General features: G+C 41.4%; 1 pseudogene; it reads left to right on the top strand.

The window, feature by feature from the left end:
- The first annotated feature begins 49,576 nt into the window (after positions 1-49,576).
- Positions 49,577-122,085, top strand: LOC147464673 (uncharacterized; annotated as a pseudogene).
- The last annotated feature ends 22,094 nt before the right edge of the window (positions 122,086-144,179 follow it).

Raw genomic sequence — 144,179 nt, 5'->3', positions numbered from 1 at the left:
TTTTGGAGATCCAATGGCCCTAGTGCCATATGATCTCCAAAACAAACATAAGGAACCTATGGCCATAGGATCAAAGGGTGCCTTATGTCCCATCTAGAGACCTTGTGGCCCAAGGGCGATAGGGGGGTAAATGTACAATCTCAAGCGCCATATTGTTCCTTATGTTCCTTTTCGAGATGTTTTGGCCCTAGGGCCATAGGATCACAGGGTGCCTTGTGTCCCATCTAGAGAGCTTATGGCCCAAGGGCCATAGGGTGACACTGTACAATTTCAAGGGCCATATAGTTCTCTATGTTCCTTATGGGAATCGTATGGTCCTAGGGACATAGGATCTCCAAAAGGAACATAAGCAACCTAGGTCCATAGGATCAAAGAATGCCCTATGTCCCATGTACAGACCTTGTGGCCCAAGGGCCATAGGGTGGAAATGTACAATCTCAAGGGCCATATGGTTCCCTATGTTCCTTTTGGAGATCCAATGGCCCTAGGGCCATAGGATCTCCAAAACAAACATAAGGAACCTATGGCCATAGGATTAAAGGGTGCCTTATGTCCCATCTAGAGACCTTGTGGCCCAAGGGCCATAGGGGGGAAATGTACAATCTCAAGGGCCATATTGTTCCCTATGTTCCTTTTCAAGATCTTTTGCCCCTAGGGCCATAGGATCACAGGGCCCTTGTGTCCCATCTAGAGAGCGTATGGCCCAAGGGCCATAGGGTGGCACTGTACAATCTCATAGAGGCCATAGGGTTCTCTATGTTCCTTGTGGAGATCATATGGCCTAGGGCCATAGGATCTTGAAAAAGGAACATAAAACAAATCTAGGGCCATAGGAATCAAAACAATGCCCTATGTCCCATCTATAGACCTGTGGCCCAAGGGCCATAGGGTGGGAATGTACAATCTCAAGGGCCGTATGGTTCCCTATGTTCCTTTTGGAGATCCAATCGCCCTAGGGCCATAGGGATCCCTAGAAGGAAACATAAGGAAACCTATAGCCATAGGATCAAAGAATGTCCTATGTCCCATCTATAAGACCATGTGGCCCAAGGTCCCATAGGGGTGGGAATATACAATCGCAAGGGCCATATGGTTTCCTATGTTCCTTTTGGAGATCCAATCGCCCTAGGTCCATAGGATCACAGGGTGCATTGTGTCCCATCTAGAGAGATTATGGCCCAAGGGCCATAGGGTGGCACTGTACAATCTCATAGGCCATAGGGTTCTCTATGTTCCTTGTGGGGATCCTATGGCCTTAGGATCATAGGATCTTGAAAAGGAACATAACGAACCTAGGGCCATAGGATCAAAGAATGCCCTATGTCCCATCTACAGACCTTGTGGCCCAAGGGCCATAGGGTGGGAATGTACAATCGCAAGGGCCGTATGGTTCCCTATGTTCCTTTTGGAGATCCAATCGCCCTAGGTCCATAGGATCCCCAGAAGGAACATAAGGAACCTATGTCCAAAGAATGCCCTATGTCCCATCTAGAGACCTTGTGGCCCAAGGTCCATAGGGTGGGAATATACAATCTCAAGGGCCATATGGTTTCCCATGTTCCTTTTGGAGATCCAATCGCCCTAGGTCCATAGGATCAAAGAATGCCCTATGTCCCATCTAGAGACCTTGTTGCCCAAGGGCCATAGGTGGGAATGTACAATCTCAAGGGCCATATGGTTCTCTATCTTCCTTATGGGGATCCTATGGCCTTAGGGCCATAGGATCTTCAAAAGGAACATAAGGAACCTATGGCCATAGGATCCAAGGGTGCCTTATGTCCCACATAGGGGGGAAGGTAAAATCTCAAGGGCCATATTGTTCCCTATGTTCCTTTTGCGATCTTATGGCCCTAGTGCCATAGGATCACAGGGTGCCTTCTGTCCAATCTAGAGAGCTTATCGCCCAAGGGCCATATGGTGTCACCCTGTTCCTTATGGGGATCCTATGGCACTAGGTCCATAGGATCTCCAAAAGAAACATAAGGAACCTAGGGCCATAGGATCAAAGAATGCCCTATGTCCCATCTATAGACCTTGTGGCCGAAGGGCCATAGGGTGGGAATGTACATTCTCAAGGGCCATATGGTTCCTTATGTTCCTTTTGGAGATCCAATCGCCCTAGGGCCATAGGATCTCCAAAAAAACATAAGGAACCTATGGCCATAGGATCAAAGGGTGCCTTATGTCCCATCTAGAGACCTTGTGGCCCAAGGGCGATAGGGGGGGAAATGTACAATCTCAAGCGCCATATTGTTCCTTATGTTCCTTTTCGAGATGTTTTGGCCCTAGGGCCATAGGATCACATGCTTCCTTGTGTCCCATCTAGAGAGCTTATGTCCTAAGGGCCATAGGGTGGCACTGTACAATCTCAAAGGCCATAGGGTTATCTATTTTCCTTATGGGGATCCTATGGCACTAGGGACGTAGGATCTCCAAAAGGAACGTAAGGAACCTAGGGCCATAGGATCAAAGAATGCCCTATGTCCCATCTAGAGACCTAGTGGCCCAATGGCCATAGGGTGGGAATGTACAATCTCAAGGGCCATATGGTTCCCTATGTTCCTTTTGGAGATCCAATGGCCCTAGGGCCATAGGATCTCCAAAACAAACATAAGGAACCTATGGCCAGAGGATCAAAGGGTGCCTTATGTCCCATCTAGAGACCTTGTGGCCCAAGGGCCATAGGGGGAAATGTACAATCTCAAGGGCTATATTGTTCCCTATGTTCCTTTTCGAGATCTTATGGCCCTAGGGCCATAGGATCACAGGGTGCCTTGTGTCCAATATAGAGAGCTTATGGCCCAAGGGCCATAGGGTGACATTGTACAATCTCAAAGTGAAGGAGTACGAGTGGAAGTGCGACGCGAGAGAGAGTGCGAGAAGAAGAGCAGGACGATATGGTGAACTCGTTCTACTGTAATGTGTAGAGCATAGTGAGTTCTTATTAGGTTTTTACAAAAGAATATGTGTACATACCTGGTGGCCCGCCCACTGACTTGGGCGACCACATTGGGCTTTATACCCCAACAACCTCCCACTTAAATTCTAATGTGGTACTTTAAGTGTGAGAGAAGCTACTATACAAGCTAATATACAAGAGATGTAGAGAAGTGATGTACTACCCTACACCTAACTGCTTGCGAAAATGCGCAAAGCTCTCTGAGGGAAGTCCTTTTGTAAGTAGATCAGCAGGATTTTCTGTGGTGTGAACTTTGACAAGCTGAAGTTTCTTATCCTCGAGCATTTCCCTGATGAAATGATACTTCACATCCACATGCTTTGTCTTTGAGTGATAAACTGGATTGCGAGCCAATTGTATAGCACTTTGACTATCACAATATAACATAGGCATCTCTTCTTTGATTCCCAAATCTGTTACTAGTCGATTAAGCCAAATTGATTCTTTGCATGCCTCTGATGCTGCAACATATTCAGCCTCTGTAGTAGACTGAGTAACACAATCTTGTAATCTAGAACGCCATGATACTGCTCCACCAGCCAAAGTAAAGACATACCTTGACGTAGACCTTTGGTTGTCTAAGTCACCTGCATAATCTGAGTTTGTAAAACCCTTTACACTTAGCTCCTGACTCCCATAGCATATACGCATACTCTTTGTATCTTTCAGGTATCTCAATATTCCTTTCACTGCCTCCCAATGTTTCTTGCCTGGGTTTGACATGTATTGACTTACTACTCCCACTGCAAATGCAATGTCTGGGCGAGTAGCAATCATTGCATACATCAAACTACCCACTGCAGACGCATATGGAATCTTATCCATTTCAGCCTGTTCTTCCTCAGACACAGGACAATCTTGTTTGCTAAGTTTCACATATGGTGGCAATGGAACACTTAGTGCCTTTCCCTTCTCCATATTGAAACGTTGCAAAACCTTGTCAATATAATCTGTTTGAGATAACCAAATCAACTTCTTTGATCTGTCTCTCTCAATGCGCATACCAAGTATATGACTTGCCTCACCCATGTCTTTCATGTCAAACGATTTTGCCATCTTTGACTTCAAAGCTGAAATTTCTTCCAAGTGCTTGCCAGCAATCAACATGTCATCCACATACAAAATAAGGATCAACCAACTACCATCCTTAGCCTTCTATGTATATAGACAGTGATCGAACTCACTACGTTTGTAGCCTTGAGAAAGCATAAACTTGTGGAATTTATGGTACCATGCCCTCGGTGATTGTTTTAAGCCATAAAGACTCTTTAAAAACTGGCATACCCAATCTTCCTTGCCTTTCTCAACAAACCCTTCTGGATCTTGCATGTAAATTTCCACATCTAAATCACCATGCAAGAACGCTGTCTTGACATCCATTTGGTGCAACACCAAATCTAATATGGCAACCAATGCAAGAAAGCATCTCAATGTAGTCATCTTGACCACCGGAGAGAAGACTTCATCAAAGTCAATGCCTTGTTCTTGCTTAAAGCCCTTGGCAACAAGCCTTGCTTTGTACTTTGGCTGACTATCATGAGCGGTGATCTTATACCTGTAAACCCATTTACAAGGTAGAGCCTTTTTGCCCTGTGGTAATTTAACTAGCTTCCATGTCTGGTTTTTATGCAGAGCTGTCATCTCTGACTGCATGGCCAATTGCCAATTCCCGGAGTCCTTCATTTGCACTGCTTCCTTGTAACATGAAGGCTCATTGCAATCAGTCAACATGACATAGTTCATAGATGGAACAAACCTATCAGGAGGTCGCGTGACACGTCTAGATCTACGCACAATAGGTGGCTCAGGCTCAGCCACAACCTGTGGTTCCACTCTATCCTGTCCTTGCTCCTCTTGAGCCCTGACATTTTGTCTTGCACGTGCAGGTCCATCTTCTCGGAAGACAAATCTTCTAATCTCCTCAACCCTCTCTGGTGTACAATGATATTTGGATTCATTAAAGTGAACATCATTGCTGCGGACAACCTTTCTGGATTCGGGATCCCAAAGTCTGTACCCCATCTCACCAGAATTACCATAGCCTAGAAAGATGCACTTTCTACTCTTTGGCTCAAGTTTGTTCCTAAATTCCTTTGGAACGTGAGTATATGCCTCACAGCCAAAGACTCTGAGATTCTTGTATGAGGGCATTTTGCCTGACCATACCATCTCTGGCACTGAATCCTTCTGCAAAACCTTGCTAGGAGATCTATTTACAAGATGAACAACTGTTGATACAGCTTCAGCCCAAAACCCATTTGGCAGTTGTGCATTAGACAACATACTTCTGAACTTCTCTTGTATGGTCCTATTCATCCTCTCAGCAACACCATTTTGAGGAGGATTGTAAGGAGCAGTAAGTTCACGTTTTATACCTTTTGACTCACAAAAGTCCTGAAAGGCCTTTGAAACATACTCTCCACCATTGTCAGTGCGTAAGCATTTAAGCTTCTTGCCACTCTGATTCTCCACAAGTGTCACAAACGTTTTGAAAACACTAAACGCTTCATCCTTGTGCTTGAGAAATTAAACCCATACTTTCCTCGAGTAATCATCTATAAATGTCATAAAGTAAGAAGCTCCCCCTAGAGATAGGTTAGGCATAGGTCCACACAAATCACTATGAACAAGTGCCAACTGTGTATCTCTTCTACTGCTTCTATGCTTATGTGGCTGCTGTGTTTGCTTACCATACAGACAATGTTCACAGAATTCAAAATCATTAAATGAAAATCTAGGCAAATAACCAGAATGAGACAAGATTTCCATTCCCTTCTTGGACATATGTCCTAACCGGCTATGCCACAAAGAAACGTTCGGCTGCTCGGTTACATTGATTTCATTTTTAGAGACATTTGATACATAAATCATGTAAAGTCCTTTAGACTTTACTCCATGTGCTACTGTCATAGAACCCTTGGATATCTTCCACATGTTCTGTCCAAAAGTGGTGACGTAGCAGCATCATCAAGTAAACCTGTGCTGATCAAGCTCTTTGTAGTTGGGAACATGTATCACATTCTTCAGCATGGAGGAAGAGCCATTCTGAAACTTCAATTGAACATCTCCAACACCTAAGATCTCACGTGTGTGCCCATTGCCTAGCCGAACATGATCTTTAGTGGTCACATAAGAGGTAAACCACTCCTTGTTTGGAGACACATGAAGTGATGCCCCTGAGTCTATAATCCATTCACTCAGTGCATTTCCATCAGATGCTGTAAGAAGAGCTGAGTCCATTGCATTCTTCAAGAAGTAGATGTCTCCTGACACTAGACTGTCATCCTTTGCAACAGTGTTTGTCACATTTATTTCTTGAATCTTCACTGAGGACTTGTTCTTCTCACCATGGTCTTCAGCTTTCTCTTTGCCTTTTTCTGCTTTCCATTCTCTGCAGTCTCTTTTCATGTGACCCTTCTTGCCACAATGGTAGCATTCTATGTCACTCTTGCCTTTAGCACTGCGGGACTTGCTACGAGACCGATTCCTCTTTCCACCTTTGTACTTTTCTTTGGTCCTTCCCCTGACAACTAAGGCTGTTCCTTTGCCTTTGCCCATTGTCTTTCTATTGGTTTCTTCAGTAAGTAGACTTCCTTCTACACCTGCTATGTTCAAACCATCTGGAGGTGCAGAATTACTCAAAGCTGTGCGAAAAGTGTCCCAACTTTCCGGCAATGTGATCAACAGGAACATAGCTCTAACAGGTTCCATCAAACTTGACACCTTGAGTTGACAACTGACTATAGATTGTGTTGAATTCATTCAGATGATTGGACATAGGTGTCCCTTCTTTCATCTTCAAGTCAACAAGCTTCTTAAGCCAGTATACCTTGAAGGTGCACTCTGCTTCTCATAAAGATCACTCAGCTTTAACCATGCTTGATAAGCCGACATCTCGTCTGCTACATGAAGTAAACGCTTTCTGCCAAAGTCAGCATAATGGTAGAAAGTGCCAATTCATCCATTTCACTCCATTCATCTTCGTCCATATCTTCTGGTTTTATCCCCTTGAGATTTATAGGTTTTATCTGCTTCTTTTGTACCAACACGTGCCAAATCTGCTTCTTCCACAATGGGAAATTGGTTCCATCCAGCTTCTTGATATTGTAAAGAGCAGTGTCCTGTGATCCAGCCATAGCTACGCTTCACAGTAGTTTACTTTTGGGAAAAATTCGGCAGAGTTTCCCCTGTAAACTGACCACTGAACCAATATCAACCTGTCAAATGAACAAGAAAGCTTCAGATTCTGCAGAAATTTTTGGCAGAGTATCCTTTGTAAAATGGCTCTGGTGTACTAAAAAAGCTCAAAAAACACTGTCTCTCTGACACTGTAAGCTGTGGTTACCTGTCCTGCACCTGTACTGTCTCTGACTATCGTGTCACTGTCCTGTAAACATAGACTGCGACAATGCCTCAATGGCAATAAAGCAAATATGCAATCCCAACTGTCTAACTCACAGTCAATACATCCTAGCTGCCTATCTAAGGTGCTCGAGGGATCGCTCCAAGACCTATATCACCAAAAGGATCTCAACATTCGAGAATCCCCAGCTCAATAAAACCTCACTCGACCCTCAACAAAGGCTGTAGTAAATCTGACAGTACATAGACTTCCCACAAAGTCATACATCCACAAATTTCCCACTGTATGCTGTAACTGCTGCGGCGGTTGTTTGCTGCGTGACTCACAGCCAGCAAACACTCAACAGACATACATCATCTCTGACAATACATCCCATGTGGAAGTACCTACAATGTCAGGATGAAATCTAGAATATCAAGCAGCAAACACAAGCTACCTGATGAACTAGTGGATGTCGCCTACAGTCTGTGTGTAGATGCGCCCGTGTCGTATGTGACACGCCTCCAAGAACTGTGAGTCGTCCTTCGATGTGTAGACAACCACAAATCAGCACTCTGGGAGTGTTGATATCCTCAGTACCTACAGTCGTAGGCTGAAAATCCCAAATTTGCAGAGTCGGATCTGCACCCGCTGAGACCACGTAGTCGAAAATGGCCTGCGCAGACTTTGTCGAAGCCAAACGGTGGCCTAGATGACCTCAGAATGAAATTCTGACAACACCGAGCCCTTTGGGCTCGCCCACGAGATTTGGGGCCATGTCTTCGCCTGTCGAATTTCACTCCAATCTGAGTTGGTGACTCTAGCCTCCTGCAGTGCTGCCCCGAGCCTCGATCTGTGCTCTGATACCAGTTGAAGGAGTATGAGCGGAAGTGCGACGCGAGAGAGAGTGCGAGAAGAAGAGCACGACGATATGGTGAACTCGCTCTACTGTAATGTGTAGAGCATAGTGAGTTCTTATTAGGTTTTTACAAAAGAATATGTGTACATACTTGGCAGCCCGCCCACTTACCTGGGCGACCACATTGGGCTTTATACCCCAACACAAATGCCATAGGGTTCTCTATGTTCCTTGTGGGGATCCTCTGGCCCTAGGGCTATAGGATCTCCAAAAGGAAATAAGGAACCTAGGGCCATAGGATCAAAGAATTCCCTATTTCCCATCTAGAGACCTTGTGGCCCAAGGGCCATAGGGTGGGAATGTACAATCTCAAGGGCCATATGTTTCCCTATGTTCCTTTTGGAAATCCAATGGCTCTACTGCCATAGGATCACAGGGTGCCCTATGTCCCATCTAGAGATCTTATGGGCTAAGGGCCATAGGGGGGAAATGTACAATCTCAAGGGCTCTATTGTTCCCTATGTTCCTTTTCGAGATCTTATGGCCCTAGGGCCATAGGATCACAAGGTGCCTTGTGTCCGAATATAGAGAGCTTATGGCCCAAGGGCCATAGGGTGGCCTTGTACAATCTCAAAGGCCATAGGGTTCTCTATGTTCCTTATCGGATCCTATGGCCCTAGGGCCATAGGATCTCCAAAAGGAACATAGGAAACTAGGGCCATAGGATCAAAGAATGCCCTATTTCCCATCTAGAGACCTTGTGGACCAAGCGCCGTAGGGTGGGAATGTACAATCTCAAGGGCCATATGTTTCCCTACGTTCCTTTTGGAAATCCAATGGCTCTATTGCCATAGGATCATAGGGTGCCCTATGTCCCATCTAGAGATCTTATGGGCTAAGGGCCATAGGGTGGCAATGTACAATCTCAAAGGCCATAGGGTTCCCTGTGTTCCTTATGGGAATCCTATGGAACTAGGGCCATAGGATCTCCAAAAGGAACATAAGGAGCGTAGGGCCATAGGATCAAAGTGTGCCTTATGTCCCATCTGGTGACCTTGTGGCCCAAGGGCCATAGGGTGGGAAGGTACAATCTCAAGGGACATATTGTTCCTTATGTTCCTTTTTGAGATCCTATGGCACTAGATCCATAGGATCTCCAAAAGGAACATAAGGAACCTAGAGCCATAGGATCAAAGGATGCTTTATGTCCCATCTTGAGACCTTGTGGCCCACGACCATAGGTTAGGAATAAACAATATCAAGGGCCATAGGTTTCTTTATGTTCCTTCTGAAGATCCTATGGCCCTAGTGCCATAGGATCACAGGGTGCCCTATGTCCCATCTAGAGATCTATAGGGCCATAGAGTTCCCTATGTTCCGTTTGGAGATCCTATGGCCCTAGGGCCGTAAGGGCTGCCATGTTTCCCGTTAATGTGCACCATGGGATTCCCTATGTTTGTTATGGCCACCCTTGGGCCCTAGGATGCCCTCAAGTATGATGTGAGACCCTATAGACTTAGGGTCACAGGGTGCCCTATGTTCCTTTTGAAGACCCTATGGCCCAAGATCCATAGGGTGCCAATGTACAATCTCAAGGTCCATAGGGTTCCATAAGCTCCTTTTGGAGATCCTATGGCCCTAGGATCACAAGGTGTCATATGTCCCATCTAGAGACCTTGTGGCCTAAGGGCCATAGGGTGGCAATGTACAATGTTCAGAGATCAATCATGGCTAGATAATGTGAGGTAGTTTTCTATTTGACCAGTAGCATTCAATATAGAGACTCTACTTGGCCACATAGGCCAGCCATGTAGCACTAGAGCCATTTATAACAAAGTAATGTTATGCTGTTAAGTTTACATAAACTTGGCTCAATCATATTCAAATCGAACATAAATACAAATAATGTTATATTGTTATGTTTTCAGAGATATGGCTCAATCCTCTTCAAAGAAAAGAATTCCAAAGTCAGTTGATGCAACAGGCTCCACTCCAAGCCCATGGTATCTAGATTTTCACTTACCAAGTGGTAAATCTGATGAGAGAGTCCACTTGTTCTTTAGAGATAAAGAACAATCTCCCTTCAAAGATTGTGGAATTGTCAAGGAGATAAATAAAGAATTCTCAGATCTTGACATGTCCCCATGTCTTGGTGTGAAAGTACAAAACAGTGATTGTTACTTGCTAGAGCCCATGGCCTTTGCTTGGGAGTTGCTGAAAGATAGCAGTGATGGAGAGACAATGATAAAGGCAGGGTGGATAGAAATCAGGGAAGATACTCCCAGCGAGAATCTCATGGACATGTTTACTGAAGGCTTCAAGAAAGTTATTCAATATTTAGCCAGCTTGAAGGCACAGAATAGTAAGAAGCGAAAAAATGAAGGTACAAGTCAAGTTAATCAGAAGAAGACTTTAAAGGAGAGTGAGATGCCCTCAGTCAGAAATAGCACCGAAAATGTGGAGCAAGAAAGTCTTTCACTTGTACCTCTAGAGGCTCCACGTAGGGATGAAGCTAGCTTAACTGAACCTCCTTTAATAACTCCTTCAATAGCAGTAATTGCAGATTGAGCCTCAGTGAAGGTGCTGGCCTCAATTGTTCAGCCGAAGAAAAAGATCTTGATAAGGATGTTAAGAAGAATTTCAAGAGTGGGCTAGATGGGTACATTGGAATAGAGCACTACTTCAAGTTTGGGGTGCAGTTTACACAACTCATCTCTGTTGACCAATGCAATCTTGCACCTGATCACTTCAAATGTAGGCCATTGTCAGGTGTGTATGTAAAGTTCCTTTTGAGACAATTTGCAAAGAATTCTAGACCAGTCTCCAATGCAGCTAACCTTATGCCATATGATCCCATAAAAAAGGAGCCTCTAAAGGCTAATGAAGTACATGCAGACAAGCTGGCAACATAACACTACTGGATTCTTTCTGGTCAACACTCCATAATAGCAGCTAGAGCATTTGTGTGCAACAAGAGCACAAAGTATGCTTCAAGGAGAGAGTTCTACAAATACAGAACTGCAAGGATTGTTGTAGATGCCCCTAAAGAGATTGCAGTGCGAATCTCCAAAATGGAGAACATAGAGACACAGACAACAATGAAAACCCAACCTTATGTGGAGGTCTTGAAGCATGGGCGTGGACAGTGGCTAGCATATTCTTGTCCAAAAAAACCAAAGGCAGGTGTTCCCCATGGTCATGAGAGTCGAAAAGATTGGGATGTAAGTTCTATTTCTTGTTTCTAATTTTCTTAATCTGCAGTTGTAGATAAAACCTTATTACTTTTTGTTTCTTATAGGCCTTTGTGATTGTGGAAAATATCACATTTAACCATAGCTCATTTGCGAATAGAGAAGCCTACATGGTCATGTATCCAGAAGACATCTATGAGGAGTGTATAAAAATCCTAGAGAACCATCAAGCCTCATTTGCACGTGGACGCCAACCAAGTATAACTACTCTTAGATGCTTACGAGGCTTAGAAGATAACGATGTTAAGCTATTACAACAGGAGCTCAAAGAAGAAAAGATTTTCTTGGTGAAGCAACCACATCAACCGGACATGATCGACCTCTTTGCACGTGCAACAAACGTAAAACAAACGAAGGTGTTTTTGGCTGAGATGTGCAAGTTATTCAAAGAGCTTGATCCAGTAGAATCCATTACTTCATGGGAGGAATGTAGATCTCATTATAACATTACAGATGAGATCTAAAAATCTCTCTTATCAGTTGCACCCAATGGCTACATCTTAGGCTTCAAAAAACAAAGGAGACCCTAGCAATTCCAGAAGTTACCAAGGGATATGTGCAATGGATCATTGCACAAAAGAATGGTTCATCTAGATTACAATTCAGCTTTCCATGGACCATAAAGTGCATGGGGAAGAATCTAGAAGGCATTGAGTTTCTCCAAGGTGAGAATAATTCTACAGTGCGTGTTGGTGTATGTATCATAGACACAACACACAAGGGCACTATATCTAGTGGTTAGAGTGCTACTCAATTTGGAAAGGTTATTGATGGAGTTTGTAGGATAGCACATCAACCATCAGAATTTGTTATTGTTGGTCTAGGCAAGTACCAACATGCTAATTCTCTTGAGAAGGCAATCTCTGAAAAAGCAAAATAGTATGAGTTGTATGCTTTGCCTCTTGGCTCTTTAATAGCATCAGGGACCGTCCAACCCACTGCTCTTCGTGAAGTAATTTTTGGACTTTGGGCTTTCTTTAGTCAAGAAGAGAAATTCGCCAATCACTCTAGTCTCAAGGAGTCTCTCTTTCAACCAATGTCTACTCTAGGCATTGACGACAATGAAGAGTTTGATGCTATGACTACCGCCAAAGATTTTTTTGTTCGGCGCGCCATCAAGTGTATTTGTCTCAAAGAGGATGATAAGGTAGTGGGCATATTTTCACTTGGTTACGGGACCAAAGAGGAACTTCTACAACAACGAAATGTGATCTCAGTTGCTTGTACCAATGAGCAAATGACTGAGCTAGAAGCTCTTTGCCATTCTACAATAGATGAAGATGATGAGCTTAAAAGGTGGGCAGGTTTGGTCTCTACTCCACAAAATGATAATGGCAAGGACTCAGAGAATGAAGAAATCGATGAGCCATTAGATGTTGAGGGTGATGCCATTCTAGAGCTTCTACAGGAAACAGGTTAAGCTAGCCAAAATTTCAATTCTTTCATGATCTTTAGAACATTGGTATTTGGTTTGGTGTTTTTCTTTGACTTTGTAATCTTGAACGTTGATTTTGAAATCTTAAACATTGGTTTGATTTTATTTCACAAAACAATTGTGTATGCTTATGGTTTAGAGTATTTTCTAATGAGATGATTTGAATTGAAGTGTGCAAATATTTCATGAACAAATGGTGCCAAAGAGCAAAGAGCACCTTTTAACCATGTGCCGATAAGATATGTATGCTTGATAATTAAAGTATCTTCAAAATAGATGAATCAAATATAACCACAAAATATGAAGATGTGAAAGTTTTCTAAATCTTTCTATCAAAGTTTTGAGTAGCATGTGAGTTTGATGTGCCAAATGTTTAGTTTTCATATTTAAAGATTTGTTTTTATTTTGTAACTTGAGTTTATCTTTTTCGATGTTAATGGCAATGTACATTGTCATAAGGCAAATTTTGATTTATAAACCACAAGAAAATTTTCACTTTATGGTATCAACCCCTTTGACCGTAAGCCATAGGCTCGATCAAATATATTTACACTCGAACAAATGATGGAGCAATATTTTGTAATATTCTATCATTATGTACTTTGTGATAAATCTTATGTTTTCAAATAGATTGACACTTGAAAAGATCATGGAACAAGGGTTTGTATTGTTTTGACATTATGTACTAATGGATCCATACTAGAACCCTACGGCCTTAGGGCCATAGGGCTCCTTTTTTATGTAAGGATGCAAAAGGATGAGATTATGACCATGGGGCCAAAAAATACAAGTAGAGAGCCATTATGTCATCTTTGTATGTAGCACACACAGATCTTGTATCTAGTACGTAGCACAACTAGACCACCTTATGGCCTCAGGGACATAGGGTTCCTTATTGACGTATAAGTGCAAAATTGATGAGCATATTGTTCTTAGATGCAAAATAGAGCACTTACAATTTAGGTTTATAAGCCCTTGATAAAATTGTATCAATTTAGGTTTATAAGACCTTGATAAAATTGTATCAATTTAGGTTTATGGAAATTTTATGTAGCATTTATAGAATTTAGAGAAACCCATGAATCTAAAGTTTAGGGTCATAGGGTAGTGTGACCATTGGGTGCAAAGTATATGGTTCCCATGACACCCTATGGCCTCAAGACCATAGGGTTATGACTCTATGAAACAATAAAATATCCTAAATAGGAGTGCCAAATATTTTATGTTATATCTTAACTAAGAGGCTTAGACTTTTTCCAAATTTGTCAAAAAAGAGATCCAAAGTGTCTTGCTAGTGACCTTAAGGGTAATAATTGTAGACCACACTTTGTAAGTAGCTTGTAGAAAAACAAAAAACAAATTATGGCCTTAGGATCATAGGGATCATACACCACAAAAAGTAAGGTGAAAATCCCTAGCTCTTGTTTGTAGTACATAAAGCAATATGACCACCCTATGGCCTTAAGGTCCATAGGGTTTCTTGTAATCATAAACAGCACCCTGTGGCCATAGGGCCATAGGGATCCTTGTTAACATTAAGATCAAATATGGCCCTATGGTGCTAGTACATAGGCAAAAAGGAGACGAGTCTATGGTCTTTAGCTTCAAAATATAGCACCTTATGGTCATAGAATTTCTACATAACACCTAAGCAACCTTATGTACACCTAATGGCCTAAGATCCATTAAGTGTACTTTGTAGGTAGTACATAATGCTCTTGTAGGCCACTTTGGTGACCTAGGGCTGTTAATACAAATATGCAATATAATGATCCTATGGTTCAATGTCTCAAAATAGAACACCTTTTGGACATGAGGTACATGTATGTAGTACATAGTACTTTTGTAGGGCCATTGAGATCTTCACTAACAAAGAGAGGACCGTATGGCCCTAGGACCTAAGGGTGGATTTTTAGAGGTGAGTCAATAGTTTTTGGTATATATTTGAGCACCGTATGGTCATAAATTTGATCATCGTATTGCTTAGAGTTTTTTTGAATCGTTAAAAAGGGATCCAAAGTGTATTGCTAGTGAGCTTTTGATTATAAGGTGATAATTGTGGACCACACTTTGTAAGTAGCTTGTAGAAGAACATATAGCAAATTATGGCATCATGATCACAGGGTCATACACCACAAAAACAAAGTGTAAATCCCTAAGCTCTTGTTTGCAGTACATAAAGAAACATGACCACCCTATGGCTGTGGGGCCATAGGCTTCCTTGTAGAAAAATTATGTCCTCATGATCACAGGGGTCATACACCACAAAAACCAAGTGTTAATCCCTAAGCTCTTGTTTGCAATACATAAAGCAACATGACCACCCTATGGCCTTGGGGCAATAGGGTTCCTTGTAGAAAAATTATGGCCTCATGATCACAGGGGTCATACACCACAAAAACCAAGTGGAAATCCCTAAGGTCTTGTTTGAAGTACATAAAGCAACATGACCACCCTATGGCCTTGGGGCCATAGGGTTCCTTGTAGACATAAATAGCACCATATGGCCTTAGAACCATAAGGCTCATTTTCAACATGAAGATCATCCATGGACCTATGATGTTTGTACAAAGAAGCTATACATAGTACATAGGCTACCTTATTTACACCTAATGGCTTAAGAGCCGTTAGGTGACCATGTAGGTAGTACATAATGCACTTTTATATCAATTTGGTGGACATAGGAATTGTATTGAGCATAGAAATCACCTTGTGGCCCTAGGGTCATAGGTGCCAATACAAATGTGTAATGTAATGATCATATGGTCCCAATGACCCAAAATAGAACACTTGATGGACGTGAGGTACATGTATGTAGTACAAAATACTCGTGTAGATCCATAGAATTCTTCACTAACAAAGAGAGGTTGGTATAGCACAAGGACTAAAGATACCTCCATAGAGGTGCAAAAAATATAAGTCTATAGTCCCAATGTGTGAAATGGAGCACTTTATATTCATGAAACTATAAACTGTCAATATAGAGGGCACCACATGATTCTAGGGCCATAAGATTCTTGACCAACATATAGAGCACCCTATGGTCCTAGGGCCATAGGGTGGTAGTATAGAGCAATTAAGTGAACTTTGCATATAGTATATAAAGCATTGTAATTTAATTCTGATGTATATGTCATTTGGATACTCAATATTTTTTCTAAGTGCTTGATTATAGAAATTCATCACATTTGTAAGTATTTTCAAAGCTAAAAGTAGGTGTTGTTTAAACTTTCAGGTCATCAACAAGATGTTTCAATTGAGGATGTTTCATGTGAGGCCATCGGTACAGAAGATGTTCAAGCTATTGAAACTGTTGAAAAAGAGCCTCTCAATCCCCATTTAAACCAAAATGTCCATAAAGATGATGACAAAGAGATCCAAGCTTGCGAAGGTCAACCAACGACAATTCTCCCATGATATCGAGATTGTTGTTTCTCTTTGATTTTGTAAATATTGACGAACAATATTGTTTTGTTTTAAAAACTATTTTGCACGCTTGTGAGTTTTAATGTTTTCAAATTAGATGAATTAAATTTAAGTGTGTAAATATCATGTCATGAACATATGGTGGCATAGAGTAACCATTATCTATGTGACCATAAGAGTGTATACTTGTGAGCTTGAGTATTTTCAAAATAAATGAATTTAATTTAAGTGGAAAATTTATACATAGACATGAGGTTACAAAGGTCATCCTTTAGCTTTGTGATCAAATGATGTATGATGTAAAACTTTAAAGCTATGTGGTTATTGATATATTATGTAATGCTTTTAAGCTATGTGATGCTATGAGGTTTATTGTCACACATATGACATTGTACCACTTAAGGCTAGGGGTCTTGTCAAAGCATCCTATGATCTTAGGGTCAGAGGTTTTTCATTGTTGAAGACAAATTTCATGGTTGTAACATCATATCATTCTTTGTAGACATGCAACCTTATGGCCCTAAGGCCATAGGGTGGCAATTGTATGCATCCTCTAAAATATTTAAAAAATCTATGACTAGTGACCTCATGGTCAAAGGTTCTAATTGTAGGCCACACTTTGTAAGTAGTAGCTTGTAAAAGAGCATATAACAAATTACGGTCTTAGGATCAAAAGGTTCATACACAACCAAGGTAAAAATCCCTCCGCTCTTGTATATGTAGTAGTGAAGCAACATGACCACCCTATGGCCTTAGGACCATAGGGTTCCTTGTTATCATAAATAGCACCCTATAGCCTTAGGGCCATAGGATACCTTGTAATGCAAAGATGATCCCATATCCCTAAGGTGCTAGTACATAGGTAAAAAGAAGATGAATCTATTGTCCTTAGCTTCAAAAGAGAGCACCTTATGGTCATTGAAGCTCTACATAAGTACTTTATGTACACCTAGTCCCATAAATTTCACTATGTGTACTATATAGGTAATGCTCTCATTGGCCACATTAGTGATCATAGGTTTCTTAGTTAGCAAAGAAGGCACCTTGTGGCCCTAGGGCCATAGGGTGCCAATATAGATGTGCAATATAATGTTCCAATGGTTCGAATGACTCAAAATAGAGCACCTTATGGACAAATGGCCATAAGGTTCCTCACTAACATATGGCTCCACACAAATATAGAGAGGACTACATGGCCATAGGGATAGAGGATGTCATTGTAGAGGTGCAAAAAGATGAGCCTATAGTCATTATGTATAACTCAACACCTTATGTCCATATAGCTATAAACTTTTCATATAGAAGGCACCCTACGGTCCTAGGGCAATAGGGTGCTAGTATAGAGCCATTAAATAAACATATGTGTAGTATATACAACATTGCAATATAATTATGAGATATTTAATATGTAGTTTGGATACTTAATGTTTTTTAAAGCCATCAAGATTGTAGGTATTTTCAAAGCTAAAAGTGGGTGTTGTTTAAACTTGCAGCACTTCAACAAGACTTTACAGTTAATAGTGTCTCTTGTGAGGTCATTGATACAAAGGATGCTCCAGCTATTGAGCCTATTGAGGAAGAATCTATCAATCCTCATTTTAACCAATAAGCTTGTAAAGAAGATGACAAAGAGATACAAGTTTTTGAAGGTCGACCATCGTAGTTGTTGGACAGAAATTCCAGCGATACAATGGAAGTAGAAGGACAGAAGAAGACTCTGTCAATAACATTTTAGTAGCTCAATATTTGAGCATTAGAGTGTATGGTGATCCAAATCTTTCATCTAATGATGGACCAATGCTGACTATAATACTGAGCTTGTGTGGATTGCTTTTGAGGCGTTGTTGGCAAAAGTCCAAAAAAATGAAGAGCTTGAAGTTTAAACATGAGTATATTGTTTTGCGACCAGGATGCATTGAGTTTGTAAAGAGTCTCCTAAGCATCTCCAATGTTGGCATATGGTCAACAGCTAATGATACACAGGTTATGCAAATCATCAAGATTTTAGAGAAGGAAGCTGGAGAACAACTTCCATTCTTTATGATTTGGGGGCAAAGCCAATGTCAACAATATGTAGAGTCAAGAATCACTCGCCCCGACAATCCTGGAGTAGAGGCATTTTTCAAACCTTTAGCTATTTCATCAGCAAATTTGGGATTGATTTAAAAAGATTGCTTCTTATAGATGATGCACCATTGAAAGGATGCATTAATCCTGCATTCAATTGTATATTTCCACCATCATTTAACATTGATGAGGAGGATAATATTCTCCTTGGAGAGCTCCTACCATATACCAAAGCTCTTCATCATGTCAACGACATTCGTACAATTACAAGATCTTCTTTGTATGGACAAGCTCCCATAGTGCAAGGTCACGAGCTTTACAATCATGTACAAAAGGTTGTTTCAAAGTGGGAGGAGCGCAATTTGGTTTGTCTACAAAAAACCTACCCTACAAGCAGGCTACCAGAAGCTCCTCGCGTTCTTAATGATGAGAATGGTGCCTCATCTAGCAGTACTGGAATGTCCACTAGAAGTCAAGATAAGAAAAGGCTGACACTTGATCAAGAAAAAATGAGGATATTGAAGAATATCAAATCTATATCAACCTTGAAAAGAGTTGAGTTAATTATGCTTGCTCAGAAATTGGGGTACAAAGAGCCTGTGATCAAAGCACATGAAGCCAAGAATTATATCAAACAACTCAAAAGTCAATATTGTATTAAATAGGTTCACATTTGTAGAGATGATGGAACAAAATGTTGTAATGTTATGGCATTTACAAATGATCTTTGTGTATAGAAAAACCTTTGTAAGAGTGCTTATGTTTTCAACATACATGAAGATGTGAAAGTGTTATAATTTTTCTATTAGAGTTATGAGTAGCACATGAGCTTGATGTGCCAAATTTTTAGTTTTTTTATTTAGAAAGATTTTATCCCTTTTAATGTAAGGATTCACAAATGTGAGATTATGACCATGGGGCCACAAGATACGAATAGAGAGCCATTCGGTCATCTTTGTATGTAGCACATACAAATCCTGTATGTAGTACACAAGGCAACTAGACCACCCTATGGCCTTATTGCCATATGGCTCCTTGTTGACATAACGGTATGTACCATCTTTCTTTTGCACTAAAAGGACTGGAGAACAAAAGGGAGAGGAACTAGGCCTCACCATCCCTTTGTCTACCAATTCCTGTACTTGCCTCATAATCTCCTCTTGTTGAGCTTGTGAGACTCGATAAGGAGGTTTGTTAGGTGGTGAGCTTCCTGGAAGGAGCTCAATACGATGGTCATCATCCCCTCGTTTTGGAGGTAGGTCCATAGGGATATCATCGATGAACACATCTTGGAATCCTTTTAGAAAAGTAGACAAGTCTAACTCTTCTTGATTCCTATCATTTTCAATTGATGAAACATTATTAGCTTTTAGAGACTCTTTGACATAAATCATGTACGCAGAAACTGAGCTCTTCATTGATTTATCAAAAGAAAGAGGATTTACAAGTGGAATAGTGAGACCACGCTCACTAGCATCTATATACATGTTCTTTCCCTTGTAGGTGAAGTAAATTCTCCTTTCAGGGAACTTCATGTTGGCAGCCATGCGATCAAACCATGGTGCCCCTAGGATAACATCCTGATGTTGGAGAGGAGAGATGAAGAAGTCTTCTTTGTTGACATAGCTTTGGACATGAAGCCTCAACTTCCCAATCAAGGGAGTAACGGAGGCTTGTTGTCCCTTGAAAGCTGCATCAGCTGTTACTATATCTCCCATCTCAAAAGCTTGAATGCCCAAATTGGTGGCCAACTCTATTGATATGAAGTTGAGAGTAGAGCCTGTGTCAAACAAGATGAAGACATCATGCTCTCTTACCTTTCCCCACGCATAGGAAAGTGATGATCCTTTGCAATGAGCATCCTCTTTTGGAGCTTTGATGGTGGAAGCCCTAGGAGTCTCATTGCGAGTATTCTTCTTGGGACAAGAACGATAGCCATGTCCTTGCTCCCCACACTTGAAACACTTATGGTCCTCGCGAAAAGCTTCAAGCTCTTCAGGAGAGAGTTTGTTTTTACCTTTGTAAACTCCCTTCTCCTTGGACCGATTGTTGTTGTTGTTATTGTTGTTGTTGGAAGTGCCTTGGGAATTATTTTGAGCATTGGATTTCCCCTTTGCATCATTTTTATCTTTGTTTTCCATGGGCTTGACATTACGTCTAGCCCCTTGATGGAAATTGATGCGTGAAGCAACCATGGTGTGGTGGATTACTTCGGTAATAGTACGGCCGTTGAGAGTTGATGTATTCGGCCATCTCTTCAGGTAATCCCGCACAGAATTGTTGTCTTTGCTCGGCAAAGTCTATCTTTTGAAAGACAGTAGCTTTGAGATGTAAATCCCAAAACTTGTCTACATACTTGTTGATAGACTCATGAGAGAGAAGCTTCAAGCGCCATTCGGTAAGAACTTTATCTTTAGTATCACTTGGAAGAAATTGCTTCATGATGGAAACTCGTAGAGTTTTCCATGTCTTTGGGGCTTCTCCATTGCCACGAAGGCTAGCCCACCATTGACGAGCTGATTTTTGGAAGTGCATAGCTACATGGCGTAGCTTGGAGGACTCTGTGAAGCCCTCGTCCCCAAAGGCCGCATCAAATTGCTGGATGAAGGGCAACACTTTGTCGGTAGCACCAAAGGTGCCATCATAGGTGAGAAAAGAGATACTCTTTCCTCCCTCCTTGAACTTCTTTAGCTTTTGTGACCTTCGCCATGCAGGAAATGATTTGCGATGTCCTCCCCTCTTGTATTCTCTAGGAGAATAGCCATAACTTTCATCGAAAGAGGAGGAAGGTGAAGAAGAAGGAGAAGAGGGTAACCTCTTCCTAGCCCTTTTCTTCCTTTGTTTCCTCTCTTGCCTTTCAGAGTGATGAGGAGAAGGACTATGGGTTGCTCTTTTCCTCTTGGGAGGAGTAGGCGATCGTCTAGGCCGCCGTCTTCGTGGAGCCACATCTTCAGAAGAACTTAGACTGTCATTGCTTTCTTTCTCTTTGGATTCCTCCTCTCGAATGGGAGAGAGTCTTCTTTTGGGGGTCTCTTCAAGAGGCCTCCTAAGCTCTCTCTCCTCTGGGAGAGGAAGGGAAATTCCATAAGCACGAAGTTGTTGAGTAACTTCGGCCCTTGCAAAATAGGGTTGGAACCATAGATTGTTGAACCTAGTGACGAGATAATTCACAAACCATGAGCATCATCATTAGCACCTTCATGTGCAAAATCAAAGCTATCAATGTTCATTCTACTCTCTTGATTATTGTCAGCCATGTTAACAAAATTTATGTTTATACTTAGTGTATGCTTTGGCAATACAAAACCTTAGTTGCCACTCCTCTTAGCCTTTGAAAATTGGCTCTTAAGTATCTACACCCATGGCTCAAAGTGGTTAATTATAGAGAGTAGAGGAGTAGGTCTAACATAGCAGAGTTTGCCAAGGGCTAGCTCCTTTCGGACTTCTTATGGCTCAATAATGGTAAAGCCGTAGGCAAGTCTAAAATGACTCCATTATTAAGTCCAAATCTCCTGAGGTGTGCACCATCCCCCACATAGTGGGCTTAACAAAACCGATATTAGATCCCATTTCCACTTACTCTATTATAATTAACAACATCAACCATTTATAGGCTACTTAAGGACCTCTCTTCTTAAGCAAGAAAAAGAGAAACCAAATGCTCTGATACCAATGTAATGGAATTTTCCTATTCAATTTGAGAGTAGCGGAATTTAATGAGAGTACTTTCAAGAAATGATTTTGTGAGCATAGCGGGTTGACATAATTGAAGATAGCAACATAATCATAGCAATTAGTTAACTTGGCATAGACAATACTTTTGCAAGAGAGAGAATTTAGAGAACATGACAACAGTTGAGGACCGGATTTATGTGGAGCAGGTCCCCCCTCCAATAGGCATTTGTATTATGATTTCTCCCATAAAGAGAGACTTGTTACAATACATTCTTTGTGTTCCTTGTGACCTAGGTGAAGCAATGAAGATGGAAAGCTAGCAGGGAATGAGGGTAGGGAAGAGGAAGAAGAAACATTTCATACGAGAAAGAGCTAGTTCCTCACTTATCATAACTCTTGTGCTAGCATACATAATAGCATAGTAATGAAGAAGAAATAGATGGCAAGCTCAAGCATTGAAGCATGGCTCTTGGATGGATTTGCACTCCATAGCCAAGAGTGTTGGTGTAGGCTCTCAACCTCTACTTTCTTGGAGAAAGAGAGGTAGCTCTTGCACTTTGCATAGTACACAATGAGAGTGTTTGTGAGTGTGTGTGGGTGAGTATACCCCCGAAGCACCCCCCTAGCTTGTTTGGGTCGACCCCCCTTGTAGCTCATGCTTGAAGCTCATTGGACCCCTCCAGGCCTAGCCAATCACAAGCAGGAGCCATTACAAGCAACAGGGATAGCCTTGGGACAAGTGTCCCCCTTTCCCCTTTGAGAGAGAGGACTTGATAAATAAAAAATCAATTAATTAAATATCCTTTATTATCATTGGACCCCTTGGATGGCCAACCAATAGGTTTCAGGCATACCATGAGGGCAACATGAGGAGGAACTTGACAAGTGTCCTTGCTGCCTCTTCAAGCTGGGGCTTCCCTGTGTGTGTGTGTGTGTGTGTGTGTGTGTGTGTGTGTGTGTGTGTGTTCTCTCTCATCCCCCCCCCCCCCTTGTAGGCTCGCCCCCCTCCTTGTAGGGATCTTTTTGACTTTGGATGAGCAAGCCCCTTAGTCATCAAGCATGACTAAGCACTTGAAGTAGGGGGTGTTCCCACAAGCATCTCAGGCAAGCTTCTCAAGCACCTCAAGCACCTTAATCATGCACCAAGTCAAGCACCTCAAGCAGGACAAGCACAACAAGCACCTCGAGTTTGGGCCGGGTTCCCACCTCAAGCTTAGCCCTAGCTTACCTAAGGTCAAAGGACTTTTACACACATTATTAGAGGTCTTCAATGAAGCTAACCCTAAGGTCTTATGCTCCATTGGTTGGCCTTGAGTCTTGATAGACCATCTCCCATTTGGGCCCCTTTACTATTGGCCCCGTGTTGAGATAGATCTATAAGCACATATCTATATCTTAACACTTGTTCCCGTTTATTCTCCCACATTAAGTGATCAATTTAATATGAGAAAATCATTTGGGTTGGTTAGATATTAGATTTTATGACAGTACTTAAAACTATAAAGTTATATTTATGTAAGTGTCTCATGTAACAACTTACGGTCACAAAAGAGATATAGTGCCATAAGTAGGATGTTATGATCTTAGGACCATAGGATACTTTAATATTACTATTTAGGTTTTCTAATTGCTAAATATTAGTTATGGTTCTATTATACAATATTAAAATGTAATTAAAACTTGATAGTGTTGCAAAGTTAAGACATTTTATTTCTATAAGTGTCTCATGTTACATTATAGGACACAAAATATATCAAATGGCACTATAAGTGCCATATGTGGCATCTTATGGTCTTAGGGCCATAGGGTACTCTATAGTATTGTTAAGCTTTTCCAATTGCTAAATGTTAGTTATGGTGTAATAGGTATTTGATAGTGATGCAAAGTAAAGACTTAGTACTTTGCTATACAAGCAAATTAAGGTCATTGATATATTATAAGAACATTTGATATTGGTGCAATAAACCTATATAGCTTAGTATCCATCTTATTGGGTGTTGTTGGATACCTCTTCTTTTAAGATGCCATCTCTAAAAGCCTTGATTAAAGTTTTAAAAGCATTTATTGATTGCAAATCCTTTTGCTGTAACTTACATTAGTGGTTTTATTATAGATTATTAAGTAGTAAAATAAAAATAATAGGTAGAATGTTGACATCACATCTAGACTAACGACAAATTGAGCCTTAAAAGAGTTAAATAACACAATCTTGACATCCCAATTAGCATTTGGGAAACGGGATTTTCCCAAATTATCTAAAATGGTTGTTATTAGAGATAGAGAGATAGAGATATAGAGAGAGATATATATATATATATATATATATAGAGAGAGATATATATTTATATAGAGAGAAGAGAGAGAGATGGAGAGAGAGAGAGACGAGAGAGAGATGACGATGAGAGAGAGAGAGAGAGAGAGAGAGAGAATTAACTAGAGATAGCTACAGAGGTAGAGAGAGAGAGATAGATAGTAGATAGAGAAAGTCGGCGTGAAAGAGTTAGGTTGGCTGACCAATTGTGTGAAAAGGACAGAAACTCTCTCTATCTCTCTCTCTCTCCCTCTAGAAGAAACTATGGAACTAAAAGAGGCAAAGGGGTTTTGCCCGCTACATGCATTGCCATGTACACCTGGGAGTGCACGTATGTGTCTACCCATATAGAATTTGACCAATAAAGATGAGATTTTGACCTGGTGGTCTTGATCTCTGTTAGCGGGTACGCCGCGACGGACGACGGAGCACAGCGAGCGAGAACATAGACCAACAAATTGTCAATCCGAGGACGTAGCTGACCCGACTAGGGCATGGAGGCAATCTCTGGGTTGTCAACCCTGAGCTAGACACGAACAACACTCTACAGCATTAATCCTACCACAACACTACCATAAAGCAAAGAAACAGACAACGCATCCTACGAAACACTACAAGCTCGAAACTGTCTCAAATCATATCGGAATGACTCGAAATCGGAGGGCAAGACTCACAAGGACATATCCTATGTGGCCAAACACCTAAACCCTGAAAACCATAACTATAAGACCTCTATTCGCTGTCGCGATAGACTCAAAACAGCAATTTCCAAAGTGTCCGGAACTGATCTACAAAGACATCAACACGAAGAGATTCTCGCCTTGATTCTAACGACTACTCGATCATTCAGAACGGATGTCGTTTGAGGTACTTATAACCAAATATAGCTCGTAGCAGGCAGGCTCGCGATGTGGTCCTCGGCTTGCATTGCTTGCGTCGACACGGAGAGCTCCTCGATGCTAACACGCTCCTACTCTCATATCTGCAATGTGATTAGTGTGCGCGATGGTGTGTGTGCGTGAAGCTCACTACTGTGTGCTGCAGAACCCACGACTGTATATTTATTGAGACAACGTAATGTGTTTTTTACAAAGCCTTAGGTTTCAGCTTATATACAAAGCCTTCAAACCTAATGTCCGGCCAAATGAACTGAATTGTCCCTAGGCTTCTACAGAGCTTAATTACAAGAAACTGAGTTGGCTTTACTCATTATACAAGCATCTGCGGCCAAAATACAAGTGCCGATTTAAAATATGAGGTTCCCGTAAACATTACAAAAGTGGCCGTAATGGCTCAAAATAATAATAACGGGATATTCGATGACGTCCATGAACATATATCTTCATGTTGCAGCATCCATCTTCATCTTCATTACTTCATCACCATCTTCATGTGGAATCTTTGAGGAATATTTAATGGAATCTTTATGGAAACGTTGTTGAAAGGGCATCCTTTCAATACTCTCCCCCTCCGAATTCTTGTCATCCCCGACAAGACCCTATGTCTTTGCTGGCCTTGATGAGTTCTTGATGTCTTGGTGTTGGTTGAAGTTGTTGTGGCAGCCTCTTCTGCAGTTGGTTGCTTTGCGTGATGTTAAAGCTTCCTTGAAGTTTTACCTGTAGTGTATCTGAAGCCTGGAACTCTCCCCCTTTGATTGGTTGTTGTATCTTGAATTGCATGAGGTTGTATCGACTTGTTGGTGCAGCAGGTCGTTGTCATTGTAGCTCTAGTTTTCTTTTCCTGTGGTTGTTATCTGGAAGTCGTACCTGTAAGTTGACTTGAAGCTTTGTCAAGTTGTTTTTCTTTTGCCTCTTCCTTTTGACTTGTCAGTAGATTTTCAATTAGTAGTGTGGGGATAGCGTGGTTCTTCTTGTTTTTGTTGTTATAAAAAATAAAAGAGTAAAAGTAAAATGTAGCGTATATACAAAATGAAGGTCTTGGATACCTGGATAAGACTAAAGGGAAAAACCCAGTGGGAAAAAATGTCTTTAGTCATAATTAAATGCGAGGCTATATGTACTTAGGTTTTGATGTTATAGAGTTATGCTGAGTTAAAGTACATTTGGCTATATGGCTACTAGTATGGGCTTGATATACATGGATAAGTGTTAGTAGCTTGAAGTCCGAGTCATTGTTGTTGAGCAAAGGCTCATAAAACCTGTTTCCGCTTGGTCATTGTCATTTGTTTGTGTAAGTGCATGGGTGGAATAAAAAAGAGTGCCTAATGCATATATCCAATGATGGGACATCTATATGCTTGCACAGAGTTATGCATGTTAAACAAGATGCGGTGCGAGAGAAGAGTATTGATGGGTTCTTCATGGAGTTAGTGTAGTAAGCAAAACATATAGCATGAGTGCTTCAAAAGCTTTCACTACTCACAAGAAGGGTTTTTGCTGTTGAGGTTTCTCCACTCTTCCTCACTGTGTCAAGTGCGTGAGTGTTTTTTTTTTTTTTTGGGACTACTCTGTCTTCTCCACCTTATATATTATATGGACTTTGACTCTTATGCTCACCTCTTCCAGCATGAGCGACATGACTTTATGTATGCTCAACTCTCCAGCTTGAGCTTATACCTGTTAGCTAGACTCATAGACCATAGAAAAATATTAACTTGAAGCTTGGGTCTGACACTTCGCTCATTTAGTGGCTTAGCTGCCCGACTCTAGACTCTTATGCCATGTAAGTTTAATGGCGACTTGGACTTACCTGATCGTGGCCTGAAATCCAATTCCATATGATTTTGATGTTAAGGCCTTTCTCGTTAGTTTCTGTTTGAGATGCCATTTTGTCCAATACATTGGCATATATCTGCTCTTCATTCCTTGGTAGCAAATTGTGGTCGCTTGATGAGACAGGTATTGATGTTGAAGCAATGGTTGATGAAGTCTTCTTCTTCCAGATAGCGTTCTTCAAAATTGTGACCTCCGCATTTACCGTTGCTTTCTTTTTGTTGTTAAGAGGCTGTAAAGGAGTTGTGTATCTTTCTTGTTGTTGAGCCTCAATCGCGGATTTTGGAACCCACATTGTTCTTGGGCCTGGTGTGATTTCCTTTGCCACTTGCCTTGTTTCTTCTTTGACTTGATGGTACCTTTTCTTTAATTTCCAAATATGGCTGTTACTTTTGTAAAAGCCTTGCTCTTGTAGTAATTGACGAGGGATCCATCTATAGGTTGTAGTACTCTTGGGTGTAGCGGGTGGCTGCTCTTCATTTCTTGATGTTTCTTGCTTTTCCTTGGTGATTCCTTGATAAGCTACTACCTTAGGTAACCAGATTTGAAAGTTACCCTCATAGAATCCTTGTGCTTCGAGTAACTTGACTGGAATGAATCTTTGGACTTGCTTGGAGGTGATCTTCACTTGACTTTGTTGGGTAGTCTGGTAGAATTCTGATTTCATTACCCAGACTTGTCGTATGGTTTGTCCAGTGGAAGACCTTCTCTTTTGCTTTTTGTACTTGTCCTTTCTCTTGGTTGAGTTATGTGATTGACGTTGATGGCTTTGTTGATTCCTAACTGAGTGGTTGTGATGGGATGGATATCGCCAGGCTGTTATCTTGGGCTTGTTGACCCAAACATCTGAATTTCCTTTCTTGTAGCCTTGTGCAATAATTGACTCGCTTGATGTGATCCATCCTGTTACCTTTTCTTGTTGAGGTTGTTCCTGTGATTGTATCCAAATTGGATCATTAACTTTAATCTGTGCTTTGGATACTAGCACTTGGTTGACCTGTTTTGACTTCCTTTGGAGACTTTCGGGCGATGGAAAATTCGGTTGATAGACTTTTTGCTTGGGTTTCCATTGTTTTGTTGATGGTTTGGCTTTTGATGTAGAGGCTTTGTCTTGCACTTGCATTCGCTGGGCTAGAGACTATGGGCTTACTTTAGCTTTGCCTTTTTTAATAGCCAAGAATCTTTGAACTGTTGTAGGCTTAACCTCTCTTGCCACTTGATAGCTTGTCGTGATGACCATTGTTGAAGATTCAGGCTCGTCTTCACAGACTTGTGCCCATGGCTTTGACAAAATCAAGTGTGTTCCCATTTGTCGAGAATCTAATACCAAGAATTTTGCTTGGACATTCTGAGTGTAGTTGGAGAGTAGATTCAGCAATCCCCATACTTATAACATCTACTTCAGGTGAGAGATTTACCTTTATCTGAATATCATAAAGCTGTGGCTTACCTAGAAGTAGCCACATGCCATATGACATAACATTAGGCGTGGAATTTGTATCAATTTCTACCATAAAATTCATCTTGACTCCGTCTTGTGCACTTAGCAAAAAGTTGATCTTCTTTGGTACTAGATTGCCTGTGTTCTCTTGAGTGACTTGAGCAATCTTTGGCCTAGACTCCTTGTCGTCTTCTTCTCCATTTTTCACACTTCTGACTTTATCTGTGTGTTCTAGCTCCTGCTTGACCACCATTTCCTCTGATATGTCTTTTGGAGAGACAAAATCAGCATTTGGTTCCTGTAGAGTCATAGGCTCTTCTTCCTCGACTTCAACTGTTGAAATGTCACCAATAGTGTCTGAACTTTCTGTCACTTGCTGCACCTCTTCTTTGATTGATTCCAAGTCTTCATATTGCTCGTTTGTAGGCGCTGGACCTGAAGCATCTTCTTTGGATCTTAGCCCTTCTTCCTGCAACTTTGCTTTGTTGACTTGCGGCTCCTCCTTTGTACTATGCATTCGAGTTGGACAGTTTGTAATCAAGTGTGTTATCGCACACTGATCGCAAAGAGCACCTATTTCTATATGACCAGTATTCAGGCTAGGTATCTGGTTTTGTGTTATCCCCATAGTTGATAACCCTGTTTCGAACTCATACTCAGATTCGTCATCTATCTCACCCATAACCCTTAGCATGTAGTAGGGGACTATGTCATTCCCATTCTCATCGCAAAATTTTGTTGGCGTGGTCTCATTAACACAGACATCCAAAGTAGCCAATATCTGAGTCCACTCTAGCGGTTCTAATGCCTCTTCCGGAAAAGGTTCTCTTATGTAAGCATCATCTTCTAAGACCCTCTCTAAGGAATTCTCATTTCTCCCAAAGTCACTACACTCTGATGCTCCGCACATCCAGATTTCTTTCTTTTTGCCCATCCACAGATGGTCTGTTGATCCACTTTGTGTTGCAGAATCAAAATCTTCCACGGGCGTTCTAGTTACATCTTGGTAACTATGATTTCTCATATTTACATGTGTAGATAATCATAACCCCAATCTTGTACCATCTTGAGTTGCCTCATGAATGGTCTTCCAAGGATGATTTCATAGTTATTTTTCTTGCCAAAGTCAACTATGGCAAAAGTATGCACATACTCTATACCACAAGAAGACACCACTATAGCTTCTAGCAATCCCATGGGTCTTTCCACATGCCCATCAGCTAACTGTAATTTTATTTTGGTTGTTCTAAAGGCGGCCTATCCCATTTCTCCCATATTCGTTTTGTTGCTATGGAAATTCATGCTCCACTGTCAAGTATAGCTTTCGTTTCAATCCCATTGTACTCGATAGGCAAAGTGGCATTACCATCTTCTCCTTCAAAGTACTCTCCTACTTTGTTCAGAGGTACCGGTCTTACATTTGATCTAGGCTTCTCGATCTCATCTAGCTCTTTTTCCAGGAACCTTAACGGGCTTTTGATCCCAATTTTTTCCAAGCATTTTCCTATATCCGTCCACATACTTGGCCTGATTTTTAAAAGTTCTGCCAACGTAATTGTGCACTTCATTGGCGTGGATAGCAAGTCAGTCAAAATTTTTGTGTCCAATTCTTTTGTCCTAGCCTCTGTGATGGAACTCTCACAATCTCAGACTTTGCCTCAAAATCTCCCATGTACTGTGGCAAAGTTCTTAACGATGCAGGTCTACTGTCTTTGGAGGCTATCAATCCTATGTCACCATGATATGACCTCGCATTAACACTCATTTGTGGTCTATCTAATGTGATTTCAGGAAATGGTGTTGGTCCAGCATCCTCTTCTCTTTTTTGGGCATCTCAAACAGCCTTCCATAACTCCTCTGGCCACTGCTCCTCAACTATAGGAACATAGGGTGGGAAATCCCTCATTGATTCATCTGTTGTATTTTGGACAACCCTCGAGTCTTGCGACCTTGGCAGTGGTTCTTCCCTATGATCCACCTCTTCTCTAGGAAATTCGTCTACTTTAATGCTCTCGTCTTTGTGCACTGGGGTGACTATCCTATCCTTCAATTCTGGTGGAGGTGGTTCTAGCAATGCTTGAGCAGTTTCAATGAGCTGCTTACACATTTCTAGCCTCTGCTTCTCTAGTTCAGGATAAGGATAAGTCATCCATCTTTGTTCTAAGGTCTGTCTATTTTCCAATCTATCCTCATAAGCCTATAAAATCGCGTCTAAAGGCTCATTCACTTTGTCCACTAGGACAGATCCTCCTGAACTAGCACTCTTGGGTGCTTTAGCTGGTTTAAGGGTTTCAGCTTCCCTTTGCTGTGTCTGTTGCTCTTGAGTTGTTTCCAACTCAGTTGTAACAACCTTTTCTTCTCCTTTTTCCCTTTCTAGTCTCGCTTTCATTCTAGTCCTTCTTGCTCGTCTAGAGTTTCTATGGCTTTTGGAACTCTTACTAGTCTCTCCATCTGTAGGCTTCTGCTCTTGTACTTTTGCTTGAGCTCTTGTGACAACGTTTAGTGGAGCAACTTGCTTACTTTCATCTTCTTGTTGTTTAAGCACCTGTTCTTTTGCAATTGTTTCTTGCTCTGTTGTTGTTGTCGTCTCTCCTTTTGTTGCGGCTTGTTCTTTCTCTGATTTGCTGGTAGAAAGAAAGGTAACATGTGGTTGCATTTTACCTTTCTTTCTTGGATTCTTAGGACAATCCAAAATCATATGTGTGATTGCACACTCATTACAATATACATTTATCATGATATCATGGTGTGGACAATCCTTAATCAAGTGATCACTACTACCACATCTGTCACATGGACGTATTGGTTGTTGTGGCAATACTTGATATTGACCTTGAAGTGGCCCCTGATCTACCACATTTCTTTCTATTTGAAGCTCATGACTCACATATGCATTTCTAGCAGCTATGGGTCTTTCACTTAAGAATACTTGTTCCGCTACAGGATGATATCTAGGTGGTTGAGACATAACATGCTCAAATCTGGTGGAGTCTTAGGTCTATAGTCAGGACAATGTTGCGTCGGATGGTCCCCTCCACATGTCATGCACCTTCGTTGTTGAGGAATTCTATAGGCTGGTACTCTGTCAGAGTGGTTGATGCGTTGCATCACATTCTCTATGATTTTCTCCTCAACATTTACTTGGTTTTGTCCTAGATTCCCTCTTTGATACTCAAGATCAGCGGTTTTCTTTTTCTCACTCGCATCATTCATCTTCTTCTGACCATCTGCATAGAATTCAAAATTGTCAACTAGGTCAACTGCCGCTTTGGTCACCTCCTCCAAGGTTTGGTATCTTTTCATGTATAGGTCCTTTCGGAGGATTCTCATTCCTAAGCCCTCTGATGAAGCATAGGATCTGACGTTCTGGCGTGGGTAACTCTTGGGTAGGACATATAGCAACATATTGCTTGAAACGCAGTATTGCATGTCGCATTGTTTCCGTTTCGCCTTGTTTAAATTCCTAAATCTTAGGAAGGGTGTTATGTTTTGTGCCTCTCTTGGTGAATTCTTGAACAAATTCATCCAACATTTTCTCAATGGTTGTGAACTCTCTCCGGTTCAATAGTTCAAACCATGCTTGTGCATTGTCCTCCAATGTAAGTCCAAAACCCTCATACTGCGTGTGGAAGTCCTCTACTCGTTCTACTCGTAGGACTTGCTTGAAAGCCGATACATGGGTGTATGGGTCTCCTATGCCATTGTACTTTCTATTTACCCATTTTCTTAGTTGAGATGGTCTTATACTTTGGGGTGCAAAGTATGGAATCATACTCCTCTCTGGTATCGTTTCATCTCTCGTTATCGCTCTAGGGGGAAATCCAGGTGGTGGTCCCCTCTTTGGAATTCTCTTAGAGGTTCTTGTGTTTGGTGGATGTATCTGAGGTCCTTCATTGACCAAATATCCACTCATCTCTAATTTGGTTCGCGGATTTGTGCTTTCTACAGCTCTATATTCTCGTCCATACTTGTCAACAAATAAAGATGTCCATTGTCGGTCGACCTCGTATGTATAGACATATAAGAGCTTGTACTCTGTCAGCTCATCTGGGTAAGTCTCTAAGCAACTGTAAAGGTTGAATTGATCTCCATTAACATACCTATATAGTCCTTCACTCTCATGGTTATACGTCCAAACTCTCTCCACAAAATTGGTCTTTATGTACTATAGGTTTGGAAGATCTATTCTGGGCGGGTGCTCATCTATCCCTGCAATCCATGTGCTTGTATAAGCTGAGTCTGAGTCTGATGTAGACATGACTCTAGGTTTAACAGATCTAGCTTGTTGTAGTAATACCTCTCTCAGTGTGTTCAAGTGTTTTGGTCAAGGAAAATCCAAAACTATGTCCAAAACCGTGAGCGTTTTCTCACAATTCTCTCAAATTGTCGGTTTTAGACACCCCTGACTTTCGGATGCATTTTGAGGTCATTTTACTCTAAGATCTGTAGTGCTGCTCTCAAGCTACGTTTTGATAAAAAAAGTTTTGGAATCGGAGTCCGTATGTGAAAGTTATGACCAAAACAGTGAGATGTAATTTGGAAAGTTGCTCTATCTGATGTTTTTGCAAGTGGTCAGTTTGAGCCCAAAATTGGTGTGTGCACTCCTTAGGCAATGATAAACCCAGTGGTATACTTGGTTTCAAAAAATTTCTCAAAATTTTTTCCTCAGTTGTCTATTGCGATAGACTCACCAAGTACCCCTTGCAGATGTCCAAATGCACTCAAACTTTGTTTACAGGGTATAATGGGCCTTTTGAACCCAAATATGAAGTCAGAGATTTGAATTTTGATTTTTCTAGTGAATTTTTGAGCCTATCGCGATAGACTCACCAGAATGTTACTGGGATACAGTTTTTCAACTGTTTTCACAGATTTGAGTTCCCCCTTCTCTTGAGATACTACTCACCAAGTTTCAACCAATTTGGAATACTTTCCTTTGTAACTTGCATCAAACAACAGTCTCTTTTCTGATCTTGTGAAGTAATCCTCTTAGATGCACTTACAATACTCCAAATTTACTCAAATTTTCACCATAGGCTCACAACAACATGTAGAACAAGGCCCTAAGGTCAATTTTCAAAAATTTCAATTTTTGTGAAAAAACCCTTGTCTATCGCGATAGACTCAGCAAATTCTTCAGTTTTGAAAATTTTCCAGATTTCTCTTCACCACTGTGTTCCCTATGCTCTGTACACCTTGCTCACCAATTTCCACTTGTTTTGGACTTTTTCTTAGGTCTTTAACTTCAACTCTAGAATTCTAAGTCTATCTGATCACTAGAAAATAGACATAGGATGACTTCCCAATGTCCAAAATCCACCAAATTTTGTGTGTAACCTCCTGAGAGGCTAAACAAGCTATGCTCTAGAGGGTTTTGAAAAATTCAGTTTCTTTGGCCCTGCTTTGAGTGTATCGCGATAGACTCAGCAAGTACCCCTTTTATAGGTCAAACTTGAACTTTGACTATACCACTGTGTTCCAACACCTCTCCTTAGTCCTCCTGCCAATTTTCAAGTGGTTTGGACTTTTACTTTGTCAGTTAGACCAGATCTGCCTAGTCTATCGCGATAGACTGATGAATTGGAGATAGACTCACAATCAGGCAAAACCCCTCATACCACATGTAAAACACATCAATACAAGGCTGCTCCCAAAAATTGAGTGTACTTGGACACCTGCTTGACCACCAAACCTCAAGTGTGGTGTTTAGAGTCTAAGTTCAGAGACACACCACACACACACACACACAGGAAAAGTCAACTCAAAATTGTGACTTCACTTTTAGATTCCCCTTACTCTCTTGTGTCTATCCCTCAAATTTCATGCAATTTGGACACTTGGTTTGTGTTTTGGGCCATTTTTAGTGTTTTTGTCAGAACCTCAATCTCTATCTGGGCTTTAGATTCACTTCTAGTGATCCAAACACCTTGAAATTTGGTGTGTATGCTATGTAGGCTCTGCTTAAGCTATCCCTAGGAGGGATTTGCAAAATAAGGTCCACAGATAAATATCCCCAACCTATCGCGATAGGCTCATAAAGTTTCCCAGTTTGGTCTTTTTACAAAGTTCTCTTCACAACTAGTTTCCTTATCCTCTGTATAGTGAATACACAAAGTTGTGCAATGTTTGGACTATTGGTCAAGGTCTTTTTACCACTGTGTCTCTGAACTTAGACTCTAAACACCACACTTGAGGTTTGGTGGTCAAGCAGGTGTCCAAGTACACTCAATTTTTGGGAGCAGCCTTGAATTGATGTGTTTTACATGTGGTATGAGGGGTTTTGCCTGATTGTGAGTCTATCTCCAATTCATCAGTCTATCGCGATAGACTAGGCAGAGAGCCACTGGAAAGTATTTTTTTCTCCAATTCATCATCAATCTATCGCGTTAGACTAGGCAGAGAGCCACTGGAAAGTATTTTTTTTCTCTGACCAATATAGAGCCAAGGATGGAAGAAGAAAAGGGCTTACAGACAGAAGACAACATCATGGAGGAGATGTTGGATGCCTTCTTCTAGACAAGCGAGGAGAATGCTAACGAAGCAGCACCAGAAGTCGTGCGCCTATCTCCTGAAGACATGTTGAGGAAGTTGGCACATCAACCAATCTATGAAGGCGCCAAAATATCTTTGCTTCGTACTTGTCTGGCGTTTTTGAATCTTCAGTCAGTGTATGGGTGGTCAGATGCAAGCGTCACTGCTTTGTTTAGGTACGTAATTTACAAAAGAGATTTTTCGATTGCAATGGTGACGTGCTTAGGGAGATTTCTAATTTAATGTGGCTTAAACAGGTTGTTGCAGGAGAAACTTCTCCCGGCTGGCAATGAAATGCCCCCCTCTAGGCCAGACGCAAAGCAACTATTGACCTCAGTTGGCTTGGACTACAACAAGATTCATGCATGTCCAAATGATTGCATTCTTTTTTGCAATGAATTCGCAGATTTTTTGTCGTGTCCTAAGTGCGGAGCAATTCGCTACAAACAAGATGCGGTTGGCGAGACACTGCCAGCTAAAGTGTTACGGCATTTCCCTATTATTCCTAGGATAAAAAGCATGTTTCGTTGTGGTTCCATTGCAAAGTTGATGCAGTGGCATTCTACGAATAGATCCACTGACGCAACATTTAGGGTGCCTGTTTATTCAAAGGCTTGGAGGCACATTGAAGATACCTGGCCACATTTTAAGAGTGAACCACGCAATTTGTGTTTGGACATGGCAATGGATGGAGTCAATCCATTTGGCTTGAGAAGATCGTCATGGAGCACTTGGCCTGTGTGCCTTATCAATTACAACCTCCCGCCGTGGCTTGCCATCAAGAAGGGTCATTTGATATTAAGCTTGACTGTACCTGGTAAGTTCAAGGCAAAAAACATGGATGTTTATCTAGCTCCACTAGTTGACGAGCTCCAGAAGTTATGGCATGGGATCGACATAGCAAATGCGGTTGAACCTGTAGGACAAGAGCATGCAAAGATCCATGGACTTCTTGTGTGGACTATGCATGATTGTCCAGAAGGAGAAGCTTCTGGTAATGGTTCTTGATTTACAAAATTCTCGCTATTCGCAAGCACTTTGCCTTGGCCTGAATCATGCTTTAATATATGCAAGGCTTACAACTTCGGGATACAATGCATGTCCAATTTGCAGGCCGTATTTGGATGTGCGCTATTCTGCCTCGCTTCAAAATACAATTTATCAAGGCCACCACCGTTATCTTCCAGATGGCCATCACTTCCGCGAAGGTCAGCTTGGTCGCTTCGAATGTCGTCCTATGCATGTACAAGAGTGGCGTCGCCGATGGGAGCAACATGAGGGGCAACCTATTCTAGGAATGAAACGTTTGTCCATTCTCCATACGTTGCCATACTGGGGTGATCTACTAATTAACCATTTGCTGGATTCAATGCATATATTCAAGAATGTGGGAGAGCTCCTCTAGAAGACAATCATGGGAATGAAAGACAATGGAGCTTCACGAGATGATTTGCAGTCAGTTGGAAAGATGCAAAGAAGATGTCCTTTCACCAATGCAGCTGGCCAAGCAAAGCTTCCAAGAGCACCATGGGTATTGCTAAAAAGCGAGGAGCCACAAGTTAAAAGGGTGATTTCAGAGTTCAAGACGCCAACAGGATATATGTGATGTCTCAAGATAGCATTCACCCATGTGACGATCAACTGTCAGGACTGAAATCGCACGACTGGCATAAGTTCTTGCAATTCATTCTTCCAGTTGCAATCAAGGGGTGTTTAATGGAGGAAGTGCGGACCTGCATATACACAATTTCAGAGCTAGTGCGGTGGATCGCTTCCAAGGAGATACGAGAGGAATCTATTGCAGTCGCAAAGGCTAACTCCATTGAGGTAGTTTGCATGATTGAGAAGTATCTACCCACGAGCTGCCTAACTATCCAAATGCACTTGCTCGTCCATGTAGAGGTTGCAGTGGCAGGTACAGTCCACGGTCGTTGGATGTTCTTTCTAGAGCGGTTCATGAAAATACTTAAGGGTTTTGTTCGCCAAAAAGCGCGTCCAAAGGGGAGCATGGCAGAAGGATGGCTGGTGCAAGAGTCTCTTGTCTTGACGACCAAATTTCTATCCGTTTCTGACCCAGAAATGCCTCGATTGTGGAGCGATGAGGAGGATGCGAGACTGGTGGGAGAGGAGCCACAAGGGCAAGGGGTGCCAAAGAAAATGAACGACGCCATGCGAGAAAAGATCATGAAGTTCTGTATACTAAATTCAGAGCCGATGCAAAAATGGCTTGAAAGGTACGAAGAAGAGAAAGAGAGACACAATAGGGAGAGACACGATTGGAGGCGAAGCCGAATGACTAGAGGCTTACCCTTGCCAGACTATCTCGCTCCTCTACCTGAATTCCCTACAATGGCATGGTTGGACAAGACAATGAGAGCAGCTCGACAGATCGGAGAACCCATATCTCTAGAAGAGGAAGAGCTGGCTATTGGATGTGACTGGAGGTATCATATATACATGGCACTGTGGTCGCATGGAAAGCATTTCAGAACACAACAAATTGACAGCAGAAGAAACACGTTTGACAGTGGGGTAATTGTTAGTTTCATGCAAAAGAGCAGGGCCAGTGCCAGAGACACGAATGAGAGCACTAGCAACTTGGATTACTGTGGTCTGGTGTCAGATATCCTGAAAGTCAGTTAGGCGGTTTGAGATGTTTTTGTTGGATGTGAAGCGGTTCAAGGTGATTACTTCTGGTCGCAATGCAACGGTACGCAAAGATGGAAACAAGCTTGTGCAAATAGATTCTACAAAGGTTTGGACAGATGCAAGTGACACATTTGCTCTCCCCGAACATTGCGAGCAAGTGGTCTTTGTACCGGACCCTCGAGAGCGACAATGGTGGTTTGTGGTTCAGGTTGCTCCAAGAAATAAACGAGTATTTGAAGGGCAAGAGCTCCTGGAGGAAAGTAGGTCAGACGACGCAGATACTATTGTGACATTAGATGAGATGGACGAAGGTATGGCAGAGGAAGCTGACAGATATACGAGGGATGACGTAGACGAGGCAGATATCACACTTGTAGATGAAGATGCAATGGATGAAGACAATCTGCCAGAACGAGTTGGGGAAAGTTATTTCTGCGATTAGAGATAGACGATGATATGGTGCAAGATCTTATCGATGATGCCTCACTCGTCGAGGCCTAGGCCTATAAGTGTTTGTGTGAAGACGTTGATTTAAAATTAATCTTAAAGTTAATTTAAACAAAGGTGTTCTGACGCTTTCTTTTACTTTCTTTGTGCAGGACTTTAGTATGGCAGACCAGTTTTCAGATCCCGCTTTTATGAGTGTAGATGCATTTATGGGCTTCGTCACACAGATGACGCCCAGTCAGATGGTAGAGGCGTCTCAGTACTGGGTAGCCAGAGGCAAGGGAACTACACCTCCGGGCTTCACACCCGAGGGTCCGACGTTGTCAGGAGTTTTTTGGAGCAAGGGATTGCGCATATGTACATATACATGCATGGTGCATCAAATAAAGAATTTCCCATTTTTCAGAGCCAGGTGGTTACGTGGGACCCACATGTGTACAGGTAGGACAGGGTGTACATAGTGCATCGATTTTCACTATTACCAGTACCACCGTGTTTTTTCTACAATAAGGAGGAGTTGGTAGCGCGTAAAACTTCTTGAGGAAGCTATCTGTGGGCCGACGACATGAGGTAAGCAGGTGCGTCAGATGGCATCGAGTGGCGTCAGGAGGTCGAACGGGGTCAATACTTGCACGCGGAGAAGTATGGACACGGCGTGGGTGTTTTCTTGTGATACTTATGCAGAAAGGTCATCATGAGGACCACTTTTTGGGGCCACTTCACATGGTTGCGGGATGCATTATTTGGAAAAACTGAGTGCCAAGTGTGCGGATGATGCAAAAAGGTGACAACTATGCACTGTGAGGTCAGTTTTTGGCCTGTTCGGGGTCCGTTTGAGGTCATCTAAAAGGCCACGGGTGCCCAACTAATAAAGCTAAGTGTGGGAACTGAAAAAAAATGAGATAAGACCAGAAAAAAACGTGGAGAAGAGAGGCGGAAACGCCGCAAGTGTGTTTTTACTATTTTTGGAGTATTTTTTGGCCCTAAACTGCTCATTCGAGGTCGGATTTGAGCATTGTGACATTGTACGGTGGGGTTTTTGGGCGTTCCGGATGCAATGGCACTGTCCATTTTGCCAAATTTCTCATAGGTTTTCTGCTATTTTTCTGTGTAATCTTCTCCGGTGAGTGAAGCCTCTGCTTAACTTTGTGCTCGTATCTGGTGTATTTCCTCAATACTGTGTAAACTATTTGCCCCATTGGTGTTGGGCTGAGCTTCATTGAGTCTAAACAACATCAATTTGCCTCCTTTGAGCTGAATTGAGAGTGTGTGTGTGAGTGTGTATGTGTGAGTGTTGAGTGGGCAAGTGGGAAATCTCTCTCTTCTCACTCCGTCTGTGTGTTTCCTGTCTCGGCCAGGCTGGTTGTGTAAGCCGAGTGGTGCCCCATAATGTGTGTATGTATCATCCCAAGAGTGTGTGTCGGGTCATTATAGAGGCGTTGTGTGTGTTTCCATCCCGCTCACAATGCCTATGGGGGGGACACCTATGGGGGGGGGGGGGGGGACGCCTACGAGTACGACGCCTGTGAGGTCTCCCATCACGGCCGCTTCGACACCTAGGGGTGCGGCAGAGGCGGGTACGTCCTCATCTCCACAGCACAGGCGCACTCGTCGATCTCGGTGATCGTCAGGTGGAGGTGGTGGTTGCTGTGGAGGAGGGTCCACAGATGCTTCGACCCCTCCTCGCTCACGACCCCCGTCCTACCCAGGCACACCTCTCGACACATCTCTTAGCACACCTCGGACACCTTGGGGGGCACACGATCCTAGTGCCTCCAAGATCTATATTGTACGAGCAGATGGTTATTTTGACATGGATAGAGTCGGGACTGAGATAAGACAGCGGATTCGCCAGCTCGCGGAGCTACAGTTTTTTACCAGCATTCTGACGCCTTGGCCTGAGCAGGATCGCGACAAAATCAATTATATAGTGGAGACCACCATGAGAGAGTATCAGCCTGCTCCGGGTTCAAAGGATCTTCCGAGGAAGTGGATCAAGGGTGTTGCACGGGACACCATGAAACATCGACGAGATACAACTTGGCAGGCTTTCAGGGACTCACCGAAGCCTTCAGGCATCCCACACGAGACGTGGCAGCAGATAAGGGAGGATGAGCGGAGAGCGAATACACGGTTCAGATAGCAACGTCAGGCCGTGCAGATACGACAGATGATCAGGGGGATATCTCATCTTAGCAGCGGAGGCTTCGACACCTTTCACTATGAGTTTGTGAGTTTCCAATCCAATCCTAGCTATGGAGTTTTTTTAAACGTGATGAATCATGTATTCTTATTACTTTGATTTTTGTGTAAACGCAGAATCTTGCAATGCATCGAGCCTCGATACGCCAAGAGGAGACAGATGGATATCGCAGAGGTATCTATGAAGTATTGAATGATCTTGATGCTTTAGGAGAGACTGTAGACTGGGAGGCCTTAGAGTCTCGCTGATCGATTGAGGTGAGACGTTAATATGTGTGAGTTGATTTAATTAAATAAGTATATGTGAAGTATATCAATACTAATTTTATGACTTGTCCTATGTGCAGGTTGTGACACGTAGTCATCAGTGGATTTCATATATATGTTTTGTGAAACACAGACACGCTTCTATCTCTTTTTTTTGTATAGACATGGTTATGGTTATTGTTTTCCTTATGGTTATGGTTATGGTTATGGTTATGGTTATGGTTATGGTTATTGTCATTGTATAGACATGGTTATGGTTATTGTTCTTGTATAAACATGGTTATGGTTATTGTTTTGTTTATGGTTATGGTTATGGTTATGGTTATGGTTATGGTTATCATTATGGTTTTGATCAATATGGTTATGGCCGGTTATGGTTTTGCACAAAGTTCGTTATGATTATGGTTTTAAGTTGGTTATGGTTTTGCACAAAGCTCATTTCATTTCTTTCATTTTCCTTAAATCTCATGTGAGATCCTACATTGATAGCATGTAGGAGGCATATACATATGGTTTTCTTTTTTAGTTTATGTTAAAACGAGGGAGCTCTGCCAAAATTTCTGCGGGAGCACGATTGATTTTGGTGCTGCTCGCTTTCTTGGGCAGAGGACAGGCAGTCTGGCTGGCTGTGTCCATCTTTTCACTAGGCACAGGCTCGGATGCCTGTCCTCTGCCCAATATTTTTTTTTTCTGTTATGGTCGTTGCAATCTGCGTCGTTAGGCACGTCGAAATATGCGTCGATAACAATACCTTTCGACGCATATTGCGACGTTTTTGTAGGGATGCGTATTTCGATGGTTTTTTCGATGGAGAGCGTCGAAACCTACATCGAAGGCCCCTTTTTTGTTGTAGTGCAGCCAAAAAAGGGAAGGTAACTAAACAGGTATTACATGAAGCGGTGATTGCATACGCCATAAAACAGGTTTGGGATGACCATGTGGACTCTTTATCAGTGCATGCCTATCTTGCAAAATGCTATAACAATGAAGCAATTGTGGAAGAGAAGCACAGACGTGAGAATGGAGATGCAGGTCCTTCTACTTCAAAGAGGGTTACAAGAGCTGGTGGAAGAAAGGATCCAGGACCTTCTTATGAGGCTCCACCACATGTGCCTCCTCCTCTTGAGATTCCTATGGAGGAGGCATCTACAGGAAAGAAGAAAGAGAAAGGAAAAGCTAAAGCAAAAGGCCCTGCATACAAACTACAATATGAAATTGATGCTGCCACAAACTTAAAGCAGGTATTGGAGGAAAGGATTTTGAATAGCAAAGTTGAGTTTACCTTGGGTGAGGTTCTTGGCATTGCTAAATGCGAGTTTCATGAAGAAATTATAGATATCATAAAAAGAAAGAGGAAAACTCTCACTGAGTCTATTCCTCCACAGTCTGAGGGTGAAGGGGAGTCACTTAATGCACATGGAATACATGTCCAAGAGAGTGATTGTGATGAAAATATGGTAGGATGCTACCAGTCTTCTTGAAGAGATGCACATGCTCGATTTGCAGATGATGATTATGATGATGAAGCCTCCTATAAACCCACTACTCCAAAAGTCTTTGGGCAAGAGCTACAACAGAAACCTTAGTCAAGGTGGGTGATCTTGAGGAGCGATATGTTGCATTGATAGATCATGGCGCTGAGATCAATCTTATGTCCAAGAGTCTTTCCATGAAGGGTAAGTGGCAGATAGACACATACCATGGGTGGATGATTAGAGCTGCAAATAACTCATCATAAGAGTTGTATGGGGCTTGTCCAAATGTGAAAGTGACGATTGGTAATGTGAAGGATGAGCAAAATTTATTTGTGCAGGAGATGTCTACCTATCCTCTTATCCTTGGGTAGCCATACATCACAGCCATTCGCATGGAAACAAAGGTCTTGGATGATGGTTCTGCTTATGCTAGGGTAAAGAGAAGAGATGGGAAGCGAGATGTGCACTTTTTTGATTGGGTGTGTGAATCATGAGAGGAACTGCAATAGTCTTCGTGAGTATCCTCTCCAAAAGCGAACAAAGAGTTCAAAGAGTACAGGGAGACAAGGGGTTTTGTCCATGTACCATTGTGAAGCGAGATTGCAATGGTACAAGAATAAAAAGATTCTTGCCTGACCCAAAGCAAGAAGAAGCTTTTTCTACAGGTTTCCAGGGATTAATAGAGCATGGGTCAGTATGTTTTATGAGCTTGATGATATGAAAAGAAGTGTGCAACAATATGTATATAGTGTACAGAAATACATGAAAGAAAATGGTTTCATAGAGGATACTGAATATATTTCAGGTTTCTTTGAACAAGTTTCTCATGTAGATACTATGCTTGAGCTTGAAGCTATAATGGATTCTAGCATGCAAGATGAAACCCACATTGTGGAAGTATGCTCTATGGAAATTTATGATGTGATTGAAGCTTTTGAAGATCAGAAAGATTTCAATGTTAATGAAGGACCAGAAGTACGTGTGGAGACCAAGTACAAAACGGTGGCAAAGAAAGTGAGACCAGTGGCCTTACCTTTACCATTAGATTGCAGGAAAAAGCTAGAGCAAGCTTCTTTGCAGCCGAGTCTTAGGGATCCAAAAAGAACTGGACACAAGTTCACAATGGAATCCCTAAAAGAGATAAAAGTTGGTTGTGAAGAGTTTTTAATAGAAGAAGAGAAGAAGAGTTTTAAAGAAATGCTTTCAAGACATGGTAAGGATTTTGCTTTCTAGCCACATGAGATAGGGTGTGTTGATCCTAATGTTGTTGCAGCTATGGTGATCTTCACTATCCCTCACGTACCTTGGAATCTACACCCAATTCCTGTTCCAAAAGAACATTTGCCAAAGTTAATGGAACTACTCAATGAAAAGATTAGCATGGGTATCTTGGAGCCTTCTTGTGCGCCATATTCAAGGTGGTTTATTGTGCCTAAGAAGAATGGAGCTTTGCGGTTCATACAAGATATGCAACCTGTAAACAAGGTTACCATCAGGAATGTGGGTACAGGACCTATAGTGGATGAATTTACAGAGGCGTTTGCAGGAGTAGAGATCTGACAACTATGAAAACACCTTTGGGATTGGTAAAAATGTGTACCTTACCTCAAGGAGCAACAAATTCAGTTGCACACATGATGAATGGGATGAATATGGTTCTACGTGACTTCATACCTCAAATCACAATGCCATTTCTTGATGATGTGCCCATCAAAGGATGTGAAGACAAAGATAAAGATGAAGCTATGGATTCAAGGGGTGTCGTAAGTTTGTTGCAGACCATATCGAAGATTGTGAGAAGATTTTTGTCAAAGCTTGAAGAATTTAATATTACCCTATCAGGGCAAAAATTTGTATTTGGTGTTAATGAAGTGTTGATTGTGGGGCATATGTGTGGTCCTTATGGTAGAAGACCTTGTCCAAAAAAGGATGCAATCAAAAACATGAAAGAAACATGTACAACTATAACTGAAGTTCAAAGATTTCTTGGTGCTTGCGTCTTCTATCTTATTTGGATACCACATTATGCACACGTAGCAGATCCCCTTTATAGGTTGTTGAGAAAGAATCAAAAGTTTTGATGGGAAAGAAGCTACTTCTTTCATCGCCAACCTTGAGAAAGGTAGACTATGCATGTGAGAGACCTGTCATTGTGACAGTGGACATGAGTCCTACAGGGATAGGATGGGCAGTAGGGCAAGATGATGATGAAGGAAAAAGGTATGTGGTGAGATTTGGAGCCAAGATTCTGAGTTCTTGCCAACGCGATTATGCACAAGTAAAAGGGAACTATGGGGGGTGGTTACAGCATTGAGGTGTGACAAGGAGTACTTGATAGGGGCATCAGTGGTTGTGGAAACTGATTGTTTGCCTCTTCTTGGAATGATCACAAATTGTTTGACTCCTGATATTGCAATGCTGTGATGGATAGCCTACATAAAGTCCTTGAATCCTGAGTTCAAGCATATTGCAGGGAAAGACAATCCAATGGCAGATATGCTATCTAGGGCAAGGTATGAAGATGAACATGACATGATTATTGAGGGAGATGATGTTGGCACAAAGTTTTACACTATTGATCATGCAAAGAGTAGTCATGCATGTTTTGTGTCTTCACTTGAGTCCTTTTGAGAGGAACTATATGAGGATGAATGGCTCTTGATAGGTCTCTACTTAAGTACTCTGCAAAAGCAGGATGATTGGACTGAGAAAGAATTTAAGAGATAAGAAGAAAAGCATACGGATACTTCTTTAGGGATGGCTACTTATAAGAGCATCCTAAACGAAGAGATGGAACACCATTGCGCGTAGTATACGATAAGGTTACTCAGCAACAAATCATCAAGGAGTTCCATGAAAGTTTATGGGCAGGACATCGAGGTGTATGGGCAACATTTGCCAAGGTAAAAGAAAGGTATTGGTGGAAAGGGATGTATAAGGATGTGGTTGAGTTTGTGGAGTCTTGTGTGACATGCCAAATGTATTCAAATGTACGGCATCGTGATGGACTACATCCTACTTATCCATTAGCCATGCATTACAAATGGGTTGTGGATTTGGTTACAATGCCTTTGGGACTTTGGCAAATGAGGTATTTGGTGCTTGCAAGAGAAGATTTGTCTAATCAAGTTGAAGGGCGAGCATTGAGGACAAAGAGTACACAATCTGTATGTAAATTTCTTCTTGAAGATGTGATCTGTCGCTATGGGTGTGTGGGAAAGATAACTGCAGATAGAGGAGAATTGGATGCTGATGAATTAAGGGAATTCTTCTCTAGAATGGGCATCAAACTAGCTTTAACTTGTGCTTATAACCCAGAGGGGAATGGCAAAAGTGAAGGAGGACATCCTCCAATAATCAAAGCTTTAGCTAAGGCTTGTGAAGGTAATCTTGGAGAGTGGCCAAGGTTACTGCCATTTGCATTGTGGGCTGGCCGTACAACACATGCGTGTTGAATTGATGTATGGTCAAAAACCTGTGAATCCAATTGAAGATGTAGTTCTTACATGGAATGTATTGCCATGGGAAGATGGAATGAGTAGAGAAGACCTTCTTGCATTGCGCATACGGCAATTGGAAAGAAGGTCTAAAGACATTGAGCTTGCAAAAGCTCGACTAAAGAATGCAAGGTTGAAAAACAAAGACAAATTTGACAAGATGCATAGGCTCATACCAAAAGACATTGAAGAAGGTGATTGGGTGTTGGTGTATGATAGTAGCCTTGAAAACCAGCACTCTACAATCAGGAAGCTTGCAAAGAGATGGTTTCCTTATGTTGTCAAACATGTGCATGGAAATGCAACTTACACCTTGCGTGAACTGGATGGGACTGAACTGAAAATTCCCATTGCAGGAAAAAGAATTAAATTATTCAAAAGACGAGGGGATTATGATCCATTTGATGCACAACCAAGTGAAGAGGATGATGAATCCAACTATATGCAAACTGAGGATGAAAGTGAGAATATGGCGTCTGACCGTGAGTTTTAATGCTCTACAAATGTTGTTGTGGCACATACCGGAGGATGTGCAGGTTCAGAGGGGGTGGATGTCATGCCGTGGCACGTACATAGTGTGAAATAAAACATTCACCTCACTCTTGATACTTCTCGATGTATGCAAATAAAAGCAATCATGTACATATTGTGCTATATGTTGAAGTGTCTATTGCGGTCATTATCATGTACATACCTATCCGAAATGTCATGGCCCTGGATGTGGAACATTTGCATTCTCTTCCACAAGATAAGATGCTTAATTTGGTTTTACAATGTATATATTCCAAGTGTTTCATGGTGGCACACTCATCTCGCCTATAAAGATTGATGCGGGTAAAAATTGCCAAAAATAGCAGCTAACAGGCACCGTTGCAGAATATCATGGAAAGTGATCGAAATGGTATATTGATGGAAAATGATGCTTATCTATGCTTTTTATGCTTATACGAGTGATCCCACAAATTTAGGGATTTTTCTGACTCTGTTTGGGATTTTTCGCATCAAAAATGGCATTTTTTGGTCAAAAATGAGCTGAAAATGGCCTAGTTTTGGTCCAAAATGTAAAAATGGCCTAAAAATTGACACATCAGCTGAAAATGCTGTGGGGAAGAGAGAGAGGGCTGCTTTTTACAGAGAAAAAACCAGAAATTTTTCTCTACTGTGTAATAGCTTCCATGGTTGCCCAATCTATGTGTGTTGCAGTCCCGCCTCTTCACAATCTTGTAACTGAGCTTGTGAGGGAGTGGATTAGGGTTTCCCTTATCAAAATGGTGTTTGGGCTTCAATATAGAAGCTCTTAAATCTCTGCAAAATCAAAAAATGGTCTCCAAGAAGGTGGAAGCTTGAGCATTCCTTTCAACTATTTGATGCTACGACTATGTAATTGGGGGCGAGGCTAAATGATACCAAAGAGGTTTGCGTTTTGATTGAGAATTGTGCTTGTATGAGCATCAAGGTTTCATGTCTGAAACATTAATGTTTTTCGATGGTCTTTTTAAGTGAAATTGAATGTGATTTGATGATCCTCTCATCATACTCTCGACTACGAAAACAAGCAATTTCCAAGCACGATAGGAAAGAAGGTTTGTGACTTTGCTGTCATGAACGCTCTTAGATTCTATGTCACCCTTAGAAAGACGGTTGGTGATTCTCCACAAACGCTTTCTTGCAAAGGGTTTGTGACTCTCATCATGAACTCTCACAGCCAGAGGTTCTGCACCTTCCCAGCTAGATCGCACACTTTTTGACAACGTGTCAAAGCAAGGGACTTGCCGTACACTATGCACGAGCCACAAATGGCTGCAAGCACACAACCGGACTAATCTAGCAAGCTCAAGAGAGCAAGGGTGTGTCACTCACCGCCCTACACTCGCCTTCGTGGAGGATTCCTTGCTGCAAAGAAGAGGGAGCTACAATCGTGCCACGCTCAACCGTCTCGCCGCCGCCAAGTGTCACAATGCTCGACGTCTCTCTCTCTCTCTCTCTCTCTCTCTCTCTCTCTTGCATACACACACACAAGGAGATGAAGAAGAAGATGGAGATGGAGCAAGAGCACTCTTCAATTGCACAAATGATAGAATGAGTGATTTTTAGGTTTAGGTGACTTTTATATGAGTCACCTCATTCACACTTGGGCGCCCATGCTTAGCCAACTAACCCTTGAATGTTACAGTTAGAGTGCGCCTCTCATCGGTGATCACTCTTATCCTTTTCCTATTGGACCGACAAGCCCGGTCCATGACTCAATCAACTAAGGATAAGGCATCCGTCGAAGGTGATAGGATGTCCGTAAGGGTTAACATGCCCCGCTTCCTGATGTAGATTCCATCCTTGGAAGCTATTGAGATGAATCCTGCTCGTTGAGGTGGAAGAGCATCCGAGTTTGAGTCTTGAGCTTTCTTGCAAAATCAACCATAAATCGCATAGTAATTGCATTCTCATATACAATAAAAAATCATATGCAATTAATAGGCACACAAATTGATTGGTAACAAAATATTTAAAAAATTAGCATTAAACATTAAACTCTAATATAATGAAACGCATAAGCACTTTTTTATAGAGGTAAAAAAATAAACAAGTCTGGGGTCGCTAATTCAACGGTTGAGAGGCACTAGAGGTCAACTATTAATACCATGGGCAAGCTTCTCAATTATCTCCGGTCAATTAAGTTGTTTAATCGCAAGAGCAAAGTATTGCATGTTCGAGGGCTGACTAGAGGCTATACCTAGAAGACCTTCTAGTTAAGCTACAATAAAAGGAATTACTTATGAAATCATTGCTTGAATTATTCCCTTTTCTTTGACCCCCCAAAGTTTTTTCACATTAATTCATCGATTTGTGTGTTTATTTTGTATGCCTTGGTCTTTTTGCTTTTCAAAGGAAAGCGCCCACACTGGGAACCTCTAAGGCTTTAGTACCATAGGCAATACATATGGGTGAAGTACCGAATTAGGATTTTACATGTGTTGGCACTTTTGTTTTTTGTTTTTCATTGCCTTTCAATTTTGTAACTTTGGGGGGTCATATTGACACGTTACCCTCCCCAGGCTCGTCATACTAGTAAACTCCCTTTATAATACTTAAGCTAAAGGTCAATAGTGACTAAGCCCACTAGAAATCCCTAGTACATTGCACACAACACTGCCTAAATTGGGTTAAGAACCTAAAGTAACCATTGATTATTAGGAAGGCATTCTCCATGGTATTAAGAGAAGATATTTAAAGCCTAACTTGATCAAAATAGCTTAATTAGACTGCTTGATTCTTAAACCTAGACGAGGAATCATGATAGAAAATCATATTGAATCTAATGTTTTAATACTAAACAAATGTGTTGAATATTGTGCTACCAATCACAGTAAAAACAAGCAAACATGGATGCTAGAAAAGACTAGAGGCAATGCAAATGGACATCCGCATCGGGTTGTGGTTGCTTTGTGCTCTACCTGAACTCAGCTGGAGCCAGAGTATCGAATTGTTTTTGAGGTATTTGCTGGTCTCTGGAGAGGATCTCAAGTTCCCGTTTTGTATGCCAGTCAAAGGGAGAGCCATCGTGCTCCGAACCCCTTTCTTTTTCATTGTAAAGCTGTGTTGGTTCATCGAGTTGAGGAGAGTTTGTCCCTCACTCTCTACCTATCTATCGTTTTTGGATTACTGGTGTGGCCGGCCACTATAGATCCGGCCATAGTTTGCTCTCGCGCTCTTGTGGAACCCCGTATTCATGGTATTGCGCCCCTTTATGATAGGTATGCATAGGTTGTTTTTGGGTGGTGTGGAGGCTATAGAGGTTCTGTTTTTTTCGGTTTTGCTCTCGCAAAGTGGCACATCCTGTGGTTCTGATTGCCTCGGGTTGTGTGTCCTCTTCAATGCACCAAAATAATTACAATCATTGGTGGGATGGGTCTATAAATATTGCCTTTCTCTTTTCCTACTTAGTGCCCCTGTCGTAGCCAGTGCTTTCAAAGTAGCCTCCTCTTTTTCAAAGATTTGTTTGTCTCCTTTTACAAATGGATACCTTCAAGATTGAGATAGAGGAGGAGTTGCCTTGCTCTAACGAGGATCCAAAGGACAAACTATTCCATTTTCTCTATCGAATTGTGCTTCAGCAGCAGCAGGAGCAAGAAATCAAGCCAATCTTTAACCCTCACTTCTCATTGCAAGAGTGGCTAGCTTCTACAAGACATTTTCTTGAAGAGTTTGAGCAGGCATATGAGCAACAGATGGCCGAGGGCACTTTTGAGTTTGAGGACTGCCGATATGTGCATGTGAAGGATATATGTTTCAACCGCTCCAAGAAAGATGTTATCTACAGGAGCAGCCTCAAGCTTCCAAAGCATTTACATAGGAATGACATCAAATGTCCTGTACATAGACGGAAGTGTCGTGTCGTGGAATACTATACTAGACTCGTACTATATTTGAATGTCAATTTAAATGACCACCGGGACACAGCGGAGGAGGCAAAGCGCAGCCGGGGCCTACTGGTGATGAGATGGCGCCACCTCAAACTGGTTCTTTACGTGTTTTGGAGGGTGTTCAGCTCCCAGAGGGGGATTTTCCAACAAATGTTCTCCCTACCATCCCGATCGGTGATCACCATTATGTTATGCTAAATGATATCATGGAGTTGTTTGACTTGAGAAAGGACTATTGCCTTGCTATAGTTTCTTAGAATCTTCAAGAGGATGTTAGTATAATCAACCCTGTCGATGACAAGTATTCTGTCATGGATAGCCATTGCTTGTTGAATCTTTGCCATTGTACATAAAGGTAATATTTTCTCTTGAAAAGTACACAATGATCTGTAGTTGTTGCTCCAAGTCATTGTCAATTGATTTGGGTAGCAATTTCTTATTGTTAATGTAGAAAGAATATATACAATAGGATGGTGATGGGTGGTGTCTCTAGATTAGGATGGTCTTAAACTTGGATGACCAAAGGGAAAAAACCCAGTGGGAAAAATGTGACTTTGGTATACGCTCTTATTAGAGTTGAACAGTTAGACTTTAAGTGGCTTTGGAGTAGGTGTATCCTAGTGAGGGGATGGTGTTCCTTAAGTTTCATACGATTCTGGTATGATTTGGTGATTTTCCTTCTGTTTGTGTATATGTGGGCTCGGTGGTGTGGTTGAGAGCATTGAGATTCTTGATTTTGGTTTAGTTTACCTTCCGGAGTGTTGTATGTGTGGGATGGTCTCAGTCTAACAAGCTATATAGACTGCCTCCATGCGCCTATTGTGTCATCTGTGTCCTCGATTGACATTATGTTGATCTAGGTAGTGTTGCATGCACTTTATAGGTGGTGTGGTTTGCTCCCGCAACATTGTTGGGGACAGAAGGACTTGAGTAGGTAATCCTACTAACACCCATATGATGGTTGCTTCATTTGGTCTCGGTAAAGAGAGCATTCTTCTTAAGTGGATCCGAAAGAGAATATTCCAAGATCAAGTGGACAGCCAAGAAGCGTGTGTCTTGCCGAGGGTCTGTGACTAGATAGATTTAGTTAGAATTTGTAGTACTAGTTTTAGATTAGAGTAGTTGTTGGTGGTCGAGTGATTTGTGAGGTGATAAAAGCATTTGCTAGTTTGTGTGTGGCAGTGAAGTGTTTCTCTATTTACAATTGCAACACCCCATATGATGAGTAGGAGTAGCTTTAGGTAAGTGATCTAATTCTGATCTAAAGGTATTCATCACTGAATTATTTGTTGAAGTGCTTGTTTGTATTTGAAATCACGAAAAAGTTTGATTTTAACGGTAAAAATGCAATGAACAGGCTTTTGTTGATATTTTTTCATGATTGATTGATGTTGTGAATACAAGAGGACATTTGCAAAAGTTCTATGAAGAAAAAAATTGAAATTCTGTAACCTTGGACATCATACACGTATGATGTCTCAAGAGGCATCTCGAGACCAAATTTGACAAATCTGACTACACCAGAGTGTTCAAAAGGGGTGTGTTACCTTGCAGTAGTATTATATAGTAGCTCACCCATCATGCATGGAATGCATAAAAAATTCCTATAATGTAATCCACCGGCTACCAGTCTTGTTTGTTTGAGGGATAGATATCTCCAATAGACAAGTTAAACACAAGTAAAATATTGTTTAAAAAATCTTTAGTGGAGGTTAGTAAATGCATAGTTTGGTTGGTGAGACAAAAAAAATATTGACATTTCTCTCAGATGTAGCTCTGAGTGCATATATGCATGTTCAATGAGCACCTCTTTGACTATTTTTCTCGTTTGTGACAAGCAAAAGTCTTTCACCCTGCCTTTGCAGCTGTTCACACTTTCAATTTTTGTGCACTTTCTCTTTCTCGTCTGCCAATCTAATGGTAATGGTGGCGGAAATCCAATGACCATTGTTCAAATTGAATTTGTTGAATATTTCCACATAATAATTACTTGCGGATGGTCATCGAGGTCTTTTCTCCATTAGTTTTTTTTTAATGGCATTAAGATGCACTTTCTCTTTCTCATCTACCAAATTCTAATTGTAATGGTGGTGGAAATCCAATGACCATTGTTCAAATTGAATTTGTTGAATATTTCCACATAATAATTACTTGCGGATGTTCATCGAGGTCTTTTCTCCATTAGTGTTTTTTTTATGGCATTAAGATGCACAACACAGTAGAGAGAGGGATAGTGTTTAGTAGTGTCATTGAGGACAAATAGCATGCAGTTTGATGTAAAAAGAATAGTATGTTGAGTGCAAGTGGATGGGACTGAGCGGGAATAGCATGAAATCTCTCATATCAAAAAAGTGTGCAAAAGTGCATTGAGTGTGAGTTATACCACATTTGTCTTGTATTTAGTGCTGATAGAAGAGAGATTTGAGCAAATCCAAATGTGTATTAGTATTTACATTTTTGAAACAACTAAAGATTATTTTTTGAAAATGAAAAAATTTGACATAAAAATAAGGAAAAACCGAGCTACCGTTACAGTTGCCCGCCATCTATTAGTTGTAGAACATTCTCTCTCTAGCGCTAAAAAGACCAAATTTGAGTCTAAAATTTTCATAATGTGTACATATTCGACCTCAAATCAATGTATCAAGCTCAGCCCCATAACATAGATTTTCACATTATCACATCATCCATATGAGACCCATACAAACAACCGTGACACAAAAAGGAAGTCACCTTATGCATATTTTCCCATATGGTTCGGATTGACTAACAATCCACACATGAGTTTATGGGCCTCAAACACTTGAAATTAACTCACCAAAACAAACCATGAAACATATGTAGACCACTCATTCAACTCACGATGCCATAGGAAACTCCCCCTAGGTAGCACCCCTACATGTATAGGTAATCTTGATCAAAAATTACGATTAATAACCCGCACTCACAAAGTGATATCAAAAATCTAAATACATTTATCAGCCTATCTAATCAATATTTGATTTAGTTAAGCAGATTTCTTCATCCAATGAATCTATATAGTGGTTCTCCAAGGTGGTTAGGGTCCAAAATATTGATTGTACAGTGGACAACAAGCTATAATTTGAGCGTAACGCTTTACTCATGCGGATTTCTACATGATACATAAATTACAAAATGAGTTTTAGTCGTTCAAAGGAAAACGTGTGACTCATCTAAAAGATTATTATTTTGGGGTCAACTTTTGCATCTTAAAATGAGAAGCTCTAAAGAAATTGCATACAATGTTAGTTTCTTTTGATCCAATGCTCTTACCCCCATGCTAACATAGAATATTAAGAGCCACTAGGGTCACTTGGTTGTGTTTGAGCAATCACTTTTATCTCCAAGAGACATTGATAGTGAGGTGAAGTCCATAAAGACTTGATCAAAATCCCATCAAATGACATATTGGAAACATCTTAGGAAGTAGGTCCCAAATCAACAAACTTTGACAAAGTTATACTTGATTCTTAGTACTTGTCATCTCCACTAAAATGGGGATTTGAAGAAGATTCTTTTTATAAGATGGATTTTTCACATGAAGAAATGAAATCTTTTAAAATATGAAGAATCCCATGGAGTTATATAATATATCAATAGAAAGATCTCAAAGAGTACAATGAAGAATATCATGGCATTATATATATCAATAGAAAGATCTCAAAGTGTACATTCTAACTCCAAAAGGTTCGAAAAGTTTTGAGTTCATTCGTAAAAAAATTATACTGCTTATATGTCCCCTTCAAATTCCAAAATGTTGGTAAAGCTAGGTCTGCTCCCCAAAAGATGGAGGATATGAATAAAGATTCATTGAGTCAAAATTATGACAATGGTCAAGTGTGTGACAATTCCAATACTTGAAGCTGAAAATGGGTTGCCTCTTGAGATTTCAAGAAATCCCTAGCATTGTAATAAGGCCACTATGTGTGAAAGAGAGAATTATAGCCTCGTGGATGGCTATGGTTTCAAATGTCCGCCCATTGCAAGCTTTCACTAGATTCCTTATGTAGAACATGTTCCTCCATCCATATCCATTGACCTTGGTTTTTATCAATTTTCCATAGTGCCCCTCCCAATGTCTGTGGTCTGTGTGAACTCAATGAGTGTGCATCATAGTGTGTGGAACACTCATGCAAGATTGATAAATGTCAACTGAACTAAGCCTTTTACACACCAAGATGGCCCATATTGGTTTTTCAGCTAGCTTCAACCTGGATATCAAAGGTAATAGATTCCTAATCCATATAGGTTTGCATCACCTTCTTCCATGTGAAGCTATTAGGTTCATGTATACGCTCTCTTCCACAAAGCAACGCTCCACTTTCATCACCTTTCCAATGCCAATCATAATGTGGGTATAGCTTGTATTATGCACAAGAAAGTAGGACTCTAATAAAAAAATAATATATCTTGGTTCTCACATTTAGATCCTCAAACATTCAATCAAATGCATAATGTATGCAGCTTTAAGTGAGATCGTATTTAATGTGTGCAAATTTAAGTGCAAGAGAGTGTGATGTATGCAATTTTTGTTGCACATACTCTAAAGGAAACGTATAAGAAAACAACATGTTCAATATGAAAGTTTAGGATGACCTAGGTGCAATGCATCTCATAAAGTAAACATGACATACATGTAAAAAGAAACAATAAGCAGTTTGTGGTGTACCCTCTTTGTAAAGAATCTAGGCCCACCCAAGACTATAATGTAGGGACATTTAGCCCCTTTGTAAGAGAAAGGGGTGTATTGTCAATCCATACATCAAGAGAGAATAATTTGAAAGTTCACCAGAGGAACGTATGAGAAAAACTACCCTCCTATACTAAGAACCAAGGCTAAACCAAAGATTGTACACAACATAGAGAGAAGCTAGAATCTTGTAATATCGAACATGTTGTTAACTAAGCCGATGTTAGTGAACAGAAGATGTTAAACTCCCAAGCCTTGTAAATGCGCATCAAGGATTAATGCAAAGAAGCAGTAAAGATTGGAACTACACATTTTTTACGTTTTCTCAAAATGGCCATGTATTGTAATTTCTAGATTTATTTCAAGCCATTGTAATAATTGTAACGTGTTACGGGCTCAATAAAAGTTCCAAGCTATAATAATACATCAATTTGTGTGCCTAGGTTGCAGATATAGTAATGTACGGACTCTTAAATGCCTTGGATATTTATTTTGTAAATTATGGATAAATTTTATAATTTTGTTTTGCTAGTTTTTGTATTAATTTCTAATACTTTCGTAAAAATTTGATAAAACATGATCTTGATGAGCTCTTTTGGATGCATAATGACGGCACAAATTTGGAGCACTTTTATGCCCTCATTGGTTGAGTTTTGCGTGATTCGCACTTTTTGGAGGTCGATTAGGTGATTTTGTTGTAATTAGTGTTTTTGATCAAAAATTGCTAGTTTTGGCTTGCTTGTGTATGTCAAGAGTGTTTAAATGTGATTGTGGATTATTTTTTGTGGTTTATGAAAATTTTCAAGAACTTTTATGACTTTTTGGCATTTGTTTTGGAATTTTTGAGTTTTTGGCTAATTTTAGGCTAATTTTGGCATTTTTTGAGATTCAAAAAAAAAAGACAATTCTGAGAACTTTGACCACAACTCAATTCGATGGTTGATCACAAGCTTTGGTGTGCGGCCCAACAATGTTGCAAGACAATCTATGATGAATGCGATGGTAAGCTTTGGCTTTCGATGAAAAATTGGATTCGACGACTCATATTGGTGAGAACCCCCTCTTAATTTTATTAAGGTTCAAAAATTTTAAAAACAAAAACTCTCCCTCTCAAGAAAGCGCGCTTATTCTCTCTCTCTCTCTCTCTCTCTCTCTCTCTCTCGTGGGACCCGCCACCCTTGAGATTCTCTGTCTCTTTCGCTTTCCATCACGTTGATTGCAAGGCAAAAAAGCACCAACACACACACACACACACCTCTCTCTTGTTCTCTCTCTCTCTCTCTCTCTCTCTCTCTCTCTCTCTCTCTCTCTCTCTCTCTCTCTCTCTTCTCTCTCTCCTCTACTGCACATTGACAAGCTGTTATTCTCTCTCTAGCCTTATAGGCACTGTTCTTTGATGATTGACCTACTCACATACACACATACACACGGACAAAAACAGAGCAGCATCCCTCTTTTTTTCTCTCTTAGCCCCTTGCCTCTGTCTCTTCCTCTGTACCGCGTTCAAGGCTACACACGTCCAGGTAATAAACTTTTGTTTAATTTTTATTTACTTTGATCTAATTTGTAAGAAAATTCAACTTTTTTTTAACTTTTAAAAAGTCAAATAAATGCCAAAAATAATGAAAACTCAAAAAAAAAAAATTAAAAAATCAGTAAAATGTTCAAAAAATATAAATCAATTAATAAAATAAAAATAGAAAGAAAAAAAAATTAATATACAGAAACTTTTAAAAAAACAAATAAAAATTAGAAAAAACATCAAAAATTAAAAAAATCAAAAAAGTAGAAGAAAATTCAAAAAATATAAAATCATAAACAAGTTTTAAAAAATGGAAAAATCACTAAAAAGTTTCCTAAAACAATCTTAAGAATCATATGAAAACGTGAAAGGTCCTGAAAATTCATTAAAAAGTCAAAAAATCTTTAAAAATCATAATAAATCACGTAAAAACTAAAAATCATAAAAAAAACTAAAAATCATAAATTTGCTAAAATTTGCAAAAGTATCAAATAATTAAAAAAATATAAACAAAGAGAGAGATGTGTCAAAAAAAATTTGCAGACGTATCACATCAAGAGCAGACCGAGTTTTAGTCCAAAAAGAGAGAGAAAACGATTGAATCAAAGCCGTGTGGTAATGAGGTAGAAAAATGTAAAACTTGTCAAAAAAGAAAGCAAATCAAGTTTTCCTGAAACAAAGTGATCTTGCAAAATACGCCAAAAAGTGACCAGCTAGAAAACGATCACAACAAGATCCAATTCAAAATCATTTATCGGTAACACCTTGCAATTAAGGCTAATGTCACAAGCCAAATTCACTAATTGAGCTGCTTTTGGAACAAATGGGCAAAATTCGAGTTGTAAAACTCAAGAGAGCTCAAATTTTTCCTTAGAAAGTTAGAAAATCCTCCCAACTGTGTCCTAATCCCTTTTGTGGAAATCATCAGTATTCTAGCCAATTTTGGAACGTGTTGCTGCAGTTCAATCAAAGAATGCCAGAAGTTAGAAGTAAGCCTGTCAGCCAAAAATTGGAAAATGCAAAGCAGGAAAATCCCATTGGACAACATGAGACTTTGCTACGAGGAAGTGATATAGATTGAGCCAACATGGACTTGAGTCGATCCAAGAGTTCAATCGTATCAAAACCAATTAGCAACAATAGCATGGAGCATAGCACAATAGAGCAAATCTTACAGCTCCATGGCTATAGTAAAGACAAGGTTTCTTATGCTGATTTACAAGGCCATAGGTATTTGATGAGCAATAAAAGTAGCAGAGGAGCCAAGATCCTATTGATTAGAGTGAAGCTAGATACAGAGAACTCCTAGATGTTTACAAATTTTAGTGGAGCCAGGTATTGCAACCTTAAAGATGAGGTGGAGAGATAGAAGTTTGCAAAATTGACCAAAGTGGTTATCCAAACATTTGCACAAGCCAACAGACCATACAATTGGTGCATGTGTAATCACAATCATTATACATGGACTACAGTGGTCGAGTCTACAATGGAGAGCCACAATTGGAAGACCCAATACACCAGCCAATAGAAGTCAATCTTATCAGATAACCAAGCCAAGCAGAGTATAGAGGTCAAGATGGAGCAGTCTACAACATGCTGCTAAGTGTTCTAAAAGAGGATGGCGACAACTTAGCCAACGTAGAAGCAAAAACTTCTCAGCAAGATCTTGAGATGGAGGAGATAATTGAAGTACCACCGGTAATGGTGTACTACTCAGATTATGGAATAAAAGGTGGACATTTTCTAGAGGATTGTCCCAAGAATCCATACAATAGGAACATAGTAAATACAAAGCACAACATGAGTAAATGGGAAAGGAAAATTTTGGTGTAAGTGCATCTAGCTTACCATTTTTGGTGCAATCAAATGTTCTTGCATTAGCATGATTAGAAACACAAGTAAAAACACTTAAAGTTCAAAATATACATGAAGATGCACAGGCACCTGAACAGCTTAAGTTGGAGCCCTTAAACAACAAATTCATGCATGAATTTAGTTAGACTCTTCAGTTATCATTGGAGGTCAAAAATAGTGCTAGGCTCACAAATGATCCTATATCCACAATGAGTAGTGTGAAATCATTTATGAGTCTAAGGTGGTCAAAAAGAGTGCTAGTCTTTCAAATGAACCTAATCCATAGCAAGTAGTGTGCAATCATTTATGATTCTAAGGGATATATCAAAGTGAATGCTACTAGCATTGTATGGCATACATAAATCCTATACACATTATGTAGATCAAGAAGGGAAATTGTACAAAAAGATTTGACCAGTGTTTGAGAGGTCTACATACCATCTCATAGAATTATACCAATGATAGATCAGGAATGATGGTTTATCTTTGAAGAAAGAGTCTATCATAGCACATCCTCTCTAGAGCTAAATGACATTACTGTGTGAACCCAAAAATCTGTCCAAAGCCAAACTCTCACCCATCTCAAAAGTCAGTCTTCAACATTGTGATTAGACAAGCATATATTATGACCGAAATCCACATAGATATAGACAAGAATCTAAGATCTATGATTTCTTAGGTCTTGAAACCATAGAAGTTCATGTCATACGAGACCCACGGGATAAACAATATCAAGGTAGCACCATTTTAGATGAATTGGGAAAATCTAAGGGTATCCTAGGTGAGTGGGGATAGATGAGGGCACGTAGGGTCTTGTGATTGGAGCGTTATCAGGTGGAGCTCAAGAAGCCGCCCCTATAAAAATTATAGGGTGGTCATGAGTGGAGACCTCGTTTCGCTCGCCTACTCCCGCTTTGCGAGACCTCTGTGTCTGCATTGCTTTTGGGTTCCGAGCCCGTGTATGAGCTTGCACGATGAAGACTAAAGCTTTGTTTGTTATGTTTTAGGTTAGGCTTTTGTTTGTAGAATGCTTGCCTACTCTTCAGTGAAGTCCGTGAGCTTGCTTTCACAGATGGCGTGAGTACATGCTGGCCTTGTTTTTTTTTATTTGCTGCTTGTGGTAGCCATCTAGGCGTTTGAAGGAACGCGCGTATCCTCAGTCGGTCTTTCCATGTGTGTCTTAAGTCGTTGTTCGACAGGGGATCTGTCATTGCTCCTCGAGTAAGCTGCCGAACTCTACGCACGTTTCTCTGCTTGTGTTTTGGTGTTCCGTGTTAGGTGCTGCCTGTGTTAAGCGCTAGGGTTTGCCATGTGGACAGCGATGGTTTCGCCCCTGTTTTGTTCCCGAAGCACTGTTGTTGGTGCTACGACTCGTTGATTCCGGCCAATTTATGCTTGCCCTCTGCCGAAGCACTGTCTCTGAAGAATGCTTCTTTGGCTCGATTCATGCCTGCCCTCTGTCGCCCTGATGTGTGCTACCCGTGAGAAGAATGGTGCCCCATTGTTCCATGCGATGGGAGGCATGTCATGCTTGACCTCTGCTCGTCTGATGTATTCTAACCGTGAGGAGGATGGTGCGGGCTCTGTTAAATAGCGGAAAGCATGTGAAATAGGCTGATGCAGGTGGTTGTTTAAGTCCTTTTTGGTTGTTGCTAAAAGGTTTGAGCATCTGAATGTCTACATGTTTGTATATTGGCAGTGAGTTGCTGGGTATCAGCTACAATGCGCACGAACAACAAAAATCATGTGGATGGAAATCTTTCAAGATGGTGCAGCTTTCGCTTCATTTTTGTTCTATGATTGTATGCAGATTATTATTAAAAATATTGGGTTCTTTTCTGGATGGAGGGTTATCTGTACCTTTTCCAGGTTGCTGGCAGAATTAATAGGATTGGAGTATCTATGTTTCTTACTCTGTCTACGGCTTGTTGATGTAATATGGCTTTGTTTTGTGAAAGTCTCACATTCATATCTGCCAATTAACATTGTTTATATATTCGATGTCGTGCAAGTTAGCTGCTGGGTGAAATTTGTGTATGGTTTGTGTTATGCTTAACATGCTCTGGTTTTTCTGTAAATTTTGTAACAAGTTTCTGGCTTTTGTGATTTGGCATGCTATATAGAAATATAATTTGGTGTTTGTTTGAAGCCTTCAGTTTTGGTGTATGGTATATGGAGGTCTACCTCACTGCAGGTAGAAGTTGTGATACTCGGGAAAGTCTAGCCCTGAGCTGCCTTTATTTGAACGGATAATATTTTGAAGAAGCAGTTTCTATTTTCTTGTTATTATTTTTGAACAATATTTTGGATTGTTGTTCCTACTATGGGTTCGTTGCGGATATGAAAGTGACCATATGGTGTTTTGATTGAGCTTGGGTTTATATTTTTAAATCGAGTTTGGTCCTTGATGTATTATATCTTTCTGTATGTTTGATAAATGCCTTGTTAACAGTGAAAAATCTTATTGGCTTTTGTTTTTAGCTTGGATATTCTCATATATCTCGGTGCCAGTTGTCACCCACCGTAAAGAAGAAACTTTTTTGCCTCGATTTGCCAATTTTGTTTATTATTATCTTCTCTCACTAGCAAGTGACTTTTAAAAGACCTGAATTGTAGCCTTCTCTCTCTAGAGATCCGCTTTTAAGACCTGGATATTTAGCTTATGATTGTCTAGCTTATTGTATTAATATCCATCACGTTTGCATTCTTTATAAAAACCTCTAGCCATCCAGTTATATATAGAGTTTGCAAGGCGTTTTCTGCTCCTCTGGTCTTCTTGATAACGTGTTGGGATATTTCTTCTGTGTTGCTATTTCCTCACTTCGGCTCTCCCTTTTGTGGACTTGTACTATCAAGTCTAAGCTCTACCTACATACCAAGTCTCCATGGATCATACAATGTCTGGTTAGGGCCTTTTGAACTTGTCTCTATTGAGTTTTGAGTTATTGTTACACGTTTTGCCTTGATTTCTTGCTCGAAACTTATAATACATTCTTACAAATCCTAACTTGAATAAGGAGGAACTTGCTTTCGATTTTGAAGACGACCTTGAGTGTTCTAATGTGGGTAAAGAGGGTGTGCAAGCTATGATAGACCTTCCTGCTTCCTCTGGTTTGTTAAAGTTACCTGAAACACATTTCTCTCCTTCTTTCAAATCCGATTTGTCCCCAAAGCTTTCGAAAAAGCTTTCTCCAAAGTTCAAGAGGTCATCCCCTTATAAAGCCTAAAGAAAAGCTCTAAGCTATGCACGTGGTAATGTATTTCTATTATTTCCACGATTTGAAGCTTGTTTAAGGTTGTGAATAACATATTTATGTCACAGGCCTCTCTGTACAGCCTCGTGACTCGAGCTCCGTTTTTGTCACACCAGAGGAGAGTAATGAACCAATAAGTGACAACTTTGGCTCGCAATTGGCATTAGTGCCTTCTCTTAGGGTTTTGTCCATATCAGAGCTTTCTGATGCTATTACCTTTCGTTTTTCATTTGAGGGAAAAGTGCTATGCAAGTATGGTACTTATAAAATACCTAAAGCTAGCTATGCGCGACATTTGAAGGCTGACTTAATAGACAGAGAGTCCAAGAACATTTTCACCTTTGTTGTCACAGCAGTGTTTTTCAATGAGTTTGTTGAATCTTTTGAAGTCGGGGAGTTTGTGCGTTGTCTAGGGATATGTGTTCGCTACGTGAGTCGGGCGGCGCCGGGCCTCTGGCTGTGAGAGGTGTGAAAGAGAGGGAATGAGAGAAAGAGATGCAACTGAATTTGGAAATCACTGTACCCTTCAATTAATTAATTAAATCTTTGAGTACAACTGAATTCTTAGCCAAGGCGGGTTGTTAACAGCACCGTCACTTGGATAATCTGCTAACTAGGAGTTTAAGCTCCCGTTACAGGATTAACCGGGCCGTTAACGACACCGGACTTAACAAAATTCTTAATCAACCTTCAGACTGTTGTCGGTGATGAGATTCCCTTTTTTGCTTTAGCTGTCTCATTTACCTAATTCTGCTCATTGCCTCAATCTTTATGCTTCAATTATTGCCAAATTCTCTGCAAGCTATCTCTATGTAGCATCCTTTGATCGCCTCTGTCGTCCTTTTTATGCTTAATTGAGAGAAAGATTGAGAGAGATCTTTCAAGATCCCCCCCGTCTTTCTCGGTCTTCACCCCCTTCACAGATTCCTCAGTTTTACTCCTTCACTTCCCTTAAGAGATCTGCCAAACTCGCCCCGATAGCTTAGGGGTTTGTAGTCGTCCAAGCTCTTCCTTGCTTAGCTTCAAGAACAAGATCGAAAGAGAGTTTGAGAGAGCTTTGCCTTGGTCAAGCTTGCTTGCTTTGACAAGCTTCTTCTCAACCTACTTGCTTGCCTTGACAAGCTTCCTCCCTTGCTTTGCTTGCTTGCCTCGACAAGCTCTTCTCGACCTACTGAGGCGGTCCGGGGCGGGCAACAAGAAGAGCAACCTCTAGACACCCTTCAAGGCTCCCGTGATGCTCAATGGGGCTGGGGCACAACACAACACAAACCAAAACAACAAACCCCCAGCCAAATCCCAACTACACAAGGGGCACCACCTAGTTTAAGAGCGAACTAGGACGCAAAAGAGGAGAATCGTTAGAGCAACCCACAAACAAGCAAGGAATTTACACTAACCCTAACACCAATGGAATACTCTCACACACTAAAACACGAGAGCGAGAGAGAGAGAGAGAGAGAGAGAGAGAGAGAGAGAGAGATGGTGCTCGGGCTGCTTTGAAGTGTATCGTTAATGATCAAGCAAACATAAATATATATATGTAAGAAAGAGAGAGAAAGGGGGAGGGGGTGCTTGTTGCATTAATACCTTCTTACAAATCTGTCATGACAAATCAAAGTGAGATTAGTATTTGTTCAACATAGCTTGCGTAAATTTCACCACAACACATCACAAGAAAAGCCACCCCAATCACTGTCTTAAAGCCAGGGGAGTCCTCTCCACCCTGTCGCCCTCTTACAGTATGTGGGATTTATGGCTAGATTGATGACAACACCAGAGACAAAGCTATCAAGAACTTAACAAAAAACACCAAGACACTTACGCATCATTGTTGTCCATTACTTCACGTTGGAAGGGAGACAAAGTATCCAAGCTTAGTCCAAATCCACCCTCCTTGATTCAGCAAATGTTGGGCTTACACTAGTAGGAGAAATGATAGATTTCCTACTCTCAATTGAATGATCACTCTCTCTCTTACAATGGCATAGAGTTCCCTTGCTAATCCCCTATTACAACACATGCACATGCATAAGACAATGAGCTTCCACTCAAGAGCTCCTTCTAGAGAGGTTGAGCTTGGCTTCTCAAGCTATAGCATAGTGCTCTTGCTTATGGCTCTCCCTTTTGTGCTAGCTACACCCTCCTTTTATAGCAATTTTGAAGGCTAGGGTTACTCCTCTAACCATGGTTGGGTTAGATTTTCAGCAATTTATCTAATTTCTTTTGCTTGGAATTATCAAGAAGTTGGTGGGGAAAGAGAGAGGAGAGAAATGGAGGTGATATGACTTTTCATAGTGGGTTAGTGTTAGTAGAGTTAGTATTAATTTACAAATGGAATTGGATATTTACAATGGGAGTATCCATGTAGGATACAAATAAGGAATAAAAACTCTTAAGAGGTAAGAAAAAGTGGATTTCTTACAAGGTTGATGCTCCAAGTGTCTTGAGTAGGGCCAATTTTGACGCTTGTTGACGGTCCACTAGCTTTGACGGTACATTTTTTCTCCACTCTTGACCTTCCTTGAGAGACAAGGTAATTGAAGCTGAGTAATCAACCACCATGATGCTGTCTTTTAAGAGAAGAGGCTGAATTTTGTGGTTTTTTTAATAGATATGGGTAAATTGGAGGCGGAAAAAGGAGACTAGGTGGTCAATTTTTGAAGGGAATTGTGTGTGGGAGGTATGAGTTCACCATGGTTTCTCTTATTCTTCAAGGTTGAGGAGAAGGTGAGTAAGGTGCAGAGAGGAGTGGTGAGAGAGGTGGGGATGATGAGTGGAGAAGTGTGTGTGAAAGAGGAAAATGATAAAGTGGAAGAGAGAGTGTGGCTGCATAGCATGGGAAAACTGGGGTCCACTAATAAAATCATAGCTCACAGCTCGTAGCTCAAAAAAATATGAAAAAATTGAGGCAAAAGTTCAGCCCACGAGCTACAACTTTTGTTTGTATCACCTTTTCAAATTCGGAGAGCAAGTGAACTTTAAAAATTCAGCAAAACCGACCGTTTTTTTCCACTGCACAAGGTCCTTGTGGGGTCCTTCTTTGGATGATTCTTTTGAATACCTCCAAGAGTGAGCCCTCCATAGTGTATGTATGCATGCCACCTACCCTTGACCTTATTTGGTAGGTCTATAATTGAAGATATTGTTGAGATTATGATATAAGTGAATAGTACAACTAAGAAAATCAAATATTGAGGGGTCTAAAAAATATGTACATGTCAAATATAAATAATATAAGTGGAAAAAATATAAAGGGGTCAAAAGAAATCTCTCTCATTATGAGGCTACCATAAAAAGATAAATATTTTTGGTGTTCTAAAAAAAACAAAATAGATGTAGGAAGGGAAACATCACAATAGTGAAAAAATATACACATAAATAAAACTAGTTTTTTTGGATTTTTGTTGGGGTGGAGTTACACCAAATATAAGAGAAGCTTACATGAAAATATTTCTATATGGAATAAATAATATGAAAAATGGTAAGAAAAATTGTGGTAATGGTGAGACAATGTACAGAGCATAAATAACACACCTAGGTAGAAATATTTAAATAAATACCAAAATAATTATGAAAAAATCCTTTATTTAGGCCCTATATACAAAGAAATATTTACATACGCATGGGCCATAATATACTTATTTTTTTTATTTTTTTTATTTTTTTGGCTCAACTAGCCCAATGACTAGCTAATTGAGGGTTTTTTAAGAAGATATGGGAAAAGTTCCGTGACTCACGCACGCCTATGTACAGTGAAATGGTAGGGATAGCCACAGTGTTTGGGTGATTTTGGTAGGGTGAGGTAAATCACTGTGACAATTACGAAGAGCTGAAAAACGGCTATCATTAGCCCTCCCCCTGGATGATGGTATATTCATGTACCATCATAGAGCATCTTTTCCAAAGAGAGCACTTCAGAGTCCTTGACGAGATCTTTATTGTTTGGCCCCTCAGAATTTTGGCTAGAGTTACACTCATGCTTCATGTAACAATACTTACATGAGACAGTGGCCTTTTGACAGATCTTTGGTAGATCCTTTGGTAGAAGGCGACTCAAGTAAGGCTTCAAGCGATAGCCGTTTACCTTCCTGGAGTGCTCTTTCCCATTCAAGTCCATAAGTTGATAGTAACTTGAATTGAAAGCCTTCTTGACTATGTATGGCCCCTGACATCTTGTTTCAAATTTGGCATCAAAACGATTATCGAGTCGATTGTCATACCTTAGCACAAGATCTCCTTCATTGATGCCTTTGTCCTTCAGTTTCTTGTCAAGCTTCTCCTTTGTCTGTGTGGCTTTTCTCTTATAGCATTCGTATGCTGCTTCTCTTTTCCACTCAAGCTCAGCTAAGGTAAGAAGTCGATCCATCCATGCTTCTTGATCATCTTGTGCTCCTTTGCCATGAAGTCGCATTGTTGGAATGTTGAGCTCGATAGGCTGCAAAGCCTCTTGACCATAGACCAAGTGAAATGGTGTGAACTCCGTGGCTTCCCTATATGTGGTTCGATATGCCCACAAGGCACCATCCAAGAAGTCATCCCATAATTTTGTCTTGTTTTGCACCATCTTTCTAATGATTCCTGCAATGACACCATTAGCCTTCTCCACCAAACCATTTGATTGGGGATAGTAGGGTGTACTGTGACGATGTAGAATGCGAAGTTCTTCACAGACTTCTGTGAGCAATCCCTTTCTAAACCCTGGACCATTATCAGAAACAATCTCCAAAGGTGTGCCAAATCTACAACAAATGTGAGTGTAGACGAATTTGCTCACTGTCCTCTCATTTACCTTTGCTACACTTTGTGCTTCCACCCACCTAGTCATATAGTCTACAGCCACTAGAATGTAGAGTTTACCATTTTTTGTCCTAGACAGAGGACCCATAGCATCAATGCCCCACTTTTCAAAGGGTCCATTTGCAAGCACTATTTGCCTCGGGCCATGCACCAACCTTCTATTTCCATTTATCTGACAATTGTGACAGCTTTTACACCAATGCTGAACATCCACATGCAAGCTTGGCCAAACATACCCCGCAAGCAAAATCTTCTTCACAGTTGATTCTTGGGCAAAATGACCACCACATGCCTCTTCATGCAAACCTTTTAGAATGGTTGGAATTTCCTCGATAGTTGGTACTCTTCTGCACACTTGATCCTTCCCTCTTTGATAGAGGGAGCCTTCTAGGAAGAGATAGAAACTTGACTTCTTCATGAGTCTCCTCTTCTGAGCCTTCGTGAAGTCTTGTGGAAACTCACCCTCCAAAATGTAGCCGATAATGGGAGCCAATGACTCCAATCCCTGGTATCTCGGTGTTAACCCTCACGGCACACGGACACCCTATGATCTATAAACGTTGTATTATTTAGAGTCAGATACCGGGCTTATCGGACCAATAGGGAAAGGTAGAGTGATCGTCGATGAGAGGCGCACTTTAACTTGGACATTCAAGGGATTAGTTGGCTAAGCATGGGCGCCCAAGTGTGAATGGGGTGAGCTCCTATAAAAGCCAACTAAACCTAATTTTTACTCATTCTCTCATTTGTGCAATTGAAGAGTGCTCTTGCTCCATCTCCATCTTCTTCTTCTTCACCTCCTTGTGTGTGTGTGTGTGTGAGAGAGAGAGAGGGAGAGTGTGTGTGCGATCGAGCATTACGAAGGCACGACGGCGTCGAAGCGGTTGAGCGCGGCACGACTGCAGCTTCTTCTTCATCGCGGCGAGGAATCCACCACGAAGGCGAGCGTAGAGCGGTGAGTGACACACCCTTTGTTTTCTTGAGCTTGCTAGTTTAGGCTTGTTGTGTGCTTGGAGCCATTTGTGGCTCGCATACGGTGTATCGGCAAGTCCCTTGCTTTGACAGTGCGGCAAGGAGCGCACATTTTTGGCGCCGTTGCCGGGGATATGCCCTACACTAAGCTCGGTTAGCACTTTACGCTTCCTTGTGGTGCAATTTCTATCATAGGAAAGGCAGGGAAGGAGTGTGTGGAAGGTTTCTGTTTTTTGCGTTTTCTGCAATTGCTGTCAAGTTTCAATTTCTGCTGTTGTCTGCGTTTTTTCAATTTCTGCAATTTCTGCATTTTCAAGTTCGGCGTTTTCAATTTCTGCAATTTTCCGCATTTCTGTCAATTTTCTGTAATTTCTGCGTTTTTTCTGCATTTTCTGTAATTTCTGCGTTTTTTTCTGTATTTTCTGCAATTTCTGCGTTTTTTCTGCATTTTCTGTAATTTCTGCGTTTATCTGCATTTTCTGCAATTTCTGCGTTTTTTTCAATTTCTGTATTTTCTGCATCAACAAAAAAATATATATATATATATTTTGGAAAAAAAAGTAAATAAATAAATAAATAAATAAATAAAGGAAAAAAATTTCAGAAATTAAAAACGCGAGCGAGTGGGCGGCGATATTTTTCGAAAATAAAAAACGTGACTCTTAAAACGGACGGGTTGGTTTGTATAAAAGATAGATCGGGATCGGGATCATCTTCCCAAGCCCAAGCCCAGGCCCAGGCCTCAGTCCTCAGTCTTATGACATATACTAGACTCACTCTTATATATATACCCTACTCCCTCAAGAGAGAATGAGAGCATGTGGGACAAGTCCTCCACTCTCCTCCTTTCTCTTCCCACTTGCACCCTTAGACTTTCTAGTTTGGGCCTAGTTCCCTACTGGAAATTGACAGTTTTAGGGATTCCGAGAGCATAGAGTGACCAAACGGAGGGCTGTAAAGCACGGCACGACCCTCTGACCGATACGCTCGTTTCGAGCTATCACACGGCCCATTCCACGACACGCTCTAAAAAATATAGCAAAAAAGCAAACAAAAAACACGCTAAAAACTAGTCACAAGGCCTCCTAGAGCAGCTTTTTGACACCTTAGGGTATCAAAAGCACATGCACTTACGCTCTGGACGAATGTTAGAGCACGATCATATTGAGAGTGCCTCTGTTCATACGGACACCCATTACCCATCCACGATAAGCTCTAGACCCTCAGCGGGGACACAAGGTAGCACCACCCAAGACCCTAAAATGGCCGCTAGTGATTCCTCCTCCGACTCAGAAATCATGGAAGCATACCCTACCCAAAACACTGAGAGAGAAGGCCATGCACCTCCCGAAGCTCCACAGCCTAGTACTAGTATGTTTAGCCGTTTCATGGAAACATTAGGTAGAGCTACTCGCTCGGAACCTGATGCAAATGAAGCACACGAAGAGGATGGGTTGGACTCTGACACACCTCTACGATACCCCATTGAGTTAAATAGTGCCTATGGAAAAGTGCTATATAACGCCTTATTGGACACGGGTGCTAAATACAATCTGCTATCCTATGGGGTGTGGTGTCAGTTAGGGAAGCCACCTCTATCTGAGAGTATTATCCAAGTCAAGGGTGTCAACAAGAAAAAAACTGCGGTTTTTGGAATCTGGCACACTTCTGTCAGTTATGACAATGGGGTGGTAGCTCAAGACTTTTTGGTCATGCCTACTGGAACTATGGAGGGTAATATAAACCTAGGCCGCACGTGGATGATAGCCACCAAATGCACTATTGATTGGGGGACTGGGGGTGTTACAATGCAAAAACCAACTCTTAGCCCTACCACTCAAGCCATAGTCCCTGAGATATTGCCCAAGGAAATAAAACCCAAGACATTGCATGTCCAGGAGGTTGAACCATACGTCCCCATAGCCCAACTCTCTAGAGCTTCAACTAATGTAGTTGAAAGAAAGCTTGAGACACACAAGAACCATCCTAATATAACAGAGAAAATATACAAGTGGGTCCCTAAAACCTCTGTAGTGAGCATGGTTGATGCAAAAAAACGGAAACCTAGTAAGAACCGTACCACTCACTCCAAGAAATGTAAAGAAACGCTGCGTTGGATTCCTAAACGACTATTGGAAGCCCAAGGCTACTATCAAGGAAATGATCAAATCTGGGTGCCAAAACGTAGATTGTGCTCTTACCTATCACCTGACCCAAGTGAGCCCAATCCCGTAGTTCCAAAACGAATCAATGATCGTGGAAAGAAAAAAATCACAGAATGCTACACACTTAGTCCAGAGCTAGTTTGGGTACCAAAGAAAGAACGATTTGTTCCACCTAGCTCAGGAAGGGGGGAGTCCCATGAAGATTCTAGCTCATCATGTAATACATCCATAGAGGTAAAAGCTTCTACACCGCCTCCATCTATAGTAGTGGACCTCCATGAAGCTACAAAAGAATCCACACCTCCCAGTGTTCAAGAATCACCTGATGAACCACTTCAAGTTCAATCCTGGGAGAGTACCTTACCACCGTTGCAGCTTGACAAGGCACCTAGGGTAATAGAAAACTACTGGCAAAAATCCTCACCTATTACCAACTGGAACAATTGGTTTCAAAGGGTGACAAGCTCATTTCAAACGGTATGATCTACCCAAGGAAGGGGGGAGTGTTTGCTGACAGTCATCATTCATTTGTTTCCCTCTCAACCTTTTTCCCTGACCTCTCAATCTCCGATCTTAGGGAATGTACATATAAAGCTTTATACTCACAAAAAAAAAAAAAAAAGAGCAAGAGCAATTAGCAAACGAGTATGCACATTAAAAGTCAAAACATTGACTCAGACCTACACATGTCACATTTGGTACAGTGAAACAGAAACCTATGCCATGAAACACCTTTGATCCTCATCACTTGAGTGATGGAGGGTAGGTAAGATTAGTACGATAGGAGTGTTTCTGTTTTAGAGTTGAGTGATTAGCGAAGTTCTCTTTTCCCACTGATGTGCCTCCTGGAGGTATTCCTTTTGTTTCCTAGTGTGTACAGGAGCGGGTTGCTATTGATAGGATTTGGACCTTCATGGAACCTTCAAATCAAGCGCGACCATCAACACAAACAGGTGTTTCTTATCCATTAGCATTGCCCTTATCTTTTTTCATCCATGTTTGTCTGCTTTGATTGTGATTGGTAGCATAATATTCAGTGCATTGGCTTAGTATCAAACATTTAATTCAATGTAATGTTTTGTCATAATCACTTGTCTAGGTTTAAAAATCAAGCAGTCCGACTAAGCTAGTTTGACCAAGCTAGGTGTTAGAGATCTTCTCTTAATACCATGGGGAATGCCTTCCTAATAAGCAATGGTTACTTAGGTTCTTAATCCGATTTAGGCAGCATTGTATGAAATGTACTAGGGCTTTCTAGTGGGCTTAACCCTATTGACCTTTAGCTTAAGTATTATAAAGGGAGTTTACTAATGTGATGAGCATGGGGAGTGTAACAATGTTATATGACCCCCCAAAGTTACAAAATTAAAATGCTGAAAATGAACAAACAAAAAATCAAAGTGCCACAATGTAAAATTTTAAGCTGGAAGAGAAATCTCAGCTTGATTTGGTACTTCACTCACATGTATCGCCTATGGTACTAGAGCCCTAGAGGTTCCCAGTGTGGGCGCTTTTCCTTGAAACGCAAAAAACCCAAGGCATACAAAATAAGCACACACATCATAATTGAATCAATGTGAAAAGACCTTGGGGGGTCAAAGAAAAAGTAATCAGACAGGCGATGATTTCATGAGAAATTCCTTTTATGGTAGCTTAACTACAAAGTTTTCTAGGTATAGCCTCTAGTCAGCCCTTGAACATGAATACTTGGCTCTCGCGATTAAACAACTTAATTGACCACAGAAAATTAAGAAGCTTACCCATGGTATTAATATTCGATCTCTAGTGCCTTTCGACCGTCAAATTAGTGACCCCAGACTTGTTTAATTTTTTGCCTTTACATCTGTTTATGCATTTGATTACATTGCAATTTAATGTTCATTGCTACAAATTGTTTGAAATTCTTTGACCAATCAAATGTCTACCTAAAACTGCATATGCTTTTTAAGAGAATGCAATTACTGTGCCAATGTTGTTTGATTTTGCAGTGACTGAAGAAGGCTAAGGACATTCATCTCAAATGCTCTTCCACCTCGACGAACCAGCTTCAACTCAATAGCTTCCGAGGACGGAATCTACATCAGGAAGGGGGGCATGTTAACCCTCACGGCACACGGACACCCTATGATCTATAAACGTTGTATTATTTAGAGTCAGATACCGGGCTTATCGGACCAATAGGGAAAGGTAGAGTGATCGTCGATGAGAGGCGCACTTTAACTTGGACATTCAAGGGATTAGTTGGCTAAGCATGGGCGCCCAAGTGTGAATGGGGTGAGCTCCTATAAAAGCCAACTAAACCTAATTTTTACTCATTCTCTCATTTGTGCAATTGAAGAGTGCTCTTGCTCCATCTCCATCTTCTTCTTCTTCACCTCCTTGTGTGTGTGTGTGTGAGAGAGAGAGAGAGGGAGAGTGTGTGTGCGATCGAGCATTACGAAGGCACGACGGCGGTGAAGCGGTTGAGCGCGGCACGATTGCGGCTTCTTCTTCATCGCGGCGAGGAATCCACCACGAAGGCGAGCGTAGAGCGGTGAGTGACACACCCTTTGTTTTCTTGAGCTTGCTAGTTTAGGATTGTTGTGTGCTTGGAGCCATTTGTGGCTCGCATACGGTGTATCGGCAAGTCCCTTGCTTCGACAGTGCGGCAAGGAGCGCACACTCGGTTGCTTGACAGCTGCTGCCACCATGATGACCTGCACTTCTCTCTCAACACATGTAACTGCTTGTTGTGCAAGTAAATCGGCATCTTCATTTTGTTTCCTCGGAATATGATATAGTTGCACTTCTTCAAACTGATTAAACATCTTACGAATGGCATGAACTTTTGTCCTTAAGCTTTCATTCTTGCATGCCCAAATGCCTAAAATCTGTTTAACAATGAGAAGTGCATCTCCCTTTACCATGAGACGTTTTATCCCTTGTCCAATGCACATCTTCAAACCATGAAGTAGTGTGTCGTATTCTGCTTCATTGTTGCTAGTTGAACCTGGTAGATTGACCTTCTCTTTCATGACCACCTCTCCACTTGGGTTGAGCAACACTAGCCCTCCCCCTGCTTTTCCTGTGGCTCGACGAAAAGCTCCATCAAAGAACAAGGTAAAAGCATTAGGAATACTTTTTGGTGGTGGTAATGGAATGGTCTTTACTTCAGGCACCTTAATCTCCTTTTCATGCACCCTATAAGTGAGAATCCCTGCCAATTGTGCACGCACACTATCTTCTACCTTGAAAGAGTATTGAAAATCTTGCAACTCCATAATCCACTTTGAGATCCTAGTACTAAGATTCATTTGAGATGACACCCAAGGGAACAAATTCTCTGCAGTGAGAATTACAAAAGGTTTTGGTAGCAGGTAGGATCTAAACTTTCTCACCGCAAACATGAGAGAAAGCATCATGAGTTCTGCTTCTGTGTAGTCTCTCTCCAAAGCATTCATGACCCTACTAGCAAAGTAGATGGGTCGCATCCTTGTACTGTGGGGATCTTGTTGTAGCAACACAGCACCAATTGTTTCCCTTCCAACACTAGAGCTAACAAAGAATGTGTACTCCCAACAAGGAGGCATGAGTGTTGGTAGCTCTGACAAAATGACTTTAATGTTACAAAACTACTCTTCAAGCTCATCAAACCATGCAAATTCTACTTGTTGTGTCAACTTTTGCAAAGGATGAAGCAACTCCGAAGCTAAGTGAATGAAGCGTGACATATACTTCACCTTCTGAATGAAAGAGATGACCTCCTTAAGACTCTTCGGTGATGGGATCTCAATAAGAGCCTTTGCCTTTGAAGGATCCACCTCAATGCCTTTATAGGAAACCTTGTGACCGAGCAAGATCACTTCATCCTCACCTATGTGGCACTTGTCGGGGTTGAGTTGACCTCCCATGTCGTAGAGCTTCTTTAAACCTTCTTCTACCCTTTGTAGATGCAATGATTTTGAGCTATAAATGCAGAAATCATCAATGAACACCCTAATTGACTTTCCAAAGAATGCTTGAAACACCATGTTCATGAAGCGTTGGAATGTTGCAGGAGCATTTGTCAGGCCAAATGGCATGACTCTAAAAGCATAACAACCCCAAGGAGTGATAAAGGTTGTTTTCAATTGATCTTCCAATGCGATACCTATTTGAAAGTAGCCTGAGTAGCCATCACACAAAGTGTACTTCTCATGACCAGCTACCTCATTTAGTATCTCATCCTGAAATGGGAGGGGAAAGTGATCTCTTTTTGTTGCCTCATTGAGTGGACGGTAATCCACACACACCCTCCACTTTCTGTTTTTCTTAGGAGTGACAACAACAGGAGAGACCCACTCTGAATTCTCCACTGGATAAATGAAACCTGTTTCTAGAAGCTTTCTTACCTCCTTGAGTAGAGCCTGCTCCTTTATAACTCCTAGCCTTCGTAGCTTCTGAGCTTTAGGTGTGGCCTCAGGCTTTAACTCAATCTTGTGTTGAACAACATCTACCCCACGCACGTCGGTGTCGTCTTTAGCGAAAAGCCTAGGAAACTTCCTTAGCACACATTTGAACTCCTCTCTTTCATCCTTTGTAAGTGTTGTTGATAGCATACCTTCCAGCATCCCTTCATCTTGAACACCTTCGTTCTCTTGAGGACCTACCTCCTCCAAGCCTTGACAAGAGGTCTCTTGGTTGCTTGGCTTAAACCTTACCCCCATGACTTCGATGGAAGACTCCTCTTCAGTAATGCTGCCGCTACTTTCTTCTTCTGAAGTGCTATCGGTCCAACCTTCTTCCATCTCACTTTGAGATGATTCTTCATGGAGCTCCTCTTGGCATTGCTCCTTCATGTCAAAGACAACCTTCTTGTGATTGTCATTCCTGCAAATTAGCTTTCCACTCTCCCAATCCTGCAAAGCTTGCATTTTCATTAGCCATGGTCTTCCTAGGATAAATGGATAACCACTTCCCTTGGTCGACATAACATAAAAATCCACCGCTTTCTTAATGCCAAAGGCCTCTACAAAGACATTTTTACAAATGCCTACACACCTAGCCTTGCTATTGTTTGCCATCTTGACTTTGATTTCAGGTGTCTCCTGGATGTGCATGCCTAGTCTTTGCATGAGTCCCTCTGTCATGATGAAAATTTGTGCACCCCCATCCACTAGACCTTTCCTAACCAATCTTCCTTTGATGTAACAGTCTAGCACCGGTGTAATGTCCTCATTCATTTCAGCTTGTGCAATTTTTACAACAGGAAAACTCTCTTTTACCTTTCTCCTAGTGCTAACTGCCTTTGTTAAATCCCTCCTAACTTGTGGGCATAATGCAAGAAACTGAGGCCATGAGATATCAGGACCCTTACCTCGCATGTCTTCCAACAGGTTGTATGGAGCCATACCATGTCCAAGAGGGAAGTCTTGGAGATTGATACAACGTCGAGTCCTCTTAGCTTCCTTGGTCTCCTTTGCCTTCTTGCCTTGTCCATGGTCACTTTATGATGTGACTCCTTCTTTCTCTTTACCTTTTCCTCGGCCACGCTTAATGCCATTGGCTTCCATGTCAACCTCATTTGAATTTGTCACCTCTACCACATGCACATTTGGATCTGTCAAAGGTGGAACTCCTTCTACCCCTTGTGGAGGTGGTCTTGGTCCATTTGGCCTTTGTAGAAGCCTTGGTTGTTGACCAGCTCCTTCTCCTGCATTCATCACTGGGTAATTCAAGTTAGGTCTCCCTGGCTCTCCACGAGGCCAAGGACAATTATACATCCCATGTCCAGACTCTCCACAATTCCAACATTGCAAGACTCTCCTAGGTCGTGGATCTCGCTCTTCAGACTTCTTTGCTTGTCCCTTTGGACCTATAGCTTGTGCAAGGTGAATTGACAGGCTGCTTAAAGATTCGTTTAACTTCTCAATTACTTCCGCCGTTACCTTAGGAAGCTCCCTCGATGTTGATGCTTGTGACTTACCTTTGGGTCTAAGACCTTCTATTGGAACCTCTCCCCTTAAGCACTTGAGTTTCCTCTATTTCTCAGCAGCCCTAGTTTCAGCTGCATCAAAGGTAGCAGGTGCAGCCACCTCAACTTTTACCTTAAGGTCAGGAAAGAGTCTGGCTATGAACCTCTCCTTCTTTAAAAATTCTGCACCATCACCAGGGTTAGCAACATTTCGTATCCATAGAGCCCAAAGACGTAGAAACTCTTGCTTGTACAAGTAGTAGTCATCTAAGTCTTTTTGCTTATGAGAAACAATGTCTTGCCATAGTTTTTGAGTGTTTTGGGGATCAAAGAAGTATCTCTTAAAACGATTCAAAACTTCTGTGTAATTCCCCTTAACTTCCTCAGGCAAAGAGTCAAACCAAGTACTAGCATCTTTCCTAAGGACCACCTCAAACATTTCTACACGTTAGTGATCGGTTACTATCCTCTTGATACGGCAAGACATCTTGAAATTTGCTAAAAATAATTCTGCATCCTCTCCAGGCTCTCCAAAGAAAAGAGGATATCCAGACATTTGGCGTTGGCTCTCCATTATTATGAAAGATTACAACACGAGTTACAATAAGGGATACAATAGAGATTTAGAACCACTCGCCTGCAAATGAAGAAGTAAGAAAATACCACTCTAGGTTTTCTTCTTCAACTATCCAAGCTTCAATAAGGTCTCGATTTGTTTGATCAAAACAAAAAGGTAGACTATTGATGAGCTCTAAGAAGGGTTGAAATTCTTCAAAGCTAAGGCGATAAACAGAAATCTCTAGAACTTCATTTTCTGGATCCAAAAGAGCAACCACGTCCCAAGTGATAAATTGCACTTGCTCTACAATTCCCAACGCACAAGCGGTTTGTATAAAAACTAGATCTTCATGCTCGTCGAAGGCCGTGAGAAAGTAGCAATTGACTAGGAGCTCCTTTCCTTCGAGTTCCACACACTCGGAGTGAGGCAACCTTCTCACAATTTCATAAAGAACATCCTCATCAAGTCCAATCAAGTTTGCAAGATTTAAAGACTCCACTTGTGCTACAAAATTCCTGGACAAAAACTCCTTAGGATTATGGTTAAATCATTCAAAAGCATAAAGAGATTTACAATGTCTCTATGAACAAAGTGTCATAGAAAGTAGAGAAGGATGAGAATTTATACAAATTTGCAATCTTCTCTATGCTCTCTTTATTAAGACAAGCTCTGAATAGCTCCCTATCTCCTTTGTTGAAAGCGAAAGGAAGACTATTAATAAGACGCAAATGAGGGAAAAATTCACCAAATGTGAGTCTATGAAGCATGAACTCTGGCTGCAAGTTTCCTGAAGAGTCTTCCTCAATGGTGAAATGCACTCGCCAAACGCCAAATTTCACTCTATTTACCAATCTTAGGGCACACACTAGTTGGATGAATGCACGGTCTTCCTTAGTGCCCAACAACAAGAGGAAAATGGAATCCACGCGTACGACCTTCCGTCTTAACTTCACCACCCTCTTGTTATGAGGGAGACGCCTTACTACTTGCTCCTGCAACTCAATTGGTAATAGAGCTAGATCTCTAAGGATTGAACTTTCACTGCACACACATTCCCAGTTAGAACAAATGATCGTTTTTTTGTTTCTTGTAACAACTTGGACAAAGAAAAAACAAACATACACACTATTTTGCCGGGCTGCACTTCATTTTAAAATAAAATGAACACATGTACATCAAAAGAAGTGTGGTAGTTGATGAGAGGTAGAATAACAGGGTTTGGTGATGCAAGAATTTCTCCTACTCTTTGGGCACCAAACATGAATACCATTCGTTGTTGAAAATGGATCTTTCTACTAATTGCAACGTTTATTCTAATGTGTGGAGTAAAATGAAAGGGAAAACCCTCTATTCTTGGGCCATTATCCATGGCCTATGCATGTCCTAATGCTTAAAATAACACAAAAATATAGACGTCCAAGCTAATATCGTACCTAATGAGAGGCAAAATAAAAGGATTTACCGAAGTGTTTATCTCGGCTAACCTAAGAGGACCTAAAATTCTACGAATTACTCGCTGAAATTGCAACTTAGTACTAACAATTATGTGTACCTTTTGCCTTGCAATGGGAATGAAGGGATCATACAAATTCTCGTGATTCATGCTAGCTACTTGATTATGCTAAAGGTTGAGCCTTCACAAAACATACACAAGCCTGTCCTCAGTGGGGGCACCAATTTGAGGCGGTCCGGGGCGGGCAACAAGAAGAGCAACCTCTAGACACCCTTCAAGGCTCCCGTGATGCTCAATGGGGCTGGGGCACAACACAACACAAACCAAAACAACAAACCCCCAGCCAAATCCCAACTACACAAGGGGCACCACCTAGTTTAAGAGCGAACTAGGACGCAAAAGAGGAGAATCGTTAGAGCAACCCACAAACAAGCAAGGAATTTACACTAACCCTAACACCAATGGAATACTCTCACACACTAAAACACGAGAGAGAGAGAGAGAGAGAGAGAGAGAGAGAGAGAGAGAGAGAGAGAGAGAGAGAGAGAGATGGTGCTCGGGCTGCTTTGGAGTGTATCGTTAATGATCAAGCAAACATAAATATATATATGTAAGAAAGAGAGAGAAAGGGGGAGGGGGTGCTTGTTGCATTAATACCTTCTTACAAATCTGTCATGACAAATCAAAGTGAGATTAGTATTTGTTCAACATAGCTTGCGTAAATTTCACCACAACACATCACAAGAAAAGCCACCCCAATCACTGTCTTAAAGCCAGGGGAGTCCTCTCCACCCTGTCGCCCTCTTACAGTATGTGGGATTTATGGCTAGATTGATGACAACACCAGAGACAAAGCTATCAAGAACTTAACAAAAAACACCAAGACACTTACGCATCATTGTTGTCCATTACTTCACGTTGGAAGGGAGACAAAGTATCCAAGCTTAGTCCAAATCCACCCTCCTTGATTCAGCAAATGTTGGGCTTACACTAGTAGGAGAAATGATAGATTTCCTACTCTCAATTGAATGATCACTCTCTCTCTTACAATGGCATAGAGTTCCCTTGCTAATCCCCTATTACAACACATGCACATGCATAAGACAATGAGCTTCCACTCAAGAGCTCCTTCTAGAGAGGTTGAGCTTGGCTTCTCAAGCTATAGCATAGTGCTCTTGCTTATGGCTCTCCCTTTTGTGCTAGCTACACCCTCCTTTTATAGCAATTTTGAAGGCTAGGGTTACTCCTCTAACCATGGTTGGGTTAGATTTTCAGCAATTTATCTAATTTCTTTTGCTTGGAATTATCAAGAAGTTGGTGGGGAAAGAGAGAGGAGAGAAATGGAGGTGATATGACTTTTCATAGTGGGTTAGTGTTAGTAGAGTTAGTATTAATTTACAAATGGAATTGGATATTTACAATGGGAGTATCCATGTAGGATACAAATAAGGAATAAAAACTCTTAAGAGGTAAGAAAAAGTGGATTTCTTACAAGGTTGATGCTCCAAGTGTCTTGAGTAGGGCCAATTTTGACGCTTGTTGACGGTCCACTAGCTTTGACGGTACATTTTTTCTCCACTCTTGACCTTCCTTGAGAGACAAGGTAATTGAAGCTGAGTAATCAACCACCATGATGCTGTCTTTTAAGAGAAGAGGCTGAATTTTGTGGTTTTTTTTATAGATATGGGTAAATTGGAGGTGGAAAAAGGAGACTAGGTGGTCAATTTTTGAAGGGAATTGTGTGTGGGAGGTATGAGTTCACCATGGTTTCTCTTATTCTTCAAGGTTGAGGAGAAGGTGAGTAAGGTGCAGAGAGGAGTGGTGAGAGAGGTGGGGATGATGAGTGGAGAAGTGTGTGTGAAAGAGGAAAATGATAAAGTGGAAGAGAGAGTGTGGCTGCATAGCATGGGAAAACTGGGGTCCACTAATAAAATCATAGCTCACAGCTCGTAGCTCAAAAAAATATGAAAAAATTGAGGCAAAAGTTCAGCCCACGAGCTACAACTTTTGTTTGTATCACCTTTTCAAATTCGGAGAGCAAGTGAACTTTAAAAATTCAGCAAAACCGACCGTTTTTTTCCACTGCACAAGGTCCTTGTGGGGTCCTTCTTTGGATGATTCTTTTGAATACCTCCAAGAGTGAGCCCTCCATAGTGTATGTATGCATGCCACCTACCCTTGACCTTATTTGGTAGGTCTATAATTGAAGATATTGTTGAGATTATGATATAAGTGAATAGTACAACTAAGAAAATCAAATATTGAGGGGTCTAAAAAATATGTACATGTCAAATATAAATAATATAAGTGGAAAAAATATAAAGGGGTCAAAAGAAATCTCTCTCATTATGAGGCTACCATAAAAAGATAAATATTTTTGGTGTTCTAAAAAAAACAAAATAGATGTAGGAAGGGAAAAATCACAATAGTGAAAAAATATACACATAAATAAAACTAGTTTTTTTGGATTTTTGTTGGGGTGGAGTTACACCAAATATAAGAGAAGCTTACATGAAAATATTTCTATATGGAATAAAGAATATGAAAAATGGTAAGAAAAATTGTGGTAATGGTGAGGCAATGTACAGAGCATAAATAACACACCTAGGTAGAAATATTTAAATAAATACCAAAATAATTATGAAAAAATCCTTTATTTAGGCCCTATATACAAAGAAATATTTACATACGCATGGGCCATAATATACTTATATTTTTTATTTTATTTTATTTTTTTGGCTCAACTAGCCCAATGACTAGCTAATTGAGGGTTTTTTAAGAAGATATGGGAAAAGTCCCGTGACTCACGCACGCCTATGTACAGTGAAATGGTAGGGATAGCCACAGTGTTTGGGTGATTTTGGTAGGGTGAGGTAAATCACTGTGACAATTACGAAGAGCCGAAAAACGGCTATCACTACTTGCTTGCCTCGACAAGCTTCCTCCCTTGCTTTTCTTGCTTGCCTCGACAAGCTCTTCTCAAGCTCCGCTTGCTTGCCTTCTTCCTCCTTGCCTTGGCTTGCCCCTTGTGAAAACTCGAGAGAGAGAAAGAGAAAAATCCTTCGTTGCCGTGTCGTCCCCAACACGAACGAGAGAGAGAGAGAGAGAGAGAGAGAGAGCGGGAGAGAGAGAGAGAGAGAGCGTTTCTTTTTCTCCTAATCGAGATCCTCCGCATGCCTCTCTTGCTTCGCTTGCTTGCCTCAACAAGGTCTTCTCGACCTACTTGCTTGCCTCAACAAGCTTCCTCCCTTGCTTTTCTTTCTTGCCTCGAGAAGCTCTTCTCAAGCTCCGCTTGCTTACCTTCTTCCTCCTCGCCTTGGCTTCCCCCTTGTGAAAACTCGAGAAAGAGAGAAAAAGCCTTCCTTGCCCTGTTGTCCCCAACACGAACGAGAGAGAGAGAGAGAGCGCGGGAGAGAGAGAGCGTTTCTTTTTCTCCTAATCGAGATCCTCCTCATGCCTCTCTTGCTTCCCCCTTGTAACCCTATATTTTTTTCTCTTTCCTCACCCCGTCTCACTTACCCACAGCCTGCAACGACGGCACCATCGCTGACGTGGCGTGGGAGTCCTATTTATGACGTGGCAGGGCCGGGGTTCGACCAGCATGAAATTCACCGAGACAGGCTTCGAAAGTGGTTTCCCTGGGCTGCCGAGGAGTTTTCGCTTCACGAGCATGCTCGTCTGAGCCTCAGGGAAGGCGCTGCGAGCATCATCTCACCCCCTGCGCCCCTCGCTGTCTGCTTGCCCGCCATGCTTTGCTTTTTATTTTACCCTTACACATTAAAGCCCTTAGTTTATTAAGTGGGCGGCCAAGGTTGTGGCCCTTGGGCGGCCATTTGAATTGTGAGTATGGGTGGCCATAGCCTTTGTAAGGGCATCACATTTAGCATACATGTCGGCCAAAGCACTGCCAAGCACGACATCTCTTTCGAGTAGTCCTTGTCAATAGTCTCATCAAGGATTCTCTCCCCTCGTGGTCAATCCCGCAATCAATGCTTTCCATGAGATCACATGAAGCTCTTCAGGAAGTTTTTGTACTTAATGAGATGTACACCACATTTGACGTACATGTAGCTACTATCAATGCACTGTCGAAGATAATATTTTGGACAAGATTCTCTTCGAGCACTTACTTTGCTGCACTCCAATCGAGCGGACCAAACTGGTACGAAGCCGGCCCCCGGTGAATCTTTAACGGCTAATATCTTGGCGACCGGGACTCTGATCACTGCTCCGAAAATATCGACGCACTCCATAAAGTGAGCACTTCAGGCCTATGCATTCATTTTATTTTTTCACCTCAGCTACAGTTGCCCAATCCGGTACGGATCTGCAATCGACTCAAACTTCAATATGCCATAACTTCTTAGCTCCAATCGATGAGCCGTAAAGATAGGCCAGTAGAGCACTTCAAGCACTACAGTTCTAGATCATAAAATCCCATATGTGCTCACTTCAAGGATAGTCATTTTTGGCATCATTAAGGTATCAGTTGCCTTTGAAATCCGCATCTGGCATACATTAATCATTAAACTTGGCCTATTAACAAGCCCTGATCGTTGACCATTAAATGTGTAGGCTTCAAAGAAGCTTAGCTTGCATTTGTCTTCTCTGTTTCTCTACATGGCAATAGAGCTGAACGACATCCACCCCCTCTGAACCTGCACAGCCTACGGTCTGTGCCAACTACACTTCAATATGCATCTGCTTTAGGTACCTTAAGCTCTTTTCCATCATCAGACTATCGTAACTAATAAACTTACAAAAAAATGAAATAAGGCTTATACCCTATCATCAATGTTCTAGCTTAATCATTATGTAGCTGCCCATCAAAAGTCTCTGAACTGTATCTGCCGTATCTTCAAAGCATTCAATTATGGAGAACCTGTTTAGTGAACCCCGCCAGACTCAAGTGCTCCAGTTAATGATGCACACGGCTTGACCATTAAGCTCTCTTTAAGGAACCCTGTCAAGCTCAAGTATGCCTTACTTTGTCTGCACACGGAATGGCCGTCAAGTCCTTTACCTCAAGTTCTAGTAGCAGAACCAACTCAAAAGATGTAAAGATACTTCAGCAATTGTTCAAAGAAGTCATCTGGAAGCCAGCCATGTTACCTTATTGAATGCATAACCAAACACACTTCTAACTTAGCATAATCTAGAAAACAAATCCTTGCATCATGCAGCGTGCTACATCAGGCATCTAGTATCCTCTGCATCTGCAACTTGCACTTTAGTAACTCCCAGGATCAAATGGGATAACAAGAAATTGCCCACACACTGAAGCATCATAATATCCACATGCGCATACATTTCTTGTATCAATCAACATCAAGAATTTCTGGTGTAGATATGCTACCCCTGGTTCAAATAGCACGCAATTACTATGCATACTGATCAATATCCATCCATATTGAATCTTCTTATGAATATCCTTAGAATCTCTTGGATCAAACACCATCAAGATCACATAACATTGATGGGCTCCGCAATATACTAGAGCTTCACCTGAGCAGCACCCACATACTGTAAACTGTTGGCAACTTAAGCGCATTACCAGAAATCATTAAAGAAATCTGGCTCCCTTTTACTGGCAGCCAAGACATCACTGACATAAGCATCAATAGGCATAGCATCCAAATCCAGCCACATCTAGCACATTGTCCAAGCAAATGAAAACCCTGTGCATTTTATGCCGTATCAAGGATGATTTAGCATCATCACCCCCTCTAGCTTCATAGCCATCAAGAAAAACTTTGGGAGTCTCTCGACCTGTATCATCAGATGAATTTTCACCTGTTGGGACTTCAGCTTGATCATGAAAAACAGCTTTATCCTGTAGATCTTCATCCATAGCATCCTCGGGAAAATCACTCTTAGAAGTCTCAACATTAACCAAAACTGTAGGAGTTATCTCCTCATGTAGTCCATGTACAGGCGTATATGTAAAATCTCTGTCGATAACCTGTTCACAATCAATATGATCCAAGAAATACTCCTCGATATCACCCTCTGCATCCATATTACTTAGCAATACATTATAGAGCTGTAAAGGCTCATCTGGCACCCCCTCTGAAGAGGTATATGCATCAGAAAGCTCTTCTATACTGTCGTAAACATCTCCTTCATATCTAGACACAAATTCATCGATTATAGAATCCTCTTTTGTGATAGCAACATCAGCAAGGATATTGTTAGTAGCAATCATAGGTTCATTGACATCCTCAGGCTCATCCTGTGTTGGGTCCATAATTTTCATCACTTCATCAGCTACTGTGTATATAATAGCTTCGTCATCTGCAACAAACATGTTGCCCTGCTCGGCTATAGTACTGATAGTTTTAGTAATGTCCTGTAGAGGCTCATCTGCTTGATGAACTCCTTCATAATAACCCATATCAAGGTCAACAACTTGTGAACCACTTGCTGTACAATTTATGTCTTCAGTGGAACCATTATTAGAGATAGCGTCCATGCGAGCAATCTTTGAAAAAAATTCATATAAATCTGTTCGAGCATTAAATTCATTTTTTACCTTTTCTTCCTTGCTCAAATTAAGCTCCTCTGAAACTGAACCTGCTACTTCCAGCTTAGCATTCTCTTTGGCTTTACTTCTTGCAAAAATATGCTCCCAGAATTCATCATAGTTGAGGATCTGCATCTGATCCCCTTCACCCTTACTGAAGACAACCTTATTTCGTTCAGTAATTGTGAGGTCCCCACCCCGCCGTATCAAACGGCGGATCTGATGGTGAACCTGGTGGCCACTAGATCTATAAAAGAAGCAAACAAAGTGGTTCAGGGTTCAACTAACGGACGATCTCTCATCACAAAGTGAATCAAGTTCGAGCCTACTAGCAAAGAGATCTAGCTCCACCTCGCAGGGGAAGCCTACTTAAACTATCTAGCTATCCTAAGACCCACCTTCCAAGAGGAGAGAAACCTCGAGTGCCTTTTTTCCCATGTTTCAGAGGCACGTACACTGAGACTTCGCCGCTCTAGAGGCAATGAGTATTACTAGTATCGATATTAACACTATGGGGACAAAGAGTTCCCGACCAATCGGGACCACCCTTCTCATAGGCATTGGTAACCTGATCCAAACCCCCACACTCACACTTCCTTGTGTGTCCTAATTACTACCACAATGGTTGTTCAACATAGAGATTCCTTGATTAGATTCCGAATCACATTGTTTGTTAAGACAGCCCTTCAATCAGTATTGCAAACGGCACCAAGACAGTATCCTAGAAAAAATTCTACTCAAACTTATTCATTAAAATTCCAATGTTCTGGAGGTACAACATCCCCCCTCCAGCAAGAGTTTACTCCTCCCGTTGTCGCCTAGCTGTCCATACCACTAGGTATGTCCACCACATCGAAAGCACGACATGGACACTCCCACCACATAGAAAGCAAGACATGGGTTCCCACCGCATAGAAAGCAAGTCGTGGGTATGCACCGCATAAAAAGCAAGTCGTGGATTCAAGATCCCTTAACGAGGAACTCTGCCCCTTTTGATCAGTAGGGGGGTCAGGACTGATTCAACATTGGAAATAGAATGAACATGTCGAGCTAAATTTTTCCTAGTAGACATTCTTTCCTATTGCAAACAGCATACCCATCAATCATTTCTTTCCTACTTTAGACTTTAATGTACAAATGAATTTAATGCCGAGATTTCCGTCGGATTTCTCCAACATTTTTGGGGATATGTTCATTACTAGCTAAACGTATGCAATGTTAAATTAAACAACTTGAATGAAATTATGATCTACCTCTTCCATTTCTTCGTCAATGGCCCGTGAGATGGCCGGTATTTGTTCATCCATGGGAGCTTTTCCCTTTCCGTTCACATTGCTCGTTCCCACCTCGCGGTCATGGGCACCACCAAAAGGGAGTTCTCTTAACCGGGGCCCTTTTACTCACTACTTTAAATGATAAACTTGGAAAAGAGATAAAGTCCGAGAGCATCATAACAAACCAATTGGCAGATTAGAATCATTAAAGAATCCTCCTTATGCAAGAGATTAGACGTTTCCTTCGAGACCTAGCAATTTTGAGGGTAATTCTTTACTTACCCTATGGGAACTGGTTCTAAGGTCAATCACTTGGCTTAGATGATTAAGAAATTCAGAATTTTACTTATTGATTTACAAAAGATATGAAGGAAGCAAGCTCAATCATTTTCTTAGAGCAATTTGAAGATGCAGAATTACTGCAGGCATGTGTGATAGAAAATTCTCTTCTTAATGGCCTAATGACGGATTAATTTTCAGCCTTAATCACATTTTAATGTGGGAGAAGATTGATTCTAATTTAATTACAACACTATTGAGTGGTAAAAGAATGAATTTCATCAAATCTACACTATTACTGGGCTATCAATTTATTAACTATGCTGCCTAGAGAGATAATCTTTCCTAATCATGTATTAATCCTTGATTAAGGATGATGAATGGCTGCATAATTTAGCTAATTGAATAATGATTATGTAATGGAGTATAGCTATGTAAACTTAGAGAGCAGCTATTGGGAATTATAGCTGAAAGTAGGCATAGTAGACGAAGAATATGGGAGAGTAATGATGAGATTTAAGAAGAACCGTAATTAAACCATAATTACTGTGATTAGGGCTGATAATCCTCTGATTTTTCTGATCCAATGAATCCTCAAGATGAGAATTTCAGCAGCACCTCCCTCCTTGCTTCTCCTTCAAAAATTGTGTGCGTGCCGGCAGCACCTCCCCAAGGTGTGTGTAGGTGTGTGTGTGTGTACTGGGTGTGTGTGTGAGCATGTGTGTGTGTGTGTAAGCACACCTTTAAATAGGCCTCCTCAAGCTGAAAATCGAACCTGCTTGCTATTTGAATCTGGGAGCTACTCCAGTTAAGCAAGGCAAGTCCAGTTGCCTACCCACCAAGTGTCCAGTTGGCTTGGTTAACTGGCTCTCACACTTAGTTGCAAGCTTGGAAACTCTCCCAAGACTCCCACAAGGACAAAAGACGCCCCCTAGCTGCTAAAGCTGACCTGGAGTGGCCTAGAACCTACTCCCACACAGCCTCGAGCCCCCGGTGCCTCCCCGAACAATTTTGGGAAAAATTGATCTTAGGCTAAAACGGGTCATACGAGTCGGAATTTGATGCCGAAAATTTCTATAGCAAGCTCTAACTAAGGCGTACTGGCCCAAGTACCTGCCATATTTAGCAGCCCCTGGGTCCGAAAATGCATTTTTTTGAAATTCGGGGTACAGGTGCAGTTTTTCGAGACGGTCAAAACTGGACGGGGCGGGTGACCAAAAACTTACTATTTTTGGAAATTTTTTACAAAAATTATTTTAATTCACATTTCAAAGCCTTAAAATATTCTAAAAATCATGGCACTGAGACAGAATTCTGAAAGCTAAAAATAGTGACTTTTTTCAGTGTATTCATTTCAAGGTACAATGGTGCTCTTTTTGATCGGGGTCAGAGACCTTACAACCTCCCCAACGTGAAAAATTTGAGATGTCCTCATCTCAAGAATGTGTTTGGGCAATCTTTTATGAGTGTTGGTTTGTCCTCCCAAGTTGCATCTTCTTCATGGTAATCCTTCCACTTTACTAGATGCTCTGTGATAGTTCTGTTGCATAACTTTCTTTCCCTTATTTCAAGTACATAGTGAGGTTGGAGCTCGAGAACTCCTTGTGCTAGCATGAATATCTGATGTGAGTCCAAGAATTGATCAGGGTTAGGAATATAGGGTTTGAGTAAGCTGACGTGGAATACATCATGAACCTTCAAGTTTGCAGGTAACTTTAGCTTGTAGGCTTGGTCACTCACAACCTTAATGATCTCGAATGGCCCACAATACCTTGGGCTTAGCTTCTTATATCTGCCTAGAGATAAGTTGCTTTTCTTTGGTCGGACTCGTAGAAAAACCTTATCCCCTTCTTTGAAAGTTCTTTATGAACGGTTCTTATCTGCATAGTGCTTTTGCTTATCCTGAGCTGCCTGAATGTCCTGGCGAATAGCTCTAGTCTGAGCTTCCATGTCTTCTAACATCTTCCTATAGGCTTCTACCCTGATGGTTGGATCTGAGAAGTTCAGTGGTGCTAAACAGTCCTGTCCATAAAGAGCTTTGAAAGGTGACATTCCAATGCTTCTGTGTTCGGAATAATTATAAGCGTACTCCACCAAAGGTAGATATTGTAACCAATTCTTTGGTTCTTGCGAACAATAGGCTCTGAGAATGTCCTCGATGACTTGATTAACTCTTTCAGTTTGCCCATCTTTCTGCGGATGGTATGCTGTACTGAAAGCTAATTGTGACCCAATAGATTGGAAAAGAGAAGTCCAAAATTTTGATGTAAACTTGGCATCTCTATCACTGACGATACGCTTGGGTAGACCATGTAGCCTAAAAATCTACTTGATGAATACCCGGCTAACATCTGAAGTAGTAAAGGTTGTCTTTATGGGTATTAGATGAGCCACTTTTGTGAGCATATCAACAACCACTAAAATAGAATCATAACCTCCTGTAGAAGGTAATCCTATAACAAAATCCATACTGATGCATTCCCATTTCATCTGGGGTATGTCAAGAGGTTGAAGTTGCCTTGGTAACTTGATCCTTTCGGCCTTTATCCGCTGACAAGAAAGACATTGCCTCACATAGCGAAGTATGTCTCCTTTCATTCCATACCAAAAATAACTCCTCGTGGCAGCATGAAGAGTTTTAGCCTAGCCTGGATATCCAAATATAGGGCTATCGTGTGCTTCATACAAAATGGACTTCTTTAAGGCTGGATCTTTGGGTACATAGAGTCTATGTCTGTAGTAAAGACATCCTCCCATAAGAGAGTAATCTTTGGCTTTAGACATCTTATTCTCCTGAACTAATGATACTATACGTTGGTATTCTGGATCTACCAAGGATGCTTCTTTGATTCTATCCCGGATAGGGTTATTTGGAATAGAGATAGCACCGAGAAAATATTTTCGGCTAAGACCATCTGTAACTGCATTCTCCTTCCCTAGTCTATACTTTATGTCAAGGTCATATTCTTGTAATAGCTCTATCTATCACTGTTGTCGCATATTAAGAATAGGTTGAGTAAAAATCCATTTTAAGCTCTTGTGGTCTGTCACTAGCTGAAACTTGCGCCCAAGAAGATAATGTCTCCATAACTTCAGCACATGTATAACCGCTAAAAGTTCCAAATCATGAGTAGGATAATTCTTCTCATGATCCCTCGGCTTTCACGAAGTATACACCACCGGTATTCCTTCTTGAGTAAGAACTCCGCCTAAAGCAGATTTGCTAGCATCGGTTGCTACTTCAAATTCTTTACTGAAGTATGGAAGCTTTAAAATAGGAGCTGAGACCAAGAATTATTTTAGCTTAGCAAAGCTAGACTCGTGCTCGGTCTTCCATTCGATCCTCATTCCTTTCTTCAGGAGTTCCGTCAAAGGTGCAGCAATACGTGCATAATCCTTGACAAAAATCCTGTACCATCCCGTTATTCCAAGAAATCCTCTTATTTCACTGACGGTGGATGGTTGAGACCAATCAACGATATCCTTGACTTTGTCTAGGTCTAGTGAAATCCATTCAGCCGATATGACAAATCCAAGATAGTTGACCTTTGGTGAGCAAAAAGTGCACTTGCTCTCTTTAGCGTAAAGTAGGTGTTCTTGAATAAGATCAAGTACTTTGCGAACATGTTCTTCGTGATCTGCCTCGTTCTTAGAATAGATCAGAATGTCATCAAAGAAAACCAAGAGAAAATCATCCAGGTAAGGTCTGAAAATATCCTGCATAAGTCGATTGAAGCTTGTAGGAGCATTTGTTAGACCAAAAGACATTACTGTGAATTCGTAGTGCTCATACCTAGTGTTGAAAGCCGTCTTTGGAATATCTGATTCCTTGATCCTGATTTGGTAATATCCTGACCTTAGATCAATCTTTGTAAAAATTTTGGCGCCGTGGAGCCTGTCCAAGAGTTCGTCAATCCTTGGAATTGGATACTTGTTCTTGACAGTTACCTGGTTCAGTCCACGGTAATCTATGCATAACCTTAAGGTTCCATCCTTCTTCTTCTGAAAAAGAATTGGTGCACCCCAAGGAGAAGTACTGGGTCGAATGAATCCTTGCTCAATGAGTTCCATAAGTTGTTCCTTGAGTTCAATGGCCTCTGGAAGTGACATTTTATAAGGTCTTTTTGAGATATGTTCACATCTAGGGATAGTCTCAATCTCATGATCAACCTCTCTATGTGGCAGAAGATTCGTAAAGTCTTAAGGGAATACATCATCATACTCCCTCAACCAGTTTGGTTGAAGTGAGGTAACTGATTGGTCCACCTTGTTGAGCTTTACCGCATAAATTTGATGTCCTTTTCTTAGTCCCTTCAAAAGTCTGCTGGCCTTAACTAGAGTAGCCCTAGGTCTCCCATTTTCCCCCTGGATTAAGGCTTCATTACCCAAGTTATCTGTAAAGGTAAAGTTTCCTTGTGCACAATGTATGTGGGCCCTATTTTTCTTTAGCCAGTCCATCCCTAGTATCCCATCAAAGAATCCTAAGGGTAGGGTTCGGAATTGGGCAGAAGTTGGGTGTCCCCCTAAATCAAAGTCGATTTTTCCTGCAGAATGTTGAGATACTACTTCCTTGCCATTTGCTAACTCTACAACTAGCTTGCTTGTTGGATACTTATCTAGCTTTAGCTTCCTCATGCATCTGGGTGAAAGAAATGAAAGAGTACTACCACAATCTATAAGGAAGTTAACTTGTTCACCTCTGAGAGATCCTGGCATATGAATGACTGCGTATTGCTCGCAACCATTGAGATTGTCAATTGCAGCATGTAGGGTTTCTCTCTCCACTGCTTCATCACCCAAAATTGGTTGTACCACTGCGGCATTCACTCTGGCGGTAGCTCCACGCCCTCTCCCTCTGTTCATCCTTCCTCGTCCTCCTCTTCCGTTAGCTTGGCCACGCCCATGGGTATTCAAGGGTATGGCATTGGCGTTGGTTGCCTGTATGTTCCTAGGGCACTTGGATCTGTAATGTCCTACTCGCCGCAACCATAACATTGAACATCTGGAAACTCCATGGTTGTGGCGGTAGCCACAATAGGGCGCTGGTCATATGCTTGGTTGGTTGGTCTGTTATTCCAAGCAGTTGTCCTTGACCTCTTTGCCCAATGATTACTCATGTTCTGATTAACCTTTTGTACTTCAAGAGCTAGAGGTTTGGCCCTCAACAAGGCATCCTGTAGTGTTGTTGGCTTGAGAGCTTCCAACCAAGTATTCAAAGGGTCATCTTAGGAGCATATCTCCGAAGAGTGACAAACTTTGCATAATATTCTTTGACAGATGAAGTCAGCTATCTGCCGAAGTGAAAAGAATTCATTCATCTTCAAGGTTCTATAGGCAGGTGGTAAATAACGCCCCATTATCGTAGCTTTGATGTCTTCCCAGGATTGAGAAGATCCCTTAATATCCAGGTCCCTGCAATGTTGCTTCTACCGTATCTTGGCATCGCTAGTCAAGCGGAACATCGCAAGCATGGTCTGATCTACGGGTTGGGTCCCCGCAGCTTCAAAGTAATCATCCATGGCTTCCATCCACACTTATGCATCTCTCTCCACATTTGCCCCCTCGCCCTTAAAGATCGGAGGTTGGGCTTGCTTAAGGAGGAGCTTCTTCTCTTGCGTTGCCGAATACAGAGCAACAGGCAGTGCCTACATGGGTTATACAAGATTCTTGATACCATTACTTGGATTTCAAAATAGACACGAGACTTTAAATAAAATTCAAGATTCCACTTTATCAAGAGACAGAGATTCAAAGACAAAAATCACTTTATTGATGAAAATTTATTACAATTGAAACCCCTCAAGGTTTAGGATAACTAATGATCAACTTATTACATGGCCATTTTGGATTGTGTATAAGATACGCCTAGGAGATTGTGTTCACATGATGCACTACTTTGTTCGTGAAGTAGTTCCTGTACTCATCCTTGAGTGGATAATAAACTAAGATATCGACCCGAGATTCTTCTTTTGGTACTCCAAAAGTTCTGACTCTGTTCGCTGGGATCACCTCGGTGACCTTTTCCAGGAGCCAGTCGTTGATGGTTTGATTGAAGTCGCCTGAGACAGTCAGGTCCAATCGGGTAGGCAGCAGGTAGAATAACTCCACTACCCTCAACTCTTCTCCCCAACGTATCTTCTTCAAATTGGTAGCCAGGCATCCTAGCTTCCGAGAGTTGATGTAGTAAACCCCTCCTACAAGTGTCCAATCAATTCCCCATCCTCTATCGATGCGAGTGGAGTGTGGCGTATGAGCCTTCATCAATATCTCCATGACATCTCGCCTGAACTGGTAAACTGGGGATCGTCGAGCTTGCTCATAAATAAGCTCAAACACTTGGAACTTCCGATATTCTAGCACGGGGTCTTCCTGCAACACCAATGCAAGGAATTTGGATCAACTACCCATATACTTTCAGTTCCTTTTAAATGTTAAAACAATACGACTTTATTTCTCAACCTAACCTAGGCTCTAATACAAAGTGTGAGGTCCCCACCCTGCCGTATCAAACGGAGGATCTGATGGTGAACTTGGTGGCCACTAGATCTATAACGGAAGCAAACAAAGTCGTTCAGGGTTCAACTTACGGATGATCTCTCATCACAAAGTGAATCGAGTTCGAGCCTACTAGCAAAGAGATTTAGCTCCACCTCACAGGGGAAGCGTACTTAAACTATCTAGCGATCCTAAAACCCACCTCCCAAGAGGAGAGAAACCTCGAGTGCCTTTTTTCCCATGTTTCAGAGGCACGTACACTTGAGACTTCGCCGCTCTAGAGGCAATGAGTATTACTAGTATCGATATTAACACTATGGGGACAAAGAGTTCCCAACCAATCGGGACCACCCTTCTCATAGGCATTGGTAACCTGAGCCAAACCCCCACACTCACACTTCCTTGTGTGTCCTAATTACTACCACAATGGTTGTTCAACATAGAGATTCCTTGATTAGATTCCGAATCACATTGTTCGTTAAGACAGCCCTTCAATCAGTATTGCAAACGGCACCAAGACAGTATTCTAGAAAAAATTCTACTCAAACTTACTCATTAAAATTCCAATGTTCTGGAGGTACAACATCCCCCCTCCAGCAAGAGTTTACTCCTCCCGTTGTCGCCTAGCTGCCCATACAACTAGGTATGTCCACCGCATAGAAAGCACAACATGGACACTCCCACCGCATAGAAAGCAAGACGTGGGTTCCCACCGCATAGAAAGCAAGTCGTGGGTATGCACCGCATAAAAAGCAAGTCGTGGATTCAAGAGCCCTTAACGAGGAACTCTGCCCCCTGTGATCAGTAGGGGGGTCAGGACTGATTCAACATTGGAAATAGAATGAACATGTCGAGCTAAATTTTTCCTAGTAGACATTCTTTCCTATTGCAAACAGCATACCCATCAATCATTTCTTTCCTACTTTAGACTTTAATGTACAAATGAATTTAATGCCGAGATTTTCGTCGGATTTCTCCAACATTTTTGGGGATATGTTCATTACTAGCTAAACGTATGCAATGTTAAATTAAACAACTTGAATGAAATTATGATCTACCTCTTCCATTTCTTCGTCAATGGCCCGTGAGATGGCCGGTATTTGTTCATCCATGGGAGCTTTTCCCTTTCCGTTCACATTGCTCGTTCCCGCCTCGCGGTCATGGGCACCACCGAAAGGGAGTTCTCTTAACCGGGGCCCTTTTACTCACTACTTTAAATGATAAACTTGGAAAAGAGATAAAGTCCGAGAGCATCATAACAAACCAATTGGCAGATTAGAATCATTAAAGAATCCTCCTTATGCAAGAGATTAGACGTTTCCTTCGAGACCTAACAATTTTGAGGGTAATTCTTTACTTACCCTATGGGAACTGGTTCTAAGGTTAATCACTTGGCTTAGATGATTAATAAATTCATAATTTTACTAATTGATTTACAAAAGATATGAAGGAAGAAAGCTCAATCATTTTCTTAGAGCAATTTGAAGATGCAGAATTACTGCAGGCATGTGTGATAGAAAATTCTCTTCTTAATGGCCTAATGACGGATTAATTTTCATCCTTAATCACATTTTAATGTGGGAGAAGATTGATTCTAATTTAATTACAACACTATTGAGTGGTAAAAGAATGAATTTCATCAAATCTACACTATTACTGGGCTATCAATTTATTAACTATGTTGCCTAGAGAGATAATCTTTCCTAATCATGTATTAATCCTTGATTAAGGATGATGAATGGCTACATAATTTAGCTAATTGAATGATGATTATGTAATGGAGTATAGCTATGTAAACTTAGAGAGCAGCTATTGGGAATTATAGCTAAAAGTAGGCATAGTAGACGAAGAATATGGAAGAGTAATGATGAGATTTAAGAAGAACCATAATTACCGTGATTAGAGCTGAGAATCCTCTGATTTTTTTGATGCAATGAATGCTCAAGATGAGAATTTCGGTAGCACCTCCCTCCTTGCTTCTCCTTCAAAAAATGTGTATGTGCCGGCAACACCTCCCCAAGGTGTGTGTAGGTGTGTATGTGTGTGTACTGGGTGTGTGTGTGAGCATGTGTGTTTGCGGGTCACCGCGACTGACGTCCATAGCATAGCTCTCAAGCATCAACATATTTATCAATACAGGGGAAGCGACTCGGATGAGGCATGGGAACTCACTAGGGTGTCAATCCTAATGAAGTGAACTCGAAGAGATGCAACCACTAACTCTATAAGTAAATCAATCGCATTACTGCCAAGTAATCTGCATATGTCCTCCTACACCGTTCTTCAGTCATCACGCCCGTTTACCATGCAAATCATATCAAATTCGCACGAAACTTGAAGGGAAGCTACAGGGGACTATCAAGAACATATCCTATCACTGTCACAGCATTCTGGAGAGGTACAACGATCGCGATCGTTCGTCCCAAAGGCAGCAAAAACAGCGAACAAGTGATCCTAATGGGTCATTTTAGGGTCCCTAAAGCCCCTCCTAGGGTCAAAACAACATAAAACACGCATATAGACACTCAAAACAGCGATTTAAGGCCTCAAACTCGTAGTTGAAAACCTACAACGAATCTTGAATGATTACACTTGAATGAAAGAGCAAGAGGAGAGGAACACAATGCAATAATCAAATCTGAATTTGGATTACCGTAGCCGCAATGGCGAAGATTACAAGGTTGAACAAGAAGGAGCTCTCAAACATACGATGTCCTCTCAGTTCTCCATTAAAAGATTATCTTCAAACTTACAAAAAATGACCTTTATAGATTAGGTCTTTACAAAATGGCTTGTCCGGCCATAAGCTCCCAAACCTCTAACTGGGTCTCTAATATACAATTGCTCCCATAAGAATAATCATACATCCTTTGACAATTTCCCAGCTTAGAGATGCTTCTTTACAAAAGAATTTTACAATGGTTTCTCAGAAAAATATGGTCCTTCTAGCAACGGCCGCTTGTTGCTTCATCCCCCAAACACTCCCCCCTTCCTTATCCTTGCACGCCCTCGTGCATGATCAGTGCTTTGGCTATTGATGTGGCTCTAATGAAGCGAGTGTCGCTGAAAAACTTCTTGTTCGCAGGACGGCATTGAGGGCTTCTTGATGCTGTCTGAATGGATTTTCAGATAAGGTGTGTTGGTATGCTACGTACCTTGCTTTGAGGTCCTTCACCATGGGATGGAAAATCCTTGAATCCATTTCGAAGAATCCTGTGACGAAGGCCTCTTCAAATGTCTGCAAGTATTGTGAGGGCAGGTACATTAGCCTGGAGTACATGGCCATCAAGATGTGTCATGGCGGCGAATCGTGTAGATTCCAGCAGATGCCTCTGTGTCCTTCCAAGAACAGATTCCACGGATGATCGTCGCCTTCAGTATCTTTAAACATCGGGATGCAGGTGACGATCATCCGGGCTATCTTTACTAACATTTGGCATGCCAAATCGGGGACATCCCGCAGCAATGTGACTGTTCAATTCAGTGTGCTGACCATGTCGGCCACCATAGGGGGTTGCTACGCTGTCAGAACCGGGTAATTTAGCTTGTGCGGCCTTGACCCCTTCCATGTGGTGAGATCTTTCCAAGTGCGTCTTCGAGGGACTGGTCAGAATGTAGGATATATTTGTATATGTTAAGGAGCATTGTGGTAATTTGTTAGATCATGTGGCCTTTTGTCCAACCACTTCTGCCTCCACTTGGGGTGGTCATCGACAAGCATCTGAGCTTCTTCCACTGTGAGTGCAATGCCTTCGTAACCCCCTTCTTTGTTTCGTGGCAAGGCTGGCCGCATCTTTTCTTTCCACAAAATTGCTTCATGGAATAGCAGAGGAAACGGGAGGTACTCATGGCCAAATCCTTCCACCTCCTCTTCTGGTTGTAAGTATGCTAGGGCTGCTGACTCCAGTATCTTCTTTTCATAGAGTATGTACTCCTTGGTTGGCCCCTCTGGCATGTTTTGAATGCTCTCATTGAGTTCATCTCTTATATCCAGATTGGGCCCTTCAAATTCATGCTCCTGTTGCCCTTGGTGTGATGTTCCAGGCAAATGTGGCGCTTGTTGTCCGAGCAGCAGTTGCGGTTGAGTCTGGGCTTTTTCTGCTTTGATTTGTTGTTAAAAAAGCACATCTTCTCTTTCCTTTAGCAGCGTGTCACCGATCTGCTTCGTATTCTGTAGTTCAGCGCTTGCTTGAGCTAGTTGCTGCTCCATTTCTTTTAACTTTAGCTCATTTTCCGCCGTCTGGGCCACCATCCCTGATACGAGCAGTTGTCTTTGAAGATTTTCTTTCTCTAGCTCTACTTTTAGTGTTGCTATAGTGTTCACTGCTGTGGCATCGTCAAATGTGGAGACCAATGCCTCAGCAGGTTCCTGATTCACCATTAAAGTCGTCAGAGTGCCTTTGACAGTACTGTAGGAATTGCTAAGTCTTTGGAATCTTGCACTCTCATAGGCAAGCTTCTCGGTTGCTTTCTTGACTCTCGCCGTCAGCTCTTGGCACTCCTTCTCTTTGGCGGTCAAGTATGTCCTGACGTCCACCAAGTCTTTGATCAGAGACTAAGCCTACTGTCGCTCAAGGTCTCTTTCCTCTGTTGTGCGTTCTAGTTGCGTCCTCGGGCTCTCTAACTCTTCTTGCCCAGATGCTTGCTTTTGTTGGGCTTCTTGTACCTGCATTTCCTTTTCATTCAGCACCACATGCTGACACTGGAATTTCCGTTCTAATTCCCGTAGAGTTTGCTTGTAATCAAAACCAGCCACTGCCTGGCAGGCTTCGTGGTATCCGATGGATTCTGTAGGTGGTATAAATTCCTTTTGCGAGGTTGAAGGGGGAGGGGTTGGTTGTTTTTTGTTCGATGGAGAAGGGGGAGGAGGAGGAGATTTTGGTGATGGAGGAGGCAATTTTCTAGGCGAGGGAGGAGGTGATTTGGGCGAGAGAGGAGGTGGACTTGATTCTTCTCATACATGTCTCTTCTTGGAAGTCTCTTCCCCTTGTTGCGAAGTAGATGCTTCCGCTTTTCTTTTCTTTAAAATCCCGATTATTATTTGGCAGGTGAGATCCACCGCCCGTCGCTCTTCCAGATTCCTCTTTCTTTGGATCTTCTTAAGATGATCCGCCTGATTTGTCTCATCAGCCGCGTCTTTCTCCTTTGTTCCTTCAGTGGACTGCGAAGAAATTTCCACTTCTGCAGCCTTCTGTTCTACTTCTAACCTATGCTTCTCATCCCGTAGGTGAGTTGCATTTTCTATCCTTTCTTGCCTTTCCCTTTCGAATCTTCTTTTTTGTGCCTGTTGTGTTGCAGCCGCTCGAGCCTGTCTGTCAGCTCGTAATTTGGTTCGTCTTTCCTCGACTCTTTTTTGAGCTTCCGCATATGCTTTTTGCAGGTTCGACTGCGGTATTGCACTTCTCTCCCATCTTTTTCTCTCGAGCGGCTTTGTTGAATCTTCCTCCTCGCTTTCCTCAAACTCTGAGGGCCCTTTGTCTTTAGAATCTTGAGACTTTCCTTCATCATCTTTCTCCATTTTTTCTTCATCACTCAAACTTTTATTGGTGGCCTTTGCTGAGCGCGATGATGTCGCACCGAGGGTCGTCTTTACGGAGTGAGCAACCAGCTTGGCTTTCTGGATCAGGGCCGTTTGAGAGCTGGCAGCAGCTGGAAAATCTTCGATCATTCCCAAAGCCTGGTATGCTATTCTGGTTAGCATCGGTCCTGCGTTCATGTAGCTTTTGTTTTTTGCCGAGCTTTTCAAATTTGCTTCAATCAGATTGTCCAGAATGTAGGAACCGTAGTCGCAGCGAATGGTTCTATTTTCTGCCGTCGCTAGAGCCATGACTACGGCAATGTGCAAGATTGGCTCGGTGTAGCGAGGAGGCTTTTGTACTCTGAAATGCTGGGAGATCAATCTCATCGGCAATTCCAGCTCTCCGTATATCATGTCACTGTATTTGTATTTGTTTCCCTTTGCTTTGACAAATGCTTTCTCATTATCCAGTGACATTGTCTTTGCCAGCATATCGTGTTGCCCTGGGAAGAACTGCAAAGCTTTGTTGATGATTTCCTTCATAATCTTTACTTTCACCTTCGATCCATCCTTATCCATGAGCATTGCCTGCCCATCATATTGTATCGAGCTCATGAGCTCATGGGCCCTCATGTAATCTACTCCCCATGGCTGTAATCTGAAAAATTTCTCCAAGTGTACAGCTCGCACAGCCTCTATTACCTCCGGCCTTCGGTGGAGGTTCCATATCTCTGGTGGCATGATAGTTGTTTTTACCAAGTCACCATCCGCATCCTTAAACTTTGAGATGAATATGTGGGCAGGGATTTGAGCAAGTATTTCATCCAAGATGTGAGCCTTTTCATTTGTGGCGAGCTCCTCCACTTCATATGGTGTTGCTATCCACTGCCTTTCTTTCTTTTGGCGAGGCATTTTGTGTCAGGAGAATCACAAGCTGTCAGGATTTTCCCTTCGCAATCAATCGCATTTAGACTTTTAGTAAAAAAACAGTTCAAAAGTTAAAACTGATCATAACTTGAACAAATTTCATTCATTTTTGTCCATATTTCACCAGTGGGACTAGGAAGACTAGAGCTATGACTGATAAAAATCTAAGCCAGTTCTGGGTCTGAGGTACACTGATCGCGATCGTAGTATAGAGGCCAAAATTAGATTTGATCACATGAGTGGGTTGCTGATAGTTGGAAGGTCATTTGGATCCACTCTGTGTGTCATTTGAACTACTTTTGAGTTTGCAGGTCCCATTTCTGGGTTACAAGGGAGTTTTGGACTAGACTCTGACTTTTTATGAGTTTTTGCAGTCCAAATGGCTTGAAACTTGGTTGATGACTTGAACAAGATGTATACAAGGGATCTGATAGGTTTTTGTCAAAATCTGAAGCTGAGGTACACCGATCGCGATCAATGTTCTGGGCCTTTTTTGGGTGGAAACTAGATGGTCATGAACCCCTATGCCTGCCTAGCCCACTGATGATTTATGTAAAGAATGAGGATGCAAGAGAGCTACACAAGACAAGCACAAAAGCACACAGAGATGGAAAGCTTCTTCTTCTCCTTCACAGAAAAGAGAGTACAAAATGACTAAGTGCTAAAGCTGAAAAGTAGCACATATGTACATGCGGTCACTAAGTGTGAACTCGCTAGAAGCGTACTAGGCTGGCACTATAAGTGTAGTCCAGCTGTAGAATCACTGGCAGAGATCCTCCGTGTCGGTCACCTAACGCGCCAGTGAGTAAATGCCGTAAGCGGCCAAGACCCGTAGTGGATGCCAGCTCAAGGTGTAGAGCTCGACATCTCAACACTCCCCCTTGAGCTCTGCATGTCGCAGAGTCCAAGCATAGTCTGGAAACGTCGAAGCTTCTCAGCTCCGAGGGCCTTGGTAAAGATATCCGCTATCTGCTCCTCTGTGCTGACGTAGACCAAGTCGATGTCGCCCGCCAACACTCGCTCTCGAACGTAGTGGTAATGGACCTCTATGTGTTTGGTCCTGGCATGGAACACTGGGTTCCTAGCCAACTGCATGCTGCTGAGGTTGTCACAATGGATGAAAATCTGCTGGTCCACCTGCACTCCCAAGTCCTCAAGTAATGTGCGTAGCCAAGCTACCTCGCACACCGCAACTGCTGCACCTCTGTACTCGGCCTCTGTGCTTGATAAAGCAACCGTAGGCTGCTTTTTGCTGCTCCAAGTAACAGCAGCACTCCCAAAAGAGAACATGAAGCCACTCGTAGATCTCCTATCAACAATGCTACCTGCCCAATCTGCATCTGTATACCCATACAATGCTAATGGTGCATCTGCTGCATAGAACAATGCGTAGTCAAGAGTACCTTGCACATACCTAAGTGTGCGTCGTACTCCATCCAAATGTGGCTTCCTCGAAAGTTGCATGAACTGACTCTCCAAGCCTACTGTGTAGCTCAAGTCTGGCTTCGTGATAGTCAAGTAGATTAGACTACCCACAATCTTCCTGTACATGTTGACATCCTCAACAACATCACCCTTCTCTGCACTCAGCTTTGCATTCACATCCAAGGGAATAGAAATTGGCTTACAATCAGCCATACCATACTTTGACAACATGTCCAAAGCATACTGTCTCTATGATAGCCATACACCCTCTGGAGTCCTGATCACTTCAATGCCAAGAAAGTAGCGCAACTCGCCTAAATCTTTCATTTCAAACTCCTGTTTGAGAAGACCCTTCACATGGTCAATCTCCATAGCATTGTCACCAACAATAATAAGGTCATCTACATATATGGTAATGACCACAATCCCCACATCACTCTCATGTACATAGAGTGAATGATCAGCATGAGCTCTCCTAAACCCAATACTGACAAGATACTTGGCAATCCTGCCATGCCATGCTCTAGAGCCCTACTTCAAACCATACAAAGCTTTGAGAAGTCTGCATACATAATCTGGGTAACCTGGATCGACATAACCAGGTGGCTGATCCATATACACTTCCTCTTGCAACTCACCATTCAAGAAGGCATTCTTTACATCCATTTGATGCATAATCCATCCTCTAGATGCAGCCACTGCTATGACAGCTCTCACTGCTATGACACCCATTTACAGCCAATAGCCTTCTTGCCACTTGGCAATGGCACCAACTCCCATGTGTCATTTGCTTCCAATGCAGCCATCTCTTCATTCATTGCATCATCCCAATGCACATTTCCAACTGCATCCTCAAAACATGTGGGCTCCACATCCTGTATCACCTTAGCCATGTAGGCTTGGTGATGCGCTAGATACCCATCATAAGTCAATTTCTGAACTGGATTTCTGACTCTATTAGATCTGCGCGGTCCTAGGTCACTCCTTTGCCCTCTAGCATCTTCTTGTACTTTCCTTACACCAGGTGTCTTGACAGCCGGAATTCCAAATTCCTCATCAAGACTTTGTTCAGAACCATCTGAATCCATGTCTACATGTGAAAAACCTGATGATGCATCAACCATAAAGGGAGGTTCATCAACCTTTTCCTTTCCTTTTCGTGATACATTCCCTGTACCTGTTGGTGGAGTAACCTGCGTACGTAGTCTACCATTCCATGGTTTCTCAACAGAGCCACGAGAAGAGGACTCTTGTGGTCCACTCAAAACCTCTGACTGTGGCCTCACATTTTGTACAACCACATCATCTTTTACATCAGCCCCAATAGTGCCATGTACATTACTGTACCAGCTGCTCATCTCATCAAAGACTACATCTCTACTCACTCGTAATTCTCGTGTAGTAGGATTGTAGCACCTGTACCCCTTTTGTTCAAGGGAATATCCCACAAGAATACATTTCTCTGCTTTAGGATCCAATTTCCTACGCAACTCATCTGGTACATGCATGTAAGCTATGCAGCCAAACACTTTCAAGTGTGCCAAATCAGACTTTGTACCTGTAAACGTTTCCTCAGGTGTTACATCATGCACCGCAGCTGTAGGTGTCCTGTTCATAATGTACACAGCTGTATTTACAGCTTCAGCCCAGAAATGATGAGGCATGTTCTTCTCATTCATCAATGCACGTGAAACCTCTGCAATGTGCTTGTTTTTCCTTTCTGCGACCCCATTCTGCTGTGGAGTATATCTGCATGTAAACTGCCTGTGTATACCATGCATTCGCAGAAAATCTGAAAAATCATTGGAGAAGTACTCTCCCCCTCCATCTGACCTCAATGTCTTGATTTGCATATCTGTCTCCTTCTCAATCATGACTTTGAAGTCTTGAAAGTGACCAAACACTTCACTTTTGTTACGCATGAAGTAGACCCATACTTTCCTTGTATGGTCATCAATGAAAGAGACATAATACCTGCAACCATGTATACTTGCAGTATCGGTTGGACCCCAAACATCTGTGTGCACCACCTCAAGTGGCCTTTTACATACATTGCGCATGTGGAAATGAGCCCTTTGACTGTTTTCCAAACTGGCATGCTGCACACACTTTATGCATACCATCCACCTTGAATTTGGGCAAACCTTTTACAATCTGTTTTGATTGCATGCTACGCAGTCTCTGCTCATTGACATGGCCAATGCGTTTGTGCCAAATGTCAACATCAGCCACAACACCTGTGCCCTGTGCAAATAATGCAGCTTTTACCTCAGGCATTTCTACATTCAGCGTAAACATTCTGCCCACACATTTGCCCTCTGTGATCAGCTTGCAGCCATTCTGGAAATCTTCTACATAACAGCCATTTGGATTGAAGCGAACCTGCAAACCCTGCTCAACCATTTGTCCAACAGAAACAAGATTCTTTGTAATGTTTGGGACATGAAGTACATCTGCTAAGTACTTTGATTTCCCACTCTTCGTATTTAGAGGTATGTCCCCTACATGAGCAATGGGGTGAGCTGTGTCATCTCCTGTCTGCACATAGCCTGACACATCTGGTTTGCGCATATCTCTAAACCACTCTCCACAAGACGTCATGTGATTAGAGGCACCTGAATCCACATACCAAACATCATCTTGGGTGGAATTCTCTGCAGTCATTGTATTCATTACATGTTGCATAACAAACATGCGCTCGTTTTTGCTGTCATCTGCATCTCTGCTAGTAGATGCATAGTTGCCATGTTCTCTCTTTCTACTTGCTTTTCCCTTTGGACAGTCACGTGACATGTGACCTCTTTCACCACAAGTCCAACATTCTCTACTATCTAGAGTATGTTGCTGCCTGCTTGATCCTGCACCACAACCTCTTTGACTCCCCCTGCCTTGAGACTGGTTTCCCCTGCCACCTGTATTGTTTTGATTTGATTGACCTTCCAGAAATTGGCCCCTGCAATCCCTTGGGCCTCGACCACGACCTCTACCTCTACCTCTGTTGGAGTTAGAATAGAAGGCCTGTTCAGAATTATTTCTTCCATGAGAAGAAGATGTGTCAAGGTTCTTCTCCTCAAGAATAAGCATAGAAATCAAATCTTGGAACACGGGGATGTCGTCTCTTGTATTCATGGAAGACCTAAAATGTACATACTCATCTCCTAGACCATCCAAGCATGCACGGACAATGTCATCGTCTTCCACTGAGACTTTAATAGATCCAAGAGCCTCAATGATACTCTTGATCTTCAAAGGCATAATCATTGATTGAGAGGTTGTTCCTCTTAACCTGATTTAGCTCCGACTTTAGTTGAAGCTTCCTGGCCTTGGTGTTCACCTCGAACACTCTGCCTAAGTTTTTCCATGCAATGGCGGGGGTTTCAGCATCCTGTAGATAGCCCATCATGCCATCTGTGATGCTCATAGACAGCCAATACATCACTTTGCTCTGGCCTTGTTGCCAGTCCCTCAAAGCTTTCCTTTGTTCTGCTGTAGCATTTGCCTCGGGAATCTCTGGTTCCTTTTCATTGTCTCCTTCTACATAGTCCCAATAACCTTTTCCTTTTAGGAAATTTGTTATTCTGAACTTCCATGCAGGGTAGTTATTTTTCTCAAGCTTCTCAGTAACAATCTGACTGAAACCGTCAGACATCTTGAAGCACTAAGACAAAATAGCTGCAATCTGCAAAAACCTGCAAATCTGCTGAACCTGCTATCGTGGTTCCTGTAACGCTTTCTACACTCAACGAGTGTCCACAATCAAGCGTACATACAACCACTGTACTTGTACAGTAAATCTCTGTATACTGCACAGACTGTTCAGAAACTTGTGCGAAAAACTAAAATATTCGTTGCGCATCTGGTCGTGGATTGCGAACGAATGTGATGCTCTTGCTAGCTCTTTGCCTGCACCACTCTGATACCATGTAAAGAATGAGGATGCAAGCTACACAGACAAGCACAAAAGCACACAGAGATGGAAAGCTTCTTCTTCACAGAAAAGAGAGTAGTGCTAAAGCTGAAAAGTAGCACATATGTACATGCGGTCACTAAGTGTGAACTCGCTAGAAGCGTACTAGGCTGGCACTATAAGTGTAGTCCAGCTGTAGAATCACTGGTAGAGATCCTCCATGTCGGTCACCTAACGCGCCAGTGAGTAAATGCTGTAAGCGGCCAAGACCCGTAGTGGATGCCAGCTCAAGGTGTAGAGCTCGACATCTCAACAATTTATTTTCAAGTTTGGGCTTAAAATGAACAAATTAGAGCAATTTTTCACTGTTTGACCATATTTTACTAAGTCTAACCATATTGGGTTTTCCTAATGAAATTTGGTTGGATCTTGGAGTTAGTTGAAGTTATTTTTAGAGCTCCCAATGCTTCCATGAGGTTCTGCTACCATCAGCCTACTCCATTGTCTGATTTTGACCTTATCAGGCACTTCATACCCTGTCTTAGGAGGTTTTCCAGATTTGTGCATTTTTCAGGCATTTCTTGGATATCCATGTGATGCTTGAACATCCTTAAGTGACCTTTTGGTTTTGGCATTGGCTCGGCTCCAATTCTACCTTTTTATGATCATTCGAGACTGAAATGACTATATCTGTACTTGTAGGAGATTCTGAGATCCATCCGAGGTTTTCTACAACTGTTCTGACTCTTAGTCGGACAAGTGTACCTTTCAAATCATCCATCATTATTTTTAACCGGATTTTGGTAGTTGTTGGTCAAATTTTTCCTTTTCGGTTGTGTTTGACAAATTTGCCCCATTCCATGAGCAAAATTTGTGCATTTTCCTTGAACATTCAAGAGTGTGTACATTTAACTGAGTTCCAAGCCTGGGCCAAGTCAAAAGTTGCAAAACTTGCATCTAGGGGCACCGATTGCGATCGTACCATGGAGGCCAAAATTGATTTTGACACCAGCAGATTGTAGGCGAGGCTGAGGGGAGATGTTTTTCTTGTTCTGTCCCAATTTTTGTCAGTGAGGTACACCGATTGCGATCGGTGTACCACCACCAAATTGTGTTTTGACCATATGGATTTGTTGACCTTGTGGGGAGCTCATTGATGTGTTCTGTGCCTGAAAAAAGTTTTGCTTGAATGCCTCTAAGGGCCCTTGACCTCTTTGACCCGATCCGACTTTGATTTGATTCCTTCGCCCATTTGTGCAATGATTCGCGCTTGCATGCGTAATAGACTTGATCCTTACTTGATAAGGAACATACCTGTGAAATCTAGTGTGAAATGCTGGCTCCGACCGTCCGTACGGGGTAGAAATGTGGCAGCTCGCTCTAGGTCAAAAAGCTCTCTCCTTCTCTCTCAAAAGGTGAAAATGAACAATGAGCTAGAATTTGGCCTACCTGACCTATATCTTCCCTAGATTTTCATGACACAGGGCTGATTTCCTCACCTTTGATCCCGATATAATCTGCATACCACTTGTGGGTCGAACCGTTTGTCATTCCGGAGTCGTATGACCATTTGATGCGATTTTGGCGAAATGTAGTCATGATCATTAAGGCCGAAATTTGACATCTTCAGATTAGCTTCATATCTTCCATGCTTGATAACCTTATCATGATACTTTGGCGTTTGCTTCCAGAACTTGATTCCGATACTTGTGAGCCAGATTTTTTAATTTTTGATGTTTATTAACAAAAATCAAACAAAATAAATTGAAAATACTTATTAACTGGCAAAAATTAGCCAAAATTATTATACTCACCCCTAAGCATATATTTTCTCTAGAAGCATCCCAATGCTCCGGATTTTGTCATTACAGCTCATTATTATGCTGGTCGCATGATACAAAAACGCTAAAATTGCCAGGTTTTGATCGAATATGTTGGAAATTAAACTCTAAATAATGAAAAAAAAAACACACATTATGTACATATATACACGTTGGACCCCTTAATGGCCCTGATTGTTGCTATATTCATCAATTACTCCCCCCTTCCTTGTCTGAGTCGTCCCGCATGAAGGTTTGGTGCATGTGCATGGGTTTTGGAATCTGTGTCTATGCATGGCCGTGTAATGTGGCCCTATTCTGATGTTTGAGACAATGCGTTGGGTAACGGGAACTGAATGTAGTTTTCAGTGGCTTTTGATGGCGAGGGTAGGTATTTATGGAACAGAAGAGCTTGAAGTCGAATTGCTCTTTCCTTGATTGTGGGTGTTGTGCTGGCAACTACTTTTGGAACCCATCAGTACGATTCTGCTTTAGTTTTCACAGGTTTCCAGTGCCATTTTGAAGGTTCAGGCTTCTTGTTTTGAGTTTTGGGTTTGCTTTCAAGCTCTGTCGCCAAATCTGTAGTTTTCTCCAGTTTTGGTTGCCATTTCCACTTTGGAGTAGCTTCTGAAGGTCTTTGAGATGATGTTGCTACCGTCTGGAGTTTGTCCTTAGGTAGCCATATCTTGCTCGATTTGTTGGTTAGCAAAATTTTCTTTATCCATACTTTCCGAATAACCTTTTGTGTTGTTTTTGGATGATTCGCCGGTTGCTTTTTGTCGATGGGGATGCTTGGCCACGAGTGATCTGTTTTGGCGAATGGAGTCATGTACACGTTAGAGTCGTGTGTGTACCTTAACGCATGTTCTGACCATTCAGTGTGACTGCATTGTACGTTCTCATCCATGGAACTCCCAAGCATATTGATTCTCTGATTTCTCCGTCTTTCATTACGAAAAATTGATGAGGACAACTATTTCCATCAAGATTGATTGGTAAGTTTACTATCCCCAATGTTGGCATTGTTGCACCGTTTGCTGCTTGTAGATCACGTGTGGATTGTACGAGGGGTTCATCTGTGAGCATCTTGTAAGTGGAGAAGTTAACCGCATTGACTCTTGCTCCTGTGTCAATCAATGCTCGTTGATATCTGCCATGCGAGAGTCTGACATTGATGCGAACATTGATTTCTGTTTCCCATTGCTCATCAGTTTGAAGTATAGACAAAGGAATTTGAGCCGTGTTTGCTGGTTGAGGAAGTCTTTATTGGTGTAAGGTTTGTATTCGTTTTAAAATCCTAATTTTGGCCTCCTCCTGCGCTTGAGCTTTTGTTTCCTTTGCTTTGTTCTTGTGCTCCTTTGCAGCGTGTATTTTGGCAAGCATCTCTGTGGTGAGTGATATGTTGTATTTCTTTAGTCTGCAACCACTAATCCAGTTAGGCATTTCCTCTCCCTCTAATGTCGCAAGTTTAATGGCACCGCTAGATGATATGTCATGAATCACATAGGTTCCATTTCCTCGTTTTTTGAGTTTCCGGGAATGTTGTTTCAGGGTATACATTAAGACGTAATCCCTAGTAGAAAATTCCTTGCTGATAACATGTTGATTAAAGAATGATTTCATGTTTCTCTTTTGCACGTAGATTGATGCAACGGCTCTCAATCTAGTTTCATCCAGTTTTTCCAGGACATCTACCTGATTGGATAATTCATGGCCCGTCCATTCTAATGGTTTAGCGACTCGAATCATGGGGATAAGGAATTCAAGTGGCAAAATTGCTTGAATTCCATAAACCATGTTGAACGGAGTCATTCCGATCGATGTTTTGTAAGCTACTCTATATGCCCATAAAGCTGAATGCAACTTTTGATCCCAGTCAGCTCTTGATTCGCCAACAATTTTGGTGAGAATTGTCACCAAAATCTTATTCGTACTTTCGGCTTGGCCGTTCGCTTGTGGGTGGTAGGGAGCAGATTTCCTGTGAATTACCATGAATTCATCCAATAGGAATTCGATCACTTCATTGATGAAGTGAGTTCCTCTATCGCTCACTAGCTCAATTGGTAAGCCATATATGGTGAAAATGTTCTCATACAAAAACTGTGCTGTCATTTTTGCATCATTTCTGGTTATTGCTTTGGCTTCCACCCATTTTTTAGATAATCTGTTGCCACAATAATGTATTGAGCATGTGTTTTATATCCCGGAGACGCTATCGGTCCTACAAAATCTATTCCCCATTTCGTAAACGCTCTTGCCCCCATCATTGGCCTTAAGGGCATATCATCTCGTGCTCTAGGAATTTTTGTTTTCTAGCAATCGTCACATCGTTTCACAAACTCTTCAGCGTCATGAATAGTGTAGTCCACGATATTCCTGTAATAAGAATTTCTTTGGCCGTTTTGTCAGTTGAGAAATGTCCACCAGCTTGTCCACCGTGTGCTTGCTCTAATATAGGAATATATTCTTCTTCAGTTGTGCACATTCGCAATTGATTGTCTTTTCCCCTCTTGTAAAGAGTGTCCTCAATCAGTACATAGTTTTCTGCCTCTTTCGTGATCGTTTTGATTCGTGATCTACTCATCCCTTCAGGCAATATCCTGGTGGTGAGGTATTCCACAATGTAGTTACTCCATCGGGGTGTGACAGATAATCTGAATAGAGTCGCGTGCTCTATTGTCTTTTGAAGCATGCATTTAGCGTAAGATTTGACATGCATATGAACACTATGTCACACTTTTGGCCAATACACACCCATTCTCATCAATCTCTGATACATCTGTGCATGCCCATTGTGAATCCCCGTTGTTTGTACGTGAGCTTGGTTTAGGTACATTTCCCGTTCACTCGATTCAACACAAAGCCTAAGGATTTGATCCAATCCTTGTTTGTATAGCCTGCCCGCCAACATTACCAATGATCTGGATGTTGCAATGGTAGATGGTTTTCTTGTCACATTCAATGACCCGATAGTCAGCAAAGGAATTACATCCTCGCTTCATCTTGGAACCATTTCTATGTTGAAAAGATATGCATCTGGCAAATCATCATCAACTCCTACAGGGTTTTCTCCATGCATCATTCTAGATAAATGATCCGCTCTTTGGTGTGTAGTTCCTTTTTTGACTACTCAAGCAATATGATGAACCATCGAACAATTATCCCCGTACTACAAGGTTTGTTTACTAAGTACAACAGTGCTTGGTGATCAACAAAGAATACAAATTTATTGGAAAGTAAGTAGTGTCTAAACTTTTTTACCGCATAGACCATACCCAATTCCTCCCTCTCCGTTGTCTTGTAATTCTTCTCTGCATTGTTCAGTTGTCTACTGGAGTAACTTATTGGAAAATCCATGTTGTTCTCTCCAGGTTGTGCAAGTATGCATCCTATTGCATATGCTGATGCATCTACGTGGATGTGAAATATCCTTTCCCAATCCGGAGCCTTCAAAATTGGAGCGGAAATTAACCTCTGCTTCAAAGTTTGAAAAGCTTCCTCGCACTCCTCTGTCCACTCAAATTTAGTTATCAGCGCGTAAAGTGGTTTTGCAATTATAGCGTATGAGTACATAAATCTGTGATAATATCCACAATGGCTCATAATACATGTACCTCTTTCACCTTTACTAGTTGTGGTAGATCAACAATGACGGTGATCTTCTCCATGTCTGTCGAAATACCATTTTTGGAAACTATATGTCCCAATATTTTGCCCTGTCTTACCATGAAGACACATTTCTCTGGATTCAGGAAAATCCGATACAATCTATATTTTTCGAACACCTTGGTCAAGTGCTCTATGTGCTCCAATCTGATAAGAGAGTGAACACACAGGTCATCCATGTAAATTTCTAAGAATTGTTTTAGATATTCTTTAAAAGCATGACCCATCAGCCTTTGAAATGTGGCTGGTGCATTTGTTAAGCCAAAATCCATTACCCAGAATGCAAAAATACCTCATTCAGTTACGAAAGCCGTTTTGTGTTGATCCTCTGGCTTTATTGAGAGTTGGTTGTAACCCGAAAAGCCATCTAAGAAGCTATAAGCCTCTTTGACTGCCACCCTTTCTATTGCATGATCAGTAATGGGTAGGGGATAGTTGTCCGAAATCGTAGCCGCATTTACTTTCTTGAGATTGACGCACACTCTTAACTTTCCGTTTTTCTTCGGGACCACCACAATCGGTGAAACCCAATCGGTGTGCTCAATTTCGTAAATAAACTCTGCCTCCTTAAGTTTATCTATCTCCTCCTTGATCTTTTTCGCAAACGTTTCATTGTAAGTATAGGGACGTTGTCTTCTGGGTTTGGTGTCGTTCTTAAGGGATATTGTGTGTTGACAGATACTTGGATCCACCCCCTTAAGATCTTTGTATGACCATGCAAACACATCTCTATATTGTTTAAGAATAGCTACCAAAAGCTTTTCCTCTTCTTCAGTAAGATCCGTGGAAATATATAAAGGTTTTGGATCTTCTCCTGGACCCGCTAGATCTATTCGTTTGGATTTTTCAGGACTGTCGTATGATGTACCCGGTTTCCTTCAATTCTCTCATTGGTTGTTACACTATGATTTTCCTATCTTGTATGGTATATTTCTTATAATGGGACGGTGCATCCATCTTGTCAGAATTCGTGTCCTCATTTGTTTCAAAGTCAGCCGTCCATATGTCTCTGAGGGTTTGCTTGAGCTTATTGTACTCTGTTTTCCTCTCTGTTTTGGTCATTCCAGACTTTGTTTTCCCCCCTTTCTTTGACTTAGTCGTTTGCTTCTCGTGTCTGTTCTTCTTGTTGTTTTTTCGCGGTTTAGTTTTGATAAACCGGCTAGTGACCTGCGTCTTTGACACAATCCTCAGCTTTGACAAGCTTTAGATATCCCGTTCTGTCATTGACAAGAGGCATCGGATTATGCTTATTCGCCCTTGATTTTCTAGTTCTTTTGGATTTATACCGCTCCAGTCGACCAGGTTTTTGGTTATGAAACTCGTAAAACCTGTCTTGTCTCAACCTATATTTCCTATTGGTCTCTGATGCTCTTGATCTTTCATCATCAACCTCTATCAGTTGGATTTCGTTGTCCAGTGTGATGGAAGGTCACAGCATAGTGAATCCGTGAATTCCTCCTCTGTTCGATTCCTATCGTTCACTACAGATATCTCATCAATTATTCTTTTACACTTGGTCTCACGTGGAGGTTCTTCTTGTTCCTTGCTCTCAGATCCTAACTCAAGGATGACGCTAGCCATTTGCAACGTTACTAGGTCGTATCCTTCTTCGTCACAAAATTTCGTAGGTGTACATTCGTTAACACATATGTCCAAGGTTGACAATATTTGAGTCCACCCGAATGGCTCAAATAAATTTTCCGGGAAAGGTTCTAGGAAATAAGCTTCGTCTTCTACGGATCTTTCCAAAACGCATTCGTCCTTGATTATTTCTCCACAATCAAATGCTCCACACATCCAGACATGCGCTTTCGTTTGCATCCATGCAGGTATTTCTTTTTCATTTATAGTGGTTGAATTAAATTCTTGCACTGGTGTTTTTGCAACGTCTCTATAGCTGTGATCCTTCATGTTGATCTTCGTTATTAGCTCTTTGTGCCTTAGGTAGATTTGGTCGTACCCCCAATCTTGTATCATTTTGAGTTGACGCATAAAAGGTCGTCCCAAAATAATGTCGAAGTTGTTCGTTTTCCCAAAATCCACCACAGCAAAGGTGTGCTCATAGTTAATTCCACATGAAGTTACAACTATTTGGTCTAGGATTCCCAATGGTCTCTCTACATACCCATCTGCGAGTTGCAGTTTCATTCTCGTTTTCTTGAGAGCTGGACGGCCCCACTTCTCCCAGATTTGCTTGGTAGCAATCGCCACTCCTGCTCCACTGTCTAGGATGGCTATCGTTTTATATCCTGATATTCAACAGGTAGGGTTGTATTCTCCTTCTCACCTTCACAGTAATCTCCGACCTTGTTTATGGGCACTGGTCAGGCTTTGGGTTGACTTTCCCGTTTGTTTTCTTCTCCCGTAGGGTTTTTCGAAAGAGGAATCTTTACTCCTTTGTGCTTTAAATGTTTTCCCATGTCTTCCCATAAGTGTGGTCTGACTCTCAAGAGTTCGGACAGTGTGATTGTGCATGTTATAGGTGTCGACAGCATCTCTTGAAGACTTTTTGAGTCAACCATATGTGGAATAGTTCTCGTTTGGGATGGAACTAATCTTATCTCCGATTGTGCCTCATGTTCAATTATAAATGAAGGCAGGGTTTTCAAGGATTGGGCTTTGCTTTCCATCGAAACCTTCGTTCCCGCATCCCCATACAGTGATTGTATATCGTCTGGATAAAATCCGTTATCCAGGTTAATCTCAGGAATTGAAGCAGGCTGTAACGTCGCGCTTCCGTTCTTTCTGTTTCTAATGGTTTTCCATAAGTGTTGGGGCTAGTGTTCTTCAACTTCTGGAATTTGCATTATCGCCATTGACTTAGCGTCATCAGTCGTGTTTGGCACCACTCGATGATGCAGTGACAATATCGTTTCAGGCCTGGGTTCGTTTACTTGTTTTGGTTCATCGATTTTTAGTTTTTCTCGCTCTTTCTGAATCAACACTTCTTGTTCTGGGGTTCTAACCATCTTAGGTTCTATCAACGCCTGGGCTGTTTCAATGAGGTGTTTACACATTTCCAAACGCTTCGTTTCCACTTCTGGTTGAGGATAAGGTAGCCATCTTTGCTCTAAAGTTTGGTTTGTTTTTAACCTTGCTTCGCACGCTTGTAATAGAGCATCTAACGGCTCTAGCACTTTGTCAACCAAGACTGATCCCCCTGAGGACGCTTTCCCGTTTTTTGCAATTCGTTTTGCATGGCAATTTGGTTGTTCAATTTTCTTGTTTTCATCCTGTCTCGTTTCGCCTTCCAGGATTTTCGTTGGGTTCTCACGGATAAACTCTCGTGTTCTGTGGGTATCGGAAACTCGACCTTTTCCTCCACGGACTCGTTTTTCCTTAAGTCCTTGGCTTGGGCTCTGGTTATCACATTGATTTGGATCATGGGATCGGTTTCTGATCCGCTTCTTGCACTTGGTATAACCCCCACAATATTCATAGTCGCTTTTCCCTTGCTGTCCGGATTTTTTGGGCAATCTGGCAATATGTGATTCACACCACATCTGTCACAAAACCCAAAATTTTTCACTCTTTTGCCTTTGAAAGGAAAGTTACGCTCCCAATGATCCGTACTTCCACAGCTACAGCACTGTCCAATTGGAGTTTGATTTTGAGGAGGTGGTCCCATAGGTTGTCCTGCTCTATTAGGATATCCTCTTGGTTTGTAATTCTGGTTCGCAATGAACATTAACGTTCTTTCGTCTACCAAATATTGATCTCTCGAAGGTTGTGCTACATACGTTGGTGGTGCCATACCCTCGCTATTTCCCCACGGTTGATAGGCTTCGTCTGTGTATATTTGTGATTCGGGTTCTGTTGTGTAAGGCTCATTCGGTTCCTCGTAATAAGAAACTTGAAGTGTACTATTTGTTCCTGGTGATGCTTCACAAGGTTGAGCATACCTAATCATGGCCCTATTTTCCTGTGGTAATGGAGGTTGTTGACCCAATATAGGTTGAGGTCTGTCTTCTCCTGCTACCAGATTCATATTTGGTCCAACTTGATATCTTGGAGGAGGTGGTTGGGATGGTCCTGCTGGAGGCCCATACGGTCTTTTCCTCACATAGTTTTTGTTATAAAAACACTCTTCCGTGCTATGATTCGTCCATTTTTGTTCTATGGCGCACCATTTCAGTATTCGTTCATTTGCAACTGGTGCTTTTGGCTGTTGTGGGCACCACGGCGTCGGATGATCCCCCCCACATGTGTCACACTTCCTCGTCTGAGACTGTCTCAACACCGGATTTGATCTCATATGTTGTTGCATTCTCTTCGTTACCTTCTCTATCAATTGATCAGCTGTCGGCATCAAGGATGCCTGGGCATCTTTCTTGGTAGAGGATTCGCTTTTTATCGATGAAGAGCCACTGGTTACTGAATCAGTATCCTCCGACACTTCCCCATATGCTTTGTAGTTATCGACAAGATCTAACGCTTCCCTTGTAACCTGTTGAAACGTGCTACAGGCTTTCAAGTGAAGGTCCTTTTTCAAGGTTTCATTCCTAAGTCCTTCAATGAAGAGCATAGACAATCTCTCGTCCTGCGGTAATTCTCTCCTCAGGCACCTCTCAATGTATTGCTTGAATCTCAAGGTTGCTTCCTTCACTTTTTCATTCTCCCTTTGTTTAAAAGCGTATATCTGTGATACAGTATTATGCTTTATACCCCGTTTTGAGAATTCTTCTGCGAACTCGCACAATAGGTGTTCAATATTCAGACAAGTTTCAGGGTTTAAAGGTTAAAACCAGGTTAAGGCCGTCCCTTCCAAGGTTAGCCCGAATCCCTCGTATTGAGTGTGGAAATTAGTGATCTTTTCTGCTCTTAGGACTTGCTTGAAGAGCGATACATGGGCATATGGATCCCCCTATCCGCTATACTTCTTTGGCATGCACTTTGCTACTTGGGATGGTTTGATCCGTCTATGGCAGCGGTCAATCTCATTGCTCCCATGTCTCGACTTAATCGTTCTCGTGCATCACGGAGGTCGTAGGTTGCTCTCGTTGGCTCCCCCGCCCCAAATCTACTACTAGGTGGTAAATGTGATGGGGTGACTGCAATTGTCGGACCTACAGCCGTATGTGTAGAGATAGGAACTGCACTACCTCGATTCGTAGCCATTGATTCTCTGGAATGTAACGTTCCCATGGGGCTTGGCATTGAATAATGAGGTCAACTGAAAGAATGAGCTACATGAGTCCACCCTCCACCTGTGGTCAACGGTTCTGGCATGACAGTTGTAGGTGCTGGTCTTAGTGGGCTTGGAGTGACATAATACTGATGAAGTGGTCCCCCAAAGTACGTATATCCTTCCAATTATTTTTTATCGATTGCTGCATATCGTCTTCCATACTTGTCGTATGCTGCAATTTTCGTTTCCGCTCCCTCTATGTAGGTGAAGACATAAAGTCTTTTCCGCTCAGTCATCTCCCCGACGTAGGGTTCCTCACATCTATAATAGAGATCTTGCTCTCCATTATTATACTTGTATAACCCCAAGTAGACATTATCCGTGTTGATTCTCAACGTATCGTTTTCTTACCTTAATCTCACATTAGGTAAGCTCATTGTTGGTGCCTTCTCCTCATGTTCCTCGTCTATTTCGGCTTTTGTGCCCATCAATCCCCACTTGCCTACAATGTTAGGATTCAGGACTATCAAGTACATGATACCCTCGTCATCTAGGTACCTGTCTCCGCTATAGCTTACAGGCACTAAGTCCCTGAACTCACTTGGTCTACCTTCTATTTTCACATAGTAGCGGTCCATACCATCTTTGTATATCTTGGCACCTTGCTTGTTGTCATATTGATACTTGATGAACAATAGCTTTAGTGTGGCCGAGGGGTCTGATGGTCCTGCTGCCATGTTTTTTCTTCCGTTTAGTTTTATTTGTCCCAAGTGTTCTATGAAATACTCGAAAGATATCTCTAAAGAAGTGTCGGAGTTGACTTCTTCAAGGATCGGCTCTAACGATCGCACTATCCCTTGGTTTACACTCTCCTCCGTTGATGCAACACTCGTTTAATCCTCTAAATTTAGGTGTCTGGTGTTGATTTGTTTTTCCGATCTCAAAAACATGAAGAAAGTGTGATTTACTGAGTGAATCCAAACCTCTTACATGGAGATGGAAAGATCTTCCAATTCCTGCGACTGCATGGGTTGTTACTTGATCGGTCTCTGCAAATGAATACACTGGATGGCTATGAGATCACTGTATCATTCCAACTGTCAGCAGATTCAACACTTCAAAATGATCTCAACACAATTTTTCTTGCAGATTATTGACAGTATGTCCAATTTGAGTTTTGAAAACTCCTGGTATCTTGTATAACCTAGGTCTATGAGCAGGTCAAAAATGAGTTGGATCTGGGCCACAGGTACACCGATCGCGATCGTACTTCTGAGCCCAAATTAGATGAAACTTCACCAGCTTGTTCACTAGGCTATTTTAAGACTACCTGCCAGACACTTTTGTATTTGGACTCAAAAAGGTGAAGTTTTTATTGTTTCTTGGTTGGAAGTGCCTGTTTTTCCAAATTTATCAATTTGATTGGATTTTGATGTTTGATTTGGGATTTGAGAGATACCTGGGGTTGTCCTATGTACAGGCTATCCCTTTGTATGGTACCTTCTCAGTTTTGATGTGTTTTGGTCTACTGAAAGTCAATTTCTAAGCCAGTTTAGCAATTTTTGACTTGGATCTGTGTTCAGATGGTTTGACAGGTATTTTGAGGTTTCTGGCTCTAGGTTCTTTAACCTTTTATGTTTGTATACACCTGGGGATCCCACATATGAAATCTGGTCCAAATCTGGCACTTAGATACACCGATCGCGATCGTACTTCTGAGCCCAAATCATACCAAATTTGCCATGCTTGTAGACACTGATGTTTTAAGGCTATCCCCAAAGTCTTTTTGCATTTGGATCACCAAAAGCCAAGATTTTGCACTTTCTAGCTCTGTCAGGCTAGTTTTACCCAAGTGGCCTGATTTCCTTGATTTTTGATGTTTTTGAGTGTGGTTGCTTTAGACAAAGTTGTTTAGAATCTTATCAAGAAGGCACATGTCAAATCTTGTCCAAATCTGACACTGAGGTACACCGATCGCGATCGTAGTACCTGGGCCAAATCTAATGAAATTTTGTCTGCTCCCTCTGACAAGTGTTTCCTAGTGTTTTGTGCTACCACTTTGTGATTTGAATCAATATCAATCCTGTTTGGTCAGATTTTCAGAATTTCAGAGTCTTATGGCTTTTTTGGCCAAAGTTATGGTTTTCTGGTTTCTCGGCTCTGACTTTTGTCCCAAATCTGACTGGAATGTGATTTACTTATCCTACTCCTAAGTACAGAAATGAAAAAACATAAGAAAATGAATCAAACAAAACAAACACGACGGATTTCGGGTGAGATTTCAGTACTCAATCGAATTAAAGAAATTGAAGAGCAAAAATGCTTTAACACACTCACTCACAGCTCCCTAAATCTCCTAAGAGAGGATCTAGCCGGTCCATTGGCTCTAGACTCCACTAAGCTCTAAACCCTTGTCTAGCAGCCTAACTGAGGTGTAAAATGGATTTGTGGATTCATCTTTTTTAAGGAGTCTAACTGCGCACTCGATCACTCATCACCTAAGGTGCATTCCCCGGAAACGGCGCCAATGTTTGCGGGTCACCGCGACTGACGTCCATAGCATAGCTCTCAAGCATCAACATATTTATCAATACAGGGGAAGCGACTCGAATGAAGCATGGGAACTCACTAGGGTGTCAATCCTAATGAAGTGAACTCAAAGAGATGCAACCACTAACTCTATAAGTAAATCAATCGCATTACCACCAAGTAATCTGCCTATGTCCTCCTACACCGTTCTTCAGTCATCACGCCCGTTTACCATGCAAATCATATCGAAATTGCACGAAACTTGAAGGGAAGCTACAGGGGACTATCAAGAATATATCCTATCACTGTCACAGCATTCTGGAGAGGTACAACGATCGCGGTTGTTCCTTCCAAAGTCAGCAAAAACAGCGAACAGGTGATCCTAATGGGTGTTTTAGGGTCCCTAAAGCCCCTCCTAGGGTCAAAACAACATAAAACACGCATATAGACACTCAAAACAACGATTTAAGGCCTCAAACTCGTAGTTGAAAACCTACACCGAATCTTGAATGATTACACTTGAATGAAAGAGCGAGAGGAGAGGAACACAATGCAATAATCAAATCTGAATTTGGATTACCGTAGCCGCAATGGCGAAGATTACAAGGTTGAACAAGAAGGAGCTCTCAAACGTACGCTGTCCTCTGAGTTCTCCATTAAAAGATTATCTTCAAACTTACAAAAAATGACCTTTATAGATTAGGTCTTTACAAAATGGCTTGTCCGGCCATAAGCTCCCAAACCTCTAACTGGCTCTCTAATATACAATTGCTCCCATAAGAATAATCATACATCCTTTGACAATTTCCCAGCTTAGAGATGCTTCTTTACAAAAGAATTTTACAATGGTTTCTCTGAAAAATATGGTCCTTCTGGCAACGGCTGCTTGTTGCTTCGTTCGCCAAACAATGTGTGTGTGTGTGTGTGTGTGTGTGTGTGTGTGTGTGTGTGTGTGTGTGTGTGTGTGTGTGTGTGTGTGTGTGTGTGTGTGTGTGTGTGTGTGTGTGAGAGAGAGAGAGAGAGAGAGAGAGAGAGAGAGAGCACACCTTTAAATAGGCCTCCTCAAGCTGAAAACCGAACCTGCTTGCTATTTGCATCTAGGAGCTACTCCAGTTAAGCATGGCAAGTCCAATTGCCTGCCCACCAAGTGTCCAGTTGGCTTGGTTAATTGGCTCTCACACTTAGTTGCAAGCTTGGAAACTCTCCCAAGACTCCCACAAGGACAAAAGGCTGGAGTGGCCTGGAACCTGCTCCCACACAGCCTCGAGCCCCCGGTGCCTCCCCGGACAATTTTGGGAAACATTGATCTTAGGCTAAAACGGGTCATACGAGTCGGAATTTGATGCCGAAAATTGCTATAGCAAGCTCTAACTAAGGCATATTGGCCCGAGTACCTGCCATATTTAGCAGCCCCCGGGGTTCGAAAATGTTTTTTTTTTTTAAATTCGGGGTACAGGTGCAGTTTTTCGAGACGATCAAAACGGACGGGTCGGGTGACCAAAAACTTACTATTTTTGGAATTTTTTTACAAAAATTATTTTTATTCACATTTCGAAGCTTTAAAATATTATAAACATCATGGCACTGACAGAATTCAGAAAACTGCTTTAAGTAGTAACTTTTTCCAGTATATTCATTTCAAGGTACAATGGTGCTCTTTTTGATCGGGGTGAGAGACCTTACAGTAATCTTCTTTATTTCCCGATCTAGAATCCTTGAGCTTTCGTAAATAAATTCCTCTGCAAAATACTTCCACCGTGTGGGATATTCTTCTGCCACTTCTTGAACGTGCATTTTAAAATCAGAGTTTAAAACCTCCTCCAAAGCTGCAATCATCCGATCTTTTGGAACATTTCGGCTCTTCATCTTAGCTTCGTAACATGCAATAAAACCTTCTGGATCATATCCCTGAAAATTATAATACTGCTCCCAAACAGCATCAAGTGCTAGCTCTACAGCATCATCAGTCTGCTTTTTTATCTGCATGGCTTTTTCTTCCTGTAGATACCCCTGAACCAATTCCATCATTTTTGGCAAATCTGTAACTGCCAGATTTTTATCAAATCCATTGGCACTGAAATCTTCAATAAACTGCTTTAACTGTTCTGGCATCTCCATCTTTACCTCCCACCCGGGCTTGTTTCGCGTCGGGTTCACCAAAGATGTCTGGGGATATGTGTTCGCTACATGAGCCGGGCAGGCGCCGGGCCTTTGGCTGTGAGAGGTGTGAAAGAGAGAGAATGAGAGAAACACATGCAACTGAATCTGGAAATCACCGTACCCTTCAATTAATTGATTAAAGCTTTGAGTACAACTAAATTCTTAGCCAAGGCGGGTTGTTAACAGCACCGTCACTTGGATCATCTGCTAACTAGGAGTTTAAGCTCCCGTTACAGGATTAACCGGGCCGTTAACGACACCGGACTTAACAAAATTCTTAATCAACCTTCAGACTGTTTTCGGTGATGAGATTCCCTTTTTCGCTTTATCTGTCTCATTTACCTAATTCTGCTCATTGCCTCAATCTTTATGCTTCAATTATTGCCAAATTCTCTGCAAGCTATCTCTATGTAGCATCCTTTGATCGCCTCTGTCGTCCTTTTTATGCTTAATTGAGAGAAAGATTGAGAGAGATCTTTCAACATCCCCCCCGTCTTTCTCAATCTTCACCCCCTTCACAGATTCCTCAGTTTTACTCCTTCACTTCCCTTAAGAGATCTGCCAAACTCGCCCCGATAGCTTAGGGGTTTGTAGTCATCCAAGCTCTTCCTTGCTTAGCTTCAAGAACGAGATCGAAAGAGAGTTTGAGAGAGCTTTGCCTTGGTCAAGCTTGCTTGCTTCGACAAGCTTCTTCTCGACCTACTTGCTTGCCTTGACAATCTTCCTCCCTTGCTTTGCTTGCTTGCCTCGACAAGCTCTTCTCGACCTATATGCTTGCCTCGACAAGCTTCCTCCCTTGCTTTGCTTGCTTTCCTCGACAAGCTCTTCTCAAGCTCCGCTTGCTTGCCTTCTTCCTCCTCGCCTTGGCTTGCCCCTTGTGAAAACGAGAGAGAGAGAGAGAGAGAGAGAGAGAAAGCCTTCGTTGCCGTGTCGTCCCCAACACGAACGAGAGAGAGAGAGAGAGAGCGGGAGAGAGAGAGCATTTCTTTTTCTCCTAATCGAGATCCTCCTCATGCCTCTCTTGCTTCCCCCTCGTAACCCTATATTTTTTTCTCTTTACTCACCCCGTCTCACTTACCCACAACCTGCAACGACGGCGCCGTCGGTGATGTGGCGTGGGAGTCCTATTTATGACGTGGTAGGGCCGGGGTTCGACCAGCATGAAATTCGCCGGGACAAGCTCCGAAAGTGGTCGCCCTGGGCTGCCGAGGAGTTTCCGCTTCACGAGTGTGCCCGTCTGAGCCTCAGGGAAGGCGCTGCGAGCGTCATCTCACCCCCTGCGCCCCTTGCTGTCTGCTTGCCCGCCATGCTTTGCTTTTTATTTTTCCCTTACACACTAAAGCCCTTAGTTTATTAAGTGGGTGGCCAAGGTTGTGGCCCTTGGGCAGCCATTTGAATTGTGAGTATGGGCGGCCATAGACTTTGTAAGGGCATCACATTTAGCATACATGTCAGCCAAATCACTGCCAAGCACGACATCTCTTTCGAGCAGTCCTTGTCAACAGTCTCATCAAGGATTCTCTCCCCTCAGGGTCAATCCCGGAATCAATGCTTTCCATGAGATCACATGAAGCTCTTCAAGCAGTTTTTGTACTTAATGAGACGTACACCACATTTGACGTACATGTAGCTGCTATCAATGCACTGTCGGAGATAATATTTTGGACAAGATTCTCTTCGAGCACTTACTTTGTTGCACTCCAATCGAGCGGACCGAACTGGTACGAAGCCGGCCCCCGGTGAATCTTTAACGCCTAATATCTTGGCGATCGAGACTCCGATCACTGCTCTGAAAAAACCAACGTGCTCCAGAAAATGAGCACTTCAGGCCCATGCATTCATTTTATTTTTGTCACCTCACTTGTAGTTGCCCAATCCGGTACGGATCTGCAATCGACTCAAACTTCAATATGCCATAACTTCTTCACCGTAGCTCCAATTGACGAGACGTAAAGACAGGCCAGTAGAGCTCTTCAAGCACTACAGTTCTAGATCATAAACTCACATCTGTGCTCACTTCAAGCATAGTCATTTCTGGCATCATTAAGGTATCAGTTGGCTTTTTAAAGCCGCATTTGGCATATATTAATCATTAAACTTGGCCTGTTAACAAACCCTGATCATTGACCATTAAATGTGTAGGCTTCAAAGAAGCTTAGCTTGCATTTGTCTGCTCTATTTCTCTACATGGCAGCAGAGCTGCACGATAGCGTATTGAGGGGGTGTATGTCAAGAGAAAAGTGTGGAAAGATGGAGGTACTAGCTTGTGGGCTCTCTATGCAAATGATGCCACTATTGTTGTAAAAGTTGAAAGCTTTGATTGTTGTTTACATGTTTACTGTGAACATAGAATTAAGGAGTTGCTTACTGATAAGGCAGTGATTGAGTTCGCTCCCACTATCGCATTCACTCTTGTGAAGGTTGAGACCTCCAAGGTCCGATGGTGGTGATAGTTATCGTTTAACCATCGCAGATGGCCCTGCATCCAGTGATAGAGCAAGTGTGAGTCATCAATTTGATCAATTTTTCCTTGATATCTTAAGGCTTATCTCTAATATGGATTATTTGTGTAGTTGCTATTTGTTCCGTCCAGGTGTGGCAATTATCATCTCATGGTTGATGCTTTGAAAACCAAGGGTTCTTTTTCATGTGTTGCGCACAACATCAACGTCTTCAAAGCAGCATCAATCATATTATTTGTGGTGGACGCAACTCTTATTTGTGCATTGCCAAAAAATTTAAAGAGTGTTTTCTCGTAGCATCTCTCAAAACAAGTCACTAGTATGGGATTTGGGAAGAAGGTAATCTACTTTAACTAGATCTATTTGCGTGAGCATTGCTTGCAAGTTTTAATCTCATAATTGTTTGTAGGTCTTTGGAACTTTGGAGATGGTTAACATCAACAGTTTGGAGGTGGAATATGTGTGTGACTTGCAAAGGCAGAAATGTTAGTCGTCAAATTTGCAACCCTTTTGTTACTCGTGTGGAAAGCGTGTGCAGATTGTGAAGTTGCCTTCTCTTCAAGCTAAAATCTGTTTGCAAAATGGAGAAGCTGTACAAGTAATTCTGCAAGGAAATATCGTGGATGTAGTTCTAAATTTTCCCAAGCCTTTTCTCAGCCTTTTTGATGAGAATTTGTTAGACTTGAAATCATCTCTTGTTGCCTTTAGCAAAGTTGGAACATACTCTATAGACAAGCACGGTTTTGTGATTGATTACAAGGCACCCTAAATTGTATCTTTCCTCCTAACCTTTTGCTTGAAGAACGGTAGTATGGTTGCCTATCCTTCATCCTTTTTTGTAAATGACAAAAAGCTTTATGTTTTGCCAAATTTTTTGTCTACATATAATAGTAACGATGATGTTTTGCAAGCTTTGATTTGTCTCTTCAATTGTTCTATGTCTCTCATTGAATTGGAAAAACATCTTCTTGACCTTATAATGCTTGACCTTGCTAACAATAAAAATGAAACACGAGCTGTATGGATTGCACCATGGACAAATAGTGTTGTTGATAGCACGCATTGCATGACCACTTGAACACTTTGATACATACACAAGGAACATCTCGGCTCTTGAGCATGCACTTGGTTATCTTGTTTTGCCAACAATTTAATGTGACATGTGTTGTCCATGTCTTCCAAAATAAGAAGTTTATCAAATTTGTTTTTTGTGGAGGCATAAGCATAGAATCCACATCTGCAATACCTTCACTTGCTTCCATTATTTTCGAACCAAAATGTGTATGGCTTCCTATGTCGTCAAAGCATTTTAAACAGCCACGTTGTGTTTGGAGCAAAGATGACATTGCTTGCTTGACCACGTTGATTAATGAGAATCCATTTGCAAGTGCTAAAGATATTTTTTAGCTCTTTCAAGCGTCCTATCCTTCTTCATTCTCAAGCAAGAAAATTTTAACTAAGGTTTATAAAATGTGGAAAGACCCGAGTTTACAACCAAGCAGTGACATGAGGGTGTCAAAATCACGAACAACTCTTTACGCAAGAAAAATTCTAGATGTTCCATGCTATCCATGTGCCTCTTGCAATGGTTTGTTTTTTCGTAAGAATTTGAGGCTATTATCAGACGGTGACTTGCTTCTCTTGAAGGAGTTGAGAGTCCTTGTCACTACTTCGCACATGGAATCTAATGCATGTGTTGCTTGCAAGCGGGCATTGAAATGTCAACAAATTCCACCTTTTTGCATGCAAGGGCTGCTAGTTTTCAATCGAAGTATGGAGAGTGTTTCGCAATTGAATGCTATAGAGCGCCGTCTTGTGTCTCTTAGAATTCCATTTTCCCAAATAAGAGAACTTACTTATGAGGGGAAATATGGGTTGCGAGGAAGCATTATCAACGTTATGGCAGATTTGTCTAGGGTGCAAACTGTATTGCCTCGCTTCGTAGACGATCAAGCTACTCTCCTTGTGGAGATCAAGTGAAAATTAGAATATGATCATGCATACCTAAGTGGAGCTGTCCGGCCCGCATTTGTGCTACGAGAATGGCATCAACTTGTGCTTAATCCATTGTATCTTGAAAATGGTGCCATTCTCGTAGATGACCAAGAACCATCTGACACTCTTTTCCATGGCCTTTACACTTCTCAGCAAGTTGTAGATCACAATGCACAAGCCAAGAGTATTGCACCTTGAGAGGGGTTTGCACCATTGAGCCTTTTTGACGATGAATATTGTGAAGAGTTATCTTTCCCAGCATTGTTCTTTGGCGAAAGAAGACAGTATCATCTCTTGGCAAAAAAAAGGTATCAGAAAGTCGCGCAATGGGAGCTTAAGAATGTGGACAGAAGATTTGCAGGAGATATCGAGAATATTTTTTCAAGACAATTAAGATTATCATCAGCAAGGTCCTCGGCTCTATATGCGTGCGTTTACGTAAAGGTAAGCTGCCAGGCAAGCAGCTGCAAGCTAAAGACGTTCAATCAACAACCAATGTCGAACAACTACTTTCATCCCAAGTCGGATATAGTGACTTTGAGAATTTGCGGACTTCCACTGACTACAAAACAAAACTTAAGCGCAATGTTTTCGCCATGATTCGACCATTAGGACAACCCACGTTCTTTATTACATTCTCATGCGCAGAGCAAAGGTGGAAGCCGTTGATGGATTGCTTGATTAAACTCAATCCACACATTGTTGAAGACAATCAATCCAATAGGTGTGCTTACATGAGAACACTAGTCCGATCAGATCCTACTACAACAGCTCGATATTATGTCCACAGATTTAGAGAAACTAAGAAAGAACTAAAACGTGACAAAACCATTCTCGGTGAGCTGATGGATTATTTCTTTGTCACTGAGTTCCAACAAAGAGGAAGCCAACATGACCATGGGTTGCTTTGAATAGAAAACGCACCTGTATTTGGCATTGCTTCGAATGATGAGGTGGTGGATTTTATTGATTCATATATAATGACGAACAAGGATGATCTTGATGAATCCTTGAGAGCTGTCTAGATTCACTCACATCGCAAGACATGCAAAAAGCACAAAACTTTGTGTCGATTTGGCTTCCAAGGACCACCCTCAAGAAGGAAAATTATCTTATGTCCAAACAATGTGAACAACACAACAAGACAATAAATTGTCGACAGGAAGAGACATATCGATCAATAGCTCCTTGCTTTAGAACGTGAACCGACACTGTCGTTTGATGCTTGGTTAGAAACACTGAATATGGACGAAGAGGACTACCTCCAAGCACTTTGCATAAACATAACAGAGCCAACACTTCTTTTGAAAAGAGACCCCAAGGACATTTTCACAAATAACTTCAACAAGAAACTTTGTGCATTGTGGGATGCAAATATTGATATTCAAATTATTTTCAATGGACACGGTGCAGCTGCATATTGCACATCATACATGACAAAAAGTGGCAGTTCCGTAAGCAAAGCAATCAAACACGTGGTTGAAGCTTGCAAGAAGAACAACTTACCAATGTTGGAACGCTTGAAAAATATTGGTGGCGCATTGATCAATGCACAAGAAATGAAATCACAACAAGCAGCATACATTGCATTGTCGCTACCTTTGCATAGTGCTAGCAAAGAATTTGTGTTTATAAATGCTGATTGGAGCGCTGAGAGGACATTGTTGTTGAAAAGAAGAGTCATGTTGGATTCTTTGCAGCCTGAGGACACAAATATATTCTTCGATGACCTAGTCACAAAGTACACACGCCATCCACCTGATCTACAGTGCTTATGCTTGGCTGAATATGCTAGCAACTACAAGCTCGTTCGTGGCTGTCCTCAAAAGAACAAAGAAACTCGCATTATTAGGTTTATCAATTTCAAATTGGAGAAGGACTCTGAGAGGCATTATCATGAGCTTTGTTTATTGTTTTTACCGCTCATTGGTGAAGAGTCAGCCTTTGAATTGACACCTAGCTCTTGGAGAGAGAAATATATCACACACTCTCAAACCATAAATGATAACCGTAAAAAATTCTCAAGCTTGGAGACCACAACTTCAACCATTGGGGAGTCCTCAATGAACACTTCATCAAGTGCAGAAACAATGGAAATTCACAAATACAATCTAGATCTTGATCTTCAAGGACCTCCACTTGTAGCGAGGTCGCTCCCTCTTTCTAAGAAGCTCGCACTACCGAACGAGCAATACCAATCATTAGTTGAAAAATTAAACACTGATCAACGATCCCTTTATGATGATATTTTAACCAGGAAACGATTGAAGCCAATGAAGCCTATTCATCTTTTCTTGACGGGAGGTGCAGGGACAGGGAAGAAGACTTTCGTGCTGCAAACTATAGTCCAAGGGCTGATTCGACACTACAACTTGGCGATTCAACTTGACATTGAAATCCCCACAGCTTTACTACTGGCATATACTGGCAAAGCAGCACTCAATCTTGGGGGGACAACAATTCACTCTGCATTGCGTCTACCACTCGTGCTTCAAGCTAATGTCAACCTCTCTTCTAGCAGCCTTGCTGAACTTTCACAATTATACAAAAACCTCAAACTAGTTGTGTTTGATGAGGCCTCCTTGATAGGCAACAGACTTCTAAGAATCATAGATACAAGACTTTGCAACATCAAGCATAACCACATTGAACCATTTGGTGGTTTGGAAGTAATTTTTTGTGGAGATCTTTGTCAAGCTAGCCCAATTTGGGACCATTGGATCTTTTGCGAGCCACAAGAACCAGTTGAATTGCTCACACCCTCTTTTGGCACACACATATCAAATGCCACGAGTTAACACAAATAATGCGCCAATCAGACACAAATTTTATTTCTGTTCTCAACAGAATACGGAAGGCTCAACAAACAAACGAAGATTTGCTCTATGTGAACTCTACTCTTAGAAACAAATTGTTTGACAAATTTATGACACCTCATCTATTCTACACAAACAAATTGAAGAACGAACATAATCAACTTGTTTTCAACGGCTTGGCTACCCAGACAAGAAAGAAAAGTGCTAATATGGACGCTCGGAGGCAAGCAACACTCGGAGGATTGGTCTAGAACTACTTGGGCTTTGTTGACAGTAGAGGGCACGCCTAGGACGGGGAAAATCTTGGCTATCGGTAATTAAAAGATCTCAAAAGAACATGATAAGGGACCCTTTGTATCAAGGATAAGGGGGCGAGTTGGGTGGGATGGCTGCCCTGATAGCTGTTGTAATTATGGTCCCTGGATGATGTCATGGCTCAACACGAGCATGACAAGACCTTGTAATTATTTGGGTTGATAAATATAATTCACTCACAATTGTGAGTTTTGCTATTAAAAAAAAAGGGGGGGGACTTGTGGAATGGCCTCCTTTTGACAATGAAAAAAATATATTACTTTCTTTCTTTTGCCAAAAGACTTTTCACTCTACATAAAATATGTCTCATACAAAAAAAGGTAAATTGGAGGGGAATTTTACTCCTCAATGCAAATTTGACTTTTGAATTTGAAGATATATTAGGATTATTATTTTCAAGGGGATTTTTTCAAGATCAATATTGATATTATTTTAATAAATTCTGTAATTTGGTATTTTAAAATTTTGAAAATTACTCTAAAGAGACACTCATATACTCTTTCTTAAAGTTCTAAAAAAATTGACATCTCCACAAGTCATGAGGAAACGTGCTATCCCGTCCCCTCTCCCACCAAGTTGTTGATTTTTTGCGATGAGTGTGTAGGCACATGAGAGAGAGAGAGAGAGAGAGAGAGAGAGAGAGAGACTAAGGAAAACTCGAAAGTTGAGTATCTTTCTATGCATAGAGGGGGGGGTTGCTTGCTTATCGCAAAGTTAAGCCAACCACATGCCAACTCCAAATGTAGTTCACCAGAGACAGAGAGAGAGAGAGAGAGAGAGAGAGAGAAGTGAGAGAGAGAGAGGATCAGAGGGCATTAATCAATGAGAAGAAGAGAGGAAAGAGACATTGTGTGTGATATATATATATATATATAGAGAGAGAGAGAGAGAGAGAGGTGGGGGGGGGGGGGGGGGGGGAGAGAGAGAGCCACTAATCAATGAAAAGAAATAGGGGAGAGAGAGAGAGAGAGAGAGATCATAGAGGCGTTGATTTTCAACAACTACTCGATAATCGTTTTGATGCCAAATTTGAAACTAGATGGCAGGGGCCATACATAGTTAAGAAGGCTTTCAATTCAAGTTACTATCACCTTATGGACTTGAATGGGAAAGAGCACTCTAGGAAGGTAAATGGTTATCGCTTGAAGCCCTATTTGAGTCGCCTTCTACCAAAGGATCTACCAAAGATCTGTCAAAGGGCAGCTGTCTCATGTAAGTATTGTTACATGAAGCATGAGTGTAACTCCAGCCAAAATTTTGAGGGGCCAAACAATGAAGATCTCGTCAAGGACTCTAAAGCACTCTCTTTGGAAAAGATGCTCTATGATGGTACATGAATATACCATCATCCTGGGGGAGGGCTAATGATAGCCGTTTTTTGGCTTTCCATAATTGCCATAGTAAGCTACCTCACCCTATCAAATCACTCAAACATTTTCGTTATCCCTACCATTTCACTGTACAAAGGCGTGTGAGTTAGGGACTTTCTCCATATTTTCTTAAAAACCCTCAGCTAGCTAGTCACTGGGCTAGTTGAGCCAAAAAATTAAATAAAATCAAAAAAATAAAATATATTATGGCCCATTTGTGTGTAAATATTTCATTGTATATAGGGCCTAAATAAAAGGATTTTTCATAAATTTTTGGTATTTATTTAAATATTTCTACCTATGGTGTGTTATTTATGCTATGTACATTGACTCAACATTGCCATATTTTTTCTTACCATTTTGCATACTCTTTATTCCATATAAAAATAATTTCATGCAAGCTTCTCTTATTTTTGGTCTAACTCCATCCCAACAAAAATCCAAAAAAACTAGTTTATTTATGTGTATATTTTTTCACTATTGTCATTTTTTCCTTCCTACATCTATTCTCTATTACTCTCATAAATTAGACCACCAAAATATTCATCTTTTTATGGTAGGCTTATAATGAGAGACATTTATTTTCATCCCTTTATATTTTTTCCACCTATATTATTTATATTTGACATGTACATATTTTTTTAGACCCCTCAATATTTGATTTTCTTAGTTGTACTATTCACTTATATCATGATCTCAACAATATCTTCAATTATAGACCTACCAAATAAAGTCAAGGGTATGTGGCATGCATGCATGCACTATGGGAGGCTCACTCTTTGAGGTATTCAAAAGAATCATCCAAAGAAGGACCTCACAAGGACTTTGTGCAGTGGCAAAAACAGTCGGTTTTGCTGAATTTTTAAAGATCACATGCTCCCCGAATTTGAAAAGGTGATACAACAAAAGTTGTAGCTCGTGAGCTGAACTTTTACCTCAAATTTTTTCATATTCTTTTGAGCTACGAGCTATGAGCTATGATTTTATTGGTGGACCCCAGTTTGCCATGCTATGCAGCCACACTCCCTCTTCCACTTTATCATTTTCCTCTTTCACACACACTTCTCCACTCATCATCCCCACCTCTCTCACCACTCCTCTCTGCACCCTACTCACCTTCTTCTCAACCTTGAAGAATAAGAGAAACCATGGTGAATTCATGTCTCCTACACACACTTCCATTCCAAAATTGACCACATAGTCTCATTTTTCCTCTTCCATATTACTAATATCTATCAAAAAAACCACAAAATTTAGCCTCTTCTCTTGAAAGACAGCATCATGGCGATTGATTACTCATGTTTACTTACCTTGGCTTCCAAGGAAGGTCAAGAGTGGAGAAAAAACGTACCGTCAAAGCTAGTGGACCGTCAACAAGCGTCAAAATTGACCCTACTCAAGACTCTTGGAGCATCAACATTGTAAGAAATCCATGTTTTCTTACCTATTAAGAGTTTTTTCTTCCTTATTTGTATCCTACATGGATACTCCCATTGTAAATATCCAATTCCATTTTTAAATCAATAAAAATACTAACTCTACTAATTTACTAACTCTAACCTACTATGAAAAGTCCTATCACCTCCACTTCTCTCCTCTCTCTCTTCTTCATCGATCCACACCAACTTCTTGATAATTCCAAGCAAAAGAAATTAGATAAGTGCTGAAAATCTAACCCAACCATGGTCAGAGGAGTAACCCTAGCCTTCAAAATTGCTATAAAAGGAGGGTGTAGCTAGCACAAAAGGGGGGGAGCCATAAGCAAGAGCACTATGCTATAGGTTGAGAATCCAAGCTCAACCTCTCTAGAAGGAGCTCTTGAGTGGAAGGTCATTGTCTTATGCATATGCATGTGTTGTATTAGGGGTGATTAGCAAGGGAACTCTATGCCATTGTAAGAGAGAGTGATCATTCAATTGAGAGTAGGAAATCTATCATTTCTCCTACTAGTGTAAGTCCAACATTTGTTGAATCAAGGAGGGTGGATTTAGAGTAATCTTGGATACTTTGTCTCTCTTCCAACGTGTGTAATGGACAGCAATGATGTGTAAGTGTCTTGGTGTTTTTTTTTAAGTTCTTGATAGCTTGTCTCTGGGTGTTGTCATCAATTTAGCCATAAATCCCACATACTGTAAGAGGGCGACACAGTGGAGAGGACTCCCCTGGCTTTAAGACAGTGACTGGGGTGGCTTTTCTTGTGATGTGTTGTGGTGTAATTTACTCAAGCTATGTTGAACAAATACTAATCTCACTTTCATTGGTCATGACAGATTTGTAAGAAGGTATTAGTGCAACAAGCACCCCCTCCCCCTTCCCTCTTTTTCTTACATATATAATTGTGTTTGCTTGATCATTGTCGAACATTTCAAAGCAGCCCGAGCTCTCTCTCTCTCTCTCTCTCTCTCTCTCTCTCTCTCTCTCTCTCTCTCTCTCTCTCTCTCTCTCTCTCTCTCTCTCTCTCTCTCTCTCTCTCTCTACGCATCCTAGTTCGCATCCAAAACTAGGTGGTGCCCCAAATTTATGTATGGTTAGGTTGCGGGTTTGTGTGTGTGTTTGCTATTTTTTCCAACCCCAACCCAATTGAGCAGCACGGGAGCCTAGAAAAGTTCTTAGAGGCCACTCTTCTTGTTGCCCACCCCGGATCGCCTCAAATTGGTGCCCCCACTGAGGACGAGCAGTTGTGTTAGCATACACAAGGTAAGTCTTCAAAAACTACTTGTGTTTACATGAACAATCCACCACCTCCTGATCCTGCTCATGCAATTCAATTTCATCAGTTTCATTGGGTGCAAGGGATTAGGATAAATGTTCGCATTGATAGAAAAATCTTTTTTCAACAACGTATTGTATTCCTCTTTGGTGTTGAAGCATTAAGAGATATTCTACAATCTCCAAATCCTATTATACTCCCACTTGTAGACTATAATGTCTCTTTTGATGTACATGTGTTTATCTTGTTTTAGCTAGGTTAATGAATCAAGAGGACTTGTATCGTACATTCATTCCTTTGGCTAGACAAGACGTGCATGTAATAGTTGGCACAAAGTTACAAATTCAACGTGTTTTTCGTCGTATGTTTGAACCTAGGCAAGTAGCGGCTATCAATGCCTCAGTCAATCCGTTCATTTTGCCATTGATTCGCTACGATCTAAGATTTGGCGTTTACATTTTCATTCTACTTTGAAATTTGATTTTGCAAAACAAAAATAAAAAAGGAAAAAGAAATTTTTGAGTAAAACCAACAACATGGATACAACTAGGCAAATGGGTGGCTACCCCTTGTTCTTTGGAGAGCTTGGGGAGGATGCAGAATTATTCTTAGCAAATTTCAAAATGTCTTGCCGTATCAAGAGGATAGTAACTGATCAGGAACGTGTAGAAATGTTTGAGGTAGTCCTTAGGAAAGATGCTAGCACTTGGTTTGACTCTTTGCCTGAGGAAGTTAAGGGTAATTACACAGAAGTTTTGAATCGTTTCAAGAAATACTTCTTTGATCCCCAAAACACTCAAAAACTATGGCAAGACATTGTTTCTCGTAAGCAAAAAGACTTAGATGACTACTACTTGTACAAGCAAGATTTTCTACGTCTTTGGGCTCTATGGATACGAAATGTTTCTAACCCTGGTGATGGTGCAGAACTTCTAAAGAAGGAGAGGTTCATAGTCGGACTCTTTCCTGACCTTAAGGTAAAGGTTGAGGCGGGTGCACCTGCTACCTTTGATGCAGCTGAAACTAGGGCTGTTGAGAAATATAAGAAACTCAAGTTCTTAAGGGGGGAGGTTCCAATAGAAGGTCTTAGACCCAAAGGTAAGTCACAAGCATCGACATCTAGGGATCTTCCTGAGGTAACGGCGGAAGTGATTGAGAAGTTAAATGAATCTTTAAGCAGCCTGTCAATTCACCTTGCACAAGCTGTAGGTCCAAAGGGACAAGCAAAGAAGTCTGAAGAGCGACGGCGATGATTCACGACCTAGGAGAGTCTTGCAATGTTGGAATTGCGGTAAGTCTGGACATGGATGTCATAATTGTCCTTGGCCCCGTGGGAGCCACGGAGACCTAACTTGAATTACCCAGTGATGAATGCAGGTGAAGGAAATAGTCAGCAACCATGGTCTACAAAGGCCAAATGGAGCAAGACCACCTCCACAAGGAGTGGAAGGAGTTCCACCTTTGCCAGACCCAAATGTGCATGTGGTGGAGGTGAAAAATTCAAAACAGGTTGACATGGAAGCAAATGGCATTAAGCGTGGCCGTGGAAAAGGGAGGGAGAAAGAAGGAGTCACGTCACAAAGTGATCATGGATGAGAAAAGAAGGCAAAGGAGACCAAGGAAACTAAGAGGACTCGACGTCGTATCAATCTCCAAGAATTCACTCTTGGACATGGTATGGCTCCATACAACCTATTGGAAGACATGAGAGGTAAGGGTCCTGATATCTCATGGCCTCAGTTTCTTGCATTATGCCCACAAGTTAGGAGGGACTTAACAAAGGCAGTTAGCACTAGAAGAAAGGTAAAAGAGAGTGTTCCTGTTGTAAACATTGCACATGTTGAAATGAATGAGGATATTACACCTGTGCTAGATTGTTACATCAAAGGAAGATTGGTTAGGAAAGGTCTAGTGGATGGGGGTGCACAAATTTGCATCATGACAGAGGGACTCATGCAAAAACTAGGCATGCACATCCATGAGACACCTGAAATTAAAGTCAAGATGGAAAACAATAGCAAAGCTAGGTGTGTAGGCATTTGTAAAAATGTTTTTGTAGAGGCCTTTGGCATTAAGAAGGCAGTGGATTTTTATGTTATGTCTACGAAAGGAAATGGTTACCCATTTATCCTAGGGAGACCATGGCTAATGAAAATGCAAGCTTTGCAGGATTGGGAGAGTGGAAAGCTAATTTGCAAGAATGACAATCATAAGAAGGTTTTCTTTGACATGAAGGAGCAACGCCAAGAGGAGCTCCATGAAGAATCATCTCAAAGTGAGACGGAGGAAGGCTAGACCGATAGCACTTCAGAAGGAGAAAGTAGCGGTAGCATTACTGAAGAGGAGTCTTCCATCAAACTCATGGGGGTAAGGTTTAAGCCAAACAACCAAGAGACCTCTTGCCCACGTTTGGAAGAGGTAGGTTCCCAAGAAAAACAAAAAGTGGAACATGAAAGAATGCTAGAAGGTATGTTATCTACAACACTTACAAAGGATGAAAGAGAGGATCTCAAAGGTGTGTTAAGGAAATTTCCTAGGATTTTTTCTAAAGACTACACCGATGTGCGTGGAGTAGATACTGTTCAACACAATTGAGTTAAAGCCAGAGGCCACACCTAAGGCTCAGAAGCTATGAAGTCTAGGAGTCATTAAGGAGCAGGATTTACTCAAGGAGGTAAAAAGCTTCTAGCAGTAGGTTTCATTTATCCAGTGGAGAATTCAGAGTGGGTCTCTCCCGTTGTTGTCACTCCTAAGAAAAATGGCAAGTGGAGGGTGTGTGTGGATTACCGTCCACTCAATGAGGCAACAAAAAGAGATCACTTTTCCCTCCCATTTCAAGATGAGATACTAAACGAGGTAGCTGCTCATGAAAAGTACATTGTGTGTGATGGCTACTCGGGTTACTTTCAAATAGGTATCGCATTGGAAGATCAGTTGAAAACAACCTTCATCACTCCTTGGGGTTGTTATTCTTTTAGAGTCATGCCATTTGGTCTGACAAATGCTCCTGCAACTTTCTAACGCTTCATGAACATGGTGTTTTAAGCATTCTTTGGGAAGTCCATTAGGGTTTTTATTGATGATTTTTGCATTTATAGCTCAAAATCATTGCATCTTCAAAGGGTAGAAGAAGGTTTAAAGAAGCTCTACGACATGGGAGGTCAACTCAACCCCGACAAGTGTCACATAGGTGAGGATGAAGTGATCTTGCTTGGTCACAAGGTTTCCTATAAAGGCATTGAGGTGGATCCTTCAAAGGCAAAGGCTCTTATTGAGCTCACATCACCCAAGAATCTCAAAGAGGTCATCTCATTCATTCAAAAGGTGAAGTATATGTCACGCTTTATTCACTTAGCTTCGGAGTTGCTTCATCCTTTGCAAAAGTTTACACAACAAGTAGAATTTTCATGGTCTTATGAGCTTGAAGAGTACTTTTATAACATTAAAGTCTTTTTGTCAGAGCTACCAATACTCATGCCTCCTTGTTGGGAGTACACATTCTTTGTTAGCTCTAGTGTTGGGAAGGAAACAATTGGTGCAGTTTTATTACAACAAGATCCCCACAGTACCAGGATACGACCCATCTACTTTGCTAGTAGGGTCATGAATGCTTTGGAGAGAGGCTACACGGAGGCAGAACTCATGATGCTTTCTCTCTCATGTTTGCGGTGAGAAAGTTTAGATGCTACTTGCTACCAAAACCTTTTGTAATTCTCACTGCAGAAAATTTATTTCCTTGGGTGTCATCTCAAATGAATCTTAGCACTAGGATCTCAAAGTGGATTATGGAATTGCAAGAGTTCCAATACTCTTTCAAGGTAGAAGATAGTGTGCGTGCACAATTGGCAGGGATCCTTACTTATAGGGTACATGAGAAGGAGATTAAGGTGCCTGAAGTAAAGACCCTACCATTGCCACCACCTAAAAGTATTCCTAATGCTTTTACCTTGTTCTTTGATGGAGCTTTTCGACAAGCCACAGGAAAAGCAGGGGGAGGGCTAATATTGCTCAACCCAAGTGGAGAGGTGGTCATGAAAGAGAAGGTCAATCTACCAGGTTCAACTAGCAACAATGAACCAGAATACGACACGCTACTTCATGGTTTAAAGATATGCATTGGCCAAGGTATACAATGTCTCATGGTAAAAGGGGATGCACTTCTCATTGTGAAGAAAATTTTAGGCATTTGGGCATGCAAGAATGAAAGCTTAAGGACAAAAGTTCATGCCATTTGTAGGATGTTTAATCAGTTTGAAGAAGTGCAACTATATCATATTCCTAGGAAACAAAATGAAGATGCCGATTTACTTGCACAACAAGCAGTTACATGTGTTGAGAAAGAAGTGCAGGTCATCATGGTGGCAGCAACTGTCAAGCAACCGAGATACCAGGGATTGGAGTCATTGACTCCCATTATTAGCTACATTTTGGAGGGTGAGTTTCCACAAGACTTCACGAAGGCTCAGAAGAGGAGACTCATGAAAAAGGCAAGCGCTTATCTCTTTCTAGAAGGATCCCTCTATCAAAGAGGAAAGGATCAAGTGTGCAGAAGAGTACCAACTATCAAGGAAATTCCAGCCATTCTAAAAGGTTTGCATGAAGAGGCATGTGGTGTTCATTTTTCCCAAGAGTTAACTGTGAAGAAGATTTTTCTTGCAGGGTATGTTTGGCCAAGTCTACATGTGGATGTCCAACATTGGTGCAAAAGTTTTCACAATTGTCAGGTAAATGGGAATAGAAGATTGGTTTATGGTCCAAGGCAAATCGTGCTTGCAAATGGACCCTTTGAAAAGTGGGGCATTGATGCTAGGGATCCTCTCCCTAGGACAAAAAATGGTAAACTCTACATTCTAGAGGTTGTAGACTATATGACTAGGTGGGTGGAAGCACAAAGTGCGGCAAAGGTAAATGAGAGGACAGTGAGCAAATTTGTCTACACTCACATTTGTTGTAGATTTGACACACCTTTGGAGATTGTTTCTGATAATGGTCCAGGGTTTAGAAAGGGCTTGCTCACAGAAGTCTGTGAAGAACTTCACATTCTACATCGTCATAGGACACCCTACTATCCCCAATCCAATGGTCTGGTAGAAAAAGCTAATGGTGTCATTGTAGGCATCATTAGAAATATGGTGAGAAACAAGTCAAAGTTGTGGGATGACTTCTTGGATGGTGCCTTGTGGGCATATCGAACCACATATAGGGAAGCCACGAAGTTTACACCATTTCACTTGGTCTATGGTCAAGAGGCTTTACAACCAATTGAGCTCAACATTCCAACAATGCGAATTCATGGAAAAACAGCACAAGATGATCAAGAAGCATGGATGGATTGACTTCTTACCTTAGCTGAGCTTGAGTGGAAAAGAGAAGCAGTATACGAGTGCTACAAGAGGAAAGCTACGCAGGCGAAGAAGAAGCTTGAAAAGAAACTAAAGGACAAAGGAATCAATGAAGGAGATCTTGTGCTAAGGTATGACAATCGACTCGATAATCGTTTTGATGCCAAATTTGAAACTAGATGGCAGGGGCCATACATAGTTAAGAAGGCTTTCAATTCAAGTTACTATCAACTTATGGACTTGAATGGGAAAGAGCACTCTAGGAAGGTAAATGGTTATCGCTTGAAGCCCTATTTGAGTCGCCTTCTACCAAAGGATCTACCAAAGATCTATCAAAGGGCAGCTGTCTCATGTAAGTATTGTTACATGAAGCATGAGTGTAACTCCAGCCAAAATTTTGAGGGGCCAAACAATGAAGATCTCGTCAAGGACTCTAAAGTACTCTCTTTGGAAAAGATGCTCTATGATGGTACATGAATATACCATCATCCTGGGGGAGGGCTAATGATAGCCGTTTTTCGGCTTTCCATAATTGCCATAGTAAGCTACCTCACCCTATCAAATCACTCAAACATTTTCGTTATCCCTACCATTTCACTGTACAAAGGCGTGTGAGTTAGGGACTTTCTCCATATTTTCTTAAAAACCCTCAGCTAGCTAGTCACTGGGCTAGTTGAGCCAAAAAATTAAATAAAATCAAAAAAATAAAATATATTATGGCCCATTTGTGTGTAAATATTTCATTGTATATAGGGCCTAAATAAAAGGATTTTTCATAATTATTTTGGTATTTATTTAAATATTTCTACCTATCGTGTGTTATTTATGCTATGTACATTGACTCAACATTGCCATATTTTTTCTTACCATTTTGCATACTCTTTATTCCATATAAAAATAATTTCATGCAAGCTTCTCTTATTTTTGGTCTAACTCCATCCCAACAAAAATCCAAAAGAAACTAGTTTATTTATGTGTATATTTTTTCACTATTGTCATTTTTTCCTTCCTACATCTATTCTCTATTACTCTCATAAATTAGACCACCAAAATATTCATCTTTTTATGGTAGGCTTATAATGAGAGACATTTATTTTGACCCCTTTATATTTTTTCCACCTATATTATTTATATTTGACATGTACATATCTTTTTAGACCCCTCAATATTTGATTTTCTTAGTTGTACTATTCACTTATATCATGATCTCAACAATATCTTCAATTATAGACCTACCAAATAAGGTCAAGGGTATGTGGCATGCATGCATGCACTATGGGAGGCTCACTCTTGGAGGTATTCAAAAGAATCATCCAAAGAAGGACCTCACAAGGACTTTGTGCAGTGGAAGAAAAAGGTTGCTGAATTTTTAAAGATCACATGCTCCCCGAATTTGAAAAGGTGATACAACAAAAGTTGTAGCTCGTGAGCTGAACTTTTACCTCAAATTTTTTCATATTCTTTTGAGCTACGAGCTATGAGCTATGATTTTATTGGTGGACCCCAGTTTGCCCATGCTATGCAGCCACACTCCCTCTTCCACTTTATCATTTTCCTCTTTCACACACACTTCTCCACTCATCATCCCCACCTCTCTCACCACTCCTCTCTGCACCCTACTCACCTTCTTCTCAACCTTGAAGAATAAGAGAAACCATGGTGAATTCATGTCTCCTACACACACTTCCATTCCAAAATTGACCACATAGTCTCATTTTTCCTCTTCCATATTACTAATATCTATCAAAAAAACCACAAAATTTAGCCTCTTCTCTTGAAAGACAGCATCATGGCGATTGATTACTCATGTTTACTTACCTTGGCTTCCAAGGAAGGTCAAGAGTGGAGAAAAAATGTACCGTCAAAGCTAGTGGACCGTCAACAAGCGTCAAAATTGACCCTACTCAAAACTCTTGGAGCATCAACATTGTAAGAAATCCATGTTTTCTTACCTATTAAGAGTTTTTTCTTCCTTATTTGTATCCTACATGGATACTCCCACTGTAAATATCCAATTCCATTTTTAAATCAATAAAAATACTAACTCTACTAATTTACTAACACTAATCTACTATGAAAAGTCCTATCACCTCCACTTCTCTCCTCTCTCTCTTCTTCATCTATCCACACCAACTTCTTGATAATTCCAAGCAAAAGAAATTAGATAAGTGCTGAAAATCTAACCCAACCATGGTCAGAGGAGTAACCCTAGCCTTCAAAATTGCTATAAAAGGAGGGTGTAGCTAGCACAAAAGGGGGGGAGCCATAAGCAAGAGCACTATGTTATAGCTTGAGAATTCAAGCTCAACCTCTCTAGAAGGAGCTCTTGAGTGGAAGCTCATTGTCTTATGCATATGTATGTGTTGTATTAGGGATGATTAGCAAGGGAGCTCTATGCCATTGTAAGAGAGAGTGATCATTCAATTGAGAGTAGGAAATCTATCATTTCTCCTACTAGTGTAAGCCCAACATTTGTTGAATCAAGGAGGGTGGATTTGGAGTAATCTTGGATACTTTGTCTCTCTCCAACGTGAGTAATGGACAACAATGATGTGTAAGTGTCTTGGTGTTTTTTTTAAGTTCTTGATAGCTTTTTTCTGGCTGTTGTCATCAATTTAGCCATAAATCCCACATACTGTAAGAGGGCGACACGGTGGAGAGGACTCCTCTAGCTTTAAGACAGTGATTGGGGTGGCTTTTCTTGTGATGTGTTGTGGTGTAATTTACTCAAGCTATGTTGAACAAATACTAATCTCACTTTCATTGGTCATGACAGATTTGTAAGAAGATATTAGTGCAACAAGCACCCCCTCCCCCTTCCCTCTTTTTCTTACATATATAATTGTGTTTGCTTGATCACTGTCGAACATTTCAAAGCAGCCCGAGAACTCTCTCTCTCTCTCTCTCTCTCTCTCTCTCTCTCTCTCTCTCTCTCTCTCTCTCTCTCTCTCTCTCTCTCTCTCTCTCTCTCTCTCTCTCTCTGCGCGTCCTAGTTCGTATCCAAAACTAGGTGGTGCCCCAAATTTGTGTAGGGTTAGGTTGCGGGTTTGTGTGTGTGTTTGCTATTTTTTCCAACCCCAACCCAATTGAGCAGCACGGGAGACTAGAAAAGTGCTTAGAGGCCACTCTTCTTGTCGCCCGCCCCGGACCGCCTCAATAGAGAGAGAGAGAGAGAGAGAGAGAGAGAGAGAGAGAGAGAGAGAGAGAGAGAGAGAGAGAGAGAGAGAGAGAGAGAGAGGATGAAGAAGAAAAAAGAAGATTAGTTCAACCTCCAATAAATTTTGAACTCTAAATCTGTTTCTTAGAAGGGAATTTGGATAACCAATCTACTACATGTAGGCAAAAAAAGGAAATTTTAATTGCTCTCTCTCTCTCTCTCTCTCTCTCTCTCAAAAAAGGCTTATTCGTATTATTTGAAAAATCTCTGAGAATTCACCCACGAGAGAGAGAGAGAGAGAGAGAGAGAGAGAGAGAGATCAGAGGGCATCAATCAATGAGAAGAAGAGAGTAGATAGAGGTTGTGTGTGTTAAAGAGAGAGCTAATCAACGAGAAGAAGAGAGCAAAGAGACATGTGTGATATCTATCTATATATATATATATATAATATATATTATATATATATATATATATATATATATATATATATATATATATATATATATATATATAGAGAGAGAGAGAGAGAGAGAGAGAGAGAGAGACAGAGAGAGAGAGAGAGGGAGAGAGAGGTCAGACAATATAGAGCCACTGATCAATGAAAAGAAATAGGGGAGAGAGAGAGAGAGAGATCATAGAGACGTTGATTTTCAACAACTACTCACAACAAAGTATATTCAGTTTTCAGTAAAGATAGAGCGAGAGAGATAGATAGATAGATTTTATTATCGTCCTCGGAGGTCATATATGACCTATGGGACCAAAGTTACATGTGATGTAGTATGTGTATGGCTGATGAGTGACTCTCGATGCTCCAAAATTGTAGTGATGAGAGTCGCAATGGAGAGCCCACACTTTGGCTGGGAGAGGAAAGTGTGTAGGTCTAAGTTATGGCTGAAAATGTGAGAGAAGCAAGTTCGGATGTGATCAAAAGCTGAGCACTCTAGTAGTGTGTGGTACTCAGACTCTCAAACTTGTAGTGAGCATAATGTGCACAATCGATTTGACTCTTCTCCATTGCCCCAACGCCCTATCTCGCATCGAAGGAAATGGGAGCTAAGCCGAATTGCTGCGATAGTGCGTATCACAGACAAGGGAATAGGCTCAAGCATGTAAGTGTGAGTACGATTTCCTCTCTCAGCGAAGAACATGGTTTTGTAGTTGGGGGCAATATAGGTGGTGTAATGTATGAAGCGTGACCCACCGGATTTCTCCCAAGCCGTAATACATTGGCGTTGTAGAAAAGCTTCATTCACTTGAGAGTCAATTGAAACATCATGTAGCAAGTGTAATGCATCCCATCTCCCAAACCACTTCTTTATGTCTTGCATCCATCCCGTGCTCAATATCTTGCTTTTATGCGTCTTTTGAACTTTTTTGCTTGCTTCCCATGCAATTGTAGGAAGTCGATGTGAGGGGTTTTGACGCATCTTTATCATGTACTCCACAACCCTTTCCATGCCCATAACCTCAATTGGAAGAGATCCCGACTCAAGAAGTAAGAGCATATATGGTGTTTGTGTCTTAACTTGGAGAAAGTTTGTAAGAAAACGCTTTTGGACATTCTCAAACTCTTTCCAAGTAGACTTTGAGATGCTCCCACCCCACACTTCAACTCCATAAAGAAGAACCGGTGTCACCAATGCATCAAAAAGATACTTCTTGAGAACCCAACACTTTATGTTTCCCGCATTACACATGTTCTCAAATGCATAATATGCTCTCTTTCCCGCTTCAAACGACGCATAGCATAGCACATTCATGCCACTTGTGATTGGATGGAACCTCAAGGCCAAGGTACTTAAAGCTCTCAACAACTTCAAGTGTCTCGTTGTTGTACACAATGCATGGCTTCTCCTTATGGTTGGTTTTCACAAGCATAACCTTTGTTTTGGATTCATTTACAATCAGCCCACTATGCAAGCAAAAGTTCTCAAGGACAACCATAAGCTTTTGTGCATCTTCTAAAGTGTGTGCTAGAAGCACTACATCATCCGCATACAACAAAAGCATGATTACCGCATTGCAAATAGTGACCTCTTCAATGCCTTCTTCTTGCATAATGTCAAGTACCATTTGTTCCAATTGATCGATGCATAGACCAAAGAGAGTTGGTGACAATGGACATCCTTGTTTAACCCCAATAGTGCTTACAAAAATTTCTGAAATTTCTCTTCCCATGCGCAATTGACAAATCACCTTCTCATAGATTCGAGAAACCGCAAGCATAAACTCACTTGGCACTTGGAGTTCTTCCATCCTTCTCCACAAATTGTTACGTGGAATCATATCAAAGGCTTTCTTAAAGTCCACAAAACAACAATACAATCGCTTGCCTTTCAACCGACTTTCCTCCATGAGAACACGAAGAGTGACAAGATGATCAATGGTGCTATGGCATCGACGAAAACCCGCTTGTCCCTTTGCACGCTTGTCATTCTCTTCAACCCAATCACTCAATTTCATCTCCATTATGCACCCAAATAACTTTGCCATAAGAGACCCAATCATTATAGTCCGGTAGTTGCTTACATTCTTTACATCCCCTCCTTTATGCAAAGGCTTAACCCAATTAGTACTCCAATCATAAGGCATACCATGTTGAAGTGCAAGGTTGAACATATCACACATCCACTCATGGGTAAAATCTCCCGTCCATTTGATCATCTCCGGCTTGATACCTTGAAGATCTCCCGCTTTGCGAGTGGCCAACTTTTCAAGCCCACCGCATACATCCTCAATAGTAAAAAAAGACGGCATACATGGGAGTGAACCATAAAATGGCATTTTTTCAGTATTTTCTTGCTCATATAATTGCCTACAATGTGTGTACATATCCACTAGACTCAAGTTACCAAAATTCTCAACCCGCTTGCCTCTCAAGTTTCTCCAAAATCTTCCACATACATGTGCCTTTTCTTGGACTTGAAATTCTTGTTGCTTTACTTCCCATCTTCTTCTCTTCTTTTGAATCAATGCCTTGTATGTATGCAAATGACTTTGATAGTTGTCTTTGTCCATAGTTGCATCAAGCTTTATCAAGGACTTTCGAGCATCTTGACATTCTTTATCAAACCACCTTTTGCGTGATCTATCTTTGTTGATACCATGGAGATGCTTTATGGCAAAGCATTCTTTCGCACAAGAACAAATAGCTTTCTTGAAAGCTTCCCATTTAGTTTCCAATGGTGCATCACATTGAAGCTTTGTCATCCATAATTTTTGCTCAACCATTTCAATGTACATTGGTGCCCGTTTGAAATCCATACATAGTGATAACTTCTCTTTCCTTTGGCTGAGATTATCATGCTTAGTTGCTTCTCCACATGAAAGGTCCATACATAAGGTGCGATGGTCGGATTCTGGGGTCCATTGACCAAACATAAAACTCTTTATGTGATACATGATGGCTTCAGAGAGTAGCATATAGTCAATCACACTATCCCCATTATGTCTTCTACATGTAAATCCATTGGTTCCACTCCACAAAGATACACCATTGGCAATGAGCATACCCGTGCTATTACACATGTGTAAAAGTAACTTTCCATAGTGATCCGGCTCTTTCTCATCCATTGAAGTACGATCATACAAGTGAACTTCCTCCAACTCCCTTGAAATGTATGGCATATCAAATTGTTGAGTATCATGTTGCAATGTTTTTGTGCGAGCATTCATATCCCCAAATACAATAACATCACCTTCACCTTTGAAATAAGCAATGTCCTCTTCCAAATCAGAAAATGGTTGATCTCTATCCATGCAAGCATAAAAGGGAGAATCATGATGAGGAATGTAGCAACCGGCTACAAAAATGGGTGCTCTTTTTGGTGTCATAATTTTCAGCCATACATAACGTTTGTACTTGTCATCTTTCACAATTGATACAAAATCTTCCAATCCTTTCTTAACCATACATGCTAACCCTCCTTGTCCTCTTTGTTGCTTGAGATTCTTTGACCACATCAATGAATGTATATTGTAATCCTCCAAGCCGTTAATCCTTTGTGTATCATGCTCCCAAGTTTCAACAAGAAGTATAACATCGGCTTTGCTTGTTAGTTCATCAATGCCAACCCCCGCATTCCATGGGTATCCATTACAATTCCAAAAGCATATTTTCAATTGTAACTCGGTCTCATAGGTCACGCATCCCTATTTGCTTGAGAGAGTTGCCCCCTCCTTGGGCACATTTTCTTCATGAGAGATTTCCTTGTTTTTATTATTCTTTTCCTCATATGCCTTGCGACGCATATTTTGTTGCTTAATAGTGCGATCTTCACATACAAAACATTTTGTATTCCTCAAATAGATCCAACTATTATCAAGGATAATCTTTCGCTTGGTCTCATCCGGCATGGTGCATACAATTGGCCGTTCTCCCGAGCGAGGAGCTCCTTGCTTCCCCACTCTATGTGCTCCATAGACCATAACTCCGGACATGCCAAAGTGGGTTTTGAAGAAATCTTCAATAACAATGGCAAGAGAAGGAGGTGTCTCTAACTTCTCTTCGGGAATTCCACGAATAACAATGTTCTTGGAACGTCGCTCCCGTTCCTTCAACTCCTCCACATCTACATTCTCAACATTCTTTGTTTGAACCATAGCTTGCATGAGTGAGGAATTAGAAACCACATTACTACCACATACATCAGCCCAAGACTTGTTTGTGCATACATTTTTCATGTCGCATACATCCGGCTCATAGTGTCAAATTTCTCCTCTTTCAATACATGGTCATGCTCTACTTTGCTCATCCGCTCCTTCAAAGCATTCAAGTCCACAAGAGAGCGTTTACATTCCTTGACTTCCTCTTCAAGTTGCATCAAACGTGTTGTTTGCATCTCAAGTGTCCTCTTGAGATTCTCATTCTCAACCACAAGTACCCTTAGTGTGCCATTCTCCATTGCAAGTGCTCGTAAGTCTTCGCCTTGTTTGTTTACGGTCTCTTGCAATGATACCAAGTACGCCATGATCATGGTTTTCGATGTCGTTGGTTGGGTGGTTGTGTTCCTATCTCCACACTTAGGAGATTTTGGATCATTTTCCACAATGGTTGTGGACCTTGTTGAAGAAGAAGAACCCTTGCGAGTGCCGGAAGACATTGTATGTAAAATAGAAGATGAGAATCAATTTTGTTGAACCTGTTCACTTCGGA

The sequence above is a fragment of the Adiantum capillus-veneris genome, chromosome 1 (assembly GCF_014529385.1).
Source record: "Adiantum capillus-veneris isolate H3 chromosome 1, ASM1452938v2, whole genome shotgun sequence".
Taxonomy (NCBI): domain Eukaryota; kingdom Viridiplantae; phylum Streptophyta; class Polypodiopsida; order Polypodiales; family Pteridaceae; genus Adiantum; species Adiantum capillus-veneris.
The sequence above is the reverse complement of the archived record's forward strand: the minus strand, read 5'-3'. Positions and strand labels throughout refer to the sequence as shown.